Genomic DNA, 142,763 nt, shown 5'->3' with positions numbered 1-142,763 from the left:
CAGTTTTCCTTGAAATTAGGACTAAGATGGGACAGACCGTGACGACTCCTTTAACTCTAACCCTTAACCACTGGACTGACGTAAAAGCTAGGGCTCACAATCTGTCTGTCGGGGTACGGAAGGGCCCCTGGCAGACCTTCTGCACCTCTGAATGGCCAACCTTTGAAGTCGGCTGGCCGCCAGAAGGTGTCTTTAACCTCTCTCTTATTTCCGCAGTAAGAAAGGTCATTTTTCAGTCTGAAGGGGGACACCCGGACCAAATACCCTACATTCTCGTCTGGCAGGACCTCGTCCAGAATCCACCAGTGTGGGTCAAGCCCTGGATATTTGGCCGCCCTGAGCCAACTTCCACTATAATGGCAGTAGCCTCAGACCCCGAGCCCAACTTGCCTGTTCCCCCCCGACCTTCAGCTCCCCCGCCCCTCTACCCTGAGATAGACAATGATCTTCTTCTTGACTTCTCCCCCCCTCCGTACTCCCAACCTCAATCCTCTCCCCAGCCGGCACAACCTAACGTGCCACACGTCGCTGTGGGGCAACCCCCGGCGGCCGGTCCACGCGAACCGGGACCAGCAGGGGGAACCCGGAGCCGGAAGGGCCGCAGTCCAGAAACTGTTCGCCCCTCCGAGTCACGGTCTCTTGCCCTCCCCCTTCGGGCAATGGGGCCCCCGCCAGGAGATGACCAGCTTCCCCCTTTACAGTACTGGCCTTTTTCCTCGGCAGATCTATATAATTGGAAGACTATGCACCCCACCTTTTCAGATAATCCCTCTGCCCTGACGGGACTCCTCGAGTCTCTCATGTTTTCGCATCAGCCCACCTGGGACGACTGTCAACAACTGCTCCAGGTCCTCTTCACGACAGAGGAAAGAAAAAGAGTCCTCCTAGAAGCCAGGAAAAACGTCCCGGGGGCCGATGGGACTCCCACTAATCTCCCTAACCTCATAGATGAAGGGTTTCCACTGACCAGGCCAACCTGGGACTTCAATACCGCAGAAGGTAGGGAGCGCCTCACCGTCTACCGCCGGGCTCTCATTGCTGGTCTAAGAGGGGCTGCAAGACGCCCCACGAATCTGGCTAAGGTAAGAGAGGTTGTCCAAGGTCCAGTTGAACCGCCCTCGGTTTTCCTGGAACGCCTAATGGAAGCTTATAGGAGGTACACTCCTTTTGATCCAGCTTCAGAGGGACAACAGGCGGCCATAGCAATGGCCTTTATTGGGCAGTCAGCCACAGATATAAAATGTAAGCTACAGAGGCTAGAGGGACTTCAAGATTATTCGTTGCGAGACTTAGTGAAGGAGGCAGAAAAAGTGTTCCACAAGAGAGAAACAGAGGAGGAAAAAAAGGAAAGAAAAAAGAAAGAGATAGAGGACAGAGAGAACCGGCGTGATCGCCGACAAGAGAGAAATTTAACTAGAATTTTGGCTGCAGTAGTAGGGGATAGTATAGCAGAAAGAGAAAGAAGCAGGCAAACAGGGTACCTGGGCGACAGGGCAAGAAGAACCCCGAGAGGACAAGATCGTCCATTCGATAGAGATCAGTGTGCCCATTGTAAAGAAAAAGAACTTGACCGTCCACTCGAAAAAGATCAGTGTGCCCATTGTAAAGAAAAAGGACACTGGGCAAGGGAGTGCCCGAAAAAGCAACTCAGGAGGAACAAGGTCCTGGCTCTCGATGATTAGGGGGGACGGGGCTCGGTCCCCCTCCCCGAGCCCAGGGTAATGCTTCCAGTAGAGGGGACTCCCATCAACTTCCTGGTGGACACGGGAGCTGAACATTCGGTATTGACCAGGCCCCTAGGAAAATTAGGAACAAAAGAAACCATGGTTGTGGGGGCCACGGGCAGCAAATTCTACCATTGGACTACAAAAAGAAAATTGAACGTTGGGAGGGGCCGAGTAACTCACTCCTTCCTGGTCATCCCTGAGTGCCCTGCGCCCCTCCTGGGAAGAGATTTGCTAACCAAATTAAAGGCACAAATTCAGTTTACCCCTGAGGGACCTGAAGTAACTTTGGGGGAAGCTCCTGTGACTTGTCTGGTAGTCGGACTTGAGGAGGAATACCGCCTCCATGAAACAAAGCCTGGAGAAGTAGTTGCTTCAAAATGGCTTACCCAATTCCCTGAGGTCTGGGCTGAACAGGCAGGAATTGGCAAGGCTAAACAAGTACCCCCGATAGTGGTAGAGCTGAAGGCGCATGCCTCACCTATCTCGGTGAGACAATATCCCATGAGTAAAGAAGCAAAGGAAGGCATCCGTCCCCACATCCAGAGGCTGATACAGCAAGAAGTTCTAGTACCCTGCCGATCTCCCTGGAACACGCCTTTGCTGCCGGTGAAAAAACCTGGCACTGGGGACTACCGACCAGTACAAGACTTAAGGGAGGTTAATAAAAGGGCCCAGGATTTGCATCCCACTGTGCCTAACCCTTACAATCTACTGAGTTCCCTCCCACCGGAGCGGGTTTGGTACACAGTGCTAGATTTAAAAGACGCTTTTTTCTGTCTCCAATTACACCCCAGCAGCCAACTGATGTTTGCTTTTGAGTGGAGAGATCCGGAAGGGGGACACACTGGACAACTGACATGGACTAGATTGCCCCAGGGTTTTAAAAACTCCCCCACACTATTCGACGAGGCACTCCATAGGGACCTGGCCCCCTTCAGGGCTCGGAACCCCCAAGTCTCCCTTCTTCAGTATGTTGATGACCTCCTGCTGGCAGCATCCACCAAGGAAGCGTGTGAAGAAGGAACCAGAGAACTCCTAAAAGAATTGGGTGAGTTAGGGTACCGGGTGTCGGCCAAGAAAGCTCAGTTGTGCCGCAACAAAGTAACATACCTGGGGTATGTCCTGAAAGACGGCAAGAGGTGGCTCACAGAAGCCAGGAAAAAGACAGTAGTTACCATTCCTGTCCCCAAGACTCCACGGCAGGTACGGGAATTTCTGGGGACAGCCGGTTTCTGTAGACTTTGAATACCTGGGTTTGCCTCCCTAGCCGCTCCCCTGTATCCACTTACACGGGATCAAGCTCCCTTTGCTTGGACACAGGAGTGTCAAGAAGCCTTTAAAAAAATTAAAACTGCTCTACTCACAGCACCAGCCCTGGCCCTGCCGGATCTAACCAAACCTTTTACCCTGTATGTGAACGAACGTGCGGGAGTGGCTCGGGGAGTGCTAACCCAAGCCCTGGGACCTTGGAAAAGACCAGTAGCCTACTTGTCAAAAAAACTCGACCCAGTGGCAAGCGGCTGGCCGTCATGTCTGAGGGTAATCGCAGCGGTGGCTCTCCTGGTAAAAGACGCTGACAAACTTACTCTGGGCCAGCATGTAGTTATAGTCGCTCCCCATGCATTAGAAAGTATAGTCAGGCAGCCTCCTGACCGTTGGTTGACCAACGCCCGAATAACTCACTACCAAAGTCTCTTGCTAAACGACCGTATAACGTTCGAACCGCCTGCTATTCTTAACCCCGCCTCCCTGCTCCCGGAGACAGACGGATCCCAGCCGGTACACTCATGCACAGACATTTTAGCTGAGGAAACTGGAACCCGGAGAGACCTGACAGATCTGCCCTGGCATGGGGCGCCGAATTGGTACACAGATGGTAGCCGGAGCAGCCATAATGGATGGGAAGCAAGTAATATGGGCCAGCAGCCTTCCTGAGGGGACTTCGGCACAAAAAGCTGAATTACAAGCTTTGACAAAAGCCCTTGAGCTGGCAGAAGGAAAAGTTATTAACATCTACACCGACAGCAGATACGCGTTTTCCACCGCTCACATTCACAGCGCGATCTACAAACAAAGAGGACTCCTCACGGCTGCAGGAAAGGAAATTAAAAACAAGGAAGAAATCCTTGCTCTCTTGGAAGCCATACACCTGCCGAAAAAGGTAGCTATTATTCATTGTCCTGGACATCAAAAAGGAATGGACCCCGTGGCAGCAGGGAACAGAATGGCAGATCACACTGCTAAGAAAGCCGCACAAGGAACTGTCTCCTGTGCCTTATGTGAGCAACGAAAGAAACCCCAACCAAAAGAAGATAATTTCAGTCTAAACTACACACCAATAGACTGTGAGGAAATTGAACGCCTAAAGGAAAAAGGATTATCCAGCGGATTTGACTGCCATGGGATCGCAAAAACTAAAGACAACAAAATCATTTTGCCTCATAAAGAAGGTAAATACTATGTAAAGAGTATCCATCACCTAACACATTTAGGAAAAAAGAAATTGTGCGAACTAGTAAAAGCCTCCAATTATCACGTACTCCGACTACGAACTATAACAGAACAAGTAACCCAGTCCTGTAAAGCCTGTGTTCTAACAAATGCCCACCACCCGCTCGTAGAACCAGGAAAACGGCTGCGGGAAGACAGACCAGGAGTCTTCTGGGAAGTAGATTTCACAGAAATCGTTCCTGGTAGGTATGGCAATAAATATCTTCTAGTCTTCATAGACACCTTCTCCGAATGGGTTGAAGCTTTCCCCACAAAGTCTGAAACTGCCCAGGTGGTCACGAAAAAAATTCTGGAAGAAATTTTGCCCCGGTTCGGGATACCCAAGGTAATCGGCTCCGACAACGGGCCCGCGTTTGTCGCCCAGGTAAGTCAGGAACTGGCCAAACAGCTGGGGACCAATTGGAAATTGCATTGCGCTTATAGACCCCAGAGTTCAGGGCAGGTAGAGAGAATGAATAGAACTCTAAAAGAGACCCTCACTAAATTGGCTATTGAGACCGGCGGGAAGGACTGGTTGGGCCTCCTTCCCTTTGCGCTCCTCAGAGCCCGAAACACACCCGGACGTTTCGGGCTCACTCCCTATGAGATCCTTTTTGGGGGACCTCCCCCCTTGACCAGACCAGACGGAGTATTAAACCCCGCCTTAGATTCCCACTCACCCTCTGCTTTGTTTATCCACCTTAAGGCTCTAGAGGCTGTCCGCACCCAGATCTGGGACCAGATTAAAGAAGCCTATTCACCTGGGACTCCTGCGGTGCCACACGGGATCCAAGTCGGTGATCTGGTCCTTGTTAAACGTCATCGAGTGGGAACCCTCGAGCCCAGGTGGAAGGGACCCTACTTAGTACTGTTAACCACCCCAACAGCTGTGAAAGTAGACGGAATTGCTGCCTGGATCCACGCGTCACACACAAAGAAAGCTCCTGCTGAAAAGCTTAAGGATGAATGGAAAGTGGAAGCAACTGATAATCCTCTTAAACTTCGCCTGCGCCGTCGCCTCTGCCCAGAGCGGTAACCCCCACGCTCCTATGACACTGACCTGGGAAGTCATTTCCCAGGCTGGAGACACTGTGTGAAGCATTTCCAAGGTGGCCCCCCCGTATACTTGGTGGCCACCACTGCGCCCCGAGGTTTGCGCCCTCATTGCTGGTGTAGAGGCATGGGACATCCCGGAAAAGTCACCTGAAACGGTTCCCCAGGAAAAAGTCGTCTTTCAGAAACGAGCCCTCTCACAGGGAGTGTACACTAGGGGCCAGTACGTAGCCGACCTGCCAGGGTGCAGTTCCTTGGCAAAGCAGAGAAAGTTACGGCAGGCATCGTTCTATGTTTGCCCCAGGGAAAAACAGTCTAAGAGGGAAGGTCGCCGATGTGGGGGGATAGAAAGTTTCTTTTGTAAAGCATGGGGATGTGAAACCTCTGGCACTGCCTATTGGAACCCCTCTTCCAGCTGGGACCTCATTACAGTAGTTAGAGGTAGTAAAGGTAACACCCTAAACATCACTTTCACGCAGAAAGGGAGGGAGGAAAAAGGCGGCTGGATAAAAGGAAAACAGTGGGGCCTGAAATTTTACGTTTCTGGAACCGATCCGGGGTTCACATTCAAACTCAAACTGAAAATTCAAAATCCTCCCTCTCAGCCAATAGGGCCCAACCCCGTCCTAACGGACACCCAGCCTTTACCCAAGCCTAGGCCAACACTAGTCCCTGTTACTCCTGCTTCCTCACAGCCCCTAAACTCGGACCCAACAACCCAGACTCATGAATCTAAAGACGCCCCTGCCCCCCCAGGAATGAAAAACCGCCTTTTAAACTTAATAGAAGGAGCCTTCTTGGTACTCAACCGAACCAATTCTGATATCACCCAATCTTGCTGGCTCTGTTACGCCTCAAGCCCCCCCTACTATGAAGGAATTGCCCAAAATAGAACCTTTAACGAAAGCAAAAGTTCCTCTGTATGTGCCTGGGGAGGGAGCAGAAAGCTAACCTTAGCTGCCGTGTCTGGGCAGGGCCTCTGTTTAGGTACCGTTCCCCCTGATAGAAAGCACCTCTGCAGCTCAACCCTACAATCATCCTTTACACGGGGGCGATACCTCGTTCCCCCTCCAGACACGGTTTGGGCCTGTAACACGGGACTCACCCCATGCATCTCCACCAGCGTGTTCAACAATCTCCAGGATTACTGTATTTTAGTCCAGCTAGTCCCTAGACTCTTGTACCATGATAGCGAGTCTTTTGTAAATGAGTTTGACAAAAGAGCTCGCTGGAAAAGGGAACCTGTAACTATTACACTGGCAGTCCTTCTAGGCTTGGGGGTCGCAGCAGGAATTGGGACTGGGACCTCCGCCCTAGTCCAAATGCCCCACTACTATACTGAACTGCGTGCTGCAATGGATGCAGACTTAGAAATAATAGAGCAATCCATCACTAAGCTCGAAGAGTCTCTCACATCCCTATCAGAGGTAGTCCTCCAGAATAGAAGGGGTCTGGATATCTTGTTTTTAAAAGAAGGAGGAATGTGTGCAGCCTTGAAGGAAGAATGTTGTTTTTATGCAGACCACTCCGGAGTCGTCAGAGACTCCATGGCAAAGTTAAGAGAAAGATTAGACAAACGCAGACTGGAAAGGAATTCTCATCAGGGCTGGTTTGAGGGATGGTTTAACAGATCCCCTTGGTTTACAACTCTTATCTCCACTCTAACAGGACCCCTAATAATCCTATTCTTCCTGCTTACTTTCGGTCCCTGCATTTTAAATAAGTTAGTTAGTTTTGTGAAACAAAAAATAAATACAGTCCATGTAATGGTTCTCAAACAGCAATATCAGCAGAATGAAGGGATGCTCTAAGATTAGAGCTATGTGCAAAAAAAAAAAGTGGGGGATGAAAAGGTGTGAAGAAAATAATAAATATAAGTAAGAACTGGAAAATAGCAAACAGAAGAAAAAACTAGGCACCCTCCCTAACTTGCACTTCCTAAGAGAATTAAGCCAAGCCCTAAGCTTCTCTAAGTTCCTAAAGAAAGCTCCCGGCTAAGCACTCTAACTTCCCTAATTTACACTTTAATTAAGTGCCTTAAGAAAGATCCCAACTAAGCTAATTCCTTAAAGTGCCTTAATTTACACTTCATTCAAGCTCACTGGGAACCTTTCCACTTTTCCCTTTCCTCCACTCCCCCACTCCCTGGCTCCCCTTCCTTTCCCTGGGAACCTTTCCACTCCCCCACTCCCTAGCTCCCCTTCCTTTCCCTGGGAACCTTCCCACTCCCCCACTCCCTAACTCCCCTTCCTTTGAACTAACCACCACAATTCGCGGAAGACCCTCATTTTAAATTAGACATATGCCGTCAGGGGACGGACAAAGATACGCACATGACCCCAGGGGCAAACACTGCCCCATCTGTTACACAGGGAAAACAAAATGCCTCTTTCCTGGGCTCTGACGCATAACTTCTTTTGTGGCGGGAGATAAGGAGAAATGCCTCCTTCCTGGCAGGTGTGTTCCCATGATATGTATAGACTTTTTACCCTATAAAAGCTTTGCTGAATGCTAAAGGGGGGCCGAATCTTCTCTACTCGGTCCTGAGTTATGAGATTCGGTCTCCAGCATGCTGAGATATTAAAATCCCTCGTGTTATTACAGCAAGTCTGGTCTTCGAGTCTCTTTGGGTACGCGCATATCCTGAGCCTGGAGCGGACTTCCCCTGCGGGGGAGTTCTTTCAAGGGGTTACTCAGAAATCGCTCCTGGCAGGCTTGGGGGACCATATGGGATTCAAACCACCGTCCTTCTGTATGCAAGGCAAACGCCCTACCTCCATGCTATCTCTCCGCCCCACATACAATATTTTGAAAGAGAAAATAATTACTGAGGATAACTAGGTAATATGCACAGAGAAAAAGTCAAGTTAATGCAAAATTGATCACTTTAATTTTCCTAACTACAAGCTTAGTTACTTATAATATTACAAATTAGAATAGTTATATGTTTCAGTTACTATATTACGAGTGTTAATAAAATGATGAATGCTTTGCCTACAGAACTTTTATTCATAATAATAATCATAATAATAGCTGCCTCTCTAGGTTTACTATATTCTATATACTGGGGTTTGTTTGTTTGTTTTGGATTTTGGATCACACCCAGCAGTGCTCAAGGGTTACACCTGGCTCTACGCTCTGAAATCACTCCTGGCAGGCTCGGGGACCATATGGGATGCTGGGATTCGAACTACCAATCTTCTGCATGCAAGGCAAACGCCTACCTCCATGCTATCTCTCTGGCCCCTATATACTGTTCTTTTTTTGTTTGGTTTTGGTTTTGGGTCACACCCAGCAGTGCTCAGGGGTTACTCCTGGGCCTACGCTCAGAAATTGCTTCTGGCAGGCTCGGGGGACCATATGGGATGCCGGGATTTGAACCACCGTCCTTCTGCGTTTAAGGCAAATGTCTTACCGCTGTGCTATCTCTCCGGCCCCTATATACTGTTCTTAAAGTTTCTAATTATTCCCCATAATAGCTATGTATAATGATGTCCATGTGTAATAATATATGATTATCCCCAGTTTACAGATAAGGGAACAGGAGCACCCAGAAATTAAGTGACTTGTCTAAAGTTACATGGTAAGTGCCCCAGCAAGTATCCAGCCAGGATCCTAGCCCAATGACTTGACCATTGGAAAACATGCTGAGGCCGAGATTATTGTTCCTCTAAGACAGGATTGCTTCTTGGGAGGGTCTGCAACTATCCAACTGGCAATAGTAGCCTCCAGTGCAATTGAGGGAGTGGAGAGTGGCTATTTTCTCTTTGTTCCTTTAAAGAAGGTGGGTTTCCAAAGGGGAGCTGTGTAGTTTCCCCACTACTCTCCCCTCTTTAAAAGGCTACAGAAAACCAAAGCCTAGGTAAGAATTGAAACAAATGATGATTTTTTTGCTAAAGTGAAGATGTACCCACCCTGTGGGAATCTTGATTTTTTTCAATCAAGGTACACATTATTGAGTCCAGTTTAGTACTACTACTTTTTAAAGCAAAAAGCTTTAAACACGAGCACAATCTCATAACCTCAAAGTTAAATATTGTACAGTTCCATTTATTTGAGGTTTCTCAAGTAGCCAAACGTGTAAAAAGGAAAAAGTAGACTGGTGATTTCCAGGATGGGGAAAAGAGGAATGAATAAAGAGTTTTAGTGTTGCCAGATTAAAAAAAAAAGGTTAGAGATAAATGGCATAACACTATATCATTAATACTATTGGACTAGGGGCTGGAGAGATAGCATGGAGGTAAGGCATTTGCCTTTCATGCAGAAGGTCATCGGTTCGAATCCCAGCATCCCCGATTGTCCCCCGAGCCTGCCAGGAGTGATTTCTGAGTGTAAAGCCAGGAGTAACCCCTGAGTACCGCCGGGTATGACCCCCCCAAAAAAAAATCAAAAAAATACTATTGGACTAACCCCCTCAAAATGATAAGATATGCTAGAAGAGGTGCTCCAACTGTTGAGTGCTTGTCAAAGGCCTGGTTTTGATCTCTGCCTCTGAATGGTTCCTGAGCATCATCAGTGTGGCCCAAAAGCTAAATATATATGTATGTACATCTATCTATCTAGATTTAGATAGATAGATAGATAGATAGATAGATAGATAGATAGATGGATGGATGGATGAATGGAGATGGTAATTTTTATGTTGTGGGTTTTTTGGTTTACTTATTTTTATCTCCCAGAAATTATATGAGCAAAAATTTTTTGTGATGTTGGCAGGACTGAACCTAGGTCTCATGCATGGAAGATATTTTCCTACTGAGCTACACTTATAGTCTCTGAACACAATCTTTGCTAAAACTCCAAGTAAATAATCAGATGACAGATTTATTTGGACTTCTGTTTTATGTAATTATTTTTGTGGGTTTTTGTTTGTTTGATTTTTTTGTTTTAGAGCCACACCCAGCAATACTCAGGAGTTACTCCTGGCCGTGATCAGGGGACTATATGGACATGCCAGGGATCAACCCCTGGGTGGCCACATACAAGGCTACCTTACTCACTGCACAATCTCTCTAGTCTAGGCCTCATATGTAATTTTTGTTCATTTGTTTCTGGAGGGAATAGATTTCAATTCCTGTAGTGTTATTGTTTTGTTATTGCTGTTTTATGGCCACACCCAGTGGTACTCAGGGCTTACTCCTAAGTCTGGGCTCAGAGAAACTGAGCAGAGCTCAGGGACCATAATGGAGTGCTGAAAGCTGGGTGCATGTGCAAGGCAAAACCTCTTGCTTGCTGCCAGCCCCCATCATCCTTGGAGTTCTGAAGTTTCCTAATAACATGTCCTTTTTTGAGGGGACCACACCGGCGGTGCTTAGGGGTTACTCCAGGCTCTGCAGTCAGGAATCACTCTGGGGGACAATATAAGATACCACAGGTCAACCTGGGTTGACCAAGTACAAGGTAAATGCCCTACCCTCAGTGCTATCTTTCTAATCCCTAAAGTTTGTCTTTTTCATTTAATTAGGAAACAGTCCTCAGTTCTGTGATAATTTCTCTCTCTTTTTTTTTTTTTTTTGGTTTTTGGTTTTTGGTTTTTGGGCCACACTTGGCTGCGCTCAGGGGTTACTCCTGGCTCCCTGCTCAGAAATCTCTCCTGGCAAGCACGGGGGACCATATGGGATGCTGGGATTCGAATCACCTTTGGTCCTGGGTCGGCTGCTTGCAAGGCAAATGCCCTATCGCTGTGCTATCTCTCTGGCCCATATATTTCTTCTTTTATTTATTTATTTATTTTTTTGGGGGGCCACACCCTGTGACGCTCAGGGGTTACTCCTGGCTATGCGCTCAGAAGTTGCTCCTGGCTTCTTGGGGGACCATATGGGACGCCGGGGGATCGAACCGAGGTCCGTCCTAGGCTAGCGCAGGCAAGGCAGGCACCTTACCTCCAGCGCCACTGCCCGGCCCTTATTTATTTTTTTTATTTTTTTATTTTTTTGGTTTTTGGGCCACACCCGGTAATGCTCAGGGGTTATTCCTGGCTATGCGCTCAGAAGTCGCTCCTGGCTTGGGGGACCATATGGGACGCCGGGGGATCGAACCGCGGTCCGTCCTACGCTAGCGCAGGCAAGGCAGGCACCTTACCTCTAGCGCCACCGCCCGACCCCTATATTTCTTCTTTTAAAAAGTCTTTCCTCTCTTGGGGTTGGAGAGATATTATGGTGGGTACAGTGTTTGTTTTGTACATGGTTGACCTGGTTTGGTCCCTGATACTCTTTTTTTGTTGTTGTTTTTGGTTTTTGGGCCACACCCGGCGGTGCTCAGGGGTTATTCCTGGCTATCTGCTCAGAAATAGCTCCTGGCAGGCACGGGGGATTATATGGGACACCGGGATTCGAATCAACCACCTTTGCTTCTGGATTGGCTGCTTGCAAGGAAAACGCCGCTGTGCTATCTCTCCGGGCCCATGGTCCCTGATACTCTTATGATCCCCCAGCCCCTGCAGGAGTAATCCCTGAGTGCAGAGTCAAAAAAAGCCTTGAGCACAGCCAAGTATGAGTCAAAAAATAAGTAAACAAGAACTTTCCTCTCTCATTTTTCATCTTTTTTATTATCTTACAAGAAATTTTTTTGGGGGGCTGGAACGGTGGTGCAGCAGTAGGGCATTTGCCTTATACGTGGCTGACCCAGGACAGACCTCGGTTCGATCCCCCGGCGTCCCATATGGTCCCCCCAAGCTTGGAGCGATTTCTGAGCGCATATCTAAGAGTAACCCCTGAGCATCACCGGGAATGGCTCAAAAATCCAAAAAAAAATTTTTTTTTGTTTCCCTGAACGTAATACTTTAGTTCTTCTATTATTATTTTATTTTTAGTCTGCTACAGCAATTTTATTTCTTCAGTTTTTCTTCAGGGTTTTTTTTTTTTTTTTGTGGCCACATTTGGCTGTGCTCAGGGGTTTCTCCTGGGGTTACTCCTGGCTGTCTGCTCAGAAATAGCTCCTGGCAGGCATGGGGGACCATATGGGACTCCGGGATTCGAACTAACCACCTTAGGTTCTGGATCGGCTGTTTGCAAGGCAAATACCACTGTGCTATTTCTCCAGCCCCCTGAGGGTTTTTCTTAATTCCTTCACTTCCTTTCTGGTAGCCTCTTGCTTTCATGTTGTAAACTCAGGGTCTTCCCTTATTTCACATTTCCAGATGTCAGTGGTCATTTCTTTCTGCTTCCTAGATAATTATAATATGTTGTCTGTTTTGACCTCTGACTTCAAGTTGTAAACTTACCTCAGATAAGAATACTAATTTCCATACCTTTTATTGATGTCAAGCACTGTCCTCAGTGTATTATGTTTTTTTTTGTATTATGTGTTTTAACTAATTTTTTAATCACACCCAATAGAGTTGGGGATCACTTCTGGCACAATGTTCAGAAACCACTCCCTACAATGCTCAGATGGGACTCAGATTCCTCACACAATGCATATACTCTTGCTGTTTGTGCTATCTCCTTGGTTCCTAACTAATTTAATCCTTATACCAATGAAATGAGTTAGGTCCTCTGGTGCTACTTGGCATGTGGTTTCTGGGGGACCTCAAGCATGCAAGTCATATGCTCCACCCTTTGAACTGTTTCCCAGCAGGTAGTTATTATTCTTATCTGCAATTTACCCATAAGGAAACACATAGACAGGTGAAGGCTCTTGTTCAGATTTGTTTGGAAATGAACCTGGATCTAATCAAGCCTCTATCTTTCCAGTTTTCCAGGAATAAGAAAGGGTAGAGAAGTAAATGAAATGGTATCAGGGAGCAGTGAGCCAAATCTAGAGGTGTCATGGTGTTTGAAACAACAAATGTTCCAGTTTCCCAAACAAGAAAATAAAAGAAAATGGAAAAAAGAAAGGCAGCAATCATTATGCAATAAAAATGCTAAGAGACAACAAAATGCAATTTGGTGCCTTGTTTGCCTCCCGACTGAAGCAAACCAAGTGTAAAAAAAAGAGATTTGATTCAGCCAAAAACATGTGACATAGACTGGATAGATCATATTATGATCACTTTTGATAGGCAGAGTAAAGGCATCATTTATGTTGTAACTCCACCCTGGATTTAGGTGTAGTTACCTGAGACCCGCCCATTTCTGGGAGGGGTCTTGGGAATAAGATATTATGTGTAACCTTACCTGCAAGACCCCTCCCATTCCGGGGAATGGTCTTGGAAGATGAATAAAGTTGATGCTTCCTGAAGCCTGCCTGTGAGTGAGTTCAATACCCCTCACTTTCCTGGACCCCAGACCCGCAGGTTGATGGGGGATGAAGCCACATGGCTGGGGCCTAAGGACAAAGGCTCCATCCTTCTCCATCCAGCTCCATCGTTAATTATTTAATGCAACATATGTCATTGTATCTATACCTTTAGAGACACTGTCAATTAAAAATGAATTTTGAGGTAATTAATTTATTTTTGTTGATTCTTGGCCCATACCTGGCAGTGCTTGGGGCCTCTGGGCTTAGGCATCCCTCTTGTCTGGGTTCAGAGAACCATAGAGGATGCCAAGGATTGAAGTGAAATCACTTGCATACATGGCAAGTGCCCTGCCGACTGTACTACCTCTCTGGCCCCAGTAGTTAAAATCGAAATGATATAATGACTGCAATTCACTTTGCAAAAAAATAAAAAATCCATGGGAAATAATGTTGAGGAGGAGATTGATCAAAAAAATAAAAGGTAAACTATCAATAATGACTTAATCTGAGATATAGGTACCAGAAACTTCATGAAAATAATATCTCATCCTTTGTGTGTATTTGAAAGTAATAAAATGAGTGAGGTATAAAAATGGCATTTCTGAATGGCATTTTTTTTTTCCTTTTTGGCAAAGGGTGGTTTGGGGCCCCACCCAGTAGTGCTCAGGGCCTGCTCTAGGTTCTGTGTTGCTGTTGTAGAACCATGTGGTGCCAGATTAAACATGGGCCTCCTGCAATTAAAGTTTGTGGATACTTATCCCTTTGAACAATCACTCTGGCCCTGTGGGGAGTTTCTGGACCTAAGTATGGGTTGAAGCTCTGTCTAGCAGGACTGTGAGCTTTGTTCTTTGCTACTTTATGAGAAACCTGAGAAGTGACCAGCAGATGTGGCTCCAAACCAATATTCATATTAAAAAGCATCATTAAAGGTACAATTCTAGATGGATGCTATAACTGGACAGTTACAAATTTATGAAAGCATATAGGCAGAGAAGCACTTACGACATATTGGGGAGAGAGAAACGAACTTACTTGTCAAACAAACACATAGGTCAGTTGGAGATAAAGTGAAAGAAGGTGGTTTGTTGGTGAGTGTCTTGGAAATCCATCCAAGTTTTCTCTGGTTAGGAAAGTGAAAGAAACTTCAGGGTTTTCCAAAAGGGCATCTAGGTTCAAAACAGAAGGCAGGGGTCATTTAGCAGTTAATTTGGGAGGGAAATGGAGTTGGGAGGCAAAGGGCTCTCCCCGCCAGCTGCACACAGAGGTTCCCTCGCTTTTGGGGCAGCCACCTCTTGCTGTTTCTTTATCAAGGACTGACAGGCAGGGTGTGGCTTGTTAGAGGAGAGGGTCGGCTGGAAGGGAGTCTCTGGAGCGAAGGAAGCCCTGGCGGAGGACAAGTACTTGAGTATGAAAAATTGGTTTTCTTCCCAGGTCTCCATCTACAGCTTTTCCTGATGTTCACTTAATGCCTGCCTTGGTGGAGGAAGACATCCCACATTTCTGCCAACTCTACCCACATGCGATGAAGAGCTCCTGGTTCTAAAGGAGGTGAGTCCTGTCTCTGTTTTCTTCCTTCCTCTTAGTCCTTTGGCTTTCTCAAGGTGTCCGGGTTCAACAGAGACTTATTTTGCCTTTATTCTATTTATTTACTTATCTATATATTTACAAAAAGACTTCAAGACACTGGCTAACTGTTACTTGAGCCCAAAAGGGGAAAAGTAGCAAATAAGTTTTTCTTATCTAAAAGAAAAGCCATCATTATTAATTGTGATGGCTAATATTTATGCAGTCCTTGTTATTATTGGCCAGGTCCTGTGCTGTGCTCTTTCAGGCTGCTCATTTGTAGTTTTCTTAAGCTGCTTACAGTTAGTTATCAAGGGAACTTTCACCTTGCATGGTTTATTTTCTCTAATTTAGAATCTTGGGGGGGCACACCTGGTAACACTCAGGGGATAATCCTGGCTATGTGCTCAAAAATCTCTCCTGGCTTGGAGGACCATATGGAATGCCAGGGATCGAACTAAAGTCTTTCCTAGGTCAGCCGCTTGCAAGGCAAAGGTGCTACAGCTATGCTATTGCTCTGGCCCCTAATTTAGAAGTTTTTTGGGGCCCGGAGAGATAGTACAGCGGTGTTTGCCTTGCAAGCAGCCAATCCAGGACCAAAGGTGGTTGGTTTGAATCCCGGTGTCCCATATGGTCCCCCGTGCCTGCCAGGAGCTATTTCTGAGCAGACAGCCAGGAGTAACCCCTGAGCAACGCTGGGTGTGGCCCAAAAACCAAAAAAAAAAAAAAAAAAAAAGAAGTTTTTGAAGTTAAACTACTTCAAAGTTAAATGTAATGTAAATGACTAGGTAAAAAATATTTTCAACATTTGTTGTAGAAAGAAAGTTGTTACTTTAAGAAGAGAGATTGTGGGGCCTGAGAGATAGCATGAAGGTAAGGCGGTTGCCTTTCTTGCATAAGGTCAGTGGTTCGAATCCTGGCATCCCATATGGTCCCCTGAGCCTGCCAGGAGCAATTTCTGAGCATAGAGCCAGGAGTAACCCTTGAGCACCGCCAGGTGTGACCCCCAAACAAAACAAAACAAAACAAAACAAAAAAAAAGAAGAGAGATTGTACAGTGATCAATGTGCTTGTCTTACATGTGGTCCTTTCTGGTTCTTTCCTGGTACAGCAAGGTCTCCCAGCACTACCAGGAGCAACCTCCAAAAACAGAGCCAGGAATAGGGTCTGAGTACGCCACACTCACCCTTTCCCCCAAAGGAAAATTTTGTCTACTATATAAAACATTATGCAAACCACTAAAAAGACAAATGCCAAATAGAAAAATGGACAAAATAAACAAGTGAGAAATGAGTAAGTAATCAAAGATAGAGGCAAACCATTAATTTTTTAGAAAGATACCATTTATGGGGGCTAGAGAGATAGTACAGCAAATAGGGAACTTGCCTTGAATGCAACCAACCTAAGTTTGATCCCCAGCATTTCATATGTTCCCCTGAGCCAGCCTGGGGCTCACAGTTATTCACTGGGTGTGGCCCCAAAACCAAACCAAAACAAAACAAAACAAAACAAAAAGGTGCCATTTGTTAGTCACTGAATTCACAGAAATTTTTTTTTTTTTTTTTTTTTTTTTTTTTGGTTTTTGGGCCACACCCAGCGTTGCTCAGGGGTTACTCCTGGCTGTCTGCTTAGAAATACCTCCTGGGGACCATATGGGACACTGGGATTCGAACCAACCACCTTTGGTTCTGGATCGGCTGCTTGCAAAGCAAACGCCGCTGTGCTATCTCTCCGGGCCCAAATTCACAGAAATTTTATTTTACTTTTTGTTTTCTTGGGGGGCACACTTGACTGTACTCAGGGTTTATTAATGGCTCTGTGCTCAGAAATCCTTGTGGAGCTCAGGGGACAAAATGGGGTACTGGAATCAAACCAAGGACAGTTACATATAAGGAAAGCGTCCTATATATTGTGCTATCTCTCTGGCCCCAATTCACAGATTCTTTAAAAAATATAAAATTGATGAGCCAATGTGGTAAAAAAAAATGTTTTTCATTGTAAGACATTGCAAATTATTTAGTATTTTATTTTTGACCTATCATATCGTCTTTCAGTTGAAATATACTCTTTTGTGTTTGTTTTGTTTTGTTTTGGAGCTACACCCTGCAGTGCTCAGGGGGTTACTCCTGGTTCTGCACTCAGAAATCGCTTCTGGAAGGCTCCTGGGACCATATGGGATGCTAGGAATCCAACCTGGGTTCGTCCTAGGTTGGCTGCTGTGCTATCTCTCTAGCCCCTGAAATACACTCTTGCTGGGCCATAGCCACTTCTTCCTAGTGTATCTTTAGATAGACCAACTTTTCACAACTATAAAGACTACGAGATAAGATGACTTTTATAATTTATCTTCTTTCTTTTTTTCAGAATATTGATTACTTGATGAAAGACAAACAAAAGGGGCTGGAATGACAGTATAGCAGAGAGTGTGTTTGCCTTGTAAGAGACCAACTGAGGTTCAATCTCCAACACCCCTTATGGTCTCCAGAGCACCACCAAGAGTGATACCTGGTAGCAAAGCCAGGAATAAACCCTGAGCACTGCTGGGTGAGCCAACTGCAAAAGAAAGGAAAAAAAGAAGGAAAAAAAAATCCTTACATCTTTTCATTTTCCAATCTGCAATGAATTTTTTGGTGAAATCTGTTTATTTTATTTTCTTTGTTTATTTTATTTTCTTTAGGGGCCATGTCTGATGGTTCTAGGGAACTACTCCCAGCTTAGTGCTCAGGGGATGTTTTTGGCTGTGCTCAAGGGCTCATGTGGTAGCATAGATTGGACCTGGGGCTCTCACAAACAAAGCAAGTGCTCAGTCTTTTGAGCTATCTTTCCAAACTGAATGTTCCATTTTAAAAATATAAAACTGCCCCTCCTCAAAAAAAAAAAAAAAAAAAAGGTGACTTGACAATAGTATAGCAGGTATGGCACTTGCCTTGCATGTGGCCAACCCAGGTTCAATTTTGTATTCTTTTTATTTATTTTTGTTTTTTGGGTCACACCCAGCTGTGCTCAGGGGTTACTCCTGGCTCTGAACCATCGTCCTTCTGCATGCAAGGCAAACACCTTACCTCCATGCTATCCATCCAACCCCCAATCTCTCGTTTACTATATGATACCCTAAACCCCACCTGGAGTAATATTTGAAAGCAGAGCCAAGAATTACCCCTGAGCATAGCTGGGTATGGTCCAAAAACTCAAAAAATTTAAATTAAAGTAAAAAATAAATATACCGGGACCATGGGTCCAGAGAGATAGCTCAGTGGTAGGGTGGTTGCCTTTCATGCAGCCAATTCAGGTGAGATGGTGGTTCGAATCCTGGCATTCTGTGCCTGCCAGGAGTAACCTGAGTGCTGCCGGGGTATATACATATATCTATAGAAATGCATACACACATATACATACATACATACATACATACATACATACATACAAGGACTGGAGCAATAGCACAGCAGTAGAGTGTTTGCTTTGCACACTGCTGACCTGGGATAGAACCAGGTTTGATCCTCGGCATCCCATATAGTCCCCCAAGCTTGCCAGGAATGATTTTTGAGCATAGAGCCAGGTGTAACCCCTGAGCACCTCTGGGTGTGGCCCAAAATTCAATAAATAAATAAAGAAAGAAATAAAATACAAAACTCAGGACCAAGGAATGTAAGTGATGTGCTTCAGGTACAATGTCACATAGTTGGAGCCAGAGTGATAGAACATCAGATAGGGTTCTTGCCTTGCATACTTCTACCTTGGCATCCTATATGGCCACCCAAGCCTACCAGGAATGATTCCTGAGTGCAGAGCCAGGAGTATCCCCTGAGCACTACTGGATGTGATCCAAAAACAAAACAAAACAAAAATCACACAGTTATTTAGGGACCAAGCCAAGAATAAGATTAGGTCATTTGATTTTAACTCTCAACTACTACAAGCCTTTTCTTACCATTTGGTTTTATTTAAACAATGTTCTGGTAATTTTTCTTTTATCTTACTCTTTGTTCTTTTCAGAAGAGATTATAAAAGAAATTCACACCTTTAATTAAAAGACCAAGATATCATATGCCACTAATCACACTTTACCCAATGAATACACTTTTTTTTTTTTAAAAAAGACCTATTTACCAAGAGGCTGGAGAGATAATACAGCAGGTGAGGAGCTTGTTTTGCACATAACTGACCTGGATTTGATCCCCAGCATTTCATATGGTTCCATAAGCACCTCCAGGAGTAATTCCTGAGTGCAGATCCAGGAGTAACCTCTGAGGATCTCTGGTTATGACCCATAAACAAACAAAAAAATTACCAAAATAGGTCATATACTAGTATATAAAACAATATAAGTTAAAAGGACTCAATTTACCAAAAATTACCAAAAAATTACCAAAATAGGTCATATACTAGTATATAAAACAATATAAGTTAAAAGGACTCAATTTATACAAAGTATGTTTGTATGCTTTCTGGCCACAATGGAATTACCAGTAAATTAGAAACCATTACTCAGAAAATCATCTTGGAAATTCCCTAATAGTTGGAAACTAGAGAGCATACTTCTTTTTTTTGAGGGCGGGGAGGGTCACAAGTGGTGGTACTCAGGGGTTACTCCTGGATCTGTGCTTAGGGATGACTCTTGGTGGTGCTCAGAGTATCATATGGGATTCTGGGGATCAAACCTGGGTCAGCAGTGGACAAGGCAAATGCCCTTGAAATAGAAATTAGAGGGGCTGGAGTGGTGGCACAAGCAGTAGGGTGCTTGCCTTAAAAGTGCTAACCTAGGACGGACCATAGTTTGATCCCCCAGCGTCCCATATAATCTCCCAAGACAGAACTGATTTCTGAGTGCATAGCCAGGAGTAACCCCTGAGTGTCACCAGGTGTGGCCCAAAAACCAAAAAAAGAAAATAAAAATTAGAGCATATTTTATTGTAATGAAAATAGAAACCACTTCTTTTTTTTTTGTTTGTTTTGCTTTTGTGTGTGTGTGTGTGTGTGTGTGTGGTTTTTGGGTCACACCCAGCAGTGCTCAGGGGTTACTCCTGGCTCCACGCTCAGAAGTCAATCCTGGCAGGCTCAGGGGACCATATGGGACGCCGGGATTCGAACCCATGACTTTCTGCATGAAAGGCAAATGCTTTACCTCCATGCTATCTCTTTGGCCCCTATATAGAATTTTTTGTTTGTTTTGCTTTTTTTTGTGTGTGTGTGTGTGTGCGCGCGCGCGCGCGCGCGTGTGTGTGTGTGTGTGTGTGTGTGTGTGTGTGTGTGTGTGTGTGTGTGTGTGTGTGGTTTTTGGGTCACACCCGGCAGTGCTCAGGGGATACTCCTGTTTCCATGCTCAGAAATTGCTCCTGGCAGTCACGGGGGACCAATGGGACGCTGGGATTCGAACTGATGACCTTCTGAATGAAAGGCAAATGCCTTACCTCCATGCTATCTCTCCGGCCCTGAAAATGGAAACCACTTCTTTTTTTTTGTTTGTTTTTTTGTTTTTGGGTCACACCCGGCACGCTCAGGGGTTACTCCTGGCTCTATGCTCAGAAATCGTCCCTGGTAGGCATGGGGGACCATATGGGATACCGGGATTCGAACCACTGTCCTTCTGCATGGAAGGCAAACGCCTTACCTCCATGCTATCTCGCCAGCCCCGGAAACCACTTCTTAACAAAATTTGTCAGATGTCAAGAAACCAATTCCGTTTTTTTGTTTGTTTGTTTTTGTTTTTGGGCCACACTTGGCGATGCTCAGGGGTTACTCCTGGCTCCATGCTAGAAATAGCTCCTGGCAGGCACGGGGGACCATATGGGACACCGGGATTCGAACCAACCACCTTTGGTCCTGGATCGGCTGCTTGTAAGGCAAAGGCCGCTGTGCTATCTCTCCGGGCCCAAGAAACTAATTCTGAAGGAGAAATTTGTAGTACTAAATAACTATTGCAGAGATTTCACATTTGTGATTTGGGCAACAAATTAAATCTAAAGTAGAAAAAGGTCTACCGTTATAATACAGCAGGTAGGACACTTGCCTTGCTTGGGGCCAAACTTGGGTCCTGTCTCTAAGACCAAATAGGTTCTCAGGAGCACCACCAGGAGTAATCCATGAGCTCAGAACAAGGCATAAGCCCCACACCTGGTTGGGTGTGGGTCCTGAAAAAAAAAAAAAAAGGCAGAAGAAAGGAATGAATCCAGAGACTGGAGAGATAGTACAGAAGGTAAGGCACTTGCCTTGTACCCAGCTGGTTTGGGTTCAATCCCTAGCACTAGCACCAAACATGGTCTTCTGCGCCCTTTCAGGAGTGATCCCTGAGCACAGAGCCAAGAGTGAACTGCTAGAATCCTTGAGCAAAACTGAGTTCGGCCTCAAAATAAACACATAAGGGGCTGAAGTGATAGCACAGTGGAGGGTGTTTACCTTGCACTCACCGACCTGGGACAGACCAGTGTTTGATTCCCAGCATCCTATCTGGTTTCCCTGAGCCTGCCAGGAGTGATTTCTGAGTGCAGAGCCACGAGTAACCCCTCAGTGTCGCTAAGTATGCCCCCCCCCAAATAAATAAAATAAAAATAGAAAAAGAAAAAGAAAGATAACAAATCAGCAATTACAAGTGATAATATTACATCACTACAGATGCTGAAAATAGTAAAGAATGATAAGGGAGTATTACAAATAGATTTATGCCAATTAATTAAACAAATTGTGCGGAAGTTCTTTTTTTTTTTTTTTTTTTTTTTTTTTTTTTTTTTGGTTTTTGGGCCACACCCAGCGTTGCTCAGGGGTTACTCCTGGCTGTCTGCTCAGAAATAGCTCCTGGCAGGCACGGGGGACCATATGGGACACCGGGATTTGACCCAACCACCTTAGGTCCTGGATCGGCTGCTTGCAAGGTAAACACCATTGTGCTATCTCTCCGGGCCGGTGCGGAAGTTCTTAACTACCAAAAATCACTCAGTGGATAATATTAAGAACCTTGTAAATAAATTACAAAACCTTCTGATAAGGAAGACTCCAGACCTAGTTTTCTGCCTTCATCTAAGGCAGAAATCATCACTTCTGCTCTTGCTTCAGCAGCTTTGACAGCACGTATACTAAAATTGAAATAATGCAGAGAAGATTAGCATGGCCCCTGCACAAGCATGTCAAGCAAATTTGTGAAACTTTCATAGTTTTTTTTTGTTGTTGTTGTTGTTTTGTTTTTGGGTCACACCTGGCAGCACTCAGGAGTTACTCCTGGCTCTACACTCAGAAATTGCTCCTGGCAGACTCGGGGGACCATATGGGATGCAGGGGTTTGAACCACCCTCCTTCTTCTTCTAAGGCAAATGCCCTAGCCCTACTGCTGGGCTATCTCTCCAGCCTCGATGTTCATAGTTTTGTTTTTTGTTTTTTTTGTTTTTGTTTTTGGTTTTTGGGTGCTCAGGAGTTACTCCTGGCTCTACGCTCAGAAATCGCCCCTGGCAGGCATGGGGGACCATATGGGATGCCAGGATTTGAACCACCGTCCTTCTGCATGGAAGGCAAATGCCTTACCTCCATGCTATCTCGCCAGCCCCAATGTTCATAGTTTTTTAAAAGAAGAAATTATCGGGCCCAGAGAGATAGCATAGCGGCATTTGCCTTGCAAGCAGCCGATCCAGGACCAAAGGGGGTTGGTTTGAATCCCGGTGTCCCATATGGTCCCCCATGCCTGCCAGGAGCTATTTCTGAGCAGACAGCCAGAAGTAACGCCTGAGCACCGCCGGGTGTGGCCCAAAAACAAAAACAAAAAAAAATTATCATTTATGCATAAAAAATTTTGGGTGGTGGGTGGTAGAAGTGTTTTGGGCCACACCTCATGGTACCCAACACTTATTCCTGGTTCTGTGCTCAGGGCTCACTCCTAGCAGATTTCTGGAAATACATGTAGTGATGGGGATCAAACCTATGTTGATGGTATGCAAAGCAAGCACATAATTTTCTATACTATCTCTCAACAAAGGGAAGACTCCACAAACTCACAGAATATCAAAAAGGAGCAAAAATATATTGTCTCATTCTGTGTAGCCAGAATTCCCCTTATTCTCAAAATCAGAAAAAGATACTACAAGAAAAGTGACTGGTTTGTATATGTCACTCATATAAAAGAGAAAAAAAAGTTTAAAATTTTTATTACATGCTGTTGGTGTGACAATACAGTGGGTAGGGCAATTGCCTTGCAGATGGCCCTCTTGTGTTTGATCCCCAGCATCCCATATGGTCCTCTGAATCGCATTAGGAGCAATCCCTGAGCACAGAGCCAGATGTTAGCCCTGAGCACTGCCAGGTGTGGCTTAAAACAAAACAAAACAAATAAGTCAGTGAAGGGTTGGAGTGATAATATAGTGGGTATGGCCCCAGTACCCGATATGACCCCTTGAGCACAGAACCAGAAGTAAGCCCATGAGCATGACCAAGTGTGCCCCCCCCAAAAAAAAAGTAAAATAAAAGTAAAAAGTCAGTGGACCCAGCAAGTGTGGTGGAGTGACTCCATGGCATAAGCACTCGCCTGAATAGAGCAAGGCCATGCATTTGACTCCAGATGATGCCCATATGGTCCGAGCTTAGTAAACAACAGAGCATGGGTAAATGAGCACTGTAACTAATGACATGGAAGCACACTGAAGCCATAAATGCAACCCCCCTGGCTGGTGAGCACTTTTTTATGTGTGTTTTTTGTTTGTTTGTTTTTGGTGGTGCTCAGGGGTTACTCATATTCTGCACTCAGAAATTGCTCCTGGCAAGCTCAGGGATCATAGGGGATGCCAGGGATCAAACCTGGGCCCTGTTCTGGGTAGGCAGCATGCAAGGCCAACGCCCTACCACTGTGCTATCTCTCAGGCCCTGGTGAGCATATTCTTAAGCACTACATTGTCTCCTGGTTAACACTAGAAGCAGAATATGTGTGAGCACCACAACTAATGAATTTGACCCTTGGCAAGCAGGTGTATAAGCACTTCAAGTAAAGTGTGTGATATCTGGTACATACCACCAAATGTATTATCAGAAGGAAAGGCAAGAAAGGGAAAGAGCAAAATAAATAAAGACTGAATTTTGTGGGGAAAGGAGATCTGGGCCTTATTCATGGCTCTGCACTCAGAGATCATTCCTGATGTGTTTGGGGGACCATATGGGTGCTGAATCAGATTTGTGTTGACTGTATGCAAGACAAAAGCCCTTGCTGTACTATTGCTCTGACACAACACTGAAATACATATTTTTAAAGAATATAAAAAGGTGGGGGCCAGAGAGATAGCATGGAGGTAAGGCGTTTGTTTTTCATGCAGAAGGACGGTGGTTATAATCCTGGCATCCCATATGGTCCCTGTGCCTGCCAGGGGTGCCTAGAGCCAGGAGTAACTCCTGAGTGATGCCAGGTGTGGCCCCCCCCAAAAAAAAGTATATATGCATATATATATATATATATATATATATATATATATATATATATAAAAGGTTAGGGCCGGAGAGATAGCATGGAGGTAAGGTGTTTGGCATGCAGAAGGTGGTTCAAATCCTGGCATCCCATATAGTCCCCGAGCCTGCCAGGAGTGATTGAGTGATTTCTGAGAGCCAAAAGTAACCCCTGAGGGCCCGGAGAGATAGCACAGCGGTGTTTGCCTTGCAACAGCCGATCTAGGACCAAAGGTGGTTGGTTGGAATCCCAGTGTCCCATATGGTCCCCCGTGCCTGCCAGGAGCTATTTCTGAGCAGACAGCCAGGAGTAATCCCTGAGCAACGCCGGGTGTGGCCCAAAAGCAAAAAAAAAAAGTAACCCCTGAGCACTGCCGGATGTATCTTGAAAACCAAAAAAGAAAAAGGTAAATTGGGATACAGGGGGATCTGAGTAACAGTTCAGAGCCAAGACTGAGCCCTGCGCACAGCCAGGTGTGGCCAAATATTAGAAAATGCAACAATTTTAAATTATGTATAGAAATATTATTATTTAACAACATATGGTATTTTTCCTTAATAAAACTTTATTATTATTATTTTTTGTTTGTTTGTTTGGTTTTTGGGTCACACCGGCAGTGCTCAGGGATTACTCCTGGCTCTATGCTCAGAAATCGCTCCTGGCAGGCTCGGGAGACCATATGGGATGCTGGGATTCAAACCACCGTTTTTCTGCATGCAAGGCAAGCGCCCTACCTCCATGCTATTTCTCGGGCCTCAATAAAACTTCTTTTAAATGAAGGTTCAGAATTAATTTCTTTGACTTATATGAAAAGCTTAAAGATTACTGGGCCGGACTGATAGCACAGCACGTAGGTCATTTGCCTTGTAAGCAGCTGACCCGCGTTTGATCCTCTGCATCCCATATAGTCCCCAAGCCTGGAGTGATTTGGAGTGATTTCTGGGCACAGAGCCAGGAGCAACCCCTGAGCATTGCCAGATCTGACCCCAAAAACAAAAATAAATAAAAACAAAACTTATGTACTCAGTGATAAAAGGCTCACTACGCTGCTAGGATCAGGAGCAAGGCAAGGAACAAAACAAAAGACAATCCGAATACAAAGAAGTAAAGTGTATTCATAGATGATCTAATTGTCTACATAGAAAGCCTGCATAAATGCTACTGGAACTGTTATGAGGCCCACTGATTTAAACCAATATAGAAAGTCAATTCATATGTTAGCAATAAAAAATGAGAAATTAAAACTAATGAGTATTTCTTACAATAGCATCAAAATATTAGCTACTTGGGGACAGACAGATAGTATAGTGAATAGAGCACTTGCCTTACAAATGTTCGACTGAGGGGCCAGAGTGATAGCATAGCTGTAGGACTTTTACCTTGTACTTGGCCAACCCTTGATGGACCCCCAGTTTGATTCCCTGCATTCCCATATAGTCCCCTAAGCCTGTCAGGAGTGATTTCTGAGCACAGAACCAGGAATAACCCCTGAGTGTCACTGGGTGTGATCTACCCCCCCCCCCCAAAAATACAAGTGTCTGACTGAGGTTCAAGTCCCATCACTCCTTATGGTCCTCTGAGCCCCACAAGGAGTGATCTGAACGCAAAGCAAGGAATAAGCTGTGAGCACCACTGATTGTGGCCCCCAAACAAACAAAAATAAAAACATTATGCCTTTCCCCAGGACAAGCTCCTTAACATTTGTACTATCTCTCTGGCTCCTATAATTTTTTTTTTAATTTTTTTCTGGGTCACACGTGGCAGTGCTCAGGGGTTATTCCTGGCTCCATGCTCAGAAATTGCTCCTGGCAGGCACGGGGGACCATATGGGACGCTGGGATTCGAACGGATAACCTCCTGCATGAAAGGCAAACGCCTTACCTCCATGCTATCTCTCCAGCCCCATGGCTCCTATAATTTGATCCACACCTGATAGTACTCAGGAGCCATTCCTGGCTCAATACATACAGTACACTCCTGGCTCAGTCACTCCTGGCGGTGGGTAACCATGCAGCAGGTCAAGGATCAAAATTGGGCCTCCTGCATGCGAAGCATGTACTCTAGCCTTTTTGAGGTATCTCACTGTTACACTATAGAATAATACTAACAGTTTAGAATATATTCATAATGCTGTTAGTTTAATCATATAGCAATATAAAGTTGACTACTATGCTATTGCTATTGTGTATGTTAACTGAGAATGGAATAGAAGAAGGGGCTATCCTGGCAAAACCAAATCAAAATAAATCCTTGAGATCAGCATGGTGACCAAAGCTAGCAGCAACTTTTACTTTTCCACCCATAGCTCTGTTGAAGAGACTCTGCCAGCTGCCTTGGCTACAGCCTCAGTCTGGTGAACCCTGGGGACTTCCAGCTAAGCTTCTTTGTTTTCTTGCTGTGCCTGTCTTTCCCCAGGGGCCTCTCTCTATTTCTTTTACTTTCCTTCCTCCTGTTTTTAATGTTTGCTTTCAGTATACATATTCACATAGGAAAGTTGAGACTGGAAACATAGTATAGGGGTAGAAACTTATCTTGCATGAGTTGATCCTGGATCAATCCCTAGCACTGCACTGCCTGTAACTCTGACTCTGGTTGTTATTTTCTGTTGTTGGTTTTTTGGGTCTTTGTTTTTGTTTTGGGCCATGCCTGCCAGTGCTCAGAGGATCATATATTTATGCTAGATAGGTGCCTTATCCCTATACTATGGGATGCCAGGGATCAAACACAAGTTTGCTACATACATGGCAAGCACCCTGCCCATCACTCCAATTCCATCAAGCATATTTTTAACCAGTCATTTTTTAGATTATAGTGAAGATCCCCAGTGTTATTAGACTATTATTCTATTTTGTGATCATTAAATCATGGCATTTTATTGCAACACCACACTTCCCAGTAGCAAAGCATTTGCCTTGCATGTGTGCAAGCCCTGGTCTCCTAACCACCAAATCTGTATGCATGTTCATATTTTTTTTGCCTAGAATTATTTCTGCAAGAGAAATAATTGAGTCAAAATTTTTGCTTAGGGGGTTAAAGAGATATTATAGCAAGTGGGGCACTAGTCTTACTCGAGGCCAAACTGGGTTCAATCCCAGCATCCCAAATGCTCCCTTAAATCTGCCTGGAATGATTCCTTAGATCAGAGCCAGGAGTGTGCCCTTAACACAACTGGATATGGGCCCCCTAAAAAAAAAAGAAAACAAAACAAAAAACCATTCTTTTGCTTGTTTGTAAATAATTTGATAATTGTGCTAAATATTCACTTGAATGTTGTTTAATATAGGAGAGTTGGTTGCCCATAAGTAGCATAATAAGAGGGTAGCATTTTTTCTAATATTTATGCTACTTCTCATTTCTCTGATTACTGGAGAGTGAGTCCCCCATTCTGATGTCATTCTCTCCTAGATCTGCCCACTCTTACCGCTGCTTTCCATTAGTCAGTAACGGGGCGGGTGCTTCAGGGAGGCCCCACTCCCAAGTCACTTCAGACGCCCTTACAGTCTAATGAAAGGACTTCTTTGCTTTTTTTGGGGGGGTGTCACATCTGGCAGCGCTCAGGGGTTCCTCTTGGCTCTATGCTCAGAAATCGCTCTTGGCAGGCTCGGGGGACCATATGGGATGCCGGGATTCTAACCACTGTCCTTCTGCATGCAAGGCAAAAGCCTTACCTCCATGCTATTTCTCTGGCCACCGCTTTGCTTTTTTTTTTTTTTTATTCTCGGATTCATGTTCATATCACTTCATGTAAGTTTTTTTTGTTTTTTTGTTTGTTTGTTTGTTTTGTTTTTGGGTCACACCCGGCAGCGCTCAGGGGTTACTCCTGGCTCTACGCTCAGAAATCGCTCTTGGCGGGGCCGGAGAGATAGCATGGAGGTAAGGTGTTTGCCTTTCATGCAGGAGGTCATCGGTTCGAATCCCGGCGTCCCATATGGTCCCCCGTGCCTGCCAGGAACAATTTCTGAGCCTGGAGCCAGGAATAATCTCTGAGCACTGCCGGGTGTGACCCAAAAACCACAAAAAAAAAAAAAAAAGAAATCGCTCTTGGCAGGCTCGGGGGACCACATGGGATGCCGGGATTCGAACCACCGTTCTTCTGCATGCAAGGCAAACGCCTTACCTCCATGCTATTTCTACGGCCCCTCATGTGATTTTTTTTATGACTCCTTGTAGTTCTTTCTCTAAAGTAAGTTTAGTCATTGACTTCATGTGTGAATGAGCGGCATCTGGAGGAGGAAAGGAGCCTCCAGGTCACAGGGCAGGGGGTGGTTTATTACTCACCCCTGAATTGAAACGTGTGGTGGGGGAAATGGCTGTAACCAGGATGGAAAACATGTGGATTCTGGAGCCAGGTCCTCTCTGGGGGTTTGGTGACTGGGCAGACTCTAGGGAGTAGGTGTCAGAGGGGCGGCACCTCTTATTCCAGAGCTGGAAGCTCTGGTTCTGTGTGGGCCTGTGTCACCGGGCAAGTCTACCCAGGGTGTGTCTGAAAAAATGCGTTTCAGTTAAGGGACTGGGGTAACTCCAGGGGGATCCTGTGCCCTGTTTTCTTACAACTGTGATTGATAAGGCAGAGAATTTTCTCACTGACCTCCCTTCTCTGGTTACTTTGAGTAGCTAGTAACCTGGTAGGAAAGAGTAGGCAGGATAGAGAGGGCAAAAATATCCTGACTGTAAGGCGTACTTCACTCTGATCTAATATAGCCCAAGGATATTAGGTTGAGTTGTGTGAGTCAGGACTGAAAATAAAAACAACAGCAAAAATCCAACCCTAAGTCAGTGTGCTGTTTGCCAAACCCAGAATCAAGAGTAGGTTTATGTCTCAAGTCTCATCTTTGATTTTCCAAAGCAACCTGTGACTTATAGAAAACTTCGCATAAAATTTTAAGAAAATTTCAGAGAAAAGTGCTATCTTTCTAGAGTGTTTTCTTTTAAATTTCAGCTCCCATTTTGGCACGAGTATTTTTGTTTTTGTTTTTTTTTTTTTTGGTTTTTGGGTCACACCCGGCAGTGCTCAGGGGTTACTCCTGGCTCTATGCTCAGAAATTGCTCCTGGCAGGCACGGGGGACCATATGGGACGCGGGGATTTGAACCATGGACCTTCTGTATGAAAGGCAAACACCATATCTTCATGCTATCCGGCCCCATGAGTATTTCTTTGTGGGGGCTGAAGTGATTATACAGTGGGTAGGGCATTTGCTTTGCATGAAGTCAACTCCAGTTCTATCCCCAGAATCACATAAGGTCCCCTAGCCTGCCAAAAGTGATTCCTGACTGCAGAGCCAGGAGTGACCCAGAAACAAACAAACAAATAAAAAAAAATGAAGATTTATTTCTGGGGCCAGGTAGTTTGTCTTGCATACAACCCAGATTTAATCCCAGCACCCCACATGGTCACCCAAGCCTGACAGGAGTGATTTCTAAGTGCAAGGCCAAGAGTAAGCCCTGAGCACAGCCAAGAGTTGCCTAAAAACACAAAACAAATGCAAACATTCCTTTCCTTCTGCTAAAGGAATTTCAGGTAGTAGCAAATGTGGGGGAAGTTTTGCAGAAGGAAATAATCTCTTAGGGAGAAGTGTCTTCTTATCATCTGGTAAAAATTACAGTGATAACACAGCAGTGGTGTTTTGCTCTATGCAGTGGTCCTCAAACTATGGCCCGCGGGCCACATATTGTATTTGTATCTGGTTTGTTTCTTCATTGCAAAATAAGATATATGCAGTGTGCATAAGAATTCGTTCATAAGTTTTGTTTTTACTATAGTCAGACCCTCCAATGGTCTGAGGGACAGTGAACTGGCTCCCTGTTTAAAAAGTTTTAGCATTATGTCTTTTTTCTTTTCAGAGCTTTATTAGAAAAAAGCCATAAGTTTATAAGATGGCAGACTGTTTGTCTGTTTGGTTTTGGTTTTTGGGTCACACCCTGAGCTGCTCAGGGCTTACTCCTAGTTCTGCACTCAGAAATCGCTCCTGGCAGGCTTAGGGACCATATGGAATGCCAGGAATTGATCCCGGGTCCATCCCGGGTCGTTCGCGTCCAAGGCAAATGCTCTACTGCTGTGCTATTGCTCTGGCTTGACTATAGCATTATCTCTGAGCCTTCACCAACCCCTTTGAAGATTCTTTATCAATGAAGAACCAGAAAATCCACAGATATTCAAGAAACAGAGGTTCCATGTGGTCCATGTGAGAGTCTCAAACCTAAAATCCAACTCCAAATGCTGAGTTTGTAAAATCAGTACCTTCAAGATGGTATGAGTGGGCCAGAGAGATTGTATACATGACCAACCTGGGTTCAATTCCTAGCTTCCCATATGGCCCCTAGAGCACAAACAGTAGTGATTCCTGAATGCAAAATCAGGAGTAACCCCTGATTATTGCCAAGTATAATGAAATGGGTAAAAGTGGGTAAAAGGGAGTGGCATCTTACTGCCTTGGTTGATTGTTTCTCAAAAGTGAGGCTTAGGGCTGGAGAGAGGGTAGGCTAATGGTAGGTATAGCTCTTATTTTGCATGCATTCAACCTAGGTTCAACCTGTGGCTTCAATATATATGGGTTTCCTACCTTCTAGGAGTGATCACTGAGCACAGTGTCAAGAATAACCTTTGAGCATAGCTATATATGGCTCACCCACCCCCACCCCTCAAAAAAGTGAGGCTTAACAGCAATAAGGGAATGGAAATGGGCTTCATTGTGCATGGAAGACTGGCTTGCCACAGACACTTCCCAAAGTTGGTTTGGACATTAGGTGGGAAAGAGGCTTAGTAAGCTGTAGGTATTCATTCTCATTCTAGCCTTCTCCCTGTGCCTTCCAGTTCACACTCTGTCTCACCACTTGTTTTGTTGCCATCATTATCCTTTCTTACAGCATTTATAGATGTGACCATGATGCCACCCACCACACTGAACACTTGCCTCCTTCAGTCCTCTTAATAGTCTTGCAATAAATCACTAGTAATAGTCATTTGAAGGAAGAAGAAACCATCTTGAGACATCATCATTAAAGATACCAGGAGGTAAGCAGGAGAACTGGGATTCTAGCCCTTTGAGACAGAGAACATCCTCTGTCCTAGCCAAACCAGCACTCTGCCTCCTCCTTAGCTCACCAACCCCTGTGGGGTCTCCTAGTTCAGGTGGAGATGGAAAGCTCCTGGCTGCTCCCCTGCTACCTCATCACTCTCATCTGCCTGCAGCTGCCTGTGCACATGTCAGGTAGGAGTTGGAACCTCTGTTTAGGCTGATAACACCTATTCTGGAACCCTAAGTGGTACAAGGTCTGGCTCAAGGTTTTACTTCTTCTTGGGTTCTTCTCATCCTGAGCCCCTTCCAAGGTTCTTCTCAAATGCCATTTATTCCCATGATATCCTCTTCCTCCTTCCTCACCAAGCTCTTGCTCTCTCCCTGACCTTTTGTTTTGTTTTGCTCTGTTTTGTTCTCACTGCACAGGGGACAGCAAGTTCCACCTTGTCCCTTTAGGAGGCACAGCCGAGCTCCTCTGCCCTGTCTCTCTCTGGCCCACGGTGGTGCTCACCGAGGTGAGATGGTTACGGTCTCCACCACCTCCCGGGTCCTCGTTGGCTGTTCACTTGTTTCGGAATGGGAAGGACCAAGCAGACGATCAGATGCCAGAATATAAGGGTAGGACAACACTGGTCAGAGACCCGAAAGAAGGAAGTGTCACTCTAAAGATCCGTCACGTCCGGCTGGAGGACCGAGGGCTGTACCTATGTCAGGTCCAGATCGAAAACCTGAATCGAGAGGATACTGTGACCCTGCAGGTGGCTGGTTAGTAATTTTCTAAAGGATTGCTGAGGTGTCAAGATGCAGTTACTGCTTGAAGTGGACTGCAATGAGCTGTTGGCATGGAGCCAGTCCATTTTACTGGGAAGCTACTGGGGATGGCTGGATGGCAGGGATTTGAGTGCCAGGCTCCTGGGGAGCCTGTGAGGAAGAGGGTGAGGAGTCTAATAGAACATTCCCCCACTGCCATCTTCTCTCCTTCAGTTCTAGGCTCTGGTCCTTACATCCAAGTGAAGAGCTATGATGCTGGTTGGCTCCATCTGGTGTGCAGGTCGGTGGGATGGTTCCCGAAGCCTTGGGCTGAGTGGAGAGATCCTAGAGGCAGGATGTTTCCGTCAGTCTCAGAGGACTTCTCCCTGGATGAAGCTGGCTTCTTCCGAGCAGCCGTCTTCAGCAGAATCCAGGACAACATGGTGGGGAATGTGACCTGTACTATCCGCAACTTGGCTCTTGGCCAAGAGAAGACCACAGCCATGGTCATAGAAGGTAATGCTCAGGGCCGAAGAGGTGGCACTAGAGGTAAGGTGTCTGCCTTGCAAGCACTAGCCAAGGAAGGACCTCGGTTTAATCCCCTAGCATCCCATATGGTTCCCCCAAGCCAGGGACAATTTCTGAGCACTTAGCCAGGAGTAACCCCTGAGCAACCCAAAAAAACAAAAAAACAAAAGAAAAAGGTAATGCTGACAAAACTAACTTGAAGTACCTGGCAACTTCATAAAAAATACCTATTTTAATAGAAGTGTCACAATTTGGGGGAGGGGGAAAGACCACCTTGCAGTAGTCAGGGACTATACCTAGCCCTATGTTTAGGGGTCACTGCTGGGAATCAAACCCAAATATCTTGTGCAATGTGTATATTTAGCTCATTGAGTTATCTTTCAATTTGTCTTTAATTCTAAAAGTAAAGTATTTATGGTAGCAAACTTGAAAAACATAATAAATATTATGTGTGTGTGTGTGTGTTGGAGTCACATCTAACAATGCTCAGGGTTTACTCCTGGTTCTGCATTCAGAAATTAGACTTCATAGTACTTGGGGTGGGGGGAGGCCATAAGGGATGTTGAGGATTGAACTCAAGTTAACTGTGTGCAAGGCAAGCACTCTTCAGCCCCTGAAAAAAATAGAGAATTTTATTTTGTTTTGTTTTTTTGGCCACACCTAGTGATGGTCATGGGCTACTCCTAGCTCTGCATTCAGAAATTGCTCCTGGAAAGCTCAAGGGGATTATATGTGATGCCAGGGATCAAACCTGGTCAGCCACTTGCAAAGCAAATGACCTACTTGCTGTGTTATCCCTCTGGCCCCAGAGAAATTTTTTTTTTTTTTGGTTTTTGGGCCACACCCAGCGTTGCTCAGGGGTTACTCCTGGCTGTCTGCTCAGAAATAGCTCCTGGCAGGCACAGGGGACACCGGGATTCGAACCAATCACCTTTGGTCCTGGATCGGCTGCTTGCAAGGCAAACACCGCTGTGCTATCTCTCCAGGCCCCCCCAGTTAATATTTTAAAGAAACTTTCTTTTTCAAAAAAGCCTACAATCTTATAAAGTAAACAGCTACATTCATTTTAAGATTTTCCTTTATAAATAAATTGCTTTAGCATGCAAATATGCTCTTGTCTGCAAAACTGCAAGTATGCAAAACAATGACCAAATTTACAAGTTTTTTTTGCCTTTTGAGTCATTCCCAGTGATGATTAAGACTTATACCTGGTTCTGTGCTCAGAGATCACTCTTGGTGGGCTGGAGGGACTTTAGGTATTACAGGAGATCAAATCCAGATTGGCTGCATGCAAGGCAAGCACCCTTCCTGCTGTATATTCATTCTGGCCCCTCAGAAGAAATTTTATTTAAGAGAATAGAAGGTGGGTCAGAGCAATATAGCACAATGGCTAGGTCATTTGCTTTGCACTTGGCCAACCCAGTTTCGGTCCCTGGAATGCAATATGGTCCCCCCAAGCCTGCCAGGAGTGATTTCTGGGCACAGAGCCAGGAGTTATCCCTAAATGCAGCTGGGTGTGGCCCAAAAGCCAATAAATAGGGGGGAATAGAAGGAAGGGAAGAGGGGCAGGAGCCTCCCATTGTATGGGGAGGTGTCTCCCTAGACAAGGTGTACACTTTTCATTGAGCTTAAAGTGTACAGAGTGAGAAGACAAGATGGAAAAGAGCAGGATATTGAGATATTTAGCTTCTGGTCATGGAGATGATTATCAGGCCCAAATTCAAAACATTCCATCTTCTCATAGTGGCCTAATCTGCTCTTGCTTCATTTCCTCATCCTTATCAGCATCTCCAAGTATAAGTGTATGTTTTTATCTGTCTGTCTACTTGCATGAAGGTATTATTGTGTCTAATGTTTCACATATATACAGTCATGAGTGTTCTTTACAACATGATTTTTATTGTGTTTTTCATTATTAGCCTCACGAAATGAAACCAAAGCCCTTTCTGGACATCTGGCTGGTTTCTGATTTGTCTTCATATTTTAGCTATGAACATCCTTTCAACCATCTTATCTGCAGGGTCCCAAGAAGGGGTATATCAGGAAAGAGCAAGTGAAGAAAGGGTGGGCTGCAGACCATTGGTTACCGGAATGAACAAGAAAATCCTCTCATGGGCTGGTCCCTTGAAGCACCTTCTTATATGCAAAACTGAACAAAGTTAAGGTTAGGCTTTTAGAAGAAGGATAAAGTGAGAGTGAACTGTTTTTCTCTTTAGGCTTTGGATAAAGGACCTTGTCTAATTAATAGTCATCTTTAGTACGGTTTCAATAGTATAGATTTTTTATTAATCTGTTATCTTGATTATTTTAGTCTGAGCCTCTGTTTGTTGGTTTGGTTTAGTTTGGGGTCACACCTGGTAGTGCTCAGGACTTACTCCTGGCTCACAGATTGACAGGGCTTGGGCGGGGTCTTGCAGGTAAGGTCACACCTAATATTCAGTTCCCAAGACCCCTCCCAGAAATGGGTGGGTCTCAGATAGGTACACCTAAATCCAGGGTGGAGTTACCCTTCCTTCCTTCCTTCCTTCCTTCCTTCCTTCCTTCCTTCCTTCCTTCCTTCCTTCCTTCCTTCCTTCCTTCCTTCCTTCCTTCCTTCCTTCCTTTCTCTTTCTTTCTTTCTTTCCTTTCTCTCTCTCTTCCTTCCTTCCTTCTTTCCTTCCTTCCTTCCTTCTTCTTTTCTCTTTTTTGGTTTTTGGGTCATAACCAGCAGCGCTCAAGGGTTACTCCTGGCTCTGTGCTCAGAAATTGCTCCTGTCAGGCACAGGGGATTATATAGGATGCTAGGATTCAAACCACCATACATCTGTCCTGGATCAGCTGTGTGCAAAGCAAATGCCCTACCACTGTGCTATCTCTCCATCACCAGCCCTTTCTTTTTATACTTTGTCTTTCTTGTCTCCTTTCTCTCCTGCCAAGACTTTAGTCCTACTGCTATGACAAGTGGCTCCGCTTCTGCTTATGGGGATCAGGGCAGAGGAGAGTAACTAATGTGCCATTGCAGATAGAATATTTGTTTTGCTTTGTTTTTTGTGGGTTTTTAGCTGCAGTACTTGTGGGTTAGTCTGGCTCTGTGTTTGGGATGACTCTTAGCAGTGCTCAGGGGACCATGTGGTGATGGGAATTGAACCCGGGGTCTCCTGGATGCTGAGTGCCAGGAGTATAGCAGTTGGAGCAATCTTTCTGGCTCCAGAGTGAGGATGTGAAGGTGGATGCTTATGAGAAGACCTTGGGTGATTACTGAGGAAGTGCTTCCACTTTTCCAAAGACCCAGGATATTTTTCATGAATTATAGAGTAGGATGAGGTTAGAGAAGGTAGAGAAGCTGAGTTTAACTCATTCCCTTCTGACTGGATCATGAAAATTACTCCTAAGAGATGAATCTCTCTCCTTAAAATTTTCCTTAGTCCTTGGGTTTTGTTGTTGTTGTTGTTGTTGTTTTGCTTTTGAGCTATACCTGACAATACTTTGAGTTTACTCCAGGATGTACACTCTGGAATCACTCCTAGCAGTGTTCAGGGTACCAAATGGGATGTCAAGGATCTAACCTGGAATGGCTGCATGCAAGGCATCACCTGGAGGTGATGGAGGTAGTTGGGTGTTACCCCACCCCCATTCCTCCTACGTAATCTTACCTGCTAATAGACCTCCCACTTCTGGGAGGGGTCTTTGGTAGATAATAAAATGCTTTGACCTTTTATTTATTAGGACAAAGGGGAGTCACCTAAATGGAGAAGGACCAGGAGGAGAGATGGCTGAAAGAAGCTAGACGTAGGGCAAGCTAACAAGACCATGCTTAAATAGGTTTAAGATTATAGGCCACACATGTTGGCGCACAAAGCTGATATTTCTTGGAACTTGTCTGTGGATGCTTTACTTGCTGCTACCTGAAAGTGCAGACCAGCCTGGATTGGAAACATGTGGCCTGGGCTGGAGGAGAAAGGCCCTCATCACCATCCATCTCCATCCAACCCCATCCAAACAGCCATCTTCATTATTTAATTCTACAGTTGGGTTGTATTGAGCCATCTCTGAGATGAAGCTCTTGCAGGGAAGCAGCATGCAGAGACCTTTGAAGGGAATGGTCATTGGTGGTTTCTGTTTTAGCTCCATCTGCAAAGAGACTCTCCTCCTCTGAAGTGGCACTGTCTGTGATCATACCTGTCCTGAGTCTCATCTTCATGGTAGGCATTGGCTTCATCTGGAAGCAGAGAAGATCAAAAGGTAAGTCAGGTCCAGAGCATAGTACAGTGGGAAGGGCATTTGCCTTGCATGTGGCCAAACTGGGTTCAATCCCTGGCATCCCATATGGTCCCCCTGGCCTGCCAGGAATACCCCGGAGCACAGCCAAATGTGGCCCAAAATTCAAAAAGAAAAGAAAAGAAAGAAATAAGTCAATGGTAAGAAAGCTCAGTCTTACAGGGAGAAGGTTGGCTTCTGAAGGAAACTGCAAGAGGAAGACAGTAAGTCAATGCTAACATGATAGTAGCTACCCCTTCATTGGAGGGCTTGCCAGTTGGCTGGGAGAAGTCTAAGAGCCCTGCTGGGGGCTCACACAGCAGAGGATTCAAGAAACTGCATAATGTTCCTTGGAAGAACTTCGAATTTTTCTATTTTGAGAAACTGGAAAATAACTTGATCATACTAGTTGTCTAATTAAGAAATACACTAAAACCAAAAACAGGGCTGGAGAGATACTACAAGACTAAGGCACTTGCACACGACTGTCCCAGTATTTTATACTTGGCACCACATCTGGTCCCCCAAGTACTTCCAAAGGTGACTCCTTAGCACATCTGAGTGTGGTCCAAAAACCATAAAGAAAAAACAAATTCACTTATTGGGTCCAGGGAGAGATATCAGGGAGTCAGGGGTACATGATACACCCCAACCCCACATAGCCCCCTCAGTACCATTGATGTGATCCTGGTAGCCTCTAGTACCACAGGACCTGAGCAGCTCCATATCACCAGGCCTGAACATTCCCTCATTTAACCCAGTTTGTCAAGTAGAGTGGCCCCCTGTCTCCCTGAATACTGGGAATTCCCCCAAAGGAAAAAAAAATCCAAGTCTGTTCCTTGAATAAAATTCTCATAAATATAAAGACATTCCACAGGCTCTCACAGTTGCTAAGGACTTTGAAAGTCACATAACCTACAAGGTCCCCCTACCTGATGAAGTGAGGACCTGCTAATCCTTTCAAGTGTTCCAATCCACAGTGACAAGTAGCAAAGTCCTACTCTGGCAATCTAGGTGTCTTTGGACAACAAAACCTGTTATAAAAGAAAAAATTCCTCTCAGAATCCAAACTCACAGCTCCACTTTTATTTTGTCTCTCCATTCTAGAGAAACTTCTCTATGAACATGTGATGGAGGTAGGTAAGTGTCTGGGCTGGGTCAGGACATTTCTTTATTTTGTTCAATTCTATTAACACACATACCCCCGCACCCAGTCAGTCTAAATTTTGTTCCTGAAAATCCCAGTGTCTGGCCTCCTGATACTAAGGTTTGCCTATCATTTCTGGATTTTATTGCTTCAATGATCATAGCTTGGCCTCCAGTAAGTTGTAGTAGTGTGATCATTACAATGCCTACTCGCTGCTTGCTTGGTCTTACTATTGGGTAGTTGTGTAAGTTTAATGTGGCTTTGCTTGTTCTATACATAATTGATAGTTGGCTACTATATGCTGGGGAATACAATGGTAATAGATGTAGACTGTTTGGGGATGGGAGAGTGGGACATGTCAAAGGTCTCCCTCACTTGCAGGAGGTCTTGGTTCCTTTACTTCAGAGCATCAAGCATCCTTGGGCATGACCTGAGAAACAAAAGAAGAGGAAGAAGTAGGCACTCTACCCTCCTAGAACTTACAGTTGGTGCTGGGAGGCACACATGGGTAAAAGGAAATTAAGCCATAGGCATACAAAAGCCACATAGAAGTGGTGAGGACTGTAAACACAATGAATTCACAGCTCCTGAGGGACAGGCAGGGGAGAAGTCCTATGAGGAAGTGATGTTTGATTTGGATCATGGGCAGGCATGGGGCAGGCGAGAATGGAAAACGAGCACAGCTGAAAGAACAGCTTGAGAGAGAAACACCCCTCACCCACCCACCCCTGGCAAGAGTACAGTGGATAGGGTGTTTGCCTTGCATGGGCCAGGGAGACATGGCAACCCTGCATCCCATATGGTCCCCTGATCACTGCCAGGAGTTAATTCCTGAGTGCAGAGCCAGGAGTAACCTCTGAACATCCTGTGGTATGGCCCCAAAACAAAAAGAAATGCAGTGTGGGGAGGGGGGTAGGGGAGAACAGAGGTCCTCTAAAAAGCTAGCAAGGTGTGGAAATTGAAACCAGCCCCCCAAAATTAGGAACAGCAATCTATGATAGGGACTTTTGTCCTTGTCTTATCTACTCCTAGCCTAAAGTCTAAAGATTGGGACAAGTTCCTCATTTTGTCCTTGCTGTGTTTGGGTTTGTAGATAAAATGAGGTCTGCCTCTGACCAGCCCAGGATGGAAATCACTCTTTGTTCTGGATTCCACCCTTTCTACCCAGTTTTTCCATATACAAAACCCCTTTTTGCGACCTTGCAGACTAGATGGTTACTTTGAGGATATAAATACACGGCCTTTTTCTTTCCTTGCATTTATTTTTGGGAGGGGGGTGGTATTGGCCACACACAGTGGTACTCAGGACTCCTGGCTCTGAGCTTAGGGTTCATTCTTAGCACTGTTGGAGGGAGGTGGGGCATATCAGCTGGCCATGTGCAAGGGAAAGGCTTTAATTCTACCCACTGTACTGTCTCTCCAGCCCCCAGAAACAGTTTTTATGGAGAAAGAAAAGGGCCTCTTTTTTTTTTTCCAGAAAGGATGGGTTGCAGATGTAGGTGTCATCTGGAGGGCACTATTCATAGGACAGTCTTCTGATGAGCTAGTTCCTGGAGGCAAGATTCATCTTATCTGCAAACTAAAAGCAAAAGGAGGTTGAAAACAAACTGCCTTTATCTCAGGCACGTGGGGCGGGGGGTTGAGCTAGGAAAGAACTAGCATCTGGATGACTGTGTTGCTCCTGGTTTCTTTGGGCCAGTTTCAGAGCTGGAGATGGACAGATACAAGGGCAGGTAAAATCAGTAGGAACCAGATGCTGGTGGAGGTCCCTCACAACAATGACACAGATTCTCATTTTTTTTTTTTTTACTTTCCTTTCTCTAGAAAATCTTCTCTCAGACCACTCGAAAGAAAAAGGTAATTATATGCGCAGAGTAAGAGGTAGGGCCCAAATCAACAGGCATGCCTGTAAGTTCTCTATTAAGATAGGAATTTGTTTTCCCGTGTCAAGAGCTCTCCGGTGGGGCCCGGTGAGATAGCACAGCGGTGTTTGCCTTGCAAACAGCCGATCCAGGACCAAAGGTGGTTGGTTCGAATCCCAGTGTCCCATATGGTCCCCTGTGCCTGCCAGGAGCTATTTCTGAGCAGACAGCCAGGAGTAACCCCTGAGCAATGCCAGGTGTGACCCAAAAACCAAAAAAAAAAAAAAAAAAAAAAAGAGCTCTCCGGTTCGTGGCAATGGAAAAGAGGTGTGTGTGTGTGTGTGTGTGTGTGTGTGTGTGTTAGAATCCATGAGTTCCTTTCAACAATCATTTTTCCACAGTGGTCTCACAGGAAATCCCTCTCCTTTTAAAGATTGCCTGTCTGTGGTCTGATGGGAGGTATAAACACAACCTGGGCTTGCAGAGAGGCAGTGGGACACAGTGGAAGTGTTTTGGGCTCCCATAACATGGACCTCATATCAGTGTTCCTCCTCTTCCTGACTCTGGAGAGCACTGGGTCATCCCAGCTTTTGCTTTCATTTCTAAAGTGGGAACCAAAAATCCCCTCCCCTGATGACCTCAGGATAAAAAGAGTCCATTGTTTGTTTTTTTTTGGGGGGGTCACACCCAGCAGCGCTCAGGGGTTACTCCTGACTCTATGCTTGGGAATCGCTCCTGGCAGGCTCAGGGAACCATATAGGATGCCGGGATTCGAACCACCGTTCTTCTGCATGCAAGGCAAATGCCCTACCTCCATGCTATCTCTCCAGCCCCTAGAAAGAGACTTTTAATAAGACCTCCTTCTGGAGTCCAGAGAGATAATGCAGCCAGTAAGGCTCTTGTCGTGCAAGCAGCTGACCTGGATTCAATGCCTAGAAATGCATCCGGTCTGTGAGCTCAACCTGGAGGAAACCCTGAGCACAGCCACATGTGTCCCAAAATAAACCTCCGATTTTTTTTTCCAAATTTCCTCCTGTAATGCATGTATCTCCTTTTTAAATCCTTTTTTAAATCTGTACTTCCTCTTCTGGAATTTTTGCTCAGGGCCATTGAGAATATGAGCAAGCACTCTAGTACAATCCCTATTCTGTCAGGGCAGGGGTTTTTCCCAGTCTAGCTGGGGAGACAGATAAATCTCAGGCTTATAAGGGTTCCAAAGGCAATGGCTTGGGCATCTACTCTCCCACCTCTCCCTGATGTTTCCTCCAAGATGGTCCAACTGCAGGGTCACCCCTGGGGACAGGATGCCTGTCTGTCCTAGAAAGAGATATAACGCAGGAGGGAGGAAGTTTGCCTTGTATACAGTTGTTTGTGATCCCTGGCATGGATCCCTGGCACCACCTGGAATGGTCATGCAGAGCCAGGAATAGAGAGAAAGAGAGAGAGAGAGAGAGAGAGAGAGAGAGAGAGAGAGAGAGAGAGAGAGAGAGAGAGAGAGAAACACTAATTGTATGTGATGGTGGCATGTGTGATGTGACTCCCTGACTTGGGAGTCAAGACAGTTTGGGTGTGAGACTTGCTTCTTGATCACCTATTAGCTGGATGAATGACTCAGACATATTACTAGGTCCCTCTGAGCCTCAGACTACCATTCTGTCAGCAGGACTAATCCTTACTTCCTATGGTTGAAAGGATCTTGACCACTTCCTCACTTTCAATGGACACATTCACTGGAGGCTGTTAGTAGTCAAATGATAAAGTCAATTACCACAATCCCTCTAGGGACCACGTCCTTTTGGACTTGATTGTCCTAATACCTGGTACTAAACAATGCCCAGCCCCTAACACAGTTCCTAGCTACAGGTTCCTATCTTTGACTTGAATCCTGTGTTCCACTCATGCCTTATTCTGTCTTTCAGGAAGGCTCCACAGAGGCCTCAGTAAGTTCTGCTTCCATCCTGTAGAATGAATTTCTCTGCTTTGCAACTGGGGCAGAAGCAAATGAACAGACAGGTCATGGGGTTTGGGGAGTTTCCATTTCTCAAAAAGGTTTTTTTTTTCTTTCTCAAACTTGCCCTGAAAAACCATCATCTCATGTCTGAGTGGGAATTGTTTCTCCAAGAAAAGGCACTTTCTATTGGCGAGAGCCCTTGAAAGTGTTTCATCACCATATGGGTTTTTTCCATAGGGAGGGGCCCAGGGGAGCTGGATCCTCATTAAGTGGAATGGATGGAGGGTGTCACACAACCATTTCACCTGTGGGGACCATTACGACAACAGCAACAATCAGATCTGCAGACACACGATGTGTCTATTTGATTTTACATTGAGAAAAGAAAAAAAAATATATATATAACCCCATAGACACTCAGTGAGAGTTTTAGATGAACTTAAGTTGTTTCTCCCCAAAATCACATTTTACAATGCCAGGAGGCTGAGATGTAGAATTTGTTTGGTCTGCAGGTGGGGCTTGGCTCTGACAGAGGCTTGCTGACCCAGTGCTCACAGCTAAGAGCCATTGCTGTTGCAAACACTATCCTGGTGGAGGTGGGGGTGGAAGGGAAGGTTCAGGGTCTGACCAGTGAGGATGTGAGAGAGGAATATGGTTGGGAGGAGATGGTAGCATCACAGGAATGTTCTGATTTGTCAAACCGTCTTTCTTTTGTAGAGAAGCTCCGGAACGAACTGAGTAAGTTTCCCACATTCTTTTCATTTTTATAACAACACATCTCTTGTTAGTTCCATTTCTGGTGGTAGCTCATCCTACCTATTTTTTCTTTTATAGAGTTAAAAAGAAGTGCAGCAAACTCAGGTGAGAGGCATTTACCCTTCTTCCCAATGCTAAGACACCTATCCTTTGGGAGTAGTAACTGCTTCATTGCTATAACAATTTCTCTTTTGTTTTTTTAGGCTGGAGAAGGGCCCGGCTACATTTTGGTAAGTTACACTGGTCAAGTGGATCTGCATTTCAGAGCCCACCATGCTGTGCCCATCTGCTGTTCCTTTGGAATGTAGACAGTAATGAAGAGTTGAGAGGGAAAGGAAACTGGGCTATATCCAGCTGTGCTCAGGGTTTACATCTGGCTTTATGCTCAGAAGTAGAGTGAGGAATCACTCCTTGAGGTGCTCAGGGAACCATATAAAGTGCTGAGAACTAAATCCAGGTCAGTCACAAGCCCTTAGCCACTGTATTATGTCTCTGACCTCTATAGGCTGTAATTAAACTTTTGAAATGTTCAGTTCTGGTGGATCTGAGAGATAGTACAGAAGTTAAGATGCTTGCCTTGCATACAGCCTACCCTACCCTATTGGATCCCTGACACCACAATATGATTCTTTTTGGGAACTGCCAACAATGATCCCTGGGCCCGGAGAGATAGCACATCGGCGTTTGCCTTGCAAGCAGCCGATCCAGGGCCAAAGGTGGTTGGTTCGAATCCCGGTGTCCCATATGGTCCCCCGTGCCTGCCAGGAGCTATTTCTGAGCAGACAGCCAGGAGTAACCCCTGAGCACAGCCAGGTGTGGCCCAAAAACCAAAAATAAATAAATAAATAAATAAAAGAATGATCCCTGAGCTCAGAGCCAGAAGTAGTCCCTATGAACTATGTGATATGCCTCCCCTACCCCGTGCTTCCCCCAAATCAGATCTCAACTGGGCATGTGGTTCAGTGGTAAAAAACATACAACTTACGTTTGAGTCTCTGGGTTTGATGCCAATGTGACACACACACACACACACACACACACACACACACACACACACACACACACGATCAAAGGCCTAAAAAGAAGGGGCCAAAGGCTATGAGTCAGCTCAAAGGTTTGAAAAAGTTTGAGCATGTATTTGCACACAAAGGCCCCAGATTTAATCCCTGGCACAGCTGGGATTGACCCCTAAGCACAGAGCTGGGGCGCCCTGTTCTCAAGCACTTCTGGGTGAGAATACCCTTAAATATTTGGCTTGATGTTTTCATGGGTTTTCTGGATTTTTAAAAAATTTTTCTTATTTATCAGGTTTTTTTTCTTCTTTGTGACTTGTATGCTCCATTCTAATTCTAGATACATTTTGTTTATTTTGGGAGGCTAGGGAGTGGTGTGGGATGGGGTTTGGGGGGTGGTTCTGTGTGTTTAGGGTCATACATGGTGGTTCTTAGGGGCTACTCCTAATTTTGTTTGAGTTTTGCTCTTGGTGTTATTCAGGAGTCTAAAAAATACTGAAGATTGAACTTGGACCTCCTGAATGCAAAGCATTCATTCAGACCTTTGAGCCATTTTCAGGGCCCTTGTTTGTTTTGTTTGCTTTTGGGTCAAACCTGGCAGTACTCAAGGCTTATACTTGGCTCCAGTGATCATTACCGGCAGAATTTGGGTGTCCATATATTGACTATATTAAATTCAAATTGGCCATATGCAAGGAAAGCACTTTACCTGCTGTACTATCTCTCTGGCCTCCACCCCCTGGTACTTTTGGAGGGGTAGTCTGAAGTTCATATCCATCAGGGCTTACTCCTGGCTCTGTGTTTAGGCATCACTTCCGGTATGGCTTAAAGGACCATATGTGGTGCTGGGAATTGAACTTGGGTCAGCCACTTGCTAGACAAATATTTGCCCTACCTAATGTATTATCTCTCCAGGTACACACCAGTTTTTGATCTTTGGAAAATTCTTTCAATACAGAATGTGTGAAGTCATTGTCATACCTTTCTATAAGTTATACTTATGTGTATTGTCTTTGTATTTTAATTTTTTATAGTATTTCTCAATGCATGGGTATTTTCTTTCCATTTTGGAAGGGTACACCTAGCTTTGCTCAGGGCTTACTTCTGACTCTGTACTCAAGGATCACTCCTGGTGGTGCTCAGGGAACATTATTTAGTGCCAGGGACCAAACCCTGTTGTCAGAGTGCAAATCAAGTGCTCTATCCCCTATATTATCTTTTAGACCCTTTATCTTCTTGTATTTAGATTTATTGTTTTTCCTATTTAATATCTCCTGCTTTTTCTCATTTGGAAAGTCCTTGTCAGACAATTGGATAAATAGCAAGTGGTTCATCTGCTTTATTATCTGCATTTGACTGAGGGTTTCTGGAAAGAAGTGGATGGGTTAGAAAGTCACCCTAGCAGTGCAAACTACTAGAGTTTCTCAATTTTATGCTTAAAGGTTTGCTAGTTCTTATGGCTGGAGAGATAATACAGCAGGTAGGACACATGCCTTGCATGAGGCAGACGCTAGTTTAACCCCTGATGAGATTAATGACATTTATGACATTTATTTAATGTCCTCTAAGCACCACCAGAATAAATCCTGAGCACAGAACTGGGAGTTAGCCCTGAGCATTGCCTTGTGTGGTCCAAAAACCAAAAAAAAAATTTTTTTGCCAGTTCTCTTTTTTTTTTAATCTCCCAAATAGTTTACATTTCCACCTTTTCTTTGAATATTCCCTTTTTCCCCCTGCTACTTTGGCATCTTGCTAATTTTAAGGTTGCTCTTCCCCCTTTCTGTTCACATTGTGCTCCATAGATAGGTCCAACAACACTAAAGAATTAGCCACTTTCAAGGAAAACAGGTCACTGTGCTTGGCATTCTAGGAGCTCACAAGCACGTTTGATGCACGGTCTGGTTTTAACGCATCACCTTGATTAAGGATGGGTTTCATGGATTTAACTTCCTCTGCTTGAGGAAGGAGGCATTCTTACTGTGACCTTCATATTCCACAATTTTTTTTTGAGTCACATCCAGCAGCCCTCAGGGGTTACTCCTGGCTCTATGCTCAGAATTCACTCCTGGCAGGCATAGGGGACCATATGGGATTCTGGGATTCGAACCACTGTCCTTCTGCATGAAAGGCAAATGTATGTCTTACCTTCATTCTATCTCTATGGCCCCCATATTCCACAATTTGATAAAAGAATATTTATCTAGTAATGGTTAAAAAGGATAACAGGCAATAGCTTCTGTTGAGAAACCAAGTATTATACATTCACTTTTTTTTTTTTTTTTTTTTTTTTGGTTTTTGGACCTCATATGGCAGTGTTCAGGGGTTACTCCTAGCCCTGTCTCAGAAATCACTCCTGGCAGGCTCAGGGGACCATATGGGATGCTGAGGATAAAATCCAGGTCAGTCACTTGCAAGTCAAATACTCTCCCCGCGGTGCTATTGCTCCAGCCCACTATTATTTTTAGTTTATTGTTTGGCTCTGTACTTGTTGGTTCTCTCCTAGATGTGCTCTAGGGATCATATGGTGTCAGGGTTTGAACTTGGTTCTTTTACATGCAAGACCCTTCAAGCTCTCTCCCCAGTCCCCACACATGTTCACATGAAAACTTATGCACTAGCTCATCAAAATCATATAATTCTACAATGTAGACACTGTTAATGTCCCCATTCACCAATGATGAATCTAAGGTTAGGATAGGAATAACAAGCCTAAGTCACATAACCAGCATGTGGTTAAGCTGAAACTACATTAACCTCTATTCTTCTGGGTCTCACATTATAGCTTGTCACTCCTGAGACTGACTAGGAGTCAGGTTATTATTTTACATTAGTCAGAGGCAATCTTTCCTAAGGATTAAGGCAGCTTCACAAACAGATGGTAAACCTTTTTTTATTTTTATTTTTTTCGGTTTTGGAGCCAGCCACACCTAGTAGTGTGCAGGAGTCACTCTTGGCTATGGCTCAGGTATTACTCCTCACTGAGATAAGACGACTATATGTGGTGCTGGGATTTGAACCTGGTCCAGCAACATACAAGGCAAGCACCCTACCCACTGTACTATTGCTCTGGTTTCTCCAGCCCACCTTTTCATCTTTTACTTAATATACTACCAGAAGATGGAGAAAAGATGAAGATAGAATTCTTGGTCTGAAGACATAGGAGAAAGGGGTCCCTATACTAAAATGGGTCTATGCCAGTAGGTGTCTACAGAGTGTCTCTCCTCTAAAGCAATCCCACTGATCCCTTAAGCCCTAGCAACCTCATAGCTCTGTAACTCTCTGCAGTGGCTGTGACCTTGGACCCGGACACGGCACACCCCAAGCTCATCCTCTCTGAGGACCGGAGATCTGTGAAGCTTGGAGACCGAAGGCAGCCTGTTCCAGACAACCCCCAGAGATTTGACTTTGTCGTCAGTGTCCTGGGCTCTGAATACTTCACAGCTGGATGTCATTACTGGGAGGTGCATGTGGGGGACAAGACCAAGTGGATCCTGGGAGTGTGCAGCGAGTCAGTGAGCCGGAAGGGGAAGGTCACCGCCTCACCTGCCAACGGGCACTGGCTACTGCGGCAGAATCGGGGGACTGAGTACGAAGCTCTCACATCTCCTCAGACCTTCTTCCGCCTGAAGGAGTCCCCTTGCTGTGTGGGGGTCTTCCTGGACTACGAAGCAGGGGTCATCTCCTTCTACAATGTGACTGACAAGTCCCACATCTTTACTTTCACCCACACTTTCTCTGGCCCCCTGCGCCCTTTCTTTGAACCCTGCCTTCATGATGAAGGGAAAAATACAGCCCCACTCATCATTTGTTCAGAACTGCAGGAATCAGAAAAATCACCCAAAGCCAAAGGCCATGCTAATGGAGATGTGAAAGTTGACCCTTCCTTACTGCCCCCTCAGGCTCCAGCCACTTTCTTACTCACAGATACCAGCCTCCTCTGGGCCTCTGAGCTGGGCCCAGCTCTACAGGGCCTCAAGGCTCCTTCTTTCTAGGTGCTTCTTTGTTCCCACTCCCCTGATCCTCTGCCTGGTGCTCTGAAGCTCAGTCTCCTGGCCCTAAATGTCCTTCCAGAACATGTGACTTCCTTCCTCCAAATTTATACCCTCTGTGTTTTTTTTTTTTTTATTGGGTCAGGTTTTCCCCACAAGGTTCAATTCTAACCCCCATCTTCTCTCTGAAGATGTGAAGTTCTGGTGCCTTGGCAGAAAAATATGGCAAAGTAAGGGCACAATCAATCTGGTTTAGGTGGCAATGCTGAAGGTGAGCCACCGAGATACATGATTCTTGGAACAGATATGTGTCTGTTCCAAAGACAGCTTCCTGTTTAATGCCATGTACAGGATCTGGGCATGAAGTTATAGTGGCCAGTCCTTGACATTTTTGCTTGTTTGTTTTAAGGGGTCCACACCTACCAATGCTCAGGGCTCATTCCTGACTCTGCATGCAGAGATCATTCCTGGTAAAGATTGGGAAACTATATGAGGTTCCAGGGATTTAACCCTGGTCAACTGCATACAAGTCATGTGTACCTGCTGTGCTAGTGTTCTTGCCAGTCTCCAACTTCTTTCTTAGTCTCAAAAAAATATCTCCTTCTGCGCAGGAGCAATATTACAACAGGTAGGGCACTTGCCTTGTATGAGGCTATTTCCAGCATCCCATATGGTCCCCTGAGCCCGTCAGGAGTGATTCTTGAGTGCTGAGCCAGGAGGGACCCCTGAGCATTGTTGGGTGTGGTCCACAAACAAAACAAACAAAAACTTTTCTCCTCCCAGTTCAGGCCTCCAAGTCACAAAGCTGGTCTTCAAAAAGGAAATATATTTTGGATCCCACACTCTTCTGGATTATAGGAGACAATAGGAGGCAGAAGGCCAAAACAATGTCACCCTTTTCTCTTTCCTCGTTGTAGGTTCTAGCAGTTTACTGACATCCGAATGTATGTTTACAAAATGAGTGTACCTATTGATGATAACCAGAGGCAGGGCCTTTATTTATTTTCATTTAAAAATTTTGTTGGTTTTGGAGCCACACCCAGTGGTGTTCAGGGCTTACTCCTGGCTTTGTGCTCAGGAACAGTCCTGGCAGGGCTCCGGAGACTTATATGATGCCAGGGATTGAACCCCATCTGACTGCATGCAAAATACTATATCTCTAGCCCCAGAGGTAGACTTTAAGTTGGTTACCATAATCCTTAAAAATCACAGAACAGTCAGTTAGCTCTGCATTCTTGGACTTTAAATCTGACCTCAGAGAGACAAATGTGTTAGTCTCTGCAGGCCCTTTGAATCCTTTCTGGGATTTAGAGTTCTTGCTATTTTGTTGTTTGTATACTTTTTTTTTTTTGTTTTAGGTGCAGGGACTCAAGTCTATTCCTCACACTTACAAGGCAAGTGCTTTATCACTGTGCCCCATCCCTGGCCCAAAAGTGACTGTTTTAATCACCCATGTAGATGCTGTATCCCTGTTGAGCTGTTTGTGTAGCAAACAGCCTGTTAGGTCAGAGAGTATTGATTACCAATAAGAAGTTGGTAGACCAGAATGAGAGGCTAGAATAATGAACCTGGTTTTTGCTGTGTGTTGCAAAAAGAAGCCAAGGCCCTTTCCAGTCACACCCCACATGTTATCTGGCCTCTTTATGGGCATTTGGCCTCAGTTTGCTAGAGCTCTTTCTGACACAGTTTTATCCAACTGAAAACAGAACTTTTTATTTGTCATTAGTTCTCTCTGCCAGCGCTCATATTAGTCAGCTCACCACCATGAAAGTTGACAGGCTTAAGGCCCAAGAATTGATTCAGATTGAGTCTGAGTTAGGAAAAACAAAACAAATGTTACAGTCTTAAGTCTATCAAGCAGGAAGGGTTCTTTCTCTTGGGGAACCAATCAGCGTTTTAGTTTTCTGTAGGCCATCTATTGGTTTATGGAACCCAACAGCTTTAGGATGGGCAAACTTCTGGACACACTACACCGATTCAAATGTCAATTTCACCCAAAAAAACTCTCTTAAGAAACACCTACAATGTATTTGTGTGTGTTGTATGAATGTGTGGCATGGAAGATTCAACCCTAAGGCCTCACACATGCAAGACAAGTGCTCTACTGCTAGTGACGTTCAAACTTTATTTTGGGGCCAAATTTATTTTCTGCCCTACAGAAATGCTCAGGGCTTACTTCTTGGTCCGCTTTCAAGGATCACTCAGTCTTGGAGAAACTCCAGAGAGTATTTGCGGCAGTGGGAATTGAACCATGGATTGACTACATGCAAGTGCACTGCCCACTGTATAATGTCCTTGGTTCGTGACCCTCAAATGATTTGATTCAGTAATGTACCCTCTGGCCTTGTCAAGTTGACACAAAATTAATCATCACAGACCTTGTGTGGAAATGTGTTTGCTTTTGTACAGTTCTTAAATAAAAGTTTCCTATCAGTTGTTCGGCATGCTGTTATTTTCGTGATTGAAAAGTTGTGGGCAAAGTTTTTGGGCTACTAAGAGAAAAAACACATTATAGGATTGGTTTCCAAACCACTGGAATCCAGGAAAGTTTTCACCACGGTTAAAAATAAAGTCACAGTTTTACTTCTGAGTCTGCCTTCTCAGCATTTTATTTATATCAGCTTATAAAACTAATGGTATTTATGGAGTATTTATATTTCACTCATTCAGATTAAATTTCAAACATACTTTCCTTTAACATCCTGATCCTAAAACGAATTCATGTTGTTCACCGACCGCACCCCAGAGAATTGGCCAGCAGGAAATAGAATTTACATCTGTGGAGGCAGAAGCTTTATTATTCACTTAATTATTCACCTAATCCTTACAACAATTCTTCCAGGAATTTTAGAAGGTAGGAAAATGGATCTCCAAACAAATCACGAGGTGGTGGAACTGGGATTATAAATCTGGTTTATCTAGCTGTGCTCTACACATTTGAGACACAGAGCAGATTATGAGAAACTGTAGTTTTTTTTTCTGTTTTGTTTTTAGTTGGTTTTATTTTTTTGTTTTCTTGTTTTTGCCCACCTAGTAGTTAGACTTTAAAAAAAAGGGGGGGGGAACGTTTCTCCTCCTGGATATAATTCAGTTTTGTGTCTCACTTGCTGGAAGGCCAGAACAAACTTTTCAGATAGAGCTCTGCAGAGGGGCGTTGGCAGAACAAGTCTGTTTTCTTGGACAGGCACGTTTAGCTCCTCGGCCAAGCGCTGTGTGCATTATTAGTTCATTTTTAGGTTCATTATTATTAGTTCTACACGTCTTTGCCTTTCAATGAACGACGTCAGGCTGGGAGGGGAGGGAGTGCAGGGTTGTCAGGGTCACCAACTCGGGGGGGTTCGGAGTGAGCTTGACGACGGGAGCTGGGGCCCTCGCCAGGGGAAGAAAGCTCAGGTTTGATTCCTGACACAGCATGGTTTCCTCCCCCAAGCCCCCAGGCAAGGAGCGACCCCCCAGATCACAGAGCCGGAAGTAGCCCTCTGTTGGGTGTGGGGCCCCCCTTTTCCTCTGCCACCCCACCCCCACCCCCAAAGGGTCACCAACCAACTGGAAGTCGAAACAAAGTTGGCAACTCCCTGAGAGATCTGTAGCTGAGCTCTCTCTCATTCTAAACCTCTTAGGGATCCGCAGGCTCGGTCTCTAACCCGTGGAAGTTAAGTTTAGGGACCTGCAAAGAAAAAAAAAAAAGAACCATTCTCTAAGTAAAGTTTGTGAGTTTTTTTGGGGGGGGGAGCTACATATTTTCCCTCTGGACTTCAACTCCCAGCAGGCCACGCCCGAGGTCCGCGGTGATTGGCTAGCATGCCTGTCTTGCTCGGATAGTGACAGCTCATCTGACCAATAGAAAGGAAGGGCAACCCCCAACAACCAATCCCAGCAGGGGAGGGCGGATCCTCGCCGGGTTCCGGCTCCGGCTCCTCCCCTCGGCCCTTCGAGGCGGCACAGTCTCTGACCGAGCGGCGGGAGCGAGGTGGGTGCGGGCCGAACCCCGGGGGCGCGTGCGGGGCTGGAGGGGTTGGAAAGCGGATTCCGTTTCTCGCGGGGGGGAACTTAGCCCGGCTCCTTCGCTCGCTTCAGGGAGTTGGAAGGTTGTGAGTCGGCTGCCCGATCGAGCGGGGGAGCGGATGGGGCCCTGTGGTCCTTTCGGTGCACCCCCCAAACCCTCTAGTCTCGATCCCCCCTCTTCCAGCTCCCCGTTAATTTGGGGGCTCCCTCGGCTGCCACTTCTCCAGCCACCCCCTCTCCCCGATCCCTCCCGCCGCTTCGAACCTCGGACTCCGCCATTCGCTCCTCCTCTCCGCTCCCCGTTCACGCAGAACCCAGCCAGACTCTTGCTTGGCCGCGGTCCCTTGGCCGCTTGCTTGCTTGCTTATTTATTTATTTATTTATTTATTTTATTTATTTAATTTTTATTTTTTTGGACTCTCCTCTGACCCATTTTTCTATCCCCCCCCTTTGGATCCCCTTCTCCAGGCCTTTCCCCTCCACCTCCTCCCCCCACAGGCCTGCTCCCCAACCCTGGACTCGTGCCCCCCCAAGAAAAGGAACTTTGGCCTTCAGACAACTTTCCAGCTGCGTCCCTTCTCTCGCCCTCGGCGTCCGCATCTGTTATCTCAGAGCTGCATCTTCTTAGCTGTTCTATTTTTTTTTGCTGCTTTTTTTAGGGGGTGGAATGGGGGGGTCCACACCCTGTCCGTGCTTTGGGGGGGAACCATGTGGTAACGAGTTACGAAAGCGCCATGCGTGCGCTGCTCCACTAGCCGTTGGAGCTGTTTCTTTGGGCCCCCCACCCTCGGTGCCTACTTGGCTCGAGTCTTCCACCGCTTTAATATGGTCGGCTTTTGGTTCCCCCTGGCATTTCGGAACTCCCATGGGTTTTTGTGTGGGTGTTTTTTTTTGGGGGGGGGAGGTTGATTCTTTTTGTTGGTTTTTTTTTTTTTTCTGGGGGGTATTTTTGGGCCACACCCGGCTGTGCTCAGGGCTGACTCCTGGCTCTGTGCTCTGGGGACCATATGCATGCAGTGCGGGGATCCAACCCGGGTCTGCGGCTGAGCCAACTGCCCTATCAGCGTTCCTCTTTCTAAAAAATCTCTCCCGGGACCCGCATGGTTCTAGCTAGCTCTATCTCAGGATTGGCTTGCCTATCTTTGAAATAGGTTCTCTATTTTACCTGCACCGTTTCGTTTTCTGGGCACATAATGCGCTGCCCCCTCTGCAATTTTCTGCCTCGAAGTTCACCTATTCCACAATGCTGCTATATATTCCCAGTCTCTTCTTCAAGGAGATTAGCCTGTTTTATCTGAACTCCCTGGTATCACTGTTATTTCCTTCTGTCTTCCTTCCTTTACTTAACCTTCCCTCTTAAAGAGGCCCCTTTTCCGTACCTTTTTGTCCCTCTCTTCCTCCAAAAACTAGGATTTTGTTTAAAAGCATTTGTTTGGATTGACGGGCATAGGTCCCAGTTCTGTCACTCATTTGCTCTGTGCCGTTTTGGGACAAATGACTATTAATCTGATCTTGTTTGTTCCTCTCTAAGATAAGTGGTTAAAAATGAGTGAGTTTTTTTTTTTCCCTTTGTAAAATGCTCAGTCCAGTTTTGGACTTAACACAAAAAAGAAAATACATCCTGAGAGGCTGGCATCTGAGAGTGTGCTTTGCATGCAGGATGCCTGAGTTCAGTTCCCAGCACCATATGGTCCCCCGAGCACTGCCAGGTGTGGCCCAAAACAACCACACGCAAAAATATTCACTGTTGGGTGGGGGAGAGAGCTCAAAGGACTGGGATTCTTGCTTTGTGTTTTAGAGCCCTGGGTTCAATTCCCATCATCACAGGATCCCCTGAACAACACTGGGTGTGGCCCCCAAACCAAATATAAATATTCACTATTACTGGTTGCAGTATAATTTGCCAGGTGCTGGGTGGGTGCAAAAGTAAGTGAGGCATAGCTCCTGGCCAGCCCCAGCAACTTCATCTTGTACTTATAATGCACTTTGAGGGAGGAACCAGAAGAATAATTATTTTGCTTTGATTTTGATCTGCATTCAGCCCTCTGTAAAGTCAGTTTTCTGAGTTCTAGGTTCTCAACATTAGGATTGAAAGTCTTTTCTGTTTTCTGGAGGGGGGACTGATGTTGGGGGAGAGATAGTGGAGCCCTGGGGCAGTTGGCAAAGATGGGGAATGGGTTCACTGGACCTCCTGCTGGAGAGAACTTACTAAAAGGACCCAGTGCTGCCCTTAAGGTGTTCTTACAAAGGGCTAGTAGAAACATATGCTGGTCATTGCATATTACTGTAAAAGGTACAGGATTCTCTGGGTGAAAAAGAAGGAAGTAGTTCAATAGAATCTTGAGTTTTCTGAGGAACATAAATGAGAATGAAACAGGTCTAAAGACAGTCCTGACCTTCATTTATTCAATTCAGCAAATATTTATTAGAGATAAGACTTAGTGACTGCCTTTACTCTAAATCAGGGTAACATTCCTTGAGTGAATGAAAAACATGAGACTAACCCTTTGGAATTTATATTTTAGTATCAGAGGCAGATAATGTGCAAATAAGTGATAAAAGGTGAGAATGCTGTAGGGAGGGAAATGGGGTTCTAATTTAGAAGAAAAAAATCAGAAAATGGTGAGAACACAAACAGATTTTTATCGGACCTTTACTATTTTTTTATTTGGCGTTTACAATTCTTAAAAAATATTATTTAACCCAACTACGAATATGCTTGTAATCATGGTGCTTAAATAAAGACTTATATTAAAAAAATAAAAGAAATACTCTTAGGGACTGGGAGAGTTAGTACAGTGGGTGAATAGGATACTAACTTGCCTTACATGTGGCTGACTTGGACTTGTTCCTTGGAGTGGTCCAAAAAACAGATACTCTTACCAGATTAGCAAGTAGCAGAAGAGTCTTGGAGGAGTGTATGCGTGTGTATGTGGGGGGGGGGGAACGACCCCCCTCCCCATTCTTGGCCCCATTGGCCTGTGGTTGGCAAGAGCCTGAATATGCATTGACTAATTACTTAAGCCGCCTCAGCAATATTGGAGAGCCATGTGGTGCAGTTGCGTGCCAGGCAAGCACCAAGCACCTTAACCTTTCTACTATCCGCCCCACATGCTCTTTTATTTATTTGGGGAGTGGGGGTGGTGTGTTTGGGCTATACCCAGTGGAACTTAGGAATCGATTTTTAGTGAAGCTCTGGGAACCGTACAAATGCAGTGCTGGGGATAGGACTCCAGCCTTAACCAGCTGTGCTAGTTCCCTCCCCTCTTTGTTTTAGATCTGTATTTACAAAGTGGGTGGCACCACCTGCTGTGTGGGAGGGTAACTGGAAAGATGGGGGAGATTGGCAGTAGTAACCTGGGTGCCTCTGGAGGTACTTTTTGCTTTTTGCTTTAAGTGAGATCTTAGTGAGAGAGGAAGTGTTAAGTCATTTTTCTGAAAAGGGGACTGCAGGCCAAATAAGTTGTTAAAGCGCAGTTTTAAATAAAGTTTTATTGGAATGCAGCCACATTTATGTGTTCTTTATGACTGTAAAGCTACATTGGCAGAGTCGAACAGTTGTAAAGGAGATCCTGTGACCCCAATGTTTGCTAATATTTGCTAGGAGGGTTAGCTGACTCTCTTAAAAGAAGTGTTTTTGTTTTGTTTTGGAGCCACACCTGGTGATGCTCAGGGGTTACTCCTAATTCTGAGCTCAAGAATCAATCTCCTTTCTAGATTTATGGATAGACAAAAATTACAGGCTTTATTTTATTTTAATGAAAGGATTTTTGGGGTGTTCATTTTGTTTCTGGGTCACACCCAGTGATACTCAAAGCATTTTTCCAGCTCTGCCCAACCATCACTGCCATCTCTCCTTGCTCGTCAAGTGCTCTACCTGCTGAACCTATTACTTTGGGTGTGTGTGTGGGGTATGTGTGTTTGTATGTGTGTGTGGGTGTGTGTGTGGGGTATGTGTGTTTGTATGTGTGTGTGTGTGTGTGTGTGTGTTTCTGACAAGATCATGGAAGGGGCCTCTTTTTTTTGTTTGTTTGTTTGGGCCACACCTGCCAGAACTCGGTGGTTACTCCTTGCTTTGTGCTCTGAAATCTCTCCTGGCTCCTGCCAGCTTGGGGGACAATATGGGATGCTGGGATCAGACCCAGGTTGGCCTTAAGCAAAGCAAATGCCCTATCCTCTGTGCTGTTGCAGTGGCCCAGGAGCCTTTTTCTTTCTTGTGAGTATTTAAACATCATTTATTAATTATTAATTATTAAACATCATAGCTTCTTGAAAACATTTGGGTGAGAATTGGGCTACATTGTGCTTACTGGGTGGGATGTCATGAGATTTTTGGGATCCCTTGTCTGGGACATGCAAAGCACTTAGCCCTTTGAGTTATCTCTGGCTCCTGGAAACTGACTTTAAATAAAAACAAACGTGTAAGTGTAAGGTCCTTGGACTAACATTGTTTTTTTGCTCAGCAGTTATTTACTCCTCATTGCCACTATGAGAAATCCAAAGGATGGTGTTTGAGAATGTGCTACATGTTCACAGAGCTAGCACATTGGTCTTCAACATTAGTTGTTTGCACAAGGTTAGGGGGATGGTCCCCAGAACTGCTGGGTGTGGTCCCCTAACCAAACAACCATTGTTGCTGATTTTTCTTTTTCTGTGGTATTGGGTGTGGTCCTAAGCCCAAACCAAAACAGTTACTGGTGTGTGTGGTGTGTGTGTGTGTGTGTGTGTGTGTGTGTGTGTGTGTGTGTGTGTGTGTGTGTGTGCGCGCGCGCGCACGCGCTTGCTGGAGGTGGAATCCAGTACTTAAGCATGTAAGTCATATACTTTGCTGCTGAGCCACATCCTTGGCCCTAATCTTCAGTAACTGTAATAGCAACTATCATTTGCTAAAAGACATACTATGCATTACATTGATTATATTATAGGCATTTCTATTTGTATAAAGCCCTCTAGTATTAGACATAAACTTAGTGATGTAAGAGTAGAATGAAACTTCGAGTGGTTGACTAATTTGCAGTTATAAGTGTCAGTGTTGAGATATCCCAACCCTAAATCCCAGTAGTTAATTTTATGCTACTGTTTTCTTTTTTTGTTTTCTTTCTTTCTTTTTTTTTTTTTTTTTTTTTTTTTTTTTTTTTTTGTTTTTGGGCCACACCCAGCGTTGCTCAGGGGTTACTCCTGGCTGTCTGCTCAGAAATAGCTCCTGGCAGGCACGGGGGACCATATGGGACACCGGGATTTGAACCAACCACCTTTGGTCCTGGATTGGCTGCTTGCAAGGCAAACACCGCTGTGCTATCTCTCTGGGCCCTATGCTACTGTTTTTTAGCAATAATTGAAGAAAAGATGGTTTTGTGTTTGGGGGCCACACCCAGCAGTGCTCTGGGGAATATTCCTGGCTCTGTGTATTAGTGATCCCAGGCCTGGGATGGTGCACAGGGGGCCATATGTGGTGCCAGGGAGTAGAACCAGGTCAGTGGAATTCAAGGCAAGCACCTTAACCCCTGTTCTTTCTCTCCTTAGTGCCATTTCTTCAGTGCCCACAAGTAGCACCACTCTTCTTATTAAAAATACTTTGATTAGTCTGTACAATTCCAAGATGTAGGAATGTATATGAGTCTGCAGCTTTGCATGTTTTGGGGGAATTGTCACATCCAACAGTGCTTGAGCTTATGCCTGAATTTGTGCTCAGGATCACTCCTGATGGGCTTTAGGGGATCTTACGATGTACAAGGGGATTGAGCCCAGGTCAGCTTCATATAAAGCAAGCACCTTACCTGTTGTGCTATATCTCTGTCCCCATTTACTGATTGTGTAAGAAGGCCTTTTGCTGCACTTTTGGGGCAGGGGGATTTTTGTGTGTGTTTATGAAATGTGATATCACAACTGTTTCTGTATGGTATATGATTCTAATGTCTGGATGATGTGTCGGAGCATTGTATTGTGTACATGATATATCTGATGACATGTGACTAGGTCTTTGGTTTGGAAATGGTGTTGAGTATGTTTAGTGTGGGAATGTGGTGTATTGTTATGCATGAACACACCTGAGTGGTGTATGGAACTTGAAAATGGATATTTTGACCAATCAGAACGAAGTTAAGGCCTTTTGATGTATTAGGAGGTACCAGTGTTAATTTTGTTTTTGGGCCACAGATGGTGCTCAGGGTTACTGTTCATTTAGTAAATGAATGCTTTTTGGGTTTGTTTTGTTTGGGGACTACAACCTGACCCTTTGCAGCACTCCGGACCATGTGGTGCCAAAGAATTGAATTGAATTGTCCTCTAGCATGCAAACATGCACTTAGCCCATTGAACCATTTCTCTGACCCTACATGGATACTATTTTGTTTTTGTTATGGGGCCACACCCAGTGTGCTCAAGGTTTAATCTTGAAGGATTAGATCATTAAGCTAAGGGATCACTCATGCTCCAGGAGCATATGTGGTGCTCAGGTGGCCTTGGGCCAGTTGCATGCACCTTACCAGCTGTACTTATTTCTCTGGCCCCAGTATGAATGCTTTAAAAGGAGATTTTGTGGGGCGGGGAAGGTGACGCTAGAGGTAAGGTGGTGTCTGCCTTGCAAGTGGACGGACCTCGGTTTGATCCCCCAGTGTCCCATATGGTCCCCCCAAGCCAGGGGCGATTTCTGAGCGCATAGCCAGGAGTAACCCCTGAGCGTCACAGGGTGTGGCCCAAAAACAAAAAAAAAAAAAAAAGGAGATTTTGTTTGCTTGGCTTTGGGGCCATACCTAGTCATATTTAGGGTCTGCTCCTTGCCAGGAGTCCATGGATACTTTTGGCAGGTTTGACACTCGGCTGTGCTCAGAGATCACTCCTGGAAGTATTCAGCCATGTGGAGTTCAGGGGATTAAACTCTGATTGACCGAATGCAAGGCAAACACCTTACCTGCTATACTAGATTGCTTTGGTTCCCTAGGTGAATACATTTTTTTTTTTTTTTTGGTTTTTGGGCCACACCCCGTGACGCTCAGGGGTTACTCCTGGCTATGCGCTCAGAAGTTGCTCCTGGCTTCTTGGGGGACCATATGGGACACTGGGGGATCGAACCGCGGTCCGTCCTAGGCTAGCGCAGGCAAAGCAGGCACCTTACCTCCAGCGCCACCGCCCGGCCCAGGTGAATACATTTTAAGAATTGTATTTTTAGTTTTAGTTTTCTTGGATTTCAGACCTAGACAGTGGTTCTCAGGCTACTGACTATCAGTACAGTGGACCAAACTCAGATCCCCTACATGCAAAGCATGCACTTCACCTTGTCATGCTCTTTTTGACACTGGAAGGTTTTTGTTTCAGCTACACCCGGCAATGTTCAGGGATTACTTCTTACTCTGCACTCAAGAATTGTTCCTGACAGTGCTGTGCTCAGAGGATCATATGGGATGCCAGAGATTGAACCTGGAGGAGTCATATATGGCAAGCACCCTACTTGCTTTATTATCACACCAGCCTTTTTTTTTTTTTTTTTTTTTCCGCTTTTGGGTCACATACGGTGATGCTCAGGGGTTACTCCTGGCTATGTGCTCAGAAATTGCCCCCGGCTTGGGGGACCATATCGGATGCCAAGGATCCAACCATGATTCGTCCTAGGTTAGCGCGTGCAAGGCAAACGCCTTACTGCTTGTGCCCCCGCTTTGGCCCCTCCTTTTTTCTTTTTTTTTTTGTTTTTGTTTTTTTTTGTTTTTGGGCCACACCCAGCAGTGCTCAGGGGTTACTCCTGGCTGTCTGCTCAGAAATAGCTCCTGGCAGGCACAGGGGACCATATGGGACACCGGGATTCGAACCAACCACCTTTGGTCCTGGATCGGCTGCTTGCAAGGCAAACGCCGCTGTGCTATCTCTCCGGGCCCCTCCTTTTTTTTTTTTTTTTTTAATTCAAAAGGAATATCTGTTAACTTCTGCATAGAGGACATGACCTAATGGGAACTCTTTTGCTTGCCCAGGAATTAAAGTCTATACTGTTGTTCGGTGTGATTAAAAGCGATATTTATAATGCACAAAGTTGGAGTCCTCATCATGCTCTGATTTGTAGCTTTAAAAAAACTGCAAAAGCCTTTCATTTTGTTTTTGTTTTTTTTTTTGTGGTTTTTGGGTCACACCCGGCAGTGCTCAGGGGTTATTCCTGGCTCCAGGCTCAGAAATTGCTCCTGGCAGGCACGGGAGGACCATATATGGGACGCCGGGATTCGAACCGATGACCTCCTGCATGAGAGGCAAACGCCTTACCTCCATGCTATCTCTCCGGCCCCCTTTTTTTTTTTTTTTTTTTTTTTTAAGCCTTTCATTTTGTAAAGGTGTTCAAATATTTCAGCAAATTGAGGTTATTTCTGTTATATAGTCCTTCAGTCAGAAAACAAGGTTCCCTGTAGTGTGGCCTGGCAGAGGATTCAAGTGTTGGTCATTTGTGTTCATTCTTAGGGTTCAGAGATGGGCAGCGAAAAGGAACAGAGGCCAGAACCCGACTTGCCTGAGGAGCAGGGCGAACTTTGGAGAGCAAATGATGGAGGCCTTCAGATCCCAGGTGAGGAGAAACCACATCAGCAGCAGAACCCGGCGGAATGGCCAGAGGGGCTCCACCCTCATCCCCAAGTATTATGGCAGAAAGTCCCTGCCCCAGCTGGAGAGCCAGGTGGCCTGGGTCCTATTGCTTATCTAAAGCCTGTGGCCAGACAGAGGTCTTTTATATGTGCCCAGTGTGGCAAAACCTTCAATAACCCCTCCAACCTGAGAACACACCAGCGGATCCACACTGGTGAGAAGCCTTACAAGTGCTCTGAGTGTGGGAAGAGCTTCTCAAGAAGCTCCAACCGCATCCGCCATGAGCGCATCCACCTGGAGGAGAAGCTCTACCAGTGTCCTAAGTGCCAGGAGAGCTTCCGGAGGCGGTCAGATCTCACCACGCACCAGCAAGATCACATGGGCCAGCGGCCCTATCGCTGTGACATCTGCGGCAAGAGTTTTGGCCAGAGCTCTGCGCTAGCTGTGCATCACCGGACCCACCTGGAGCCAGCACCCTACATCTGCTGCGAGTGTGGGAAGAGCTTCAGCAACAGCTCAAGCTTCGGTGTGCACCACCGCACCCACACCGGCGAGAGGCCTTATGAGTGCACCGAGTGTGGGCGGACTTTCAGCGATATCTCCAACTTCGGAGCCCACCAGAGGACCCACAGAGGGGAGAAGCCCTACCTGTGCTTGGTCTGTGGAAAGTACTTCTCCCGAAGCTCCAATCTCATTCGCCACCAGAAAACCCACATGGACGAGCAGGCTGATAAGGACTACTACTTATGGGGGAGCCTGGGGTCTGGGGGAGACACCCAGCTGTCTAGTGGAGGAAGATCTTCAGCATCCACTTCTGCCCCCATAGCCTCAAGCCCCCTCCCTCATGTTTTGGAGAATGGTTTCCTAGCACCTTTGAAGCCAGCATCTCCAGGAAGTCCCGAGAAGGGACTCAAGTAAAAATGACCCCCCCCCTTTTTTTCCCTTTCCAGGCTGATTTCTTGCCCTGGAAAATGAGAGGGTGTGTTCTTAGCTTTATCTCCTTGGGTGGAAATAGAAGTAGGGTAGTACTCGCACACATCATTAGGGCACCGTTCCTTGACCCTTGAGGACATACCTGCGTGATGGGCATAACCGCTTGTGGCCCTCTCAATGGTGTATGAACTGCTTAGGGCACGGTGCCATGGCCTGCTTGCTCCTGCCTTCTGTGCCCCAGCTTTGCTTTGCATTCCTGGCTGGGCGGAGCCGCCTGCAGTGGAGGGACCTTGTGACCAGGAGAAGAGGTCTGAGGTCCAGCCTTAGAATGAAAGAAGCCCTCAGGGAGCTGGGATCCAGGGACCTCACTCTTCCCCTTGTCTGATTGTTACCCCCACCCCACCTCACATGTTCTTTCCCTGAGTATTAGCAGTAAAACCCTTCAAAGAAAGCTGTGTTACTTTTTTGGGAACGTCAAAGAAACGGAGGGGGGTGACCGTGCTACAGCAAGACAGTCTGTGGCTGTTCTGAAATGTAGATGGATGCAGGAAGAGCCTTGGGAACTTAAGAGAAAGTAGCCTTCTCAAGCCACATTGACATTTATCTCAGCACAGCTTCCCTGTGAGGATCTGGGCAAGCTTCACTAGTTGTGAAAGTTGTGGGGTGAGAAGCATACTGAGAAGCACAGTTTTCATCTTGGGCCTCCGAGTCAAGCACTTAGGACAGTGCGCTCTGGGAAGCCATGTTAACTTTTTTTTTTTTTTTTTTTTGGTTTTTGGGCCACACCCGGCGATGCTCAGGGTTACTCCTGGCTGTCTGCTCAGAAATAGCTCCTGGCAGGCACGGGGGACCATATGGGACACCGGGATTTGAACCAACCACCTTTGGTCCTGGATCGGCTGCTTGCAAGGCAAACGCCACTGTGCTATCTCTCCGGGCCCGCCATTTTAACTTTATTATTGGGGGCGGGGGATGCACACCTGTTTGTACTCAGGGACTATTTCTGGAGGAGAAATAATAGCTTATATAACTATACAACCACTAAACTACAGTTATGCACCTCCCTCCCTCCCCCCCCCCCCCAGGAGGAGGACCAGGAGCTTTTAAACTGTTTCTTTTTACAGTGTGGAGAATAGAGCCAATGGTTGCACACATGCAAGTTAAGTACTCTGAAAAAAAAAAAGTTAAGTACTCTGGTGATGTCACTTGTCTGGACTGTGTTCCAGAATTTTTTTTGAGGGGTCACACCGGGCAGCGCTCAGGGGTTACTCCTGGCTCTACGCTCAGAAATCGCTCCTGACAGGCTTGGGGAACCATTTGGGATGCCAGGATTCACACCACTGTCCTTCTACATTTAGGGCAAACACCCTACCTCCATGCTGTCTCGCCGGCACCATGTTCCAGAATTTTTTTTGTCCCCCAATTCACAATACAGACCAGGCAAAGGGCCTGTGTTGAGGTGTATATGGGGTTCACTTACTGTACCTCCGCTTTCTATACAGTCAGTGTAAAGAACACAGCCTGTGTTAAGAATTGGGAGGCCTTTTCATTTTTCTTTTTTGATTTTTTTTTTAAATAAATATATATATATAGAATCCTTCACCAGTGCAACATTTCCATGACCAATATCCCAAGTGTCCTTCCTTCCCACCCTACACCGGCCTGTACTCTAGACAGACTTTCCACTTCCCTCATTCAGTCAGATTTTGTTATGATAGTTCTCAGTGTAATTATTTCTGTGACTGCGCTAAATGATCTCTGTGGTGAGCTTCATGTTGGGAGCTGGACCCTCTAGTCGTCCTCTATTTTGTCTCTGATAATCATCACACAAATGTTTTTCATTTTTCTCAAAACCCATAGATGAGGGAGGGAGACCATTCTGTGTTTATCTCTCTCCCTCTGACTTATTTTACTCAGCATAATAGATTCCATATACATTCATGTATAGGAAAATTTCATGACTTCATCTCTTCTGATGGCTGAGTAATATTCCGTTGTGTATATGTACCATAGTTTCTTTAACCATTCATCTATTGAGGGGCATTTTTTTTGTTCCAGAATTTTTTAACAACTCTTCGAAGTAAGCACTTTCCCTGGGGAAGATGGGGAGAGGGAGGAAAAGAGTGTGTGTGTGTGTGCATGCGTGTGTGTGTGTGTGTGTGTGTGTGTGTGTGTGTGTGTGTGTGTGTCTGTGTCTGTGTATTACACCACTGCTGTGTTCAGGGATTTACCTTGCCTTTGGAGATTATTTTAGCAATGCTTCAGGAAGCATGTATGGTACTGGGTATTAAAATGGGATCAGTTATTTGCAAGCAAGTCCCTTTATTTTGACTCATACCCAACAATAACCGGGTTATTCCTGGTTCTGCATTCAGGAATTACTCTTGGCAGTGCTGGGGACTATAGGAGTGCAGGATTTAACTTGAGTAAGTTGTGTTGCTGTCAAGTACTCTACTCAATGTACTTTTGTTCTAGCCCCTCTACTGTTTTCGGGCTCAGAATTAATCTACCTTTAATAAATAGCCTCCTGATAGTAGTGTCTTACCTAGGATTACACAGCAAAAAGTCAGAGCAGAATTACTGCCAAAATTGAAAGCCTGTAGGGATCGAGAGATAGTACAGTGAGTAGGGTGCTTGCCTTGCATTCAGTTGACCTACGTTTGATAGCTGGCACTCAATGGTCCCCGATCCATGAGTGCAGAGCTTGGAGTAAATCCTAGAGTATTGCCAGATGTGCCTCCCCCCAAAAAGCATTGTTTTCAGCCTGTAATTTTTCCACCTATGAAAATATTTTCCAAGTTTAAAAAGTGTTTTTAATGTATATACATTTCTTATCCTTCAAAATCACCATATGAGATTGTTAAATTTTTGTTTTCTGGCCCATAGCCACTGGTGCTGAGGGATCACTCCTGGTGGGGACCTTGGCCTTGGCCCTGTTTGACTGCAACTGCCCACTGTACATTCACTCCAGCTGTAGAAAAATAATTTTTTTGGCTCTGCTCTGGGTATCATGTGGTAGGATTTGGACCAATATCACAGTAGCAGCCAAATACTAGGTAAAAGCTTTAACCTTTGTACTAGAACTCAAGACTAAAACATTTGAGCAGGTGGGATTGGGTGGATTTAGGTCTACCTGAAGAGGGGATCAGGAACTTATTTCCTGTATTATTAACTACCCTGATATACCATTTTTGTTTTGCTTTTGGTTGTTTTTTTTTTTTTTTTCGGTCACACCCAGCAGTGCTCAAGGGTTACCCCTGCCTCTGCACTCAGTAATTGCTCCTGGCAGGCACAGGGGACCATATAGGATGCTGGGATTCGAACCATTGTCTATTCGAATTAGCTGCATGCAAAGCGAACATCCTACCACTGTGCTATCTCTCCAGCCCCATACCCTGATATTTTTAATTGGGGTTGGGTCACATCTAGCAATGCTTAAGGCTTTACTCTGACTCTACTCGGTTTACTCCTGGCAGTCCTCAGGGGATCATATTTGTTGCTGGGAGTTAAAAGGTCCCCTAAATATTTTTGATCATTTACATGTACAAGTTGGAATGAGTATAGCTAATAGGGTGCTTGCCTTGCATGTAACCTGCATAGTTTCAATCCTCTGAGCCCAGCCATAAGTGATCCCTGAGTACAGAGCTAGAAGTCTCAGCTAAGTATAGTTGGGTATATCCCAGAAACCAATTCTGAGGTGCCAGGGAGAATAAGCACATCAGGATTTGGTCTGGACCAATCCAAAAACATGACTATAAACTTGATCTTGGGGGCTAGAGTGATAGCATAGTGGTAGAGTTTGCCTTGCTTGGATGACCTGGGATGGACCCCGGGTCCATCAATTCCTGGGATCCCACATGGTCTCCCAAGCTTGCCAGGAGCGCTTTCTGAGCACAGAGCCAGGTGTGACCCCCCCCCCAAAAAAAAACAAAAACAAAACTCCATCTTGCGAAAAGACTCAACGGCTTTTTGCATATGGGAGGGCTGGGGTCCTGGGTTTGATCTCTGGCACCCTTTGGATCACTAAGCACCACAGGGAGAGACCCCTGGAGCAGCACTCGGGCCTCAAAATTTTTTGATATAATTAGAAAGGTGTGAATTGGGTCAGGAGCTAAAGTTGGTAAGGTATATGGAAACCAGTTTCTAAAGGGTATTGGATCCCAGAATAAGACTTGGACTTTGGGGCCAGAGAGATAGCACAGTGGTAGGCATTTGCTTGCTTGCAGCTGATCCAGGATGGACCTGGGTTCAATTCCCAGCATCCCATATGGTCCTCGAGCCTACCAGGAGTGATTTCTGAGTACAGAGCCAGGAGTAACCAGAGTACTGCTGGGTATGACCCAAAACCAAAAAATAGACTTGGACTTGGGGCAAAGAGAATATGTATAGTTTAGGTACTTGCCTTCCATTTACTATTGACCTGAGTCCAAATCCTCATCACTGAATATGGTCCCTTGAGCACAGAGCCAAGAATAGCTGAGTGGCTCTGGGTGTGGCCCTAGATTGTCCCTTAACTGAAGTGGGGTGGGGACCTTCTGTTCTGTTTAAAGTTGGGGAGTAGCATGATCACATCCACTCTTCAGATAAACACTCAAGCTAGTGTGGAGAATATGGGAGTGAGGATTAAGGCTTTTGAGAACCTACTAGTCTGTAAACCAAGGCCTCTTCTGACACCTAGAAATCCTTGAACATAACACAAAATTGGAGCGTATAGGGGTTAAGACACTTGGCCTTGCATGTGGCCATCCAGTTTTATCTCTGCCACTGCATGGATCTTTGAGCCAGAAGCCCTGAACTGCTGGATGTGGTCCTCACCACCTTCCCCAAATTAAAAAAAATTCTACAGCATGAGGAAATTGAAACACAAGTTGTACACATTCCTGGGATGTAGGCACTTAAAATCTCTTTTTTTGTGGGGGGGTCACACCCAGCAGCGCTCAGGGATTACTCCTGGCTCCATGCTCAGAAATTGCTCCTGCCAGGCTCAGGGGACAATATGGGATGCCGGGATTCGAACTAATGACCTTCTGCATGAAAGGCAAATGCCTTACCTCCATGCTATCTCTCCGGCCCACTCAAAATCTCTTGCCTGAGGTTTCTGGTATATACAAAGTCTCCTGTGTGGTTTCCATGAACCTTGTCTATCTCAGGCTCCTTTAGTTTCCCCATTTTTCCACCTTCTAGAGGTTGGGTGTTAAGGTGGAGTCATGTCTTGTCCTTGTGGTCAACCTGGGTTTGCTAGATTTGACCCCTAGCATCCCATATGGTCTCACAGGCACTGTGAGGCACAGTAGTTTCTGAGTGTAGAGCCAGGAGTAAGCCCTGAGTACACCAGGATGTGGCCCAAACAAAAACAATAACCCAAAAAAACTATTATGTTGCTAGCTTTCTCTCTTCCATCACTGCCCTTATCCCTGTCTGAGACTGTTCTGGAAATGCAAGATTGTTTCACTCTATAGTTATCTTAGTCCCTGCTGCTCAATTTCCAGAAGCAAATACATTGAAGAGTGCAGCAGAGTGTAACCCATGAAAATCGAACCCATATAGCCTAGCCTATAGAACCATTGCAAAAGGAAATATTTTTTTCTTTATTGTAATAATATTTTTATTGATGAAAATGCATCACATAGTTGACATAACTGATCATAATACAAAAAATTGTTTCAGGAAGACCAAAAGCAACATGATTAATGAAATAAATTTTAGATTCACAAAACATGTAGACACTAAGGTTCAGTCTAAGAATGTGATCCCCCTTCTCTGAAACTACACTAAAATAGCAGAAAAGTAATATAAAGTAATAGCAAAGAGAATGGCAGGGAGGGAAAAACAGTGACAGGTGTAGAAACTAACAAATTTCTAAAAGCATATACACACTGATGATGGCTTAACAATAAACCATAGTCTAGCAGTGGTCCTCAAACTATGGCCCACGGACCACATATTGTATTTGTATCTGTTTTGTTTCTTCATTGCAAAATAAGATATATGCAGTGTGCATAAGAATTCGTTCATAAGTTTTGTTTTTACTATAGTCAGACCCTCCAATGGTCTGAGGGACAGTGAACTGGCCCCCTGTTTAAAAAGTTTGAGGACCCCCGCTCTATAGTATTTCTCTATAGTATAGAGAAATCCAGTATCCTTAAGTCCTGCCAGAAGACCCTCTCGGCCTTCTCATTCAAGAGGGCGACCTTTAAGGGAAATCATTACAACGGGAAGAATAGAAAGCAGGTAAGCCAGAACTATAGCACAGTGGGTAGGGCATTTGCCTTACAGCCAACCTAGGTTTGAGTGTCAGTATCCCTGAGCATGCCAGGAGTAATTTCTAAGCACAGAGATGGGAGGAACCCCGAGTGTAGCCGGGTGTGACCCCTAATATATATATATATATGCATATATATACAGATATATATATATATACATACACACACATATATAAAGCAACAGAAAATTCCCAGACTGGCCAGAAAGATAGTATATGGGGTAAGATATTTGTCCTCCATGCAGCTGACCTGTTTGATCCCCTAAGCACAGAGAATCTGGAATAAGTCCTAAGTAAGGTTGAGTGTGGCCCTAAATCCCTCCCCTAGAACAAATAATACAAAACAAGAAAGGTTGCTAAGGGCTGAGATCAGAGCAGTAGTACAGAGGGTAGGGTGCTTGTCTTGCACGTGACTGAACCGGGTTCTATTCCTGGCAACCTGTATGATACCCTGAGCACCACTGGGAAATGTCCTGAGTGCAGAGCTAGAAATAACTCCTGAGCATCACCAGGTGTAGCTCTAGACAAAACAAACAAAACAACAACAACAAAAAGGTTGCTAGGGGAAAGGAACAATTAAAACATAAGTAGCTAAAATAAAATATTTTATAGAAAAGAGACAACTTGGGGCCAGAGAGATAGCATGGAGGTAAAGCATTTGCCTTTCATGCAGAAGGTCATTGATTCGCATCCCGGCATCCCGTATGTTCCCCCGAGACTGCCAGGAACGCTTTCTGAGTATAGAGCCAGGAATAACCCCTGAGTGCTGCCGGGTGTGACCCAAAAACAAAAAAAAAAAGAAAAAAGAGACAGCTTAAAGGGCTGAGTATATGCTGTGCACGGGGGAGACCCTACTTGGATTGTGACAATGCATGCATGGCTCTGATCATCTCTGGGAATATCATCTAAGCACTGAGTCAGGAGTAGCCCCCAAGAATTGTCAGGTATAAGCCAAACTCCCCTCTCCCAAAATATATTCTAGAGATCATTATAAGATAAAATCAAGGGGCTGGAGAGATAGCACAGTGGTAGGGCGTTTGCCTTGCAAGTGGCCAACCCAGGACCAACGGTGGTTCGAATCCTGGCATCCCATATGCTCCCCTGAGCCTGCCAGGGGTGATTTCTGAGCGCAGAGCCAGGAGTAACCCCTGAGTGTTGCCGGGTATGACCCAAAAACCAAATAAAATAAAATCAAGAAAACCTCCCAAAATATAGAGAGAGAAAGTGGGGGCCAGAGAGATAGCACAGCAGTAGGCATTTGCCTTGCACGCAGCCAATCCCCTGTACAAACGGTGGTTCGAATCTCAGCATCCCATATCCCCCGTGCCTGCCAGGAGTGACTTCTGAACACAGAACCAGGAGTAACCCGTGAGCCCTGCCGAGTGTGACCCTCCCCCCAAATATATATAATATAAATATATAATAATATAAATATAACAAAATATAATATAAAATACAAAGATATGGAAAGAAGACATAAAAGACCAATGTGACCAACCCAGAACTTTCTTTTGATGACTGCGGTCAGAATCTGTTCACCTGTTTCTTTTTGGGGGAGATGGAGAGCATGGAATACTTAACTGACATTTTCCAGCCACCACCTTTTAAGTTATGTGTAGTCATTGCTAATGAAAATTGACCTGAAATGGCATGTGACATTTTTGAGTCTAGATATCCAGAAAGCAGACAAACGTTTATTTTTACTTCCTTTCTGCCTTCTCCCACCCTTTTTCACCAATTGTAGCCTTCTGGAATCCAGCTTTGATGATTGTAGGCTACACAAAGCCCCAGTTTAGTCTTGCCACCATCTATTTATAGCAGATACCTATTTAAAATTGAATTTCAGGTAAATAATACTTATTTTTTGCCCGCCCCAACAATACTTTTTAGTATAAATATGTCCTTGATATTATACCCTACTGGATGACAAAGTAATTAGATCAAAACAGGGCTTTTGCATTTCACATGTAGCATTGCTTCCTCATACACTGGGATGCTGACCTCTCAATTGCTAATAAACACTATAGACCAAGCTACAGTTTGTTAAATCTTTTATTCTTTTTTTTTTTTTTTTTTTGGTTTTTGGGCCACACCCGGTAACGCTCAGGGGTTACTCCTGGCTATGCGCTCAGAAGTCGCTCCTGGCTTGGGGGACCATATGGGATGCCGGGGGATCGAACCGCGGTCCGTCTCCTAGGCTAGCGCAGGTAAGGCAGGCACCTTACCTCCAGCGCCACCGCCCGGCCCCAAATCTTTTATTCTTAAGTGAGTTGTTGAAGATTTAGTACAGTGAGTGGGTGAAATACCTTGTACATGGCCAGCCTGGGTTCAGTCCCCAGCACCCTATGAGGACCCTGAGCTTGCCAAAAGTAATCCCTGAGTACTGCTGGGTGTGATCCCCCAAAGAAAAAACAAAAGTAGGGCCCGGAGAGAGAGCACAGCGGCGTTTGCCTTGCAAGCAGCCGATCCAGGACCAAAGGTGATTGGTTCGAATCTCGGTGTCCCACATGGTCCCCCGTGCCTGCCAGGAGCTATTTCTGAGCAGACAGCCAGGAGTAACCCCTGAGCACCGCCAGTTGTGACTCATAAACAAAAAAACAAAACAAACAAAAAACCTACTTATCAAATGAGAAATAATCACAGCAAAGACAATTTATTTGAATTTTTTGAAGAGATTTAAAAAATGAAGGACCCGGGCCAGAGAGATAGCGCAGTGGTAGGGCATTTGCCTTGCATGCAGTTGATCCAGGATGGACAGTGGTTCAAATCCCAGCATCCCATATGGTCTCCCGTGCCTGCCAGGAGTGATTTGGGAACACAGAGCCAGGAGTAACCCCTGAGAGCTGCTGGATGTGACCCAAAAACAAAAAACAAAACAAAGAAGGACCTGGTGGATGGATGAGTGGAGAACATGCCTGCCTTGGAAGAAAGATGACTTCCTGAATTTAATTTCTAGTGCTGCCCACTTCTGGGAGCAATCCTGGCATCTTCAAGATCCAGGAACTTCAGTGCTGCCACACAATATGTAACCATGCACAAGCAGTGGTATATGAGCACTGCAGCTAAACCAGAAGCCTACAGAGATCATCATGACTAAAGGGTGTGCCTGGGTTCTGGCTAGAACCCTCAGCAAGCTGGTGTATAAATACCACAGTGACCCCTGGTGAGCACCACAACCAGAATTCCAGCAAGTATATGTGCTAGCAAAAAGTATAGGATGTCCCAGAGAGGTCAAGAGTGGTGTAATATCACCACCATGAGAGTTGTGTGTGTGTGTGTGTAAATTGATAAGCTTCTCAATCAAAAGACAGGTTGGGCTTTCTTTTTTCAACTATAGAAAAGCCTCTGCAGAAGGATGGTGGTTTGAATCCCAGCATCCCATGTGGTCTCCCATGTCTACCAGGGGCGATTTCTGAGCATAGAGCCAGGAGTAACCTCTGAGCGATGCCGGGTGTGACCAAAACCAAAACCAAACAAACAAAGAAATACTGCACATCAATAATCAATAGATACAAGTGAAAACAGTAAAGAGATACCATCCCACACCACAAAGACTGACAAAACCACAAAGAACAAGAACATCCAGTGCTGTGAGAAAAGGACTTTGATATGCTGCTGGTGGGAATGTAGATGGGAATAGTCTTTTTGGAAAATATGGATATTCCTCAAAAAACTAGGAATTGAGCTTCCACTTGATATAGTAACAACATTCCTAGGTATATAATCTAGGAACCCCAAAATACCAGCAGTAAAATCCTCTGCATTTCTATTTTTGCTGCAGCACTTTATAATAGCCAGAATCAGGAAACAACCCAAATGTCTGAGAACAGAGAAATGCCTAAAGAAATGGTTGTATATTCATGTACTTTAAGGAGAGAAAGAGAAAGAAAACAGATTTCATGGCAACTGGAAATCTTCTAATGAATATTTTTTGGCAAGCTAGTTTGCCTTCCATTTGAAATCTAATTCCCAAAGACCACTGGTTAACATTGTGAGTTGTGTAATTTTTTTTTTTTTTTTTTTTTTTTTTTTTGGTTTTTGGTTCACACCCATCAGCGCTCAGGGGTTACTCCTGGCTCTACGCTCAGAAATTGCTCCTGGCAGGCTCGGGGGAATCATATGGGATGCTGGGATTTGAAACAATGACCTTCTACATGAAAGGCAAACGCGTTACCTCCATGCTATCTCTCTGGCCCCTGTATAATGTATTTTAAGAGGATATAAATATTAGTATTAAATTAAGTATTAAAATATTAGTATTAAGTTCATTTGGGATTAACTTTTATGCATTTTTGAAGTAGTTCTCTTGTTTGTAAGTATCAATTTTACTAAAGAATTTTTCTCTATTTTATGTTCATTGTTTTTTACCATAAATTAACTCAGTATGTGTGAGGATTTAATTCCAAACTCTCAATTCTATTTCATTGATCTCTGCCTATTTTTTTATTAAATTTAAAGAAAAAATTATTTAAAGAAAATGCACCACATAGTTGACATAACTGATCATAATACATTTATTTCAGGAAGACCAAAAGCAAAATTATTAAATAAAATATTTGCCTTGCATGGAGAAGGACAGTGGTTAGAATCCCGGCATCCCATATGTTCCCCCAAGCCTGCCAGGAGCAGTTTCTGAGCATAGAGCCAGGAGTAACCCCTGAGCGCTGCCGGGTGTGACCCAAAACAAAAACAAAAAGAAAATTATTAAATCACCAACGAATTAATTAAAGCACTAGCAGAAGGTTTAGTAAGTTTTTTTTTTTTTTTTTAAGAGTTAAAGAAAGGGCCGGGTAGGTGGTGCTGGAGGTAAGGTGTCTGCCTTGCAAGCGCTAGCCAAGGAAGGACCGCGGTTCGATCCCCCAGCGTCCCATATGGTCCCCCCCAAGCCAGGGGCGATTTCTGAGCACATAGCCAGGAGTAACCCCTGAGCGTCAAATGGGTGTGGCCCAAAAAACCAAAAAAAAAAAAAAAAAAAAGAGTTAAAGAAATACAGTAAAAATGGTGTGAAAGTGGCAATTGTTTTTTTTGCATAGGCCCAGCAAAATATGGGGGAAATGGAAAGGAAAAACCTTGGCCTAAATACAAGGAACCCTTATCCCTAAAGTTTTCTGGCATAAGACCAACTCTGGGCTCCAGGCATACTAGGTTGTCCAACTCCTGAATTATTCTCTGTGGACCCAGTAGAATTTTTTCACGTAATAGCTGTTGTTGGTGTCAGGTTTCTATAGTTAAAGCTCCTGGCTATCTGCTCAGAAATCGCTTCTGGCAGGCATAGTCGACCATATGGGATGCCTGGATTTGAACCACCTTTGGTCCTGGGTTGGCCGCTTGCAAGACAAATGCCCTACCGTTGTGCTATCTCTCCGACCCTATCATTGGCATCATTAAAAACAAACAAACAAACAAACAGGGCTGGAGAGATAGCATGGAAATAAGGTGTTTGCCTTGCATGCAGAAAGATGGTGGTTTGTGTCCTGGCATCCCATATGGTCCCTGAGCTTGCCAGGAGCAATTTCTGAGCATAGAGCCAGGAGTGACCCCTGAGCGATGCCGGGTGTGACCCCAAAACAAAACAAAACAAAAACAAAAACAATACCCAAACAAACAAAGAAAAGGACAAATACACAACTATTCAAAGGGCCAGAGAGAGTTGATGGGCTAGAGCACAGTATTTGTACAGGAGGCCTGGGTTTGATCCCTGACACTGTAATGATCCCTCAGCACTTCTAGAAGCAATCCCCAAGTGCTGAGTCAGGGCACCATTGAGTATGACCCAAGGAGAAAGGAAAAAAAAAAAAAAACTGTCCAAAGAGACAAAGAAAGACATTATATAATTATAAACCAGTTTGTTCACTAGGAAGGTATATATAATAATTACTCATGCAGGCCAGGATGTTGCTTAGTGATAGAGTACTTGCTTTTACGTTTGAGTCCTGGATTTGATCCCTAACACCAGGAAAATCAAGCAAATATATAATCATTGTAGTACTCAAGTATATAAAGCAAATGTTAGAACCAAAGATGAAGCAATAACATAATAATAGTAAACTGCTAGGGTACTCCATTGTCAATAATGGAATAAACAACTGTACTGAAGATTAATAAGGAAACAAAAGGCCTATTGTGGACAATCCAATAAAACACATAAACTAACATAACAGCTACATTCTACCCAATATCAGCAGAATGTATATCTTCGTAAGTGCACATGGAACATTCCCCAGAATTAGTCACATGTTCAGCCACAAAGCAAGTCCTAACAAATTTAATAAGACTGAATCATAGTCACTATCTCTTTTAAAAATACTTTTTGTAAAAAAAAAAAAAAAAAAAAAAATACTTTTTGTTTTTTGTTTTTTGGATCACAGCTGGCAGCACTCAGAGGTTACTCCTGGCTCTGTGCTCAGAAATTGCTTCTGGGGGCCGGGCGGTGGCGCTAAAGGTAAGGTGCCTGCCTTGCCTGAGCTAGCCTTGGACGGACCGCGGTTCGATCCCCCGGTGTCCCATATGGACCCCCAAGCCAGGAGCAACTTCTGAGCACATAGCCAGGAGTAACCCCTGAGCGTCACAGGGTGTGGCCCAAAAACCAAAAAAAAAAAAAAAAAAGAAATTGCTTCTGGCAGGCTTGGGGGACTATATGGGATGCCGCAATTCGAACCACTGTCCTTCTGCATGCAAGGAAATGCCTTACTTCCATGCTATCTCTCAGGCCCCAAACATACTTCTATTTAAGAAAAATATTTAAACACAGTGGTTACAAATATGTTCATAATTGGGTTTCTTTTTTTTTTTTTTTTTTTTTTTGGTTTTTGGGCCACACTCGGCGGTGCTCAGGGATTACTCCTGGCTGTCTGCTCAGAAATAGCTCCTGGCAGGCACGGGGGACCATATGGGACACCGGGATTCGAACCAACCACCTTTGGTCCTGGATCGGCTGCTTGCAAAGCAAACACCACTGTGCTATCTCTCCGGGCCCTCATAATTGGGTTTCAACCATAAAATGCACACACACACCCCTTTACCAGTGTAACTTTCCCATTAAATTTTATTTGTTTATGGTGGGAGAGGGGTTTAGACCACATCTGATGCTGCTCAGAGTTTATTACTGGTTTGCTTAGGGATCACTCTTGTTGGTGCTTGGGGGACCCTGGGATGTCAGGGATCGAATATTGGTCAACATGCAAGGTAAGTTCCTTACCTGCTGTACTATCTTGCTGGCTGCCTTTTTCTTTTTAAATTGGGGGGGGGATTGAGACAACTCAAATATTTATATAATATTTTTGCATATTTTATATACATTTTATTGTTAGGCCACACCGGTGGTACTCAGGGGTTACTCCTGGCTCTTCACACAGAAAGTACTCCTGACAGACTCAGGAGACCATATGGGATGCCAGGGATCGAACCCAGGTCAGCTGCATGAAAGGCAAATGCCCACATGCCCTACATCACTTAGGGGATCTTTAGTTGCTGAAAGAATGCCCTGAGCCATAAGGACCAGAATATGGAAGTTCTATTTTTCATTTATTTACCTCTTCAGGTTTGGGGCCACATCTTGCTTACTCAGGGCTTATTCTCCACTCAATGATCACACCTGGTGTTGCTCCGGGATCTTACTGGGGTTGATTTGCAAGGCAAATTTATTAGCTCCTGGATTATTCTCTGGCCCATGAAGTATAAAAGTTCTTGACTGCTAGGTTAAAGAATGAGTTTTTCGGGCCCGGAGAGATAGCACAGCGGTGTTTGCATTGCAAGCAGCCGATCCAGGATCTAAGGTGGTTGGTTTGAATCCCGGTGTCCCATATGGTCCCCCGTGCCTGCCAGGAGCTATTTCTGAGCAGACAGCCAGGAGTAACCCCTGAGCACCACCGGGTGTGACCCAAAAACCAAAAAAAAAAAAAAAAAAAAGAATGAGTTTTTCCATAAGACAGTGAGTGGAGTGGGGGTGGGAGAAGGAATTAAGCTGTACAGAAAGATGCTCAGACTGATTTAGGAAGATCAATTTGAGGTTGGATAGGGTCACAAGGTTAATTTGTCATAATAATACCAGTAAAGCGCACTTTCTCCAAAACCATTCTTGTTAACTCTGAGAGGTGGAGGTTAAAACTAGCCTGGACTTAAATGTTTACTCATCAGCCACTAGTTGGTAGCAGTGTTCCAGGGAACTGATTGCTGATCTTCAGTTTGGGTCTTCACTAGCAACTTCTCCTTTCCAACTCTTAGAGCTTAAAATGGAGAGAGAGCTGGTGTGAAACTAGGTGAAATCTGGTATGTGTGCATGCATGCAGATATATGTGTGTATGTGTGTGTTTGGGAGGAGAGGCACAGCAAGCAGTTCTCAGGATCATATGCAATATCTGGGGTTGAACCTGAAGTCTTTTTTTGTTTGTTTGTTTGTTTGTTTGGAGGGTCACACCAGTGGCACTCAGTTACTTCTGGCTCTGTGCTCACAAATCGCTCCTGGCGCCTGCCAGGGGATCATATGGGATGCCGAGATTTGAACCACCATCGATCCTGAATCAGCTGCATGCAAGGCAAATGCCCTACTACTGTGCTATTTCTCCGGCCCCTAAGTCTGGGTCTTTAAGGGAAGCGATTTACCACCTATTTATATTTTTATATTACTTCCTGTTTTTGTATTTTATATTATAGTTTATATAATTTATATATTTTAATATATAATTATATATACTTTATATATTATTTTATATTACCTCCTATTTTTATTTTTAAAATATCCTAGTCATGAGAATAGAGCCATAGTACAACAGGTAGAGCATTTGCCTTCCACCCAGCTGACCTGGATTCAATCCCTGGCATCCTATATGGTTTCCTGAGCCCACCAGGTGTAATTCCTGAGTGTAGAGGCAAGAGTAACCCTTGAACACCTGCAGGTGTGGTCCAATGCCCCTCTCAAAAAGAAAAACAGGTCTTTTTTGTGGGGAGGGAGTTAGGGCACACCAAATGATACTCAGAGCTTACTCCTGACTGTTCAGAGATCAGTCCTGGCGATGTTAGGGGACCATATGGGATGTTGGGGATCTAACCAACGTCAACTGCTTCCAAAGCAAGTGTCCTACCCTCTGTACTGTATCTTGGATCGTATGCATGCAAGGCATGCACTTTATCACTAACTCCACTGTCCAGCCCTTAAGAAGGTTTTAAGTAAAGGGTATAACTAGATACACATTTTGGGGGGGCTGTTTGGGCCACACCTGGTGACACTCAGGGGTTACTCCTGGTTATAGGCTCAGAAATCTCTTCTGGCTTGGGGGACCATATGGGACGCCGGAGGATCAAACCTTGGTTTGTCCTAGGTGTGCAAGGCAGATGCCCTATCACTTGTGCCACCGCTCTGGCCTCTAGATACACATTTTAAGAAGACTTTGTGTTTTTTTTTTTTGTTTTGTTTTTGTTTTTAGTCCGAACCCTGCTATGTTCAGATGTTATATCTGCGTCTGCACTTGGGAATAGGTGCTCAGGAGGAAAATATAGGATGCATGCAATGCATGTGCTTACTATTGTCTCACCCCCCCAGTCCTCAGTGAAGATTTTTGAATAAGGGGCATGATTATAGATTCATTTTAAAAAGATCTTGCCTGGGGCTGGAGAGATAGCATGGAGGTAAGGCCTTTGCTTTGCATGCAGAAGGTCGGTGGTTCGAATCCCAGCATCCCATATGGTCCCCGAGTCTGCCAGGAGCGATTTCTGAGTGTAGAGCCAGGAGTAACCCCTGAGTGCTTCTGGGTAAGACCCCAAAACCAAAAATATAAAGACCTTGCCTTGTTTTGGGGGTGAGGGGGCTATACCTGGTGATGGCTCTGCACTCAGAAATCACTCCTGGTGGTGGGGTACCATATAGGATGCTAGAAATTGAATCCAGGTTGGCTGCATGCAAGGCAAGCTCCCTATCCCCCTACTATCTACTATCTCTCAGGTTCCTCAAAAAACATTTTCATTGTTTTTATTTTTTTTTCTTTTAGTTCTGTTTTTGGGTCATACCCAGCAGTGCTCAGAGTTCACTCCTTGTGGGTTCTGGGAACCATATGGGATGCTGGGGACTGAACCTAGGTCGACCATGTGCAAGGCAAATGCTCTACCTGTTGTACTACCACTCTGACCCTTAAAAAGATCTTTTTGGCTGTAGTTGGAGAATGAACTGAAAGTGCTGGAACAGTGAGAAAGTACTACAGGAGCTATGCACAAGGCCTTCAGTGGGCCTAGCAATTGCAGTAGACAAAGATCTCTAGGAGGGGCTAGAGAGATAGCATGGAGGTAGGACATTTGCCTTACAAACGGAAGGATGGTGGTTCGAATATCGGCATTCCATTTGGTTCCCCGAGCCTACCAGGAACGATTTCTGAGCATAGAGCCAGAAGTAACTACTGAGCATGCCAGTTGTGGCCCAAAAACCAATATATATATATATATATATATATATATATATATATATATATATATATATATATATATATATATATATATATATATATATTTCTAGAAGACTTAAAATTCCTGATGGGGGCTTGGGGGCTGGAGAGATAGCACAGTGGTAGTGGTAGGGCATTTGCCTTGCAAGTGGCAGATACAGGATCAATGTTGGTTCGAATCCTGGCATCCCATACGGTCCCCTGTGCCTGCCAGGAGCGATTTCTGAGCAGAGAGCCAGGAGTAACCCCTGAGCAATGCCAGGTGTGACTCCAAAACACACAAACAAAAAGAAAAATAAAAGAAAGTTCCAGATGAGACACAGAATAATCTCTCTCATATGAGCGATATAAAGAAACATAGTAGGGCTGGCGTGATAGCACAGCAATAGGAGATCTACCTTGCACACTGCTGACCCAGGACGGACCTTGGTTCCATCCCCAGCATCCCATATGGTCCTCAAAGCCAGGAGCGATTTCTGAGCACATAGCCAGGAGTAAGCCCTGAGCATTACCGGGTGTGACCCAAACCACCCCCCACAAAGAAAACATAGTAGAGGAATAACATACCTAAAGGCAATGGAAATAGTATTCAAAGTTGTCTTTAGTAGGAAGCTTGCCATTGTTTTTTCTTTTTCCTTTTTTTTTTGAGTCACCTCCAGCAGCGCTCAGGGCTCTGTGCTCAGAAATCGCTCCTGGCAGGCTCCGGGGACCATATGGAATGTGGGGATTTGAACTACCGTCCCTCTGCATGCAAGGCAAGTGCCCTACCTCCATGCTATCTCTCTGGCCCCGGAAGCTTGTCATTGGATTGGGGAAGAGGGAGAAAGCTCAGAGAAGGGAACACTAAATGGTGCAAAAATGCCTACCAGAAGCAGGCAAGAGGGTAAGAATTAAATTGGGACATTGGTGGAGGGTAGTGGACACTGGTGAAGGGATTAGTGTCAGAACAGGTACACCTGAAGCTTAACATGAATAACTTTATTTTTTAATATTTACTTCTTTATTACCATTTTTTGTTTTGTGTTTTGGGGTCACACCCGGCAGCACTCAGGGTTCCTCCTGGCTCTACACTCAGAAATCATTCCTGGCAGGCTCGGGGGACCATATGGGGTGTCGGGATTCGAACCACCATCCTCCTTCATGCAAGGCAAACGCCCTAACTCCATGCCATCTCTCCGGCCCATGAATAACTTTATAATGTTGTAATCATGGTAATTCGATAAAAATGGAAAATTCTTGTTAGGATTATTTGGTCCTCAGAAATAGTACAGAAAAAAGGGGCTTGCCTTACAGGCATCAGACCTGGGTTCTATCCAAGGCACCTTATATGGTTCTCCAAGCCCTGCAAGGAATGATCCTTGAGTGTGGTTCAAAACAAACCAAATTTTGACAGAAGGAAATGAGTATAGTATTTCCCATTTATTAAATCCTCTTTCTGAATTGTTAGATTTTTCTGCCTAAAATCACACTGAATGAATGTGTAACTTGCGGGGATAGGGGAGTTTATTGATGCTTACTTTTGGTTCCGTGCCCAAGGTCTACTCCTGGCAGGGCGTGGGTACCAGGATCAAACCCAGTTGTCATGTGCAAGGCATGTGCCTTACCTGCTGGCCCAGAGTGTGTAATTTATAATCCATTCAATTAGCAATCCTGACCACAGGAAGACAAAGGAATGATTTCCCCAATTTGGAGGAAGGACTGTCAATCCTGGCACGATGTAGGTACCAAACACAGGACACTAGGATGGACAAAAATACAGGATTCTCTGGATCCAGGCAGAGCAGCAGCCTGATGTGGAAAGGTTCTAGGTAGGGAAGAGCAGAAGAGTGAAGATCTCACAAAGCTGTCAGTAAAAGACGGGGCCTGGGACGGCCACCAAATCACAGAAATCTCCAGAAATCGTAGGCGCGCCCCGAGGCCTATTCCAGAGGAGCTAGTGCACAGGCTGCCCGCGCTAATGCAGCCACCGCCCCTTCCGCTCACACTACATAGGCCGGTGCCCACACGGTCCCCTCGGAGCCAGTGCCGGGATCGCTGCCCGCAGCAGCCGGGCTCTGATTGGAGGCCCGGCTTGCGCCCCACCAGCCAGCCACGCAGCCGATTGGTGGAGCTCCGGCCGTGGCCACGCCCTCAGGATGGAGTCAATGACGCTGGCCAATCTCCTGGTTGTGCAGCCGCCCAGTCGGCCCCGAGAGGCGCGTCCTCGGAGGAACGGTTACCCCGGCCGGCGCGCATCTCCACCGCGTTCTTTTAGAGAAAAGGTGTCAAGGGACCGGAAGCCGCTTCTCCCGGAGCATTATGGGCCACTTCCGGGCAAGCTCAAGCGCTCGGCGCCTGCGCACCAGGTCATCGTGGCCTGGGAGTGCCGGGAAGGGAGGCTCGAGAGGCTCGGTTTCCTTTCGTGACCTCTGGTGTGCGCAAGCCACCGGCATCCTTGAAACACCTTTCAGATTTCCTTTCAATTTGGTGGCAATGGCAGCCAGGGGATTCAGATCTTGCTGCTTAGGACTTATTTCTGGCTCTGTACTCGGGGGTCATTCATTATTGGCGGGTCTTGGGGGAACCATCCGTGATTCCAGATTCCCTTGCAAGAATCTTTAGGCCTGTACTTGCTCTGACTCACCATAGGAATTTTTAGGGCCTGAGGGCATCCCTGGCCTCTCCCTGAGGCCACTCCCCCTGGCCCTTTCCAAGAAAGCTACCTTTTCTATTTGTTTATGGCACACAACCCGCAGTGCTCAGGGGTTACTCCCGGCTCTGTGCTCAGATATTTCTGGCGGTTGCTCAGGGGATCAAATGCTATGCCCCCAAGATCGAACCCAGGTCGTCAGCGTGCAAAACAAATGCCCTATCCACTGTGTGTGTGCTATTGCTCGGGCCCTATAAAGCTTACTTTTTTCTTTTGCTTTCTTTTTTTATTTTTGGGCCGCATCCGGCCTTGCTCTAGGGGTTACTCCTGGCTCTGCGTTCAGAAATCGCGCCTGGCAGGATGTTGGGAAGCGAACCCGGGTATGCCTGGGGTCGACTGCGAGCAAGGCAAAAGCCCTACCCTTGTGCTATTGCTTTGCCCCCCACCCACCCAATAAAGCTTGCTTTTAACAAGTCTTCCCTTTCACCCTAACTCCAAATAGACCCGCCCAAGCCACACACCAGCTATTTTCTGCATCTCAGCGCCATGATCTGTGAGAGGGAGCCATGATCTGTGAGAGGGACGTAATGATTCATTACTGGAACCCAGAGTGCTAATTACCTCTTGCCTTACACACGGCCAACTCAGGTTCAATCCCTGGCAAGGCCAGGAGTTATGCCTGAGCATGGGCCAGGAGTAAGTCCTGGCATAACCGGGTTTTGGCCTCCAAACTTAAGGCACACACATTTTTTTTTACCCCTTTACTAAGTAATTGTTCTCTCCTTGCAACACTTTTGTTTGTTGTTTGTTTCTGGGCCACACCCGGCAGCGTTCAAGGTTTACTCCTGGCAGGCTCTGGGGACTATTTGGGTTGCTGGGGATCCAACCCGGATCTGTCCCATGTCAGTAGCGTGCAAGGCAAATGCTCTACCGCTATGCTATCACTCAAGTCTCATCCTTGCAACACTTTTGATAAGAAGGCATTGCCCATTTGAAGTCACAAAGGCTTCGATAGGCAAATTCCCCCAGATTTTATCAACAATTTCTAGGCTAGCCAGTTTAATTATCACTATGTTCTTTGTGCTTTTGGCATGACAAACTCAGTATTTCATGCTAAGGGCTCAAATGAACCAAGTTCATTTTATTCTGAGATGAGCCTGGTGAGAATTTGGGCTTGTGATGAAAGGTGGGATAGGAAGGAAGGGGTGATCTGCACTTTACATACATCCAGGGCTACAGGGCAAAAGTCTAGGAGGCTTTAACACAAACTGGAACCAGAGGGGCCATTCTCAAGTGAATAAATGGGAGGAGGCACAGGACACCTTATTGGGCTCATGGAGTGGATGTGGTTTATTTTGCTTTTATGTGGGTGGGCTGGGAGGCAGGGTAGGGATTGGGTAGTATCATTGTTAAAAGCAGGGATTTGGGGTTGGAGAGACAGTACAAGGGATAAGGCACTTGCCTTGCATGCAAACAACTCTGGTTAGATCCCTCTCAACACATAGGGTCCCCCCAAGCAATGCCTGGAATGAGGCTTAGGCAGAGCCAGAAATATCCTTTAAGCACCTCCAGGCATCGTTACCTTTGCCACCCCCCCAAAAAAAAAAACAACTAAAAAAAAAGGGATTTTAGCGTATATGCAAATTGAGTGTCAAAGGCACAGCACATGCCTCACAATTAATGCATATTCAGGCTTAAGCATCAAGATTAGCACATCATATTATTTGAACACTGATGCTCATGTGTCATGGAAAATGGGATGCCTTGAAGGCCAAGATACTAAGATTTTCTCCTGGCATGAGGGAAGAGGCCAGAGGATTTATGAGCCAGGGAGACCATGGATCAGGTGCCTGGGACTAGAGCTCAAATCAAAAAGTGTGAAAACACTACAGTTAGCATTTCCAAATTCCGTTTGAGTCTCCCTATCCACAAGCACTTCAAATCTGAGTTTCTAGAAACCAGCCATTTATAGGTTTAGGTGAGTGACAAGAAGGAGTAAGGTGATGTATTTACAAGTTGGTTTGTCCAGATATAGTATAACTTAGTGTTTGTATCTGCATGTAATATTGACAACCAAAAAATATATATATATAAATATCTTCCATCTATACACGGCAGGCAGGAGTGTCCACATCTTCTTGAGCAGGAGCTTTCAGCCTCCCACGGCCCACCTTTTACGGTGATCATCGGGCCCTCAGTGCAAAGGAGACTAGAAACTGTCAGCCCAGCCTGACCCATCCCCTCTCCTCCCTGCACTCCAGTGCTCCCAACTGGTCTCAGGGAAAGATTAATTTGGGTGGCTGGGCAGCAAGAACAGGCAAGAGCAGGGGATGGGTGAATCCTAATATTGCCTGACTTCTAGTAAAAAAGATGCAGGTCTAAGAAGGGAGTGGCCACAGCTACCTTGAAGAATGTAGAGGCTATGAGGGGAGAAGCCTCATAGTCCGTAGTTTGATTAGTGTGTCCTTGGTCATAGGTCCAGCCCTATAGATTAGCAAAGGAGGCAAGTGTCTAGGCAGGGCTTGGGCTCCACCCTCAGGTACTGAACCACTCAGGGTGAAGCGAGAGGTGTGGGTACAGGAAACTGGCTGATAAAAAAATAATAATAAAATCAGTAATAAAAAAAATTATAAAACCTGTTGCCTGTCTAAATAGATATATGCAACAGTCTTTGCTTTTGTTAAAATCCTGGAGCTGTTAAAGTCCCGAATATTCTTCTAGAAATCATTGCTGGCTGAGAAGAGCCCCAGGCCCAGCTCTGCTGAGATCAGTCTAGCTTGGAAGTCTCCTCCAGCTGCCTGTGCTCCAAGAGATCCTTGGGGGCTGCTGGGAGCAGGCCAGGATGCTGGTTGGGGGCACCTCACACTTGGGAGTCAGCCCCTAGAGGATGGAATAGCTCCTCAGGTGTCTTGTCACTTTGGTTGGCTCCACCCTGCCGGAAGCCGGAAGCAATCTCGTCAAAGGTTCGGCCTTTAGTCTCAGGAACTTTGAAGTAGGTGAAAATGAAGAATAGAACCAGGAGCACAGTGAAGATGATGAAGACATATGGACCACACAGTTGCTGCAAGACACAGAAACAGTTGTTTCAAAACCTGACAGTCTCTCTAGGCTATAGGATTTTAGATAAGTTATTTTATATCTGATCTTAAAAAGGTAACAACCTACCTCCTATTTCCTAGGGTGGTGGAAAGACCGAAAAGGTCTCACTTTGCCTATAGCTGAGGAGTTATAGCTTTGATCTCCCACTAATTTATTTCTTGGAGTGGGGGGGAAGGGTTTCAGCCATACTCTTTCTTTCAGTGTTCAGGTTTCAGTGCTCAGAGCTTCTCCTGGCTCTGCACTCAGTGATTATTCCCAGTGGTGTGGGGACCTTACGGGGGTACTGGTGATCAAACCCATGTTGACTGTAAGGTAAGTGCCCTGCTTGCTATATTATGGGGCTCTGCGCCACCTCCCCATTACGTGAGTCCCACTTAATGAAAAAAAAAATAGGGGAAAATCCAAAGCTAAGAAGAGAACTCTTGAGCTGAGGTTGGAAGATCCTGAATCTCAGTGTCTTCCTTAGCATAGTTCCACTGAGAACAGCTATAAACTGGGAAAGCAAACCCCATAGCATAAAAGGGTTCATTAAACACGTAAGAAAGGTCTTGTGTAGATAGTGGGGGTTGTTCTCACCTCCACATACTGGAAACACATGCCCACAATGAAATTTGAAGTCCAGTTGGAGAAGCCAGCAACAGCAATGGCAGCTGGGCGAGGGCCCTGGCTGAAGAGTTCGGCCACAATGAACCATGGGATAGGGCCAGGACCTACTTCAAAAAAGGCCACAAAGCCAAAGATGGCCACAATGCTCAGATAGGACATCCAAGGCAACTGCTCCTGTGGAAGAGAGAGGTGTGTAGGGTCATTAGATCAGGCTGTAATGAATTCAATAATAGAAGCAGAAACTGCAGAAGTTAGCCAAGGGCAGGGCTGAGTGCGCTGGGCTGGAAGGCAGCAGGCCTGGCTCCTGAAACTGGCCCTGGATCCACCCAGACACTTGGGCAGCCTGACTTAGGGCTTGTTCCTTCATCTGAATAAAACAACTTAAATCCTACAGAGCAGTTATGAGCTGAAGGCCACCCTCTGGGAATGGTCATGTGTGTGCACCTTGGAGAGGTCTCTATGGTCCCCTAGCTTTGGCTGCCATGCAGGCTGCCTGCTGCCTGGCTGGGAAGCTGGGAAGGAACATTCCTAGGGGTGGGTATTAGCAGGGTTGTCAAGGCCCCAGGTCAGGGCCAGCACAGAACAGGCTCCAGGCATGTGGTTCTATATATAATTCTCCTCCTCCTCCAGAAGGCCAAGTAGAAAAAGTTAGGGCTTCCGCTTACAGATCCAGATCACCTGCTCACATTTTTGCTGAACCTTTTGGCAACCACCAGACTTTCTGAGCCTGTAAAATTAGCATACTGCCTCTTTCCATGCCACAGTGTTGAACAATTAGGAGTGTGTGTCCAATGATGGCATAGGGTTATCATAAGGGGTTGCAGTGACAGAACTGGGTCAGCAACCCCCTGAAGTCCAGCCTTGTCTTTTTTCTGCCCCTTTGTTGCTCACTGGGAAGTGGCAATGCTGAGTTCCACCTAGCTGCTTCCACAGTGAGGAAGGTAAAGTTATCTTGTAGGTTGTTTGGCAGCTGAATGGGGCTAGAGGATCTAACAGATCTGCTGTCGGGCAGGGACTCTCTCCAGGGAGGGGTGTGTATGTGTGGAAAAGGCACTTGGGCAGGGGGGAGCAGGGTGAAGACAGGGCATGAAAGAATGAACCAAAGGAGCCTGAGAAAGGCGCCAGTCAGGCACAGGCCAGGCAAGGAGGAAATAGCAGAGGCCTTTTAAGAAAGGGTTGAGAAAGGCTCTTTGGGATCAGAACTTCCCACTTCCACCTAACTCCCAAAAATCTAGCCCCTACTGTGTGTGTGTGTGTGGTTGGGGGGGGTGTGTGTGCGGCAACTTACCAGCAGAGCCAGTGCGATGGTCATGAGCACAGCGCAGCCCGCCATACCAGCCAGGCCGATGAGGTGCAGGGTCCGACGGCCAGCCCGTTCCACTACAAACAGCTGTGGGCAAAGTGTGTGTCAATACCCTCACCTCCCCCTATTGCACCCCTCCCCTAAGACTTGCCAAGAGCCACCCAGGAAGTGAGGGGGAAAGGGCCCCAGTAAGGACAGCTGCACATCCCGGCTGTGACCTTGAGGGGAGCCAGTGCCCTTCCCCACCAGCCTCAGCATCATCAGCTGTTTTGGGCTGAGCCATGAACTTGACAAGCTGAGACTGAAATGAGCTCATGCTCATGGGGCGAGCAATGCGGATGGCTAGTTCAGTCATGAGGCCTCGAGCTGTGGACAGGGACATAGACTCACCGACAGGACAGTGAAGGCGGTGTTGACAACGCCGGAGCCGATGGTGGCATACACTGGCTGCTTCACTCCTGCCTTCTCGAAGATGCTTGTGGAGTAATAGAAAACCTATGGGGCAGACACATGGTTGGGGTCAGGCAGGCAAGGAGACTTCCTTGGCCTTTGGCTCTGGGGGTGAAGGCAAGCTCCTCCTCTGGCAGGAGGAGGAAAGAGCAGGTGAGGGGCACCTACCGCGTTGATACCCGACAGCTGCTGGGATAGCTGCAGCACCATGGCGATGAGGATGGGTTGGCGGTAGGCGGTGGAACGGAACAGCTCTGGGATGGTGACTTTCTTCTCCCTCATCATCTGCCGACTCTCCTCCTTCATCTCCTGCAAGTCTTGGGTCACGTCCGCTGTCCCACGAAGCTTCTTCAGCACTATGGGGGGCAAGACGCAGGTGGCTCAGAGAGTGGGTGCAAGCCCAAGGCAGGGAGGAGGAAGGCAGGGCCTGAGCGTACCGCTTTTGGCACGGTTCTCCTCATTGCGGTTTATGAGCAGGAATCGGGGGCTTTCAGGGCAGAAGGGCAGCAGGATGCACTGCACCAGGGCTGGGATGAAGATGATGCTCAGCAGCAGGGGCCATAGGTCCTCGTTGCCCATGATGGAGTCCAGACCAAACACCTATGTGTGGGCAGAGAGTGAGGAGCCTGGTCAGCTCCCAGGGCCCAGTGGAATGCTCCTGATCAATGGCTCTAGAGGTGGATCCCCAGTGAGAGGAAAGGACATGGGGCTGCTAGGGAGAAGGGATGAGTTGGTGAGACTTGCTCTCCACCCGAGGGCCCAAGGTTAGGTACAGAACTTATGCACAGACCCAACCTCTCACTCACCTGAGCGATGAGGATGCCGACGACAATGCCCAGCTGGTGCAGGGTGCCCAGGGCTCCACGAAGGGCTGTGGGAGACACCTCCCCCACATACATGGGCACAAAGCCCGTGGTCAGGCCACAGTACACGCCAATGATGAAGCGCCCCAGGATCAACATCTCAAAGGACTTGCCCAGTTTGGAGAAGCCCATGAGCACGGCAGACACAAAGGCCAGCAGGTTCATCATCAGCATGGAGTTCCGTCTGGGGGCAGAGACAGAGGTCAGGCAGGGCTCAGGGGTGACCTGAGGTTGGGTCACACACAGGTCCTACCTGGGAACAGGCCGGAGTATCCTCCTGCCCCCACTTGAGACAATGCCATGTGCCCCTTTTCCACTCACCTGCCAAAGCGGTTGACAAAGAGGCCCACAGAGAAAGAGCCGATCATGCCGCCAACGGAAAAGATGGCCACGGAGAGGGACCAGAGTGTGGTGAGGGTGGTGGATGGGATGTTCTCCTCATAGCGGTGGATCCACGTCTGGTTATAGAACTCCTCAATCACCTGTGTGGGGAGAAGCCATGGGTGGGGTGCCCAAGTAGACACTCTTTCCCCTTGGTCCCAATCCCCCTTCTGCAGTCTCAGTTTCCCCAAGCCAAGGCTACATATGTTTGACAGGACTTGAAGATGATGGGGTGGTAGGGGGACTGGAGGCAGAGTGGACAGGTCTAAGGAAGGTTTCTCCCCATCTACCCCTTTCTCAAGATGCCGAACACCCCCTGCTCCTACCACAGCCACCATCAATATCACTACCCCTGTGTTTACACTAGAGGAAATACAGCCAGTCAGGCAGGCCCTGCTATTTTATAGGACTCCCTGACTCCAGGACCTGAGGAACAGGATACGTGGAGCTCACAAGGCTACTTCCTGTTCCCAGGTCCCACTCCTTGTGGATAGCACAGGAGTTCCACCTTGAAAGGCCCAAGACTTCCTGTCTTCTCCCAGGGCCCAGCAAGGAGGTGCAGGGAGGGGAGGACAAGGAAGTAGTTCCAGGAACTGGAAACACCTGTTGGACAGCGCCAGCAGCGAACCCTGCCCCCATGCAGGCCGACCTGGCTGCCTTCCAGGTATGTGGAAGGTGGGCAGTTCAGGTTGTGCGTGAGTGCGCTCGCCCTATGCCCAGGCCGCAGAGGCATGTGTCACATCCACCCCATACACTGTAAGCAGCTTCGAGTGTGCACATACACGCACCTCCCAACCTACTACCTGAGCACTCTTGGGCATGTGCTCCCCTACCCCCTCCCCTTGCAGCCCAAATTCAACTCCAAGGGCACTCAGCACCTTCCTGCAGGCCAGCTGCAGAGGGTTGGGGATTGGTACTATTGCTGCAGAGTGTGGGTGGAGCCAGGGTTTCCATTCTGCTCTTGGTCCTCCTGATCCTCCAAGTCCTAGAGCTAGAAGGGAACGCTGTGACATCAAAGGGGGGAAATGAGGCCCCACAACCCCAGAAACGCCTGGTGGGTTTCAAGGTTTTGCACAACAACTATAGCGGGTTCCTGGCCTCTACCTTTTTCCTACCCTGCTATGATCTGTCCCTGGTCTGGAGACCCTGGTACCCCAGGTTTGCCTCCAGTGATTTCGGGTGGGTACACAGGGAAGCAGCCCAAATGTTCCCAGGGATCTGAGCTCTGCATCTAGTTCTTACAACTTTCAGATCCGGCTCCAGTGTGAGCCAAGTACAAATTCCTTCACAGCATCTGAAACCCTACTGGGTGCAGGGAAGCACCGGGGACCCTTGCAGAGGGCTCTCCTAGTATCTGGTACCATAGTTTGGGCCAATAGAATAGATCCACCTCAACACACTCCTGGGCAGACCAAACCTGCTCTGCACAATTCAAAATGCAGGCTCCTGCCTGTGAGGGATGTGGTCAGCCTCCATGATCAGCACCAGCTCCTGCCTCAGCTTCCTAGCCACTACAGGTAGCTGCTGTGCGCTGGGCCTACCCACCCTGTACTACTATCAGAAGCCCTGAATAGGAGTCTCGCAATGTCTGTTCTTCCTGAGTACCCAGGGTAGGTCGAGGAGCTGTGCTGTCAATGGGGGAGTAGCCAGTGAAGAACCAGCTTTGGGCACTCCTCCTGGCAGCTGGGCCCCAGGGGCGGAGTAAAGGCTGGGTGGAACAGAACAAAACAAAACACAAAGTGCTTGTGTTCTGCAGGGGATGAGCCTAAGCCCAGGTGTCCGGGCTGGAAACAGTGATGCTCCATTTATCAGGATGCAGAGAACAGGCTGTTCTGAATAAGACTGCTGGCCACAGACCTGCACAGGCTATTGCTGCCTTGCCCATGTGCTCCTCCCATACCATCTTGTCCCTCTCATTCTACACTCTTGGTCCTCCTGTCCCTCTCAATCTAGCTCAATGGTAAAAGACTTGGCAGTACCCAAGCATGGTTCTGGCTGGTTTTGAAAGATTCACACTGAGGGTTCAGAGGCTCCATACTATCCTTTATGCAGAGGGACTCTGGCTGAATAGTGTGCAAAGTGCAGAGCAAGTCGCATGTGGGTGAGGCTGACGACCCAAGGGAATTTAATAGGATTGTGAGGTGCAGGCTTAGGTCTAGCAGCAGCCTGATCTGAAACCCTCCTATGGGTGAGTGGTCCAGACAGCTGATAAGTGAGCCCCCACACCCCATTTCAGGTGGGCCCTCAGCTTCAAGTCCTTCCACCCCTCAGACCACATTTGGATGTTGAGGAAGGGAAAGCAGCTGGTTCCTTCACCTAGACTCTGGGCTCATAGGTCCCCTCCCCAGTCCCAGTGGAGCTGTGCTTTAGCAGAGAGGGATCTCCAGGAAGGTTTCCGCTGGGACATTTCTGGGAAGCGGCTAGGATGTCTCTTAGCCATTCCAGACAAGTGGGAGCCTTCCTGTCTAGAGGGGAGGTGGGGGTGGTGTTCAAAGCTGCCCTTGGCTCAGAAAGCATATATAGGGGAGTCCTTGAAGACTTCAAGCCTATCACTGCCCTTATCTTCCATCTGATTGTGGCTGGGCACTTGGGGTCTGCTTGTGTCTGCCCTAAGAGCACCCCCAGATCAGTCTTTTTGCTTGGTCCAAGGCAAGGACAGGAAAGTGTCAACCTGATCTCATTCTCCTCCCCTGGGTCTCAGGCAAGCCTGCCACCACCCCCTGGACCCCAACCAATCAACAGGGCCTGTGGATTTGGTCTCACCATCTGTTCTCCTCCCTACGCACATAGCCCTGCCCTGGGGCTCACCTGGACTCATTTCCGACTCCTCCGTTGCTCCTGTTCCAACACCTGGGGCAGGAGTTAGAGTCTACTGCTCAAATGCTCCCCACCAACCTCTGTACACAGGGTGCTGTGCAGGAAGGTCCTAGTTCATGTAAGAAAAACTATGACGGCCGCTTGGCACCCAGAGGTTCAGTCCACTTGGCCACCCCATGGGCTGGCATAAAAAGGGAGCAATCTTTCTTCTCTTGGACTGGCTGCTTTCCAGCAGAAAGCAATCCCTTGGCCTGGCGTTTACATCCAACTCCTGGGGAATCTCTCCAACCCACCCTGCCAAGGCAACTGTGGGTGAAGGACTTCATGTCTGCCTGTCTACAAAGGAAGTGGGCACATCCTGTGTCCAGGTAGTGGGGAGGGTGAGGTAGCACATGGGATAAGTCAGATGGGCACCTTCTGAGGAGTGAGGGACGGGGCTCCCCAGATGTGAACAGCTGGGTTGAACATTGCATTAGCAGAGAGGGATCTTCTGTGTGTAGAAGACTAAGGCTTGGGGCCGGGCGGTGGCGCAAGAGGTAAGGTGCCTGCGCTAGCCTTGGACGGACCACAGTTCGATCCCCCGGCGTCCCATATGGTCCCCCAAGCCAGGAGCAACTTCTGAGCGCATAGCCAGGAGTAACCCCTGAGCGTTACCGGGTGTGGCCCAAAAACCAAAAAAAAAAAAAAAAAAAAAGAAGACTAAGGCTTCAGACATCCCTCATGGCAAAGCTCTCTGCATGCCAAGTGGTGGGTGAGGATTTCTAGATTTCTCGGAAAGATGCCTACCTTCTAGATTTCTCGGAGAGATGCAGCAAGTTCAGGCAGTGGGGAATATTCTAGTCAAGTCTAGAACCAGGATTAGGCAAGTTTTTAAGTAAGTCTGGATGGAAATTAGCAGGGTCAATGACCACATTTTGTTTCTGTTTGCTTCACTTTCTCCCCTCCAAACCCAGCCCTTTAAAAACATAAAGCCTTCAACTTATAAGCCACACAGAAACAGGCCCAGAATGGAGAAGGATGTTAGTAGCTGAGGTCAGTCTCCCAAGCTCTCCTTGGTGTGCCAAACTCTTTTACAGTAGGGCTTCTCAACTTTTGACATTGGGGCTGCAATTTGTGTTAATGGAGTCACAGTCAAATGTGAGCCACTGGTGGTCCATAGCGGTGTCAACATATTTCATATAAAGAAGTCATGCATTTATAGAAAATGACCCCCATGTTCAGTTATGTGCCCCCCCACAGGGTTGTTGGGTTTTTAAACCTGGCTTTAAAAGTTCAGATAGCTTACCCCCTCCTTCTCCTAAAGTCAAGTTTTGAGCTAGCATTTGAAACAGCCCCCCTCCTATCTGAGAACTCCAAACCTTAGGTCCAGCTCTGCCTTTTCCCTGTGATCTGGCTCCTTTGTTAGAGTACAGAGTCCTGTGACAGTGTTCCTGAGACACACCCCTCCTCTGTCACAGCAGTTCTCAGAGGGAAGATTTTGGATCCCTGTTCACATATTAGAGGGCCATCTAGTCAACAGGCTGGTGATGCTGATGAACACCTTACCCAGCAGAGAACAGTCCCCCTGTACCCCTACTCTCTGTCTCCAAATGTATTGGGCAGCTTGGACTTTGGTTGGAAAACCTTCTTCTGCCCCCTCTACATTTCTCCCTATCCCCTGTGACCACAGTGCCCTGTACATGTCCTTCTGCTGGTGTCCACACTACACAAGATGGACAGTCTGATTCATCAGGGTCCATGGTACCCAGCACAGTCCAGGAAAGAAGGAGCAGCTGGCCACCCTTTGGTAAACAAGCCATGAGGCTATAGGACTGCAGGGATGATGTGGTGACAGGAAGTCATGGTGAGGAGGTTGTGCAACCTCGTGTGGGAAACTAGGAGGTCTGAACATGACCAAGCTTGACTCAGCTCCACAGCCAGGGAAGCAGGCGTAGGTGTGGAAAGAGAACTCCAGGGCCATGTGATTGTCATGTAACTGCCATTCCTTTCTTTGACCACAGCCAGAGACACAAACTGAAACCAGGTTTTCTAGAGCCAAGTCCTAGTGCCGCCATGAATAAGCTGTAGATGTATCCTAGGTTGTTTCTTAATTTTCTCTGTGCTCATTTGTTTTCTTTTTTTTTTTTTCTTTTGTTTTTGGCCCACAGAGGTCTTACTCCTTACTCTGTGCTCAGGATCACCACCGGCAGTGCTCAAGGGACCATATGTTGAGCTGGGGATAGAACTCTGGTTGTCCACATGCAGGCAAGATCACTATCCATTATATTATCTCTCTGGCCCCTAGTTTCTTAATAATTACAGTGCCTGCATAAGGATCCAATGTGTTTGTATTTCTGGGAACAAGGCTGGCACCTAGATGTAGGCTGTGATGGGTCTATATAAGTAAAGGGCAGTGGGGGAGAAGAGACTCAGCACTACAGAGGAAAGAAGCTCCTTAGGTGGGTCCCCTAGTATTCGGTTCCCCCAGGTCCATCCTGGATTTGCATTCTTTCCTAGCCCAGTTCCCCATTTGTCACATAAGGAAACCTGAGCTGAAGGACATCCTCCAACACTCCCTCCAGTCCACACTGCCAGATATGCACAGATATGCCTGACACTGGCCCTGAGCCAGGCACTCAGGGTTTCCACATGGCTTTTCGTCAGCTCTGCTGGCAGCTCTGGGGAGGGCAGCGGCCAGCTTGTTCAGGAAGCCTCAGCAGGGTGGTCAGGACACCCCTTTTAGCTCTGCACTCATCACATTAGCCTCCTCTACCGCTTCCCTCTTCATAAAGGAGAAGGGGACCTGGCCCTAGGGGAAGCCGTGAGGCTACTACCTGGTATGACCCGCACACTATGGGAAGGGCAAAGGCAGGAGTAGGCGTCTTCGGCAACCTCTCACTCTCAGGTGAGCTCACCTGGCTTCACTTTCCTCCGGCAAAGGCTCAGCCTGCCAGTGGGGTGGTAATTTATGGGAGGTGCTTTGTAAACATTAAAGATAATATGAGATTAATTAACCACTTCCAGGAGGAAGCCCTTTGGGGCCTGTTTCCTGGACGTTTCTAGTAATTAAAAGCTTCTCTCTTTCACACACACACACACACATACACACCCTGATTTTTGGGTGATGTTCAGGTCACTTGCTAATAGTGTCACTGTCTCTGGTGCTGGGGATCAAGTGGGGAGTGCAGCCCTTCAAGCCATCTCCCCAGCACCCACATCTCCTATGAAGGAAGAGCACGCAGCTGGGCCAGCCCAGTTAACTTCCTGGGCGTGCACTTCGTGGCAGCCCAGGAGGAGTGTCAGGTACTGGTGATGCTACACTTTAGGCCACTCTAGGCGGTAGCATCTTTGCACAAGTTGTTTCCTCCATCTTTCCTCCTGGAGTGGGGGTCATCAATCACCCATTAATGTCTCACACAGCCCCAGTTCCAAACCCATCCCATATAGTCCCCTGGGCCTGCCAGGATCGATTTCTGAGCGCTGCTGCCAGGTGTGACCCAAAAACAAAAAAGCCAGGGAGAGTAGATGGGGCTGGAGCACATATGTTGCCTATGGGAGATCTGGCTTCAAACCTGAGCACTGCATGGTCCCCTGGGCACTAAGCTGAAAATAGCTGTTGTCCCCTCACCTCCATCCAGTACTATCACGTGTGGCTCAAAATTCAAAAAAGAAAGAAAAGACCCCACCGCCACCTGACAAGTCTTCCCCGCCCACCCCTCCTCTGCTCTCCTTTCCCAAGGCCAAGAAGGGCTGTACTGACTCTACATCCCCCTCTGTCTGCAAAGTGCTAATGTCCTACCTCTGCTATGAGTGAGAAGCTGGTTTCCTGGCTGGGCAAGTTCTCCTCTGACCCTGCCAGTGGAAACATTCTCTGAGCTTGATCCCATCTCCTTCTGGGTTTCCCTGACCTTTAGATCTTTCTCTATGACTGCTGGGCTACCAGTGACCCACTCTTCAAGTGCATGCCACAAAAATAGACTCCTATGTTCAAGTACTTCAGTGCGCACCTAGCTAAGTCACCAAACCATTCCTACACATGCCAGGGGCCCTGGGCAGCTCCTTCATGCCCCACCCTAGTACCTGAGTTGGAATCTAGAAACCCTTCTTGTTTTAAAAAAAAATTTTTGTGGGCCAGAGAGATAGCATGGAGGTAGGGCGTTTGCTTTGCATGCAGAAGGACAGTGGTTCAAATCCTGTCATCCCATATGGTCCCCCATATAGTCTGCCAAGAGCGATTTCTGAATGGAGAGTCAGGAGTAACCCCGGAGCGCAGCCGAGTGTGACCCAAAAAAAACCAAAAAAAATTGTAAGCCTGGTGGTGCTCAGGGGTTACTCCTGGTTCTGCACTCAAGAATCATTCTTAGTGGTGTTTGGGTGTGTGTGTGTGGGGTCACATTCAGGTTAGTTGCATGCAAGATAAATGCCTTACCTGCTGTATTATCTATCTCTCCAGCACTGGACAGCCCCTTTGAAACTCTACTCTATGCTGCTCCTCTTAAGGAGCCCATAACCAAATCTTACTCATTTTCCTTGTTTGTTGACTCTTCCAGTGTCAGGTTCTCAGATGGCCCCCACTTAGCCATGCCTGCATCATTTTCCTAAAATGCAAATCTGATATTCTCTGAGTCCTCTTGTATAGGTCCCTCCTGATCTAGTCCACACTGTTGCACTTATGTGTCCATATACTGGTGCCCACATGCCCGCTGTGTGCCAGGGGCTGGCTCTTCTCCAAGTGAGTCCCCTTCCACAAGGTGCTTCTCCCGCTGACCTTCCTGGCCAATTCTCCCCCATTGACATGAGTGACACAACAAACTATCTCTCACCCGGGACTCTAGACTCTTGCTTCTGCAGACCCTCTGCTTTCCCATGACCCTTCTGTTTCCCCTTCTGGAAAACATCTTCTGTGACCCATTAAGTTCTGCCATTAACAAGTGATGTGGCCACAATCAAACAGCACTCACTCAGTAGGGAGCACATGTCAATGTCACTGAGGGAGTCAAAACACAAAGGTCAATTTGCATCCCAGACCCATGAAGACAGAATCTGGGGGTGTCTGAGGGCCCCTCAGGGCCATGAGAGAAAGAACTCACTTTCTCTCTCACCACATACAGAGTCTTTCTAAAATGCTTCTCCCACCCAGTCAGCCAAGGCACATCTTGGCAAAGGATGCTCAGAGCACTTAGCAAAAGCAGGACTTGGGGCTCTTCCAGGTCTGGGCCCACAGTGGCCATTTCAGATGAACTGGGAAAAGTTCTGCCATCTCCACTGCTGCAGCTCATCATGACTCAGCAAACCCAACCTTCCCACTGACCTACTCCCAGCCTCAGGTGTGGCCCTTATAGCAAGCCCCTGCTTATTTGAAGGTGGTGCTGACTCCTGAACTGCTCAAACCAGCTCCCACAAACCAGCCCTTGCTCCTCCAGAGTCAGTCATATCCCCTTTGTGGTCACATTGGTCTACATGATACCAACAGGCTGTCCACTCAGCCTACACACCTCAGGCAGGCCTGAGGTGATGAAAATAAAGGAGTTTAGCTTCTGCCTATCACTGGGTGATCCTGAGATGGAAATCATCCCACTAGCCAGAGGCCTGCTTTCAGGCTGATGAAGAAATAGAGAGCGGGGCACAACCTCTTAAAGGAAGGTAAAAGGTTGATTGATTAGGGTTGGGACAGTCTTTTACCTTCCTGGATTCCCCTCCCCACCTCCCATTCTAAGTGGGCAGGCTGGCTGGAGGCAATAGTAGGGTCCCTCCCAGTCCTGAGGTTCAGTTGAACAAGTGAGGACAAATCTGGGAGGTGGGTGGGGAGAGGGAAGCAGGCCCCGCCTTGGGCCTGGGTTTCCCTGCGGCCAGACGCCATATTGCTTTGATTGGCACTAGGCCGTGATGGTTGCGGAGGCAGATGGGGGAAGGTGTGGACGAGTGTGACTGCAGGCTTAGGAGGAGCTCCCCGCTAAACGGTTGGAGGGCAGCTCCATTCTGGCCTGGTGACCAGGGACACAGTCGGTGCCTCAAACCACTCATCCCACCTGCATGAGGCCCGCTGCTAGTGAGAGGAGAGCCATGAAAGCGCTGGGCTACCCAATGTGCCTCAAAAGGGCAGGGCCACTCCACTGGGCTAATTGCTCTGATTATTTCCTATCTGTGTGGGATGGGCTAGAAGGCTGGTGGAGACAACCGATAAAACCAAGATGCTGGGCGCTCCTCCCTCCCAAACTCCTGCAGTCCCAAGATACCAAAGTCAAAGTCTCAGGGCCCCAAACTGGCTGAGGGTGAGGGACACAGACAGAAAGCTGATATCAGTGATAAGACACCCCAAGACAGGGGGTGCATGTGTGTGTGAGCATAGATCCACCAGGAAAGGAACAGCACTTACCTTCTGGGGGGCATTGATGACCCCAGTGTTGTAGCCAAACTGCAGGGAGCCAAGCACTGCCCCTCCCACGGCCATCAAGAGGCGGCCGGTCAGCTTCTGCAGAGAGAACACACAGCACAGTTACAGGCATGTCTGCGCCCAGGTTACCACAGGACAGGGCAGGCTGCCAGGCTCCCCAGCTCAGATTTCGTGCATGACTCCTGGCACCACACCAGTCATTCTCCCAGGAAACTTGGCGACTCACTGACCTCAGAGCCAGGACCAGCTCTATGTACTTCTAAATCTGGGGCTGCCAGATTCACTCCCAGGAAGATGAGTTGGGGATGGGGGGGTCTCTATTCCTGTTGCCAGATCTTAGCTAGAGGGGTCAAGTCATGACATTCTCTAGGGTCTCCTTCTCTTGGGAAAGGGTGTCTGGGGTTCAGGATCCCAGCAACCTTGGGAAGGGGGTATTCCATACTGTGGGAGGCACAACTAAATGGGGACTGGTTCCCCAGATTTGGGGGGAGGGGGTCACAATTGGCAATGCTCTTGGCTCTCTGGGATCATATTCCTGGTTACTCAGGGATCATTCCTGGTGGTGCTCAGGAGACCTTATGGGATGCTGGGGATCAAACAAGGCAAACATTTTTTTTTTTTTTTTTTTTGTGGTTTTTGGGTCACACCCGGCAGTGCTCAGGGGTTACTCCTGGCTCCATGCTCAGAAATTGCTCCTGGCAGGCACAGGGGACCATATGGGATGCTGGGATTCGAACCGATGACCTCTTGCATGAAAGGCAAACGCTTTACCTCCATGCTATCTCTCCAGCCCCACAAGGCAAACATTTTACCTACTGTGCTAGCATTTTGTCACGCCCCCCCAATCTTTTAGATTCAGCACCCCCCCCCCCCAATCTTTTAGATTCAGCTCAGTGGTTTTAAAATCCAGCCCACTTGTCCCATTGCTCTGTACATTTGAGCAGACTAAGGTCACTGGTCTTCTGTACTTCTCTCTGGACCCTCCATATACCTGTCTGTAAAATGAAAGCAGCTGAATCTGGCCACATTGCACGTGTGACCCCAATACCCTCACTTACGCCTATTTATACAGAAGAAAAACTGAGGCCTGAAAGGTAAGTTCTGGCTTGTTCAAGGATCTGCAGGCAGTAATAGAGCAAGGCTGGAGCTCTTGTACCTGCCCCCAGAACACAAGCTTCCTATAGTTAACCGCATACACAACAGAGGCAGAAATGTGCTTTGGAAAAGTACCTGGCATAAAGTATGAATCTTGTACCAACATCTTTCCAATGGATTCTGGATGGGGGTGAGGGCGGAGAATAAGGCCTGGGAAGCCCAAGGGCCCAAAGACAGCAGCAGTGCTGTGCTAGAGAGAAAGGTCTCCTCTGGCTATAAAAGTAGAGAAGCCAGGTCCCGTGCTGGCTGTGATAGAATGGGACTAGGGACACCAAAGAAAAGACAGGATTCTTTCCCTGCAGCACAACTGGCTGCAACATGGTAAGGAGGGGAGGGGCAACCACCTCAGCACTAGGCCGGCACCAGCCCTGCTGTGTGTGTTGTGTGTGTGTGTGTGTGTGTGTGTGTGTGTGTATGTAAACATGCATGCAGGGAGCAAACCTAGGGTATTCTACGTCAATTATGAGATCTACTACTGAGTAACACCCCTGGCTTAGTTGTGGATGAAGTTCCAGTGTGGTCCCCTTCAGCAGAAGTGCTGCTTACAGCAGAGGTCAAAAAAAGGAGGCAGCTCGGGTTCTTTCCTTAAGCATGTGTACTGGGACAGCAACCTACTGACCTGGCTTCTGCCTGGCCAAACTCTGGAATCTGTCCTTGATGCTGGACTTTTCTGGAGGGGGGTAACATGCCTTGATCTCCTCTTAGCCAAGCCCTCCCCACAGCCCCAGGCCAAGTGGGCGGTGAGCACTGGGAAGACCAGCTCTGATGGGCTCCCCGCCAAGTCCTGGTGATTGTGGGTAGGATTAAGTAAGAAGATGTCACAAGGCACTAAGCAGTGAGGAGGAGGGCTCGATGGCAGTGGCTGAACCCACCAAACAAGAAGGGCACTCTGTTGGATGAATCTCTGGAAGCTGGGTATCCATCCACAGTATTGCCCAGAAAGAGGCCCTGATGTGGCTGGTCTCATCCTTTTCTCACCTCATCTTACATTAGTATATTAAATTAGAATGCAAACATAGGGCTTGTAAAAAAAAATGTGGTATTGCTGTATAATGGCATACCTAAGAAGAGAGAGAGTGCACACACTAGCTTTGATTTTTGGTGTCACATCTAGTTGTGCTCAGAATTTTCTCCTGGCTTTGTGCTCAAGGAGTCAGGCTCATGGGACCATATGGATGCTGGGATCAAATCTGAGTCTGGTATGCAAGGCAAGTAAGTGCCCTACCTACTGGCACTGTTGGTCCAGCAAAGGGAATTTATGCTTTGCATTTCATAGTCCCATCAACCCCCACCCCCAAGACCTCTCAAGAGTGACCCTAGAGCACAGAGCTGAGTAAGCTCTGTGCACCACTGGATATGTCGAACAAGCAAATAAACAAACAAACAAACAAACAAAAGGCTTTTTACATCATGATTTGGAAAAATTAAGCTAGCTTGAAGCAGGGAAGTGGCTCAAAGGGCACGTGTTTTTTATGCTGGAGCTGCTGCCAGGCCTGAAGCTATTGTAAGCAGGGGACACGAATGGAAGGCATTAATTACCCCTATGGACTACCCCACTGGTTGTGACTCCAAACCCAAACCAAACAAAGCCAGCTTTAGAGTGTTCTGTGTATATAAACTAAGGCTGGAGTAGACAGACATGTGCATCAACTTATAAGAAGGCACAAGAGAAATATTCATTGTTAGGCAATGTGTGGACAGACAAATTGATTTGCAATTTTCTATCATGTAAACATATCACATATTGGATATACAAAAGTGTTTTACAAGTCTCTGGTTTCTGATTACTTAGAACAAAGCAACTGAAATAAGATGGAAGATGATACAGCTAATCCATGCATCTGGTGGCTGCCTTAGGGCCTGGACCTGGATGACAAGTCCTGATATCATGAAAGAGTCTCTACCCAGAGAGGAAGCAGGTGTGAGCTTCAAAAGTGGGATGGTGAGCTGGAGAATACAATGGGTAGGGTGCTTGTCTTGCATGTGGTTGCCCCAGTATCACACATGGTCCCCTCAAGCATCTATCCCTCACAGAAAGAATCTGAGCTCAGAACCACCAGTAGGCTATAAGCACAGTGGGTATGACCTAAACACAACAAAACCAGGGACCAGAGTGATAGTACAGGTAAGGGGCTTGCCTTGCAAGCAGTCAACCTGGATTTGATCCCCAGCATCCTATATGGACTGAACCCGCCAGGAGTAGTTCCTGAGTGCAGAGCCAGGAGTAACCCCTGAGCACAGCTGAGTGTGGCCCCCAAACTAAAACCAAATCAGGGGCCGGAGAGATAGCATGGAGGTAAGGCGTTTGCCTTTCATGCAGGAGGTCATCGGTTCGAATCCCGGCGCCCCATATGGTCCCCTGTGCCTGCCAGGAGCAATTTCTGAGCCTGGAGCCAGGAATAACCCCTGAGCACTGCCAGGTGTGACCCAAAAACCAAAAAAAAAACAAAAAAAAAACCAAATCAACCAACCCTTCCCCCACCATCCCATCACCCCCACTGTGCTCAGGGCTTATTCCTGACAGTGATTGGGTGATCATGTGATGCCAGAGAAGTCAAGTCAGTAAGAGTTTTAGCCCAAGTACTATCTGTCTGTTCCCTGGAGGTGACTTGAGTTGGGTGGATGGACATGCAGGGAATCTATCAAGTGAGGGAACAGTGGCAAGAATGCATTCCAGGGGGCCGGAGAGATAGCATGGAGGTAAGGTGTTTGCCTTGCATGCAGAAGGTCGGTGGTTCAAATCCCGGCATCCTATATGGTCCCCCGAACCTGCCAGGGGCGATTTCTGAGCATAGAGCCAGTAGTGACCTGAGCGCTGATGGGTGTGACCCAAAAACCGAAAAAAAAAAAAAAAAAAAGAAAAAAGAAAAAAAGAATGCATTCCAGGCTCAGAGTTCTAGAGCACCTGCCTGACATGCATAGGGTCACAGATTCCAATCCTGATGCCGCAAAGCTTTCCTACAGCTACCAGGTATGGTTCTGGTGGCTCCCAGCTTCACAGGATAAAGTCTCAAACAGACAAGATGCATTCCAGGTAGAGAGAGCAGCATGGGGGTAGGGGTAGGGTGTGTCCTGGTATGGTCGATGAAATGAGGGTTGCTGGGGCCGGGCGGTGGCGCTAAAGATAAGATGCCTGCCTTGCCTGCGCTAGCCTTGGATGGACCGCAGTTCGATCCCCGGTGTCCCATATGGTCTCCCAAGCCAGGAGCACATAGTCTGAGCACATAGCCAGGAGTAACCCCTGAGCGTTACCGGGTGTGGCCCAAAAACAAAAACAAAAAAAAAAAGAAAAGAAATGAGGGTTGCTGTGGGTAGGAGGGCAAGGGGAGCCTGGGGCTTGGTTCCTTGATAGGTGGAGGGCATTGAGATTAGTTTAGGCAAACACCACCTACAACCCACATGCAGCTTGGCTCTAGGTGGAATCAGCAAACTTCATTCCTTCACTTTTGAGCTGGGGCACAGGGTAAGTGACTATGTCCCTGGGTCTCAATTTTCTCACATAGCAATGAAATGGGAATTCATTCTCAAAGGGAAGCTGTCGAGTTCTGTATCCATATCCACCCTGAAGCCTGACAGGATCCATTTGCTGAATCAGGGAAGGACAGAAAGACACCTCTGCTCCCAACCTGCCAAGGCATCATCTGCCCCTCCCATGAGTCTCTTATTTGTAACCAATCATGGAGATGGGAATTGTTCACTCAACATGTATTCATTTAAGAGCCCAACTGGTAGGACAGTTTGTGCCCTTGAGGATGGACACAAAGCCCACAGCATGTTGCTTTTGATGGACCTATTCTCAGAGGTAGATGTGTGAGTTAGAGACCTGGCAGTCTCTGCCCACCCCTGGGATGGGGCTACCTTCCAGAATACTCCAAGCCCACCTAATCTTTATTAGACTCTACAGGGTTCAACTTATGTATTAGGGGATACTCCATTACGACTGCTCACAGTATCCCCTTTCCAGGAGAGGGAACACCTGAGGAAGAGGACCTTGAGGGATCTGAGAAACAGATCAAAGGATTGAAGTTAGGCATTCAGAGGCCCTCGATTTCATTCTTAGCATTGAATGGGCCCCCGAACACCACTGGAGTGATCATCGTGGGTCCCTGCAACCCTAGCTGGGAGTAGTTGTAGGACCACAACTATATAGGGAAAAAAGTCACAAAGTCACCAAAAAAAAAAAGGGGGGGGGGATCTGGGGGCCAGAACAGTGGCATAGCAGTAGGGCATTTGCCTTGCACGCAGCTGACCCAAGACAGACCACGTTTCGATGCCCTGGCATCCCATAAGGTCCCCCAAGCCATAAGTGATTTCTGAGCACATAGCCAGGAGTAACCTCTGAGCGTCACCAGGTGTGGCCCAAAATCCAAAAAAAAAAAAAAGGAGGGGACATGAATCATGTTGGTCTCTGGAGTCAAGGCAGGGCATAGAGCACTGGTGAGTGCTGTGTCCTCTGAGCTGCTAGAATGGGGTCTATCCAGCAGTGCCATGAGAAGGGGAGACAGGATAAGAAAATGCCAACACCACTGCCCCTTCCCCAACCCATGTGTCTAGTTAGATCCCAGGAGTGTGGCAGCACTTAGCTCTGTTTTTTTTTGTTGTTGTTTTTTTTTTTTAGTTTTTGGGTCATACCCAGCGGTGCTCAGGGGTTACTCCTGGCTGTCTGCTCAGAAATAGCTCCTGGCAGGCACGGGGGACCATATGGGACACCGGGATTCGAACCAACCACCTTTGGTCCTGGATCGGCTGCTTGCAAGGCAAACGCCGCTGTGCTATCTCTCAGGGCCCAGCACTTAGCTCTGACCCTGAATCTTCCAGGATTGCACAGGACTGACTCTCAGTTCAGCAAACATCCTGTCTTGGGGCCCACTAAGCAGGAGCTGGCACCCCCCAAACACTCCTCACCATCACTATCTCTGTTCTGGGTGTCTGTAGCTTTCCTTTTACCCCAGGCAGCACCGCTATGTATGAGATCTGGGACTTCTCCCACAATTGGATGCCTGCAGTCCTGCATTCTCAGTGCTAAGGAGCTCTTGGTCAATAATGGCAGAGAAAGGGCGTAAGGCTATTGCCATGAAGAGGGAGGGCATTCCTTAGAGCTAGTACAATCCAGATGTTCCTCTTACCTTCCATCTACCACAAAACGCTACATGGCTTCCTGGGTGCACTGCATCATGGGGGACCTAAGGCTTTGTGTGATTTCCTGGTCCCCAGTTCTAAGAAGGGAAGGGAGTGGGTGGGATAAGGATCAATTCAAGAGCTTGTCTTGTTTTGGGGCCACACCCACTTGTGCTCAGCACTTACTCCTAGACAATATATGCTCAGGGATCATTCCAGATGGGCTCAAGGGAGCATATGGAGTATTGGGATCAAACCCAGGTGGGCTGAGTGCAAGACATATGGCCTTCCCACTCATACTACTCCAGCAGGCACTCATACCTGGCAGTGCTTGGGGCAGTATGTGGTGCCAGGGATCACCTTTGAAGCATGCACTCAACCTGTTGACCATCTCTTTTGGTCTGAGAGCTCCTTTTTACTATGGGTTATGTCTCTTTTAAAGACATCATGTGTTGGGGCCAGAGATAGCACAGTGATGGGGCTTTTGTCTTGCATGCAGCCAATCCAGGACGGATGGTGGTTCGAATCCCGGCATCCCATATGGTCCCCATGCCTGCCAGGAGCAACTTCTGAGCGCAGAGCCAGAAGGAACCCCTGAGCACCACCGGGTGTGACCCCCCCCCCAAAAAAAGATGTCACGTGCATTGAAAAAGGACATTCCCCCCTCCAAATTGCAAAGTTGCCAGGACCACCTAATGTGATAGATGGGGAGTCTAAGGCGAGAATTCCTGAGCCCCTCGGCCAGTAAAACCCAAGACTGGGGCTTGAGTTCTTTGTTCTGAGACTGGCATTGTACTCGATCTCTTCTGTCTCACCAGGTCTTTTCCAAAAGAAGACTGACTGGGTTTTAACATCAGTGCTGACCTTCAGGTGACCTCAAGCATTTATTCTCCTCCAAAGGATTTTCTTTGAGCTTTCTAGTGCTATCAGGACTTCTGCATGGCTGAGCCTTCCTGAGCCCCATGGTGACCCTGGAGGCAGAAGTCATCATCAATCTATTCTGCAGGGATGGAGGAGGGAGCTGCTGCATTTATCAGCACCAGCAGTACCAGCGAGGTGCTGGGCTGTGTGCCAGGGGCTGTGAACACATCCTGATTTAACCACCAGGCTGTGGGGGAGAGGTTGCTCCCACTTCACAGATGAGGAGACAGCTAGGAGAGGGAAAAGTGCTTCACCAGAAAGATCTCAGCTGTCCTCAAACCTCCCGGTGGTGGAGGTGGATGGGGTCTCCAGGAAGGAATTCTACACCCTGTCTGCTCATTCCACACCTCCCTCCACTGCTTCGGGTGCTGATCTAGAAGGAAACAAGGTTTCTACCTGCTGCTTTCTATGTATGTCAAATTCCATTCCTGCAACTCTCTAGGGCCTGCTAGGTCTGTGCCAGGGTAGTCCCAGCTCAAGTCAGAAATCTTTTGGCCACCAAAATAAAATCTTTTGGATGAATTCTGCTCTGAACCAATGTTGGCAAACACTGGTCTATGGGCCAAATCCAGCCTGTCAGCCAAGAATAAGCTGTACAGATCTAAGAGACTGGGTTGGAGGGTGAGGAGAGTTACTTTTTGATTCGTGAGAGTCTATTAAAAAGATGTTTTCCTAGCTGTGAAGAACAAATGTCAGAAACCATTAATAAAGTTGCATGGAGACAGACAAGATCCATGGAGACAGACAAGGTCTATTGTTTACATTGATATATCATTCATGTTCATGGCTGCTTTCAGGCTGTGGGGAAGAGATGTGTGGTTGGAGCAGGACTATAGTCTACAAAGTCCAACATATTTACTTAGTATTTGACTCATTAAAATAAAGTCTGGGGGGCAGAGAGATAGCACAGCGGTAGGGTGTTTGCCTTGCACAAGGCCAACCCAGGAGATGGTGGTTCGATTCCTGGCATCCCATATGGTCCCTGAGCCTGCCAGGGGCGATTTCTGAGCGAAGATTCATGAGTAACTCTGAGCACTGCTGGGTGTGACCCAAAAACCAAAAATAAATTAATAAATAAAATAAAGATGCCTGCACTACATATTGCCCTCCACCCACCACCCCCCAACCAAGCATTACTAGGAATAAGCCCTGAGCATCACCAGATGTGGCACCCACTCAAAAAAAGGTTGTCAATATCTGCTCTGAAGTCCTCAATTCCAGGTTGAAGAGATAGCTCAATGGGCTGAATGTTAAATGCATGCTTTGCAGTGGGAGGTCCTGCTTTGATTCCCAACAACACATGGTCCCAAGAGCACTGCCAGGAGTGACCCGCCCCTGCCAAAAAAAAAAGGGGGGGGACTTCTAATTTTTGTAAACTCCAGACAGATTGTTCAGGGTTTTTAAAGTCATCCAGGCAAAACAAATTAACTTCACTAAAAAGAGATGTTGAATGCAAAATAGCTGTTTCCTAGGCTGTGTGTATGGTTGAGCATCTGGAGAGGTAAACGCTGCAAGGAGATATGCATTCTGTGGTTCAGAGAGATGGGTCCCAACTCAAATAGGATAAAAAAAGTTTGATGGGGGGAAGTTTGATGAGACTATAGAAATATGCCAAGGTCCCCATCACCCTCAGCAGAGATTACAGCCCTCTTTCACTTATGGGATCTTAAAAAAACCTTTGTTCCCTCTTCCCCTCAGACCTCAAGTTTTCCATAAGAGGGCTTATCTAGGGCCCGGAGAGATAGTACAACCGCGTTGCCTTGCAAGCAGCCAGCAGATCCAGGACCAAAGGTGGTTGGTTTGAATCCCGGTGTCCCATATGGTCCCCTGTGCCTGCCAGGAGCTATTCTGAGCAGACAGCCAGGAGTAACTCCTGAGCACCACCGGGTGTGGCCCCCCCCCCAAAAAAAAACATTAAAAAAAAAAGGAGGGCTTATCTAAGAATATTCACTAAAAAACTAGAGGTAGGTAGGGCACTTGTCTTGCATAAAGCTGACTCAGGTTCAATCCCTGGCACCATTATGGTCCAGAGCCCCTTCAGGAGTGATCCCTGAGCACAGAGCCAGGGGTAAATCCTGTGTACCACTGGCTATAACCCAAAAATATAATTTTTTAAAAAGCAATTCTATTACTAAGACATATAGTATATATATTATATATAATTATAGTATATAGAACATAGTACGTATTATATATAAGGAATATTGCATATAGATAAAGTCTATATGCAATTCCCTGACATTACTGTAGTCAATGGAAACTCTGCAACACAATAAGTTGAACCCTAGCCTTCATGGAATTGGACATTTTAGGTGGAGGCTAGGGACAGAAAAGAGGTACTTCAGATCTACTAAGCAGAAGTTGTCATGAAGAAAGTGTGGTGGTGTGACAGCTTAATTAAGACGGGCAGGCTGATGAGGGTAGGAAACCAACAGTGGTGCTATGTATATGTAAGCTCTTGACAGGAGAAGCACACCCCGATTGTCAAGGGGAAGAAAGCAAGAAAGGAGGAGATGGGGCTGGGCGGTGGCGCTAAAGGTAAGGTGCCTGCCTTGCCAGCGCTAGCCTTGGACGGACCGGGGTTCGATCCCCCGGTGTCCCATATGGTCCCCCAAGCCAGGAGCAACTTCTGAGCGCATAGCCAGGAGTAACCCCTGAGCGTTATTGGGTGTGGCCCAAAAACCAAAAAAAAAAAAAGAAAGGAGGAGATAATGCATGTGCAGGTAGGTTCAGGCCTCTATAGGTTGGTGGTGACCAGGATGAATATGTAGAAGCAAAGAGAACCCTGTAGGGAAATGACGATATTACATACTTATGGACACACATAGATGCCTTTACAGTGAGGGCAGAGCTAGACTACTACCACTGGGAGAAGTCACTTACTCATGTGCTTGTATACAGTTGGCCCGTTACTTTTGCAATTTGCCTTGCACACAGCCAACCCAGGTTTGATCCCTGGCATCCCATATGGTCCCCTGAGCCCATCAGGAGTGATTCCTGGGTGCAGAGCCAGGAATAACCCTTGAGGTATTACTAAGTGTGGTGTAAACAAAATCAAAAACAAAAACCAGGGGCCCGGAGAGATAGCACAGCGGCGTTTGCCTTGTAAGCAGCCGATCCAGGACCAAAGGTGGTTGGTTCAAATCCCGGTGTCCCATATGGTCCCCCGTGCCTGCCAGGAGCTATTTCTGAGCTGACAGCCAGGAGTGACCCCTGAGCACTGCCGGGTTTAGCCCAAAAACCAAAACAAACAAACAAACAAACAAACAAACAAACCCAACACATAGGGACAAGAGAAATAGGATGGTGGTTTCGAGTCCCTGGTACCACATATGATCTCATGAGCCCACCAGCAGTGATCCCTGCACACAGCAGGGTGTGGCCCAAAAATCAACCCACAGCCAAAACCAGGGTGGTGAAAGGACTCCTGCAGTTGAGACAAGTTCCAACAGGCATGTGTTAGCTTAAGGTCAAATGGCAGAGATGTTTCTGATTAAGCTTTCCTTGCAGCTCCCAAAGCCAGGACTGAGGGAGAAGAGCTCCGGGCAATGTGAGCTGAATGTCCCACAAAGGCCCCAGTGCGTCAAAGGTTCTGTAGCAGGAAGAGGTCTGGCCCACGCTCTCCTAGCATGGAGGAAGCCAGTGAGTGACCAGTGGGGTAGTAGTATTGAGGTTTTGGAGAGAGATAACACTTCACAATTCTACAGAAGTGCCATGCTAGGAAGCCCCAGCTCAGTGATAGCAGAAACCCAATGTTGCAGAAGAGGCTGCTGCCTCCGGGGCCTGGTGGCTACAGGACAGAGCCACAGGCTCGACACCACCCCTCCCACAGAGGGAGCTAACAATCAGAGATCTGTGCTGGTAGCCAGGCCCAGGGCCTGCCAGTGGGGACACGGCCTCTCTACGCCCAGAAGCCTGCTCGGCTCCACCATCCAGGGGATGCCAGTTCCCGGACTGAGTGGCTTTGTCACCTCTGCCCAGGAGTAAGGCGGGGTGAGGGGGAAGGCTGCAGGTCCTGGCCAATGTTGTACACTTCCCTCTTTGTTCCAGGCCTCCCTAGCTCTGCCTGCCTGGGGTGGGGTGGGGGGGAGCAGGGATAGATGTCACCCTGGGAGCTAGGGAAAATGGAACTCCCTCAAGTCACAAGCTAATTACTGGGGAATTGAGGCTGACCCAGCCTGGAGAAAGGTCCTGAAGAAAGCAAGGACCTGAAGGGCTCAGCAGGAGGCCAGCATCGTGAAGAGATATTTACACCTTCAAATGGTCATGCCATTTAGAACAGCCACCATCGCTATGGGCTGGGGCCAGGCTCACCACACCCAAGCCAGCCTTCCCTAGTCTCCAGGGAAGGAAATCAAGGCTCAGTAGAAAGCCACTTTCCCAAGGTCACAGTTTTGAGAGGACACATTTTTGTTTCCATTTACAGAAGGGTTTCAGTTGTCAAACTATGCATAATGCCCAGAAAGAGACTGCAAAGTCCTGACATCTGGACATTCCTGTTCATTGAGGTGGATGTAAAGTGTGAAAAACAAAGTGGTGGGAGGGGCCTTTAGACAGATAATGCAGCCAGTAAAGTATTTATCTTGCGTACAAGCGACCATGCTCCAGGTCTCCCAGCACCACCAGGAGTAATTCCTGAATTCCTGAGCACAAACAGAGCCAGGAATAACCTCTGAACACTGCCCTATTTTTGTTTGGCTAAAACCAAAAACAAACAGCAAACTAAAAAACAAAGGCATGGGGGGATGGGGTGCTGTCTCAGAACTCAGGAGGCCCTGCAGGAGGCCAACCTCTGAGAGCTAAACTGGGAGTAGCCTTCCTCCCCCAGCCCCTGACCATCCAAACCAAAAGCAATTGTGCCAGGGGCAGAGAGATAGCATAAGGGCTAAGACACTTACAGCAGCACATGACCCCTGGCACCCGAAGGTCCCCTGGCCTCTGCCAAGAGTGATCCCTGACAACAGAGCCAGGAGGGGTAAGCCCAGAGAACTCCTGGGCATGACCCAAAGCATGCTCCCAGGGGACAGAGTATAGTGTAGGCCCACTGGTAGAGTAGGGCATTCACATGATAGATGGGATTCAATCCAGGCATCCCATATAGTCCCCCAGCACGCCAGGAATAATTTTTTATTTCAGAGTCAAGAGTAACCCCTGAGCACTGCTGGCTGTAATCCAAAAAAAAAAAAAAAAAAAAAAATAATAATAATAATAATATCATTCCCTAACCTCCCAAAAAAAGGTTTTAAAAAAGAGCCACCTTTTTCTTATTTTTTGAGGAGCACAACTAAGTGGTTGTGTTAGGTGCTTACTCCTGGTTTTGTACTCAAAAACTAGGAAACATGTCACTATGTACCTTAAATATTACTGGGGCCGGAGAGATAGCATGGAGGTAAGGCGTTTGCCTTTCATGCAGAAGGTCCGTGGTTCAAATCCCGGCGTCCCATATGGTCCCCCGTGCCTGCCAGGAGCGATTTCTGAGCATAAAGCCAGGAGTAACCCCTGAGCACTGCCGGGTGTGACCCAAAAACCAAAAACCAAAAAAAAAAAAAAAAAAAAATATTACTGTGAAAGATTTGTAATTCACTTTGGTCACAATGAAAATTATTAAACACACACACACACACACACACACACACACACACACACACACACACACACAAAAAAAAAAAACACCAAAAAAAAACCAGGAAACTTTGCTGCTGGTACTTGGGGCCCATATGTAATATGGAGGATTGAACCCTAGGTCAGTTACAGGTAAGGTACTATCTTCTCTGACCTTTAGGGGAGGGGAAGGGCAGCATAGCATACCTGGAGGTGCTCAGGGTTTATTCCTGGCTATATCTATGCTCAAGGCTCACTCCTGGTGGCACTTGGGGGACCATATGGAGTGCTGTGAACTGAACCCAGATTGGCCATTTGTGAAGCAAGCACCTTCCTGTACTATCTCTCAGGCCCCAGGCACACTTTTTTCTTTTAGGCTATAGAATATCTCAATTTTCCCATAACAACCTTATCTCGGACAAACCTCCTGTCTTTTGTAGCCTCATTTCTCATTTCTCCCAATGGAGGCCCCTTTTCTTTCTCAGACTTTTCTTCCTTTTTTTGATTTTTGGGTCACATAGGCAAGTGCTCAGGGGTTACTCCTGGCTCTGCACTCAGAAATCACCCCTCTCAGACTCAGAAAACCATATAGAATGCCAGAAATTGAACCCAGGCTGGCATTATGCAAGGCAAAGGCCCTACTCTCTGTGCTATTGGCTCCGGCCCTTCTCTGACATTTCTTTCTTCTCTTCTGTCATCCCAGAAAAAGCTCGCAGCTGCTTTTCAGTGGGAGGCTCCATGGTGACCTTGGGAAAATCATTTGGCATTATCCTATGATGTCATGGGCACTTATATCACTTAAATGCAGTGCACCTCCTCTCTGGGCCTGGAATTCTCACCCACACTGGTCCCTGAGGGGAGAATTGGCCAGCAATGGAAACTTGACGGATTTACTGGGCATCCTGGGACTGCTCCCTAAAAGCTCATGTTACCAGAATCCTAGACTTTTGACCTGATGAGGAGGCTACCTAGGACCAGTTCACCTGGGAGCCCAGGTTAGTCCAGTTCACCCTGAAGTCCATAGAGGGAAAGGATATTTACAGAATGTCTGGTGGGTCAGACATTTCCTGCTTAATTTTCAAACACAGAGAATGAAAACAACATTGTACAGATGAAGCAACTGAGCTAAGCTGGAATCTAAAACCCCATCCCAGGACTTGCAGAGACTCTGTTCTTCCTGCCTAGGCAAGAGCAAGAGTGAGCCCCCAGGTGGGAGGCATGGAGATGCTATCTTTTGGCTCCCTACTTCTTGGGGCCACACCTAGCAATGTTCAGGGGACTTTATGTGGTGCTAGGGATAGAACTGCAAGTCAGCCACATTCAAGGAAAAGTGTCCTAGCCTGCACCATCTCTGCACTCCCTACTTTTATTTGGGGACCTACACCTAGTGGTGTACTGGAATTACTCCCAGTGTCGTCCTAGAAGAGGGTAGCATACAGTACATATGCAAAGCACCCACTCCTGCCCTTTGAGCCATCTCCCTAACTCAGCTCCTGCTTCTACTCAAGTAAGCTCATCAATACCAGTAGCAGAAGTGTGAGAGCACTAGGAAGGTGGCCAGGGCAGCTCTCAATTCTTAGGAGATAAAAGGGAACACAGTACAAAGAGGTCCAGAGTCAAACATCTGGTTTTAGGGGCCCTGACTAGAGCTCTAACCTTTCCATCTCTCAGTTTAACATCAAGCACAGGACTGAACCCACTCATCAAACTGGCAGTCTACAAAGGCAAAAAAGGCTTTATTCCAGAGTGTACTGGGGACTGAGGGTGCTGTACAGTGGGTAGGGCTTTTGCCTTGCTGACCCAGGTTCAACCCACTAGCATCCCAAATAATTCCCCAGCACTACCAGGAGTAATTTTTGATGTTGTTGTTTTTGGGGCACACCCGGCAGTGCTTAGGGTGACTCCTGGCTCTCTGCTCAGAAATCACTCCTGGCAGGCATAGGGACCATACGGGATGCTGGGATTCAAACCAACATCGGTCCTGGGTCAGCTGCTTGCAAGGCATATGCCCTACCGCTGTGCTATCTCTCAGGCCCCTACCAGGAGTAATTTTTGAGTGTAGAATCAGGAGTAAAGCCTGGGCACTGCTGGGTGTGGCCCCAAGACAAAAACAATAAAATAGAATGTACTCAGGATAATCCAGAGGATTGAAGCATCCACACACCCAAATACCTGTATTTGTAATTTTGTCTTTTGAAATTTCTCTTTCATATAGGCATATGTGAATCTCCAAATTAACGTGAACTTATAAACAAAGGGAAGCCATTCGGAATCACCACTCAGGGGGCAGTCAAGTCTAGAGGGTGCTGCGTGCAGATACCCATCTGCTAAGCATTCGGAACCAGTAGGTACAGGCTGCCCTGGGAAGTACAGTTAGCAATATTCTCTGCCATCAGTCCCAGTCTAAGAAAGCCTATGGTAGGGGGCCTAAGTCCTTCTGATAGAGGCCCACGAAAAGAAAGAAAGAAAGAAAGAAAGAAAGAAAGAAAGAAAGAAAGAAAGAAAGAAAGAAAGAAAGAAAGAAAGAAAGAAAGAAAGAAAGAAAGAAAGGGAAGGTGATGAGTGAAATCCTTTCTTTTAAATTTTTTTGATTTTGGAGCAGATCCAGCAGTGCTCAGGCCTTACTACTTACTGGCTTGGGACTCAGATCACTCCTGGCAGGACTCAGTAGACCAAATGTGTTGTCATAGCCTCAACCTGGGCCAGCTGCCTGCAAGGCAAGCACCCTGTACAACCAACAATCACTCCCTGAACTCCTGTTTGACTGGCTTGGATTCCAATCCGAAGAATTCTCTCACTGGCTGGAGAACTTTATGCACTTAACTTCCCGCCAGTCAGCCAGTCTGTGGGAAAGGTCAGAAACTGAAAAGCATTTAGGAAGCTCAAAGAGACTAATTTTTTTCCCTTCCACTTTTCAGCCAATAGTCTCTTATTTTCTCGGCAATTAAACCCCCCAGATCCTGAGTCAGAGAGATGCATAAAGGACCAAGCACATGCTCTGCATGCAAGTGGCCCAGGTTCCATCCCTGGCACAAGGTCACTAGCATGACTGGGGGCTAAAGGAGCAGGGCGTTGCCCTGAGGCACTACAGGGTGTGGCCCCCTAAACAAAACAAAAATACCTAAACTAACCAAAAATAACACCCAGGGGGGCCAACAGGTTCTGGGACTTGAGTAAGTGAAAATGCTATTCGTATAATTTCAAACAATCGGAAAATCCCAGAGAGGTTCTATCCCTGTCTTTGGTTCACATTAGGACTGTCAGGAAATGTATTCACTTAAGATTTCCCTTTCAGGGGGCCGGGTAGGTGGCGCTGGAGGTAAGGTGTCTGCCTTGCAAGCGCTAGCCAAGGAAGGACCGCGGTTCGATCCCCCGGCGTCCCATATGGTCCCCCCAAGCCAGGGGCGATTTCTGAGCACATAGCCAGGAGTAACCCCTGAGCGTCAAGCGGGTGTGGCCCAAAAACCAAAAAAAAAAAAAAAAAAAAAAAAGATTTCCCTTTCAGGCCCAAGGCCAGGCGGGAGCTGCAAGTTGTGTGGAGCTAACAGGTAGGAAAAAGTCTGAGTGCGTGGCTCCCTCACCCCCCAGTCAACCCAGGCGGGACCCTGCTCGATTCCACAAACCCTCACCCAGGTGCTCAGGAAGGTAAGTGCAGAATTCCACCTAGCTCCAAGTCAAAAATGTGGGCATTTTTTAGCTTTCACTACCAAGATAGGAAATTTCCAGAGGAACAAGGATTTGCAACCCCCCCCCCCAATAAAAGGGGCTTGAAAATATTTTTTTGCACTGGGGGGATAGGCATAAAGGCATGTCAAACAAAGGTTTGCTGTAAAGGAATTATTCTGGGGAGGGGGGTGGAAATCAAGTATCTGGCCACTGGATGAGACCCTTTGTTTACAGGAAACAAAGGGTTTCTCCCTCCTTCCCAGGTCGTGGTCCGTCTTCACGGGAAGAATGAGAGAGTGCGCGCGCGCGCGCGGGTCTCCATCAGCAACCCCTTCCCCGAGCCCTTGGCCACCTCGGAGCGCATCTCCAGGGACCTGGCTAAAGCTTGGGGCCTGCACTACTCGGAAAGAAGGGCCTCGGGGGACGGCTGGTCGACTCAGCCTTGGCTCCAAGACCTAGAAGCCAGAGCCCTGAAACCTCCAAGAAAACCAGGCGGCCCCTAGACTCGGGATCTCGGGCGGCGTTCAGTGGGCGCCAGGCTGTGCAGCCGGGGTGGCTCGAGTGGAAAGGGGGGGGGGGGTCTCCAAGCCGACAGAATGGGGGGCGGATCCCGCCTCCAAGGAGCGCGGGGCCGGGCTGGGGGCTCGGCCGGTTCAACCAATGGGCGCCACGCGCGGGCCCCCTCCCCCGCGCCGGGGAGGAGCGCACCCCGAGCTCGTGCGCTACGTGCGGGCCGGGCCCTGGGGCACCCAGCCCTGGAGAGCCGCGTGGAAGGCCCTTCTAGAGCCCCCGGAAGGAAGGAGGGAAGGAAGCCGAGACTGGAGGGCGGGCGGGGAGCAGCAGCCAGCTCCGCACGCGGGGCTCCTCCGCGCCCCAATTGCATCTCAAGCCCCTGGCCACCCGCGTCCGCGCCGCGCGCCCTGCGCTCTAGGCCGGGAGCCTCCAGCCAGGACGGGCGGCGCTGCGCTGCTCAGCGCTGCGTTGCGCTCCGCCCTGCCCGGATGCGCGGGGTGGCAAGTCTAGCACCGCGACGCGGAGCTCGGTCCGGGTCCGGGTCCGGGTCCCCAGGATCGTGCGCCTTTGTTCCGGGCGCGTTGGACTCGCCCTCACCTTGCTGCTGGTCTCCATGGCCGCGCGGCGCCGGAGACTGTCGCTGGCCGGGTGCGCGGGGCGGCTGCGGGTGCTCTCCAAGTGAGGTTCTTGCTCCGATCGCTCGCTCGCTCAGCTCCGAGACCCGACTCCGCCTGGCTCGGCCACCCGCTCGCTCCCTTAGGCGCGTTCACTCTCGGCCCCCGCGCAGACTCCGCTCTCCAGCTTGGCGGGACTCCCCACTTCGAATGGTCCCCAGAGCCCGCCCGCGCACCGTTTTTAAGGACCCGGCTACCGCGGCTGGCTGAGGTTGGTGCGTGCAGAAGAGGGTTTTTGCGGGTGGGCCGAGCCCGGAGGCGGGGCCTCGCGTGGGGTGTGCAATTCCGGGGGGTGTGGCCTCTCAGGATGGTGGGGAGGGGGACCAGCTCGGTTCCCGGCTTCAGATCTCTGCAACCCGGGCTCCCGGGTTCCTGGGGTGTCCCCCCCTCCCCGCACCCTGGAGCGCCCCTTCACTGTCTAAACAACCGGGTGCGCTCACCTCTCTGAGCTCTTAGCAACATGGTGGAGCTGCTCCGGCTGTAAAGACGCACTTTGGCTCGGCGGAGGAGCGGCGCTCAGAGCGGAGACTCTGCAGCCCTAATGTCACCTCCTCGATTTGTTATGAAGATGAAGCTACTTAGTATTTATAAAGTATTGAGAACAGCGGCTGTTAGGGCTATTGAAGTATTTGTTGGACAGACTCAGGGGTGGCGAACAGGATGTTTACCCTCACTCAAAATGGCAAAATGCAATATGTGTTGAATATATTATTGTTAAAATTAGATGCTTTTGTTTGTCTGTTTCGGCAGGTCACTGTATGGTGTGGCTCTCTGACAATCACAGTTTAAACTTTTGGCTTTTTGTGTTGAACTTGTTCGCCACTCCTGCGAGGTCTCCGTGCTTTTCTTCTAACTCCACCGTCTTCTTTGCCTACCCAAGTTGCCGGGGGAGGGGGAATGGGGGGTTTCTCTGTTGGCAAACCCCTGAACACCTCTTCTCTGTCTTCTCTGTCTGGGCTTGAAGGCCACCACCACCTCCGCGAAGCCTTCCTCTATTCCCGACAGTCTGTGTTGGAGTGTGTAAAGTGGAAATGCCCAGAACACAGAAGGCCTTGAGGTCGAGCCAGCTCCCCACGCCTGCCCCTCGGCCCGCTATATAATCGCAGCACGATCTAGGTAGGATTTCTTCTCGGTAAACGGAACGAATATCTCCAGCCTCCTACTTGAGCATGAGTCAGAATTTCCATATAATCTAACTAAAAGTCTTTAGCACCGCTGTAGTCCTACTTTAGTCTTCTTCAGAGGTGCATCTAGTTTCCTTTAATTTCACCATATTTTTTCTCGAATAGTGTCTTACAGGGCTAGAGCGATAGTACAGTGGGTATGGCGTTTGCCTTGCACGCAGCCAACCCTGGTTCAATCTTCAGCATACCATATGGTCCCGGAGCACCACCAGGAGTGATTGCTGAATATGAGCCTGGAGTAACCTCTGAGCAACATCTCCGGATGTGCCCTCCCCCCCAATACAAGAACAACAACAAAAAACAAGTAGTGTCTTACACAGTGGAGGAAAAGATGCCCAAGACAAAAGGGCCTATAAGGACCACGAACAACAGCACAGCAGGTAGGACACTTGCTTGCATTCAGCCAACCTGGGTTCTGTCTCACATAGTCACCCGAACAATACAAGGAATGATCCCTAATGCAAAGGCAGGAGGAAACCCTGAGCATTGCCAGTGTGTCCCATAAAACAAAACAAAAAAAAGATGTCTGGCCTTTGGCTGGGTGGTGGTTGTAGAGTTTGCTGTGGGAAGGAAGAGGCCAAGCTGAGCATGTGACCCCTGGAGACCTCTATATTAACAGTGTGTGCAGCACACGCCCTGGATGCATCCTGACTGGGCAGGGACCCCCCAAGGGGAAGGCAGGCCTTGACTCTCAGTTTTGTGATCTCCCAGAAGCTCAGACTGAAAAGCTTGGGGCCATCTATCCACCTCTGGTTCCAGACGCCTGTAAGTCCTGCTGATTTCACCCGTACTACCTTGTTCTTGGCTCCCACCTGCCTGCAGGCCTGCAACTGCTCCCCCATCCCATTCCCTTGCTCATAGTCTGCCATTGTTAGGGATGGGCCTCAGCTTGCCATCAAGGTCACGGGCCACCAGTTCCTAAGATCAGACACTTCTATTGTGACTGGCTCCTGCCATCCCATCCCCTCTGCCTGACTCTACGTGCCAAAATACTTCCGATCGCAGTGGGCACCCCTGGGATTTGTCCCTGAGTTTCCCGAAAGGAAATCTCTCCTTTCCCTTTGGTGTTTCCTAATACTTGAGGACTTTTTTTTTTTTTTCCTTTTTAAAGTGAAATCTGATTTTAATCCAGAAATTCTGAGAAAGGGGAGAGAAAGGAGGAGAAAAGAGAGAATAACACACTCAAGAGAAAGCACAGGGCTGGAGTAAAAGCACAGGGTGTTTGCCTTGCATGTGGTTGACCTGGGTTTGATCCCCGGCATCTTATATGGTCTATTGAGCCTGCCAGGAGCATTTTCTTAGCACAGAGCCAGGAATAAACCCTGAGCACCGCTGGGTGTGGCAAAAAAAAAAAAAATGTCCAGACTTCTCTGGAGGTTCACAGTGCCTCAACACACATCCCGGTGTGAAAGTAGGAAAATACACATCTCAAAAGGAGAGATGTGGGACATGTGCATGGGCCGGCAACACAAATGTGAGCAGCACCAATGCATGTACCATTACAGGAGGATTAATACAGCTGGTATACATGGGCAAATGAATAAAGGAGAGCATGTTTATTTCCTTTCATTCTTCCAGTCTTTCCTCAGATGGGGTTTGTGTCTTCCCTGCTCAGTGTCTCTAGCTCCAAGTACCCTAGACAGCCAATTCATGTAGTAGGCTCATTCTTAGCTGTAGCTGAGGTTGACCCACTCAACCCTGGGTCTCACTCTCAGACATGTCAGCCTTCTCTGGACTGGCTCTATTCTAGCTACTTCCCCTGGGTCAGAGACCTGTGAACTTCTTGCACAAAGCCCCCAAACTGGAGAGGATACAAAAATAGCAGATACACAACCAATAGACAAAGCTGAATAATAGGAACAAGAATGAATAAACAGACTTAGAGATGTGAAAAGATGTAATGAGAAAGTTTTTGGGGCAAGGGTATACTGAACAGGATGAATATGAGTTGATTATGAAAAGGTTGAACTTGATTTCATCAATCTGATCAGAAGAAAGGCCATTCTTGGTGGAGAGAACTGTACAAAGGCAGACAGAACAAAAGTAGGCAGCACATTCAGAAGTGAAGATTCTAGACCAAGACCACACTCAAAAACTGATTTGGACTGGATTCGACTCCTAGCCTGGATTCCTACTGTCTGGCTTTTTGCTATTGCTAGACATCACATATATCAAATCCCTTCTCTGAACTGCCAAAACCACATCTCTAAAGTGGGTATAAGATTCCCCACCGCACTTGGAAAAATGGTTCTGTGTAAAATTTGTCCAAGGGATCGAATAAATAGTACAGTGGGTAGGGCGCTTACCTTGCATGGAATTGACTCACATTCTAACCCAGGCACCTTATATGGTCTCTGTGCCCTGCCAGGAGTGATCCCTAAGGACTGCTGAGTTTTCCCCCTACCAAAATAAATGTAAAGCTAAACAGTTGTACAGGGACTTGAGATAGCTCAGTAGCAAAGATGCCTATCTCACAGCATGAGGCCTTGAATTTGATTCCCAAGTGAGCCCATATGTGCCCTGGGGACCAGGGCATCACACCAGATAGTGCATCACCTGTGCATCACAATAGATGTATATTTGTACCACCACTAAAAGTAATGCAAGTTGAGGCTAGAATACATCAATGGCAGGCTCTGAGTAGAATCCAGCACTGTATTGGCAGGCTGCATCAATGCCTGGCCTCCCAGCACTAGGAATAAAACTGGAGGCCCCAGGGCACCCAAGGAAGACTAAACTTTCAGTTCCCTATCACTGGGATGCCTTTTACTGGGAGTGACCTCTGGAGAATATATATATGTGTGTGAACAATACAACTGTGACCTCCAACAAGCACTCTGTGTGGCCAAGTGTGTAAGCACCAGATGTGCATGCGATGCCTGGTGAGCATCACAAAAAACCTTGTATCCTCCAATTACCCAGCAATTGCAAAACAAAGGAACGGGAATTTTATTTATTTTGGTTTTGGGGCTACACTCACCAGTGCTTGGGGGCTACATTTAGCTCTGTGCTCAAGGGTGGTGCTGGACAGGACTGTGAAGTCCTGGTGATTTAGTCCTAGTTTACTGCATGTAATCATGTGTTCAACCCATTGAATTCTATCTCCATTCCAGGGACAAGGGGGGGGATTAAAATTGAAAACAACAAGGGATCCAGAGCCATAGTACAGTGAGTAGGGCTTTTTTTTTTTAATCTTGTACAGTCAACTCTGGTTTGATCTCCAGCACCACACAGGGTACCCCAAGTGGTAGACACTGGAAGACTAAGCCTGTGTCCGGGAAACATCTTTATCTTTGCCCCTCCCCACCATGCCTGTCCAAACAGACCCCCCCCTTACCTGCCTGAAATTCCATCTCTACTTGCACTCACTCTAGTGAGAGTTTTATGATGCCTGGAGGCTAATGTTGGGTGTTTGAGGCAACTTCATCAGAAATCCTTGATTTTGAGTCAGAGATTAGATTCTCAGGGAGGACCTGCTTCTGATTTGAGTGACTGAGTTCTGGATAAAAGGATTTCACTGCAACCAGGGAGGCAAAAACAGGGATGGTCCAAGGAAGTGACTTCTAAAACTGGAAATTTGGAGTGTTTGAAGGGGGAGTCATAGGGGTGCAGTTAAAAAGCCTGCCAAGCAAAGTAATTTTAATTCTTTTAATTCTTTTTTATGGGGGAGGGGGTAGCTGTTGGGCCATGACTGGCAGTGCTCAAGACTTACTCTTCCTTCCTTCCTTCCTTCCTTCCTTCCTTCCTTCCTTCCTTCCTTCCTTCCTTCCTTCCTTCCTTCCTTCCTTCCTCCCTCCCTCCCTCCTTCCTTCCTATTTCTTGCCTTCCTTCCTTCCTATTTCTTGCCTTCCTTCCTTCCTATTTCTTGCCTTCCTTCCTTCCTTCCTTCCTTCCTTCCTTCCTATTTCTTGCCTTCCTTCCTATTTCTTGCCTTCCTTCCTTCCTTCCTTCCTTCCTTCCTTCCTTCCTTCCTTCCTTCCTTCCTTCCTTCCTTCCTTCCTTCCTTCCTATTTCTTACCTTCCTTCCTTCCTTCCTCCCTCCTTCCTTCCTATTTCTTTTTTTTTTTTTTTTTTTTTTTTTGGTTTTTGGGCCACACCCGTTTGACGCTCAGGGGTTACTCCTGGCTATGTGCTCAGAAATCGCCCCTGGCTTGGGGGGACCATATGGGACGCCGGGGGATCGAACCGCGGTCCTTCCTTGGCTAGCGCTTGCAAGGCAGACACCTTACCTCCAGCGCCACCTACCCGGCCCCTTCCTTCCTATTTCTTGCCTTCCTTCCTTCCTTTCTTCCTTCCTATTTCTTACCTTCCTTTCTTCCTTCCTATTTCTTACCTTCCTTCCTTCCTTCCTTCCTTCCTTCCTATTTCTTACCTTCCTTTCTTCCTTTCTTTCTTTTCTTTTTTCAAATATAGAACCCTTCACAAATTTGCGTGTCATCCTTGCACAGGGGCCATGCTAATCTTCTCTGTATCCTTCCAATTTTACTATATGTGCTGCTGAAGCAAGCACCTTTCTTTCTTTTCTTTCGTCACACCCAGCTCAGAAATCACTCCTGGCAGGCTGGGGGACCATATGGGAAACCGGGAATCAAACCACTTTCTATCCTGGGTTGGCTGTGTGCAAGGCTTACACTTGACTGAGCTCAGGGATCACTCCTTGCAGTCGATGAGGGAACTGATGGGGGAGGGGGGTGATGATCCCAGGTTGGCTACATGCAAGGCAAGTGCCTTAATTCCTCTATCTCTCAGTCTCAAAGGATCCCTTTTAGGGGGCATAAAATCCCTTTCTCAGCCAGGGGCAGAATATGCCAAGGAAAACTACTGGTGAAAATTTCAATAATGGGCATCACTGCACCAGTCCAGGAGTCTGGGGATCGCTGGAAAGAAATTAAGGGGATGAGAAGCACCTGTGTAGAGGGTTGGGGAGAGAGAAGGTGTAGACAGGTGAGAGAAGCAATGGAGTGGGCATTGATCCTGAAATGTCAGCAGGGGAGTTCAGTGAGCACTGAGGAGCCTTTGGGGGCGAGGGAGTGCCTGAGGAACTCCCAGTTAACACTCTGCTCTCCCCTGCCTGCCTGCAGACAGGGTGTGAGAGGGGCTGGAGTGATAGCACAGTCGTAGGGCCTTTGCCTTGCAGGTGTCAGACCCAGGACGGACCTGGTTCGATCCCCCAGTATCCCACATAGTCCCTGGAGCCTGCCAGGAGTGATTTCTGAGCTCAGAGCCAGGAGTAACCCCTGAATGCCACCGGGTGTGGCCCAAAAACAAACAAACAAATAAATAAATAAATAAACAAAATAAAGTGGGTATGAGGAACACAGAGCTCTAGGCTGGAGAGAGACTAGAGCCTTTTCCAAGAGCTGGACTCGCACCCATAGCCGGCCTGGCACGCACAGTTTTGCACCCGCAGCTTTGTCCCTGGATGCTGCCTTTAGCCCTGGAAGGAATTTGCACACTTTCCTGGCTCTGATTCCAAGCGGTTGGAGCCAGCTCTAGCCAGTCTAAGGCAAAAGAACTCTCTGGGGCTGGCTGGGGAGTGCCAGGTGGTGGCTGGGCGGAAGCTTGCAGGTCCCTGGTTCGTGTCTGAAAGCACGCGCTCTCAGCGGCTGCTCTGGGTGGTGGCGCTTCGTGTTCCTTAGCGCTCTGGTGTCAGGCAGGAATGAGTAAGCTACCCAAAGAGGGTTTTTTTTCTTCCTTTTTTTTTTTTTTTTTTTGCCTTTAAAGGCAAGAACTTGGGCAGGTTTGCTGAGTCAGCTGCAGATAAGGTAAGAGGTATGTATATTGGTGGTGGAGTGGGGGGGAGGGGTGTTGTTCTGGCTGGAGCTAATCCAAAGTGGTCCTGTTCTGCTGGTCGTTTTGTAACTCAAATCATCCCCGTTACAGGGAAACATGGTATTGACTCCAGGAAGGCTGACAGGCCAAGCGAGCTGAGTTTTTTTGTTTGGTTTTGTTTATTCTTTTCATTCAATTTCTGCACACCAGTTGAAGCCACCTGTTCCCTGAGCACTTTCCAGCCTCTCTATTCTTTCACTCTACCTCCCTGGCTTTTGCAGATGGGGCCTCCTTGCCTCCAGCACTGAGAGGTATTAAAGGATTTACCACTTTTCTCGCTCTCCCCCAGAATGCTGGTCTGGCTATACTCAGTCTGACTTAAATTTACACTCAGGGTTGTAAGCACAATGGCTAGAGCACCTGTTTCCATCCGGGAAGCCTAGGTTTGATTCTGGCTAGCAGGAGTCACCCCTAATACTCAACACTGTTGGGTTCAGTACCCAAACTGAAATGATAACGATGATGATAAATATGATCTGGATGGTTCGAATCACGGTGTCCCATATGGTCCCCCATGCCTGCCAGGAGCTATTTCTGAGCAAACAGCCAGGAGTAACCCCTGTGCACTGCCGGGTGTGGCCAAAAAAACCAATATATATGATCTGGAATAATAGGAAAGTCGGTAGGGTATTTGCTTTCCATGCAGCTGACCTGGATTTGATCCTTGGCACATCATATGGTACCTTGAGACCTGCTAGGACTGATCCCTGAGATTAGATTAGAGCTAGGAGTAAACCCTGAGCACTGCCAGGTGTGGGCCCCAAATAATAACAATATTTTATATGAATAAATCTGTACTTTTTGTCTTCCCCATTTCTCAGCCCAGAAACAGCTCCTCCATCCAGTTACTCAAGCCAGATCCAACATCTTTGATGACTCCCCTCATATCCTGTCAGTCTTCTGGATTTTGCCCTTCAAAAAGACCAGTGGAGGGGCTGGAGTGATAGCACAGTGGTAGGACATATACCTTGCATGCAACTGCTCCAGGACTAGACAGTGATTTGAATCCCAGCATCCCATATGGTCCCCCAAGCTTGCTAGGAATGATTTCTGAGTACAGAGCTGGGAGTAACCCCTGAGCACCGCTGGCTATGACCCCCCCCCCCCAAAAAAAAAAACACCAGTGGACTCTAACCCCAGTATGTGGAGCTCTTGTGCCTCACCTGCCCATTTACCACCATTCAAGTCTCCAAAATGCTAAACATTAGGACTGGCGAGATAGTTCCGTGGGTAGGGCTCTTGCCTGGTAGGCAGCTGACTCAAGTTCTATCTCCAGCATCCCATATGTTCCCAAAGAACTGCCAGGAAATATTCTCTTAGTTCAGAGCAGGAATAAGCCTTGAACACCGCCAGATGTGCCCCCTCCCAAATAAAAAACCAACATATCCCCCTTGTTCAATGTTTCTCTGTGGCATGCAACAACCTAACTAAATCCCAGACAGCCTGTGGGTTTGGGGCCAAGAAAACTTTGCATAAACTATATGTAAAGAGCATAAATTTGTGTGCATGCAACTCAAAAATGAGCAGAACTAAAGATATGAGAGAGAGAGAGAGAGAGAGAGAGAGAGAGGGGGGGGGGAGAGAGAGAGAGAGGGAGGGACACGGGAGAGAGAAGAGAGAGAGGGAGAGGAAGAGAGAAAGAGAGAAGTCAGGCTGGAGATGGGATGGGAGGGAAGGAGGGAAACTGGCAACACTGGTATCTGGGAAATGTGCACAGGTGAAGGAATGGGTGTTGGAAAACTCAGGACAACTTTGTGTATCTCACTGTGATTCAATTAAAATATTTTTAAATATTTTTTAAAGCCAGTCAAATTGATTTTTAAATATTTTAATTTTTTTTCTTTTTGGTTTTTGGGCCACACCCAGCTTACCCCTTACTTACCAGGGGTTACTCCTGGCTGTCTGCTCAGAAATAGCTCCTGGCAGGCACGGGGGACCATATGGGACACCGGGATTGGAACCAACCACCTTTGGTCCTGGATCAGCTGCTTGCAAGGCAAACGCTACTGTGCTATCTCTCCGGGCCCATATTTTAATATTTTTAAAAATCACTGAGGATGGGGGCGGTACAGAAAATTGTGGAAAATGGGTGAGGGCTGAGGGTGATGATGACTGAGGCAGCTGGGCAAGAGCAACCCCATGACTTCTTTTTTTGTTGTTTTTTTTTCCTTTTTTTTTTTTTTTTACCTCAGCTTTACTGTGACTCCCCAAGGCACTGTTATTAAGCTGTCTTTGGTTTAAAATGCGATAGTAGGGATCTGAGAGTATATAGGGATTAAGGAGTTTGTCTTGCATGTGGTCAACCCCAGTTTGATCTTAGCTAACACTACATGATCTCCCAAGCAACCCTGGAGGCCTCCAGCACTACTGGGTGACCCAGGTAATCCCTGCATCACAGGACCAGAGCAAGACCACATTTTTAGGCTCTCAAAATGAACTGCCGATCTGGTTGGTTGAGAATCTCCAAGAAAGGCCATTCACTTTTGGCTGAAAGAAAAATTAGTATTTTTTTCATCATGAAATTTCTCGCACTCATTTTAATCTTATAAAGTATTACTGAAGGGGCCGGAGAGGTAGCACAGCAGAAGGGCATTTGCCTTGCATGCAGCTGATCCAAAATGGATGGTGGTTCAAATCCCGGCATCCCATATGGTCCCCGGTGCCTGCCAGAGCGATTTCTGAGCAGAGTCAGAAGTAACCCCTGAGTGTCAACGGTGTGAAACAAAAACAAAACAAAAGCAAAAAGTATGACTGAAGGAGCTGGAGTGATAGCACAGCAGTAGGGTGTTTGCCTTGCACATGGCCAACGTAGGCAGACCTGGGTTTGATCCCTGGCATCCTATATGGTCCCCCGAGCCTATCAAGAGCGATTTCTGAGCAGAGCTAGGAGTAACCCCTGAGTGCTGCCAGGTATGCCCATGCTAAAAAAAAAAAAAGTGTTACTGAAGGGGCTGTAGTTGATAGCACAGCTGGTAGGGCATCCCATATGGTTCCTCAAGCCCTCCAGGAGTGATTCCTGAGCATACAGTTGAGTAACCCCTGAGTACCACTGATTGTGGCCCTAAAACTAAACAAAAACAACAAAAAGTATTGCAGGGACTGGAGTGCTAGTTTAGCAGGTAGTGTGCTTGCCTTATATATGGTTGACCTGGGTTCACGTCCTGGTATACCATATGATCCTCTGAGCATTACCAGGCGTGATCTCTAAGTATCACTGGGTGTGCCACCCCCACCCACCAAAAAAAAAAAGTATTGCATGGTCCAGAAAGATAGTACAGTATTGCATGGACCAGAAAGATAGTACAGTGAGTAGGGCACTTACCTTGCAGATGGCATACTGAGTTCAATCCTTGGCAACCTATATGGTTCCCCAAGCCTACCAGGTGTGATCCCTGAGTGCAGAGCCAAATATAAGCTGTGAGCACCATCAGGTGTGGCTCCAAAACCAAATATGTATATATGTTATATAATATATACAGAAGAAAATATATATAAATCATTACACACACACTCTTATCTTTTTTTTTTTTTTTGGTTTTTGGTTTTTGGGTCACACCCAGCAGTGCTCAAGGGTTAATCCTGGCTCCACGCTCAGAAATCGCTCCTGGCAGGCTCGGGGAACCATATGGGATGCTGGGATTCGAACCAATGACCTTCTGCATGAAAGGCAAACGCCTTACCTCCATGCTATCTCTCCGGCCCCACACCCTCTTATCTTGATGGTTCATCTGAATATCAATCTGATATACTTATGTATATATAGGGTTAGGGATACATATAGATAGGGATATATATATAGGGTTTTATAGATAGGACTCTCTTACCTTCTGGAGAAGCTACGTTGGATCCTTTGGGGTATGTGGGGGAGGGTGTTGTGTATATGTGTTTGGGCTTACGCCTGGCTCTGTACTACCCAGATCACTCCTGGAAGGTCACTGGGAATTATATGTGATGCCAAGGATGGAACACAAGTTGGCTGCATGCAAGGCAAATGCCCTGCCTGCTGTACTATTGTCTGGCTCCAAGATCATATAACTTTTTTTTTGTTTTTGGGTCACACCCGGCAGTGCTCAGGGGTTACTCCTGGCTCTACGTTCAGAAATTACCCCGGTGGACACGGGGGACCATTTTGGATGCCAGGATTTGAACCACTGACCTTCTGTATGCAAGGCAAATGCCTTACCTCCATGTTATCTCTCCGACCCCATTATCATATAACTTTCTAACTCCCTTCTTTATATTTCTCTAAATAATTGTATTTTACTACAGGTACACATTTACAGTGCACATTAAAATAATTGATTTTAATGACTGAAATTTTTGGCACCATCTTCAGCTCCACTCCAAGATGATGGCCTTGCTTGCTGTTCCCTCATCCAAAACCTGCTGCTATTGTTTTGAAAGCAGAGTGTTGTCACACAGGTAGGTTCAGCTTGTGACAGTTTACATCCAGTTTTGTACTGTTTTTGTTTTTGTTTGGGGCCACATTCAGCAGTGCTCAGGGTTACTCCTGGCTCTATTCATAGAAATTGCCCCTGGTGGGGCCAGAGAGATAGCACAGCAGTAAGGCATTTTCCTTGCAAGCAGCCGACCCAGGAGGGATCCCAGCCTGCCAGGGGCGATTTCTGCGCGTAGAGCCACCAGTAACCCCTGAGCGCCTCTGGATGTGGCCCCAAACCAACCAATTAATCAATGAAGTTTAAAAAAAATTTTTTTTTGTGGTTTTTGGGTCACACCCGGCAGTGCTCAGGGGTTACTCCTGGCTTCATGCTCAGAAATTGCTCCTGGCAGGCACGGGGGACCATATGGGACGCCGGGATTTGAACCGATGACCTTCTGCATGAAAGGCAAATGCCTTACCTCCATGCTATCTCTCCGGCCCCTAAAAATTTTTTTTTAAAAAATCACTCCTGGCAGGCTCAGGGGACCATAGGAGATGCCGGGGATTGAAGCCAGGTCTGTCCTGAGTTGGCTGAGTGCAAGGCAAACACCCTATCACTGTGCTATCACTCCAGTCCCCAGTTTTTGTGCTTTTCTGTGCACATATTTTGGTCCAATTAAAGAAAATTTTTGTGGAGGAGCCAGAGATAATACAAGGCACCTGGCTTGTATACTGTCAACTGATTTGATCTGTGGCACTGCCTGGATTCCCCTGAGAACTGTCAGGAGTGATCCCTGCATACTTCTGAGTGTTACCTCAAAGCAAACAGAAAAATTCTTCTGGGTTTAGAAAATGTCTCAAAGGGTTGGAGCACAGGTTTTGTACTGCCTGATCCAAGATCTACCAGGAGTGATCCCTGAGTTCCTCCAAGTGTGCCCCTGTCCCTCAAACCCCCCAAAAATCTTTCTGTGGTTAAATTGAATTCTGGTCTTAGCTTTCTCCAGCGTTATAGCCAGCACCTGAACAATATTCCTACATTGGGGCTCAGGGTCTTAATCAAATATAGTATTATTAATCAGATACAGTATTATTTCAGTTTAATCTCTGCTACCCCTTACACACACACACACACACACACACACACACACACACACACACACACACATCTATAGTACTTTCTGTTTCCTAAAAGAGGAAATGGAGGTTGAGGAAAGTAAGGTCATTTGTCCAAGATCATACAGGTCATTAGTATATGAGCTGTGGAACTTCCAGTGAAAACAAAATGAAACACAAATAAACAGGATCAGGGGCTGGAGTGATAGCACAGGGGGTAGATCATTTGTCTTGCAACTGGTCAACCTGGGACCTACCCAGGTTCAATTCCGGCATCCCATAAGGTTTCTTGAGCCTGCCAGGAGCATTTTTGAGCACAGAGCCAGCAGTAACCCCTGAGCACTGTCAGGTATAGCCAAAAAAAAAAACACCCACCCAAAAACCAAAACCAAAACCAAACCCCCCACACAAAAATAAACAAAACAAAACAAAAAATAAAAAGAACAAATAAACAGGATATAAAAGATAATACGGTAGGGAGGGCTCTTGCCTTGCACTTGGCTGACCTGGGTTCCATCACCAGCATCCCATATGGTCCTCCAAGCCTTCCAGGAGTCATTCCTGAGCTCAGAGAGTGTGGAGTAACCCCTGAGCAATGCCAGGTGTGGCCCCAAACCCTAAATAAATAAATAAACAAACAAACAGGCCCAAACTGAACAATGGAACTGTTCAGACACCTGACTAGCAGCAGATCTGGGTCTGGTTCTTGTCACTTAATTGCTCTTATTTGAGCCTTATCACTCCTTAAGATAATGACTTCTTTCATGCCAGAGGCTTGCATTCCTCTTCCTTCTGTCAAGAGACTGAGCACAGGAAAGCAGCTATCAGTACATGGGCCGGGAGGCTGCAGTGTGGTGTGGGGCAGGGCACAGGTTTGAGAGACAGGCTTCTTGTTGTCTTAGAACTTTTTTTTTTTTTTTTTGGTTATTGGCTTTTGAGTCATAGTCAGAGGCCTCCATGCATGGAGGCTGCTCCTGGCTGTGCTTGGTGTGGTGCTGGGTAGAATTGAACCTGGGCTTCTTACAGGATGCTCTGAGCATTCCTTGGCCCTGTTTAACCTTTGTGAGCCTCAATTTCCCCAATTGTAATATGGAAACAATTATCAGTACTTTTTTTTGTTTTGTTTTGGTTTGTTTTGGTTTTGGATCATACCTGGCAGCACTCAGGGGTTACTCCTGGCTCTATGCTCAGAAATCACACCCGGCAGGCTCAGGGGATCATATGGGATGCCGGGATGCGAACCACCAACCTTCTGCATCCAAGGCAAATGCCTTACATCCATGCTATCTCTCCAGCCTCAATTATCAGTACTTACTTCAAAGATTTACTGAAAACACGAAGTGAAAAAGTAGACTATTATCTAAAAAAAATGTACTTCAAAGAAGATTTTTAGGAACCAGAAGAGCAGAGCAGAGAGGCTCAGAGTCTTTCAACATCATAGGTATGTGTCATGAGTTCAAATCCTCCTGTCCTGGGCCCGGAGGGATAGCACAGCAGCGTTTGCCTTGCAAGCAGCTGATCCAGGACCAAAGGTGGTTGGTTCGAATCCCGGCATCCCATATGGTCCCCCGTGCCTGCCAGGAGCTATTTCTGAGCAGACACCCAGGAGTAACCCCTGAGCACTGCCGGGTGTGGCCCAAAAACAAAACAAAACAAAAAACAAACAAAAAAACCAAATCCTCCTGTCCTAAATGTCCCTAAATAGTACCAAGTGCTGTCTGTGGTTCTAGGTGCAACCCAACAAATAATAATTTGAGTAGGTGGTGACCCTTATTATTTACAGAGTTTCCTCAAGGCCTGAGTTGCTTTAGATTTTATTTATTTTATTCAGGGATCTGTCTTTCCATTTTCAGATTTTAATTTAATTTAATTTATTTATTTGGGTTTTGGGGCCACACCTGGCAGTGCTCAGGGGTTACTCCTGGCTCTGCTCAGAAATCACTCCTGGCAGGTACTGTGGATCATATGGGATGCCAGGATTTGAACTACTGTCTGTCCTGGATCTGCTGTGTGCAAGGCAAATGTCCTACCGCTGTGCTATCTTTCTGGTCCTTCAGGTTTTGTTTTTGGTGGAGAGTTGGGGAGTAGAAGAAAATCCTCCAGACCTGGGGGAAGCAAGCTGATGAGAACTTCTTAGGAGCTCTTAAAGAAGAAGGCAAGGGCTGGGACACCTAACAAAAACACAAAACCTAGAACGGTGCTCAATCCCTCCATGTATCCTTTCATGCTGAGATGAGCCTCAGTCTCCTCTGTAAAGTGAAACTCAGAAAGATCAGGATCCAGGGTCCAGAGCGATAAGACAGAGGAAAGGCGTTTGACTTTTACGGGGCCAACCCAGGATGGACCCAGGTTTGAATCCCGGCATCCCATATGGTCCCCCGAGCCTGCCAGGAGCGATTTCTGAGTGTAGAGACAGGAGTAACTCCTGAGCGCTGCCATGTGTGACCCAAAAACAACAATAAAAAACAGCAACGAAAAGAAAAGAAAAGAAAGAAAAGGAAGATCAGGTTCCAGCGGGGCTCTGGGAAGGATTTCATGGTGCTAGCACACAGTGAGTCTTCATAAAGGCAGAGTCTGGCACCCCTGAAAGGACAAAGTGCTGGTGGGACCAAAACTATAGTATAGTGAATAAGGTGTTCGTATGCAGCTGACCTTGGTTCAATCCTCAGCACTCCAGAGAGTCCCCCAAGCCCTGACAGGAGTGTTCCCTGAGTTCAGAGCCAAGAATAAACCCTGAGCATCCTTGGGTGAGCCCCTTGTCTCCAAATTAAGTTGGGTACTAGTGAGAGAAATCAATTTGGCTGAACTTTGGGGCTTGTAAGAGCCTTGTTTGTCCAGAGAAATGAATTAAATGTGCAACCTTTTGTCCTGAAGTTTCCATGCACAGACTTCTGCTTAATCCTCCTTGGACTCTCCGTGTGTCTTGCACTACAGGCTCAGTTCCATCTATTGTCTCTCCAGGAGGCACCCACTGGCAATTACACAGGAGGAAGAATTTGGTAGTAAAGGGAGAGATGGAACCAGAGCTGCAACTTTTTCTTTCTCCTTTCTTTCTTTCTTTTTTTCTTTCTTTCTTTTTTTCTTTCTTTCTTTCTTTCTTTCTTTCTTTCTTTCTTTCTTTCTTTCTTTCTTTCTTTCTTTCTTTCTTTCTTTCTTTCTTTCTTTCTTTCTTTCTTTCTTTCTTTCTTTCCTTCTTTCTTTCTTTCTTTCTTTCTTTCCTTCTTTCTTTCTTTCTTTCTTTTTTCTTTCTTTCTTTCTTCTTTCTTTCTTAAGACTTTCTTTTTCTCTCTCTTTTTCTTTCTTTCTTTCTTTTTTCTTTCTTCTTTCTTTCTTTCTTTCTTTAAGACTTTCTTCTTTCTTTCTTTCTTTCTTTTTTAAGACTTTATTTCTTTCTTTTTCTCTCTCTTTCTCTTTCTTTCTTTCTTTCTTTCCTTCCTTCCTTCCTTTTTCTTTCTTTCTTTCTTTTCTTTCTTTCTTTCTTCTTTCTTTCTTTCCTTCTTTCTTTCTTTCTTTCTTTCTTTTTTCTTTCTTTCTTCTTTCTTTCTTTCTTTCTTAAGACTTTCTTTTTCTCTCTCTCTTTCTCTTTCTTTCTTTCTTTCTTTTTTCTTTCTTTCTTTAAGACTTTCTTTCTTCTTTCTTTCTTTCTTTCTTTTTTAAGACTTTATTTCTTTCTTTTTCTCTCTCTTTCTCTTTCTTTCTTTCTTTCTTTCTTTCTTTCTTTCTTCCTTCCTTCCTTCCTTCCTTCCTTCCTTCCTTCCTTCCTTCCTTTCTTTCTTTCTTTCTCTTCCTTCCTTCCTTCCTTCCTTCCTTCCTTCCTTCCTTCCTTCCTTCCTTCCTTCCTTCCTTCCTTCCTTCTTTCCTTCTTTTTCTTTTTCTTTTTTCTTTTCTTTTTTTTTTTTTTTTGGTTTTTGGGTCATAGCCAGCAGCGCTCAGGGGTTATTCCTGGCTCCACACTCAGAAATCACCCCCAGCAAGCTCAGGGGACCATATGGGATTTCGGGATTCGAACCATTGCCCTTCTGCATGCAAGGCAAATGCCTTACTGCTGTGCTATCTCTCTGGCCCCTTTATTTATTTTTCTTTATTTAAGAATCATGATTACATACATGATTATACTTGGGTTTCAGTCATAAACAGAACACCGCCCTTCACCAGTGCAGTCTCCCCACCACCAATGCCCCCCAACCCTTGCTTGTATTCGAGACAGGCATTTTACTTCTCTCACTCATAACATTGTCATGATAGTGGAGCTGCAGTTTTGATCTAAAAGATATTGTGTAGCTCCCCCTCAATCCTAAAGCAAGCAGAGTCTTTGCCCAGTTCCCACCTGGATGCCACCTGGCAGTCATGCACACATGCATCACAGGGAGAGCAGGCTGACTCACAGCTGACTCACTGTGGAAAGCCTAGAGCATATGTATGTCATGCTGAAGCTGCACTCCTTTCTTCACTGACCTTGGAACTCTTTCAAGTTCCAAGGGAGCCATGGAGAGCCATAGAAGAGCGGACTGGACTGAGAGACCTCTACGTGCAGAGAAGGGGATTGTGTCTGCTCTGGACTTCCTGCAGCACTTTAGGCAAGTCATTGTCCAGTTTTAACCCAGAATCACCTCCGTTTTTTTTTTTTAATTTTAATATTATCTTTATTTAAGCACTTGATTACAAACATGATTGTAGTTGAGTTTCAGTCATAAACACCCCCCCCCATCACCAATGTCCCCAATCTTCTTCCCTCCCTGCCTGTATTCAAGACAGGCATTCTACTTCTCTCACTCATTGACATTGTTACCATAGTTGTCAGTGTAGTTATTTCTCTAACTCTAACTCTAGTTATTTCTCTAACTGAAACTCTTCGTCTCAGTTTTTTTTTTTTTTTTTTTTTTGGTTTTTGGGCCACACCCGTTTGACGCTCAGGGGTTACTCCTGGCTATGTGCTCAGAAATCGCCCCTGGCTTGGGGGGACCATATGGGACACTGGGGGATCGAACCGCGGTCCTTCCTTGGCTAGCGCTTGCAAGGCAGACACCTTACCTCCAGCGCCACCTACCCGGCCCCTTCGTCTCAGTTTTTAATGTGTGTGTGTGTGTGTGTGTGTGTGTACTAGTGACCTCCCAGGCCCTTCTGCTCTGAGGTCTTTTCTGGATAGAAAGTCTCCCCACAAGCAGTTGTGTGCAATGACTCTATGCTAAGGGATCAGTAGAGAACTATATCCATTAATTCACCAACAAATTCTACATTAGTTACTGTGGTCTGATTTCACAAAGAAGGAAATTGAGGCACGCTTTCTGGGTAATATGTCCAGGGCAAACACATACACAAGTGGCAGATCTGAGGCTTGAATGCAGCCTGTTCCTCCAAACGCATGAATTGATTTGCACTTACTTCTTTATCCTGTGAGACCTCAGCTTTCTTGCTTTAAAAATCAGGCTCGGAGGTCAGAACGATAGTATAGTGGGGTAGGACACTTGCCTTGTAGGTTCAGTCCCCATGACTTCATATGGCTCCCTGAGTACTGCCAGGAATGATCCCTGAGCACCACTGGGGGTGGTCCCAAAACAAAACAAGACAAAAAAAATTAGGGTAATATATACATAAAACTTGGCCCTCTCACACTTCATGCACTTGAACTGCCATGCAGCCGTCACCACTTCCATCTCCAAAATATTTCAGCTTCTCAACTGAACCATCATTTCTTTTTTTTCTTTTTTTCTTTTTCTTTTTTTTGGTTTTTGTGCCACACCCGGTGGTGCTCAGGGGTTACCCCTGGCTATCTGCTCAGAAATAGCTCCTGGCAGGCACTGGGGACCATATGGGATGCTGGGATTCAAACCAACTACCTTAGGTCCTGGATCAGCTGCTTGCAAAGCAAACACCTCTGTGCTATCTCTCTGGCCCCCTGAACCATCATTTCTACTAACCAGTAACTCCCCATCACTCCTTCTAACACCCCAGTCCCTGCCACCAGCATTCTGCTTGCCTCTGTGTGAATGTGGCTACTCTAGACATCTCATATAAACTCTTCTCATCTTTAAAACTATGATGATGGGGGCCCGGAGCAGTAGCACAGCAAGTAGGGTGTTTGCCTTGCATGCGGCCAACCCAAGTTCGATCCCCACATTCCATATGGTTCCTCTGAGCCCACCAGTAGTGATACCTGGGTGCAGAACCGGGAGTAATCCCTGAGCATTACTGGGTGTGGTCTAAAAAAACAAAACTGTGATAGGGGTTGGGAGCTATCACTCAACAAGCTGGTGCACATGTTTTGCATGCCAGATAACTGGGTTTGATCTCCAGTACCCAACTGGGAGTGGTTTCTAAGTACCAAGCTGGGAGTAGCCCCTAAGCGCAGCTGGGTATAGCCCTAAACCAAAACATATGCACACACAGAAACCCAATGATGATAAAAGTTTGGGGAGTGAGCCAGAGTGATAGTACAGTGGGTAGGACATTTGCTTTACATGCAGCTGACCTGGGGTTCAATCCTCAGTGCCCCATATGTCTTCAAGCCAGCCAGTCATGATCCCTGAGTGCAGAGCCAGAAGTAACCCCTGAGCACTGTTAGGTGACCCGAAAACCAAAAAAGAAAGTTAGATAAGATAGAAAGAGTCGGGCCCGGAGAGATGGCACAGTGGCGTTTGCGTTGCAAGCATGGACCAAAGGTGGTTGGTTCAAATCCCGGTGTCCCATATGGTCCCCCGTGCCTGCCAGGAGCTATTTCTGAGCAGACAACCAGGAGTAACCCCTGAGCACAGCCCGGTGTGACCCTTATATAAACCAAAAAAAAAAAAAAGCAAACAAAAAAAGAAAGAGTCGGGGCTGGAGAGATAGCATGAAGATAAGGCATTTGCCTTGCATGCAGAAGGACAGTGGTTCAAATCCTGGCATCACATAAGGTCCCCCAAGCCTGTCAGGAGCGGTTTCTGAGCATAAAGCCAGGAGTAATCCCTGAGCACTGCCACGTGTGATCCAGAAACCAAAAAAGAAAAAAAAAAGTGCTAATACAAAAGTTAAGGTGCTTGCCTTTTATATGGCTGTCTCTAGTTTGATCCTTGCCACTACATGGTTCCCTGGAATTGTTAGGTATGGCCCAATTCTTCTGCACCCCCTTCCTCATAATAAAATAAAGGTGAAGGGTTATTTGGTCCTCCCATTGGGAAAGTGGGCTTAGGCTAGGAGTGAAGTTGCAGTTCCTCCGAGGCCTGGTGGTATGCCCTCAGGCAGATTACTTAATATCTCTCTGCCTCTTATTTCCACATCTTCAGAACTGGCCTAATGAGCCCTGCATTTGGGGGTTGTTGAGAGATCCCTGGAGACAATGGAGAGGAAAGTGTCTGCAAAGTCCAATAATCACTTCTGGAGCTGTTTGTTCTGTGCAACTTCCTGGAGGGTGGGGATGGGACGCTGGTTTTGATTTATAGGGCAGATATCATAGAATCGTGCATTTCAAACTATTTACAAATAAACTTTGAGATATTCACGAACATCAATTCCCCAAACAAGCGTCCTGCATGTGGCAAGTGCCCAGCAGAGGGCATGGAGGAAGACACTAATGTCCTGATTCTGAGGCCCTCTCCTCAAGCAGCCTGTGAACCTAATCCTGGTTGGCATAGTCCCTGATTCTAGAAGGTATCAGGTCATACACTTCCACCTTTCTTCTTTTATTTATTTTTTTTAGGCATTGGTGTTGGGGCCACACTAAGTGGTGCTCAGGGGCTATTCCTGTCTCTGTGTTCAAGATTAATTCCTAGAAGTCTTTGGGGATCATATGTGATGCTGGGGATGCAAGGTAAATGCTTTGACTCTTATTCTATCTCTCTGTTCCCTCTTCCGTGTTCCTAGATGCCTGTCTCTGAGACTTTCTTATTTCTAAAGTAGTAATTACTTTACCGACAGGATACAGATCTCGGTTTGGTGAGAGATGGTTGCTAAGAGGGTCTAAATTTTCTTGCCGAAAGCCTCTTCTTCTCCCAGGGGTAAATCAGGACCCTCAGGCAATGCCAGCATTGATGAAGTCATGTCAAACACCCTTCAGAGGCCAACTACTTTTTCCCCTCATCCTGAGTCCATGTTTCTAAGGAGAGACTAGAGCAATAGCACAGTGGTAGGGCATTTGCCTTGCATACAGCCAACCCAGGTTCAATCCCTGGGATCCTATATGGTCAATAAAGCCTGCAAAAAGTAATTTCTGAGTGCAAAGCCAGACGTAGCCCCCTAAATGCACCTGGGTGTGGCCCCAAAACAAACAAAATGCTTCTAAATAAGAATCAGATAGGATCACATTAGGACTGCATCTGCTTGATTGCAGTCAGATAATAGGCCAAAGACACAAGACCAGGGTCTCTGGGGGCTTGGTGAGACGAAAAATATCTTGAAGGCAAACCTGTGTGTTCATCAAGCATGTTGAGAGAAGACAGGGATGTAGTTCAAGAGGGTAGAGCACATGGTTTACATGTGTAAGTCCCCAAGTTTGATCACCAGCAATGCATGATGCCTGAACATCATCATGGGTGAGTAGCGCAGTGACTAGCACCAAATCATCAGGCCAGTGTTGCCTGGAATGGGTCCTGCATTCCCATGCACTATTGGGAAGACACCTATAAAAACGATGATCATAGATAATCTGGAGAGAGAGTACAGCAGATAGGGCACTTGTTTGCCTTGCATGTTGCAGACCCAGGTTTGATTCTCAACACCATATCTTGGTCCCCTGACTTCTGCCAGGAGTGAACCCTGAGCACAGAATGAGAGTAAGTCCTGAGCACTACTGGGTGCGGCCCCAAAACAAAAAAATAAAAAGCTGGAGAGATAGATAGGAATAAGCACCAACAGGAGCAATTCCCAAGAACAAACAGAGCTGAGACTAGCCCCTGAGCACACACTGCTGGGTGTGGTTCAAAAACAAACCAAAGACAAATAAATCTCAGAAAGAATTTTCTTAAAAAATGAGTGAGATAATACAGTGGATAAGGTACTTGCACACAGCCAAACTTGGTTCAAACCTTGGCATATCATAAGTCTACCAGGAGTGAATTCTGAGTGCAGAGCCAGGAGTAACCCCTGAGCACCACCAGGTGTGACCCAATAGCAAAACAAACAAAAAAGAGTGGGAGATAGTTTAATGTGCTGAGCAAGTATTGGCATGTAGGAATCCCAGATTGGAAACCTAGAACTTCACTAACTTCTGGTTTTGGGGTCACACCCGGCAGCGCTCAGAGGTTACTCCTGGCTCTATGCTCAGAAATCGCTCCTGGCAGGCTCGGGGGACCATATGGGATGCCGGGATTCGAACCAATGACTTTCTGCATGAAAGGCACCTTACCTCTATGCTATCTCTCTGGCCCCAACTTCATTAACTTCTAAGCACTATGTTGAGATTAGCACTCCAGAACTGACAATGTTCCCAGATATGCAAACACTAAAGTTGTAGAGATATATTCATTGACATAAAATATCTAGATATTTTGAATAGCAAAAATAGGCTAAAAATCAGTATGTTTAATATGATAAAGTTGAAAATAAATTTATATATGTTATATAATTGAATTTTTATCTTTTTGTGGGGGGGGCAAGTTTGGCAGTGCTAAGGGCTTACTCCTGGTTCTGTGCTCAGGGAGAGAGATCACTCTGGATGGGTTTTGGAGGACTATGATAGGGTGCAGGGGATCAAATCTGAGTCTGTAGCAGCCAAGATAAGTACCCTGCCCACTGTATTATCACTCTAACCCCAGTATAATTGAATTTTTATCCACAGATGGTAAATGTTCCTTGAAATTAAGTACTCTAATTAAGAGTAGAATTAGGGGTAATTTGAATGTCCTTTTGTGACTTTGGAATTATTCTCTAATGAATAATACATACCTTGAATAATAATAAACACTTTCTCTTGCTGTAGTAATTATGTGTGTTAACTAAGTCTCTTATCAGTAAATATTTCCTGAGCTCCTATATGTGAAAGTGTGCTGGTGGCAGAGGCTATGTAACTGGTGTCACCTGAGGTTCTGCCCTTAAGGACACCCAGCAGGTTGGCTGTTCAGACAAAACACTTCTGTTCTGAGGGTCTCTGTGCATTCTGGGAGTTTTTGTTTGCTTTTGGTGTGAAAAGGAAAGGGATCACATTTGGCAAAGCACTCCAGCCATTTTTGTTTGTTTTGTTTGGGGCTACACCTAGAGATGCTCATGGCTTACTCCTGGTTCTGGGCCTAGAGATCACTCCTATAGGAGCTTGGGGAAACACAGAGGGTGCTGAGGATCAAACCCTTTTAACTGCATGCAAAGCAAGCTCCCTGCCTACTAGACTATCTCTCTAGCCTCTAACCTTTTAAGCTATCTCCCCAGAGATTTATATGCATTCTGAAAATCTAGGAAGTAAAAACAAAGGGTGTTTAACAATCTACTATTGTAGAGTAACCTTCCCAAAGCAGCTATGACTAGTTCTCTGCACTCTGACCCACTCTGGAAGGCCTTGACCTAAGTGACAGTGACTAATGAGCCTTGCAAGGACAGTCTGATAAATCATGAGCAAGTGGAGTCATTTCATATGGCTTAAAACATTCATGAATGGGGAGACAACTTCCTGTGTATACGCAGGGGGTTCTGGACGCTGAGCTTGTTCCTAGTTGTGCAAGAAGCAGTAAAGTCTTTCAGTGGAGCCTCCATTTCTCAATCTAGAATCTAGATCTAAATCTAACAGAGCTTTTTTTGTTTGTTTGTTTGCTTGTTTTGGGGTCACATCCAGTGACTTTCAGGGGTTACTCCTGGCTCTGCACTCAGAAATCATTCCTGGCAGACACGGAGACCATATGGGATACCAGGATTTGAACCACCTTCCCTCCTGGATCAGCTGCATGCAAGGAAAACACCTTACTCTTTGTGCTAGCTCTCTGGTCCCTTTTCTCTTTTTTTCTCTCTTTTTTTAATTCCTTTTAGACACTGTTGTTTGCAATACTATTACCGAAGATGTATCATGCTTATCACTTTATCTCCTTTCAGCACTCAATCCAGAGTGATCGTTTCCAACTATTATTGTCATAGTGGTCTCTTTCTTCTCTGCCCAAACTTCCTACTATAGACTGCCCTTCTGGCCCTTATCTCTATTGGTTTTGGATATTATTACTATACTAACTTTTGTTTGCTTGTTTATTTTGGGACCACACCCTGTTCAGGGATTATTCCTGGGCTTTGCACTCAGAAATTACTCTGGACAGGCTTGGGAGGACTATATGAGATGCCAGGGATTGCACCTGGGTCAGCCACTGGCAAGACAAATTCCCTATTCACTGTGTTATTGTTACAGCCCCTATTTTTTTCCTTTTTTTTCTTTATCTCCACATATCTACAAATGAATGGAAACATTCTATGTGTCTCCTTCTCTCTATGACTCATTTCACTCAGCATAATAGTCTCAATATCCATCTATGTATAAGCAAATTTCATGATCTAAATTTTCCTACTAACTGCATAGATCTATCATAGTTTCTTTATCCATTCATCTGTTCTCGAACACTTGGGTTGTTTCCAGATTTTGGCTATTGTGAATAGTGCTAAAATAAACATACAAGTGCAGAGAGCTTTTTTGTATTGTATTCCTCCACATCATTAATCATCAGGGAGATGCAAATTAAAACAGTGAAATATCATCTTACACCATAGAGACGGCATACATCAAAAAGAACAAGAACAGGGGCTGGAAATAGTATATCGAGTAAGGTGTTTGCCTTGCATGCGGCCAACCTGCATTTGATCCCCAGCATTCCATAGAGTCTCCTAAGTCTGCCAGGAATGATACCTGAGCACAGAGCCAGGAGTAACCTCTGAGCACCACTGGATGTGGCCCAAAACCAAAACAAAACAAAAAGAAAAAGAACAGGGGCCGGGCGGTGGCGCTAAAGGTAAGGTGCCTGCCTTGCCTGCGCTAGCCTTGGATGGACCGTGGTTCGATCCCCCGGCGTCCCATATGGTCCCCCAAGCCAGGAGCAACTTCTGAGCTCATAGCCAGGAGTAACCCCTGAGCGTTATTGGGTGTGGCCCAAAAACCAAAAAAAAAAAAAAAAAAGAAAGAAAAAGAACAACAAGTGCTGGCATGGATGCAGGGAGAAAGAGATTCTCATTCACTGCTGGTGGAAATGTCGACTGTTCCAGACTTTTTGGAAGACAATATTGGGAGTTCCTCAAAAACTAGAAATTGGGTTTCCATATGACCAAGCAATGCTGTTCCTAGGAATATACTCCAGGGGCCCCAAAACACAATGTGCTTGATTCTTGCAATCCTTAAAGGTCCCTGTAAAGGTTTGAAGGGTCCTGTCAGGTTTACAAGACAGGATAAAATGATGCCCAGAAAGAGCCCAGAGAAAGGAAATAACTTGCCCATGATGATGCAGCAAATAAGGAGAAAATGTTTTCAGGTCCACCTGGAAGCAAGGTCTACACACAGACTTGCTTGACAGGCTTTATAAAGGACCAGAGGAGAGAAAAGGACTTGGTGAGGAATTCAATCACTTCCACTGTTGAACAGCAATTGGCCATGACATTGCAATTTATCACTGTTAGTCATTGTCACTGGGTTGGACACCTGGGCTGGGCGCCTCCCTGTCTTTCCCTCACCCCCTTTTTTGAGTCGTTTCCCATGGGAGGTCTCCAGAAAGGTGCTTGATTTCATAACTCGGACTCTACCTTTTGTTTTTGTTTGAAGGTTCTACACCCAGAGGTGCTGGGGACTTTCTGCTCAGGGGACCATGTGGTACTGGGATTGAAGCCAGGGTTCTGGAAGAGAGAGCATGTACTCTGCTCTTTGGGTTACTTTCAGCCCCTCCCCATTTAGTGTTTTGGATTCAAACCCAGTGATGCTCAGGGGCACTCCTGGACATACTTAGGGGACCATGTATTGTTGGGGATCAAACACAGGGTTCCAGCAAGCAGAGCAAAAGCAACTAACCCTTTGAGCTGTGTCTCAGGTCTTACTGTGCTGCTCTGTCCATCCATAGTGGGGAGGCTGAGCCTTTATTTATTGCCATCAGTTACTTGTGCAGGAAAGGGGTTCTAGATACACTTCACAAGTACTTCAGGCCTTCTCAAACTCAATTCTCATGCTCATTCAATTCCACGGGAAGTTACTCTAGATGCAGTGAGGGGTTTGGGGGAGTTAGGGAAGCTGCCAGGGCAGCAGAGCTGGGTTGTAGGTGAATTTGGAATGTCATCACTTCTCCAGGACCCAGGAAGGAAAAGAGAGATATTCAGGGCCCAAGGCAGGATCCCAGGTTTGCTTTTTTTTTGGAGGGGGCCCACACCCAGTGATGCTCAGGGGTTACTCCTGGCTATGCTCTCAGAAATCACTCCTGGCTTGAGGGACCGTATGGAACACTGGGAGATCGAACAACAGGTTTGTCCTAGGTTAGCATGTGTTACCACTCTGGCCAGGGACACACACACACACACACACACACACACACACACACACACACACACACACACACAGAGTTTTTACACAGCCTTCTCTTAGTTCTGGAAAGCAGTGGGAAGAGGGCCCTGGTCTGACTTCCAGTGAGACTCAGGAAGAGGAGACTTGCTCCCTCCACAGCTTCGTCTGTCTGCAGGGTGCTGGTCTGGAATGCTGGATGGGGAAAGTAACAGGAAGAGCTCACAAGCAATCGACCTTTGCCTAACAGCTGGAGCAGTAGCCTCCCTCCTTAAGGAATGGTAGATTTTCACTGGAGGTGGGGCAGGATGGGTCAGGAGGTCTGGAGGGGTAAAGGGCAGGTCTCCTGTGGGAAGAAAAGGAAGCCTGGAAGGCCTAGGAATGAGGCTTGGCTTCTGGAATTACCTGAGTTTAAACAGGGGCCAGTGGGAGATTAAACTTTGAAATCAGAGACACCCAGGCACAAACTTAGGCCCATGCTACGTATGAAAACAATGTGAGCAGGTATTTCCTGACTCCTCAATCCTTATCTATAAAAGGGCCACAGTGCAGAAGAATGTGGTATCTGGAACTCAGCCAGAATAAGATCCTGCCCAAATCACTGACCACTGTGACCTGGGAAAGTGTCAATGCCTCTCTGTGCCTCAGTGGCTTCATCTGTAAGATGGGCCTGATACTAGCAGCTCCTATCTGGCCAGTGGGGAGCTGAGAGTCCTGCAGCCAAGTAGAGACTCTGAGCTTGGCTTCTCTCAGATCTCACCCAATCAGTCCTTGCCTATCATTACCAGCATCATTCTATATAGCTGGCAGCATTCCTAGGAGACTAAGAAGGCTGCTATGCTGCTGGTACAGGCATTATAGAATCATAATGGCACAGGGGCAGGTGCTATGGGATAGGGGGTGGTAGGGACCATGGTCTTCCCAGGGAAGAGACCAGAGTTCTCTCTGTCTGAGTGGAAAAAAGGGTGTGGAAAGCCCTTTCCTGAGGAAAGTGGTATTTCAGTTGCTCTTCCAATGACCTGCAATGTTTTCTAAGAGGAGGAGGGGACTGGCAGGGAGAGTACCTCGGGGCCAATTCAGCTGGGAGAACCTGAGTGTATTCTGAAACAGGGCTGTGGTGTCTGGAACTGAGTATGTTCTGGAACTGGGGTGGTGTGGAGTGACGACTCTGCTAGGACCCCGGGTGCAGACGGCCAAGGGCACAGCATGTCTTGTCTGGGGATTCAACTTTCGTGGTTACATGGGAGTCAACCACTTGGGCAAACCAGCCCAGGCACTTTAAAGACACAGATTCTGGGTCCCTTTCAGTCTTGTTCTGAGTCACAGGGTCTCAGGGCCTAGGAATCTCTATTATTTCAAGGTCCCAGGAAGTATGATGCTCTCCCAGATCTGAAAGGTCAGCCATAGGGAGGGCATCTCTAAGCAGAGCTAGGCCCTATGGAGGTACCAAGTCCCTCTCTTTCAGACTGGTGCAAAGCTAGACAGGTGGGAGGTGGTAAATGACACCTAACTCTTGGGGCTGGAGCAGTGGTGCTAGAGGTAAGGTGTCTGCCTTGCAAGCACTAGCCTAGGACAGACCACAGTTCTATCCCTGGCTTCCCATATGGTCCCCCCAAGCCAGGAGCAATTTCCAAGCACAGAGCCAGGAGTAACCCCTGAGCATCACACACAGGGTGTGGCCCAAAAACCAAAAAAAAAAAAAAAAAAAAGAACCCTAACTCAGGAACTCAGGCTACCTCTGGAGCTACTATTGCCTCAAGCCTTCTGGCCCCAGCCAGGATAGCCTCCTTTTCTCCTTCCCTTCCTCTATTTCTTCTGTAGTTTTTGGTGCTCAATTTGGCACCAGAAAAGATATTGAGGCCTGGAGGTAAGTGATGAACAACCTTCTTGCCCCGATTAAGCCTCCATTAACCTCTCTCTACTGGCAGAGCGATATGCTCTGTAATCAGGAAGGGGAAAACAAGAGAGCTGGGACAGGATATGAACCTGGGCTCAAAAAGCAGCTGTAGAGTCTAGGGCCTGGCATATGACCTCCTGCTTTTCCAGCCCACAGGCCCAGTCTCTCCCCTCACCTGGCTCAGGCCTCACCGGAACACGTCTGCCCTCTCCCAGTTGCCTAGCCAGTCGGTTCCTGGTGCCTGGGGTAATTGTAAATTGTGTGGCCCCCTCTATCTTCCCCTCACTCTGCAAAAAAGGCTGCAGGGCCAGGGCAGCACTCCGCAAAGGCAGGATTTAGTCATTTCCTTGAAGTGGCAGCAGAAACAAGACAAGGAAATACAAAGTCTGGGGATTTCAGAATACAGGGCTCCAGCTCCCCACAGGATGGGACTGCACAGAGATGGGGCTAGCATAAGTTGTGATCGCTGCCTTGCTTCCTCTTAGAGCCTCTCCTGTGTCTTCACATCTTTGTTCTATTCTTTTATGTCGCCCCCAATGCCTTCCTCCACCCTCAGTCACACCATCACCATGAGGAGGGGATACAGGCGGGTGTCATATTTTTTTGTTTTGTTGTTTTGGGCCACACCAATGGCATTCAGGGTTTCTCCTGGCTCTGCACCCAGAAATCATTTTTGGCAGGCTCGGGGAACCATATGGGATGCTGAGAATTGAACCTGGTCTGTCTCAGGTTGGCCGATTGCTATCTCTCCAAACTCTTTTCTTTTTCTTTTTCTTTCTTCTTTCTTTTTCTTTCTTTCTTTCTTTCTTTCTTTCTTTCTTTCTTTCTTTCTTTCTTTCTTTCTTTCTTTCTTTCTTTCTTTCTTTCTTTCTTTCTTTCTTTCTTTCTTTCTTTCTTTCTTTCTTTCTTCCTTCC

General features: G+C 46.7%; 3 protein-coding genes and 3 non-coding genes across 6 annotated transcripts; 3 read left to right on the top strand and 3 right to left on the bottom strand.

Moving 5' to 3' along the window:
* The first annotated feature begins 22,055 nt into the window (after nt 1-22,055).
* Nucleotides 22,056-22,167, top strand: LOC126012295 (U6 spliceosomal RNA). The gene has a single exon (XR_007496812.1). It is a non-coding gene; the product is annotated as a U6 spliceosomal RNA (small nuclear RNA).
* Nucleotides 22,168-31,557: 9,390 nt separating this feature from the next.
* On the top strand, nt 31,558-47,822 carry ERMAP (erythroblast membrane associated protein (Scianna blood group)). Its single transcript, XM_049774849.1, has 10 exons — nt 31,558-31,635; nt 31,870-32,208; nt 36,826-36,942; nt 38,065-38,097; nt 39,929-39,961; nt 41,886-41,906; nt 42,635-42,655; nt 42,752-42,778; nt 42,877-42,903; nt 46,972-47,822. The coding sequence occupies exons 1-10, from the start codon at nt 31,563-31,565 to the stop codon at nt 47,676-47,678; spliced, it is 1,398 nt and encodes a 465-aa protein (XP_049630806.1). The 5' UTR covers nt 31,558-31,562; the 3' UTR covers nt 47,679-47,822.
* A 3,777-nt stretch (nt 47,823-51,599) lies between these two features.
* ZNF691 (zinc finger protein 691) lies at nt 51,600-61,620 on the top strand. The gene is made up of 2 exons (XM_049774927.1): nt 51,600-51,645; nt 60,117-61,620. Exon 2 carries the CDS (start codon nt 60,126-60,128, stop codon nt 61,152-61,154), a length of 1,029 nt encoding a protein of 342 aa, XP_049630884.1. The 5' UTR covers nt 51,600-51,645; nt 60,117-60,125; the 3' UTR covers nt 61,155-61,620.
* Nucleotides 61,621-62,579: 959 nt separating this feature from the next.
* Nucleotides 62,580-62,712, bottom strand: LOC126012562 (small nucleolar RNA SNORA51). Its single transcript, XR_007497017.1, has one exon. It is a non-coding gene; the product is annotated as a small nucleolar RNA SNORA51 (small nucleolar RNA).
* A 19,101-nt stretch (nt 62,713-81,813) lies between these two features.
* SLC2A1 (solute carrier family 2 member 1) lies at nt 81,814-114,244 on the bottom strand. The gene is made up of 10 exons (XM_049774809.1): nt 113,954-114,244; nt 96,365-96,460; nt 87,133-87,293; nt 86,755-86,995; nt 86,386-86,548; nt 86,117-86,304; nt 85,889-85,993; nt 85,484-85,585; nt 84,166-84,369; nt 81,814-83,551 (listed from the first exon to the last, which is right to left on the bottom strand). Exons 1-10 carry the CDS (start codon nt 113,969-113,971, stop codon nt 83,351-83,353), a joined length of 1,479 nt encoding a protein of 492 aa, XP_049630766.1. The 5' UTR covers nt 113,972-114,244; the 3' UTR covers nt 81,814-83,350.
* A 5,373-nt stretch (nt 114,245-119,617) lies between these two features.
* Nucleotides 119,618-119,724, bottom strand: LOC126013015 (U6 spliceosomal RNA). The gene has a single exon (XR_007497353.1). It is a non-coding gene; the product is annotated as a U6 spliceosomal RNA (small nuclear RNA).
* Nucleotides 119,725-142,763: the final 23,039 nt, after the last annotated feature.

Source organism: Suncus etruscus, chromosome 6 (assembly GCF_024139225.1).
Source record: "Suncus etruscus isolate mSunEtr1 chromosome 6, mSunEtr1.pri.cur, whole genome shotgun sequence".
Taxonomy (NCBI): domain Eukaryota; kingdom Metazoa; phylum Chordata; class Mammalia; order Eulipotyphla; family Soricidae; genus Suncus; species Suncus etruscus.
Note: the sequence above shows the minus strand (reverse complement) of the source record. Positions and strands in the feature narration are given on the sequence as shown.

Coding starts and splice junctions, on each gene's coding strand:
- ERMAP (XM_049774849.1), top strand. CDS start 31,563: ATGGAAAGCTCCTGGCTGCTCCCCTGCTACCTCATCACTCTCATCTGC. Junction 32,209..36,825: donor TGTGACCCTGCAGGTGGCTG/GTTAGTAATTTT, acceptor TTTCTGTTTTAG/CTCCATCTGCAAAGAGACTC. Junction 41,907..42,634: donor AAGGCTCCACAGAGGCCTCA/GTAAGTTCTGCT, acceptor TTTCTTTTGTAG/AGAAGCTCCGGAACGAACTG.
- SLC2A1 (XM_049774809.1), bottom strand. Junction 86,996..87,132: donor TTTGTCAACCGCTTTGGCAG/GTGAGTGGAAAA, acceptor CTCTGCCCCCAG/ACGGAACTCCATGCTGATGA. Junction 84,370..85,483: donor CCATCGCACTGGCTCTGCTG/GTAAGTTGCCGC, acceptor TCTCTTCCACAG/GAGCAGTTGCCTTGGATGTC.
- ZNF691 (XM_049774927.1), top strand. CDS start 60,126: ATGGGCAGCGAAAAGGAACAGAGGCCAGAACCCGACTTGCCTGAGGAG.